This window comes from Citrus clementina, unplaced genomic scaffold (assembly GCF_000493195.1).
Source record: "Citrus clementina cultivar Clemenules unplaced genomic scaffold, Citrus_clementina_v1.0 scaffold_3, whole genome shotgun sequence".
NCBI lineage: Eukaryota > Viridiplantae > Streptophyta > Magnoliopsida > Sapindales > Rutaceae > Citrus > Citrus x clementina.
The window spans coordinates 21,848,244-21,965,592 of record NW_006262339.1 but is presented as its reverse complement, the minus strand read 5'-3'; the positions used below and the strand labels follow the sequence as shown (position 1 = coordinate 21,965,592).

Sequence of the window (117,349 nt, the reverse complement as noted above, 5' to 3'; positions counted from 1 at the left end):
ATTAATTTTTGGATTAATAGATTTAAGTTTTAATAAAATCTATTGAGAGATGTTGATAATAGCTTAATATTAAAATAATTTATATGACATATATATTTCATTTTTTAATTATATTTATTTTAATATCTCATTTGTATTAATGTGTTATTTTAGTTAGTATTTTTATTTTAATATTGTATTCATATTTATTATAAAAGTTTTGACTATAATTTAAGGGTGTAATTATTGAAAAAGGGTTTGTATAACTATTTAGGAAAAAAGCTCTTTTCATCCCTAGCGTTTGATATATTAGTCCATTTCATCCTTATTTTTTGAGTAATAATAGAGCCACAAATTCTTGTACAAATTTATTTTATACAAACTCATGTGGCATGATAAAATTGGTTGAATTAAATATCACTTGGCCCACATGATTTGTTTTTATTATTTTATATTTTTATTCAACCAATGAACTAATGCCACGTTAGTTTGTACAACATAAATTTGTACAAGAGTTTGTGGCTGTATCATCACTCTTATTTTTTAATCAATAACTTGTTTCATCCTTATTTTTCAAACAATAGTCCAAAATAACCTTTCATGAATTTACAATTAGTTTACTCTATAATTTATTGAGGACAAAATAGGATTTTCATTTGAATAAATGCAAAGATTTCTAAAATAAAAATCTGAATAATAATTAAAAAGCATCTGAATTTTTGTATAAATTTAAAATTTAAAGATAACTTAATGAAAAAAAAATAATACTAAAGAATTTACAACATGTGTGTGTTTATTATTATTATTATTATTATTTTAATGAAGTCATCTAAATAATAACAACAATAATAATAATAATTCTTTTCAGTCAGGAATTATTGTTTATAGTAAGATCAAGAATAAGCTAAAAGATTTAAAAAAAATACAATCCAATGCAGTATATTTTATTCGGTAGTATTTTTAAATATATGTTGTTATGTATTTAGGGTATATTTTCTAAGTAAATGAAGGAGTTTGTAATTACTTTTGATAGAATAACAGTACTGATTGATTATTTATTTATTTATCTCGCCCATATGAAAGTTAAGGATAAGCTAAAGGATAAAAAAAAATACTCTAGTGCCTGTGAAATCTATGTTTTTTATTCCTAAATATATATTTGACATATTATTTAATGTTATTATTGTTTATTTATTAAGTTATCCTTAAAACTAGTTTTTTTTTTTTGTGTTAGAGAGTTTATTTTAAAATAATTCATCATTATTTAGAAATCCTATTTTACCCTCAATAAATTATATAGTATAATAACAGTAAATTAATGAAAGGGCATTTTGAGATATTATTTAAAAAATAGGAATGAAATTGACTATTATTTAAATAATAAAAATGAAATGAACTATTACATCAAACTTTAGAGATGAAAAGAACATTTTTCCCAACCATTTATTAAATCAAAAAAATTTATGTGACTATTTAAACAAATGTGTGAAAGGCGTTTTATCTCTTTTTCAGTTTTACATTAAAATTAAGACCAAAGATCACTGATCCCACTCTTATTAATAAGTTTTCACCAATCTGTTGTAATGTTTATTTAATAGTTGTCTGTACCGAATACCGACTACATTTTTTTTTTTTAATTTTCAAACATCACCGACTACTCGAATTATTCCCATCCGCTACATTTCTCAAAAGGGATCATTTAACTAAAGGACAAACAAGGGGGTCTGTATATACTTATTACTGCACTTATATTTATAGTTTATATTTCATAAACAATTTCTTGGAAGATGATCGAACGGCACTTCTTTAGGCTATTGAATAAACTAAAGAAGCACATTATTTTCTAGGATAGTATTGCCATGTGAAGAATTTATGATAATTAATAATTACTTGAATAATTAATTATGACAAATGGAAGTTTATAGTTGGTTTTAAACAGTAAATTTATTTGTATTTTTTTAATTTTTTTCGGTTTTCATTGTTTTTCATATATACCGATCAGTTTTTTCTAATTTTAAAAATCGAAGCGATTGTTTCGGGGGCAGTGGCACCCAAATTAGAAAAGGCTCAACTTCGAAGAGAGGGTACGACCTTAAAAACTTTTCTTTGCTTGTGCTCTACACGAGAAGAAAATAAGCATACTTGATTTATTTAATTATTGTTTGTTTATAATAATGGATTTGGACAGTAAGTAAGTTCAAGTATCATCACCCCATATTAATTATTCATTTTTTTTATTTTATTTTTTTGGAATACTGATTTATTATAATTAGAAGTTTATCACCTCAGTAAAATAGAGAGATATATCTACTCTATGCATATTTATAAGAGAAAATATCTATCCATACCAAGTCACGGAATTGGAATAGAGAATCAGCAGTCTAGTATATGGGCTAAGAGCCGAACGACTACTTTTGAATCCAAACATCAATTTTCATGGCATCTACAGAGTAATTATTTCTTTTTTCAGCGAAAAGGATGCTAACACTTCCAAAGAGGAATTTGCTACAAAGACTCTTGAGTTTTCAAAAATAAACACTACAATTTTTTTTTAACCATAATATACTTTGAATATAGTAAGTAAAATATTGACTTTAAAATTTTTTAATTAATACTAATACCAATATAAATAATATAACCTATCCCGTAGACCCCTTTTTCATGATTTTTTTACATAAATCAATAATTCACTGATATGGAGCTAAATGAACTCATTTTGATATGTTGAGAAGCCCATTGTAAAAAATAAAGAAATTAATTCAAAATTTTAAAATGTTATATGTTAGGGTTTTTATTATTGGCATCATTTTGTCAATAATATTGTAATTCATTTATTCCTTGTATTAGGGATTGTCTAGTTTTGGACATTTATGGCGTGTTTACTTTCTAGAGTATGGAATCAAAATCTAAAATCAAAATAATTGATGAAATTTACTTCATAAATTAAAAGTGGGAATTAAAATCGAATAGGTGGGACACCCTTATTTTGGTTTTGAGAAATGAGAGACTAATTCCCAAAGGGGTTGGGAATCAGTCTCCGATTGCTTGGATTACAAATTTTTTCCCCATCTAAATTTCAATATTTCAAAATTACCTTCCATTAAATTAATAAATATAAATAGCAAAAAAATAAAAGCAGACATTTAGGATCATAGCACCGAGATCGAATTCGAATTAGAATCTAGAATCGAAATTATTGACAACATTTACTTCATAAATTAAGAGCGGGAATCAAATTGAATAGGTGAGACCCCTCCGAATTTGGTTTTGGGGAATAGGAGACTACTTCCCAAGGAGGTTAGGAATCAGTCTTCGATACCTAGGAGTACCAATTTTGCCCCCATCAAAATTTCAATATTTCAAAAATACCTTCCATTAAATTAACAAATATAAATAACCAAAAAAAAAAAATGGGATCATAGCACTGAGATTGAATTCTTCATCGAACCCTCAAAAACAAGCCTCCATCGCAGCACCAGGATCGCAGCACCAAAATTGCAGCACCAGGATCGGGCACTTTATCATTGGTCATCTTGGTTTGGGCTCGTCATTGCTAGTCATCTTCGTTTGGGCTCGTCATTGTCATCTTCGTTTGGGCATAGGATTGCTAGTCATCTCTACTTAGCTCGTCGTTTTTGGAGTAATAATTGGTCACTAGGATTTTCGCCGTCTTCAACTTTACCGTGCAATCTTCACCATCTATCTCACCACCGATCGACAGCTATATATTTTGTATTTATTTCTAGTTTTTTTCTGAATTTGTACTTACTTATACAACAAAAATAAAAACAAAGAAATTTGATTTTATTTCTATAAGATTAATTGAAGTAAATTTGTTAATGCAGAGCATGATTATTCAAAATTTTCCATAAATGTTGTCGGACAAAAAAAAAATGTAGAATTTTATATTCATTTTATCGTGCTTGGTAAATGTTTTCATGATTTATTTTTTGTTATTTGATGAATGGTTGTTGTTATTATTATATTTATTATAAAATTTATTAATTTTATTATTTTAATTGTTATTGGTCTTTATTGTAATTATTTTCAGTTTTAGTATTATTTATATTCTTATTAATGTTAATATTATAATAGATACAAATAGTACTAGGGACAACAATTAACAAAGGGTATTTCAGTAATTTATAATAGTTCATTCTTATTACAAGATAAAGAAAACACATCAATTGAAATGTATTTCATTATGATTCCAATTCATTCTGCTCAAGTAAACAACTTATTCTGTTTTTAATTCCTCATTCTAATTCTATCTCATTCCGACTCCCATTTAGTAAATGCACCATTAACAATATCGCATGAATAGTAATAGATTAATAGTGATTTCAGAACTAGTTAATTAGGATAATTAATTTTCTAGAGTTTTATTTGCCAACACTTGTTAAAATAGATCTAATTACTTAACATTATATATTTTAAAAAAACAAAATACTTCTTTGAAAAATCTGTATTCACAATTTTTACTTATTTAAATAAAATATATGGAATGTAGCCATTTGTAAAACTAAAAATTTAATTTGTTTAATTAATATTCGATACAATTTTTTACAAAAATAAAAAATAATTTCATAAATTGATAGTCGTTTATTAATTTATTTATTGATCAACTACTATTTACTTAATTATATATTGTTGCCCTATATGTTTTAATTTATCAAAGCTCAAATATATTAAATATCTCAAAATTAATTTTTTTTTAATGAGTTATAACAAAGGATCATATATTCTTATAGTTTTCATAAATTTAAATTATTCTTTCACGACCTTCAATGCCTTGGGGCATGTTTGCTATGCTATATTAGAATGGATTGGATTGGATAGGATATAATACGATAGAATTGGATTATAAATTAGTATTATTTCATGTTTGGTGTAATGAAGGATTGGACAATTTTATATATAATTTTTGAACTAAATTAATTGAAAATAATTAAAAAGTTACTGCATGTTTTGTGTCAATTTAATTATAAAATATGTAAATATGATTTTAAGAATGATAGAATTATAAAGAAAATTTAAAATAATATTATAGATAATGTGAAAAAAAACAAATTGTAATGTTTATAATAATACTTAAATAAATTAAACATAATAATATAAATTTTGTTAAGTAAAATTTACGTAATTTTATATAAATAACTAATTTTTATTATTAGTTATTTATTTTAAATTAATATAATATTTGTAATAATACTTAAATGAATAATAATAAATAATAATGTAAATTAACTTAAATTTATTGAATATTTCTTTTTAATAATCAATTAGTAAGTTTAGTTTTCGCATTTTAGTTGTTTATATTTTTAATTAAGACATTTTTATATTATTATTAAAACTACATATTGATATAATTGTAATATTCATAAACTTATATATACTCTTGAGCTATAGAATTAGTCCTAAAAAATTCTATTGGGGTCATGGGATAAGTTTTCTTAGGTTTATGTGATTATTTTGTGCATGCACCAAGCATAGGATGGGATAAATTTTTTATAAATTTGTCTAATGCTAAGATAACTCTTTTATAAAAAGTTAAAGAGGTACGAGTATCAGGAGTTTATTGGTGATGAACGTAGTAATAAAAGAGTTCGTATTGGGCGAGGGTAAACCAATTGAAATAATTTCAATTGCCAGAAGATTATAAACTTGTCAATGACGAGTACAATTCAATAATAAAAAATAATTAGATGAATCAAGAATAATATACATATAGGATCAGACATGTTATATATAATCTCGTTAGAGATTAATTCTAATTATTTTTCATAATCTTGTTGCCAAGTTTATACGTCAGATGTTGGGGCTGAGGTTCACTGAGTCCTCCAACTAGTTGTGATATTCTTTTCTTATATATTATTAAATCTCCCTGGTACTATAAGTCCAAAAAAAAATGTTCATAAGGAGTTAACTGACTTTATTATATAATAAAAATATATGACCCAATAATTGATGGACATATAGGATCCCACCATTAATTGAAATATAAATTTTATATATCCCAATTTTGTATGTCTAGCATTGTTCAATAAAAGTTTGCCACTTCACATATAATTACCCATAAATTTCAGAAATTTTTATTTTTGGTTTTATTTTACTTTTTTTTTAGATGATACCGCGTGGTTTCAATTTTTTTGACAATATGGTTTAAGACTGAAAATAAAAAATTTAAAAAGGAGTTTCGAATATTATTTTATTTATCACGACTCACTTGTTTAATCAACGTTTGCCACATGTCCAATCTTCACATTTCTGTCACCAACTCGTGCTACAACAATCTAAAAATATTAAGAAAATGATATCATGTAAAATAATTGTAAAAATAACTAGACACCTATGTGTAATAAGGAAGTGGATAAATTAGATCAATTTTATCATTAAACATTTATAATTTAACAAATCATAACAATAAATATAAATATAATATTTATTTTTATCATCATGGGCCTACCATAAAGTCAATCTAATTATCAAATCCCGACATTTCTTGTAACATTTTCTTGTAACTTCAAGAAAAGAGTGCTTTCCCAATTCTCACGCGCGTGTTGGGAAAGTAACATTTTTTGTAACTTCCAAGGAAATTTCATGGGGTAAAGGTCAACCGTGACAATAATTATGAAAGTTCGTTTTGACCAAGACTTAGCTTTGGAAATAGGAGTCCAGTAAGGCTTCTGAAAACACACAGCAGGACACTGAGCTACGAAATTCGCTGATGGCTTTTACCAGATGAAATATATTTGCCTTCTTTCAGTCAAATACTTCATTGGAGTTCAATTAAGTGGCTTCCTGCGATACACTCCCTAAGCTGTAAGTTTTAGCTTAGACAGTTCTCTTTTATTTTTCACAATTAATTTGCATGCCCTGACTGTAAAAAAAGAAAAAAAAAATTGAAAGAAAGCTTTGAATAATGTCAATTCTGAATAAAGTACTCTTTGGCTTCTCTTTGAGGCTCTAATTAAGATTTGCTTAAGTGGAGATCGGAGTGCACACTCGCCAATCAGCATATGGCAAAATTGCCATTACATTTTTGGGATTTATTATGTATAATTTTAATTTTCTTTTTGGTAAAGAGAGTAATTGAGATGCTGATGGATTATCAGTTTGGTTTGTTTAAGAACAAGATCATTAATTTGAATTCAGAACCATTGTCAAGTTTAATGACTTTCTATTTTAGTAAATTTTTTACTTTAAAAAATAATTAGGCCAATTTATTGTCAAATATTTTTTATCAAATTCACTTACACCATTGAGGTCGGAAAAAAAAAAAAGAATACAATTATTATACGTTATGTCCATTTTCATTAGGTGGTTGAAATGGAAAACTTTCAGTTTCTCTCTCAAGATTTCTTTGCTTACATATAATTTTGATCTTTAGTTATAGCCTTTATTTTTATTCTTTCTAGTGATATATATGTAACTCTAATAATTTCTTTTAAAAATGAAGTTATTGTAAATGAATTATAAACAACATCGAAGAGGAACAGGACATCATGAAATTCGAAATTCCTCATGCATGAATTAAGCAATATTTTGCAATCAAATGAGATTAAGATCCTAACTAATCCAATCAGATCTTGACTATTATTACTAAAAATTACTTTAATATTTGTAATTTATCATTTAATTATTTATTAAAATAATAAGTTATAATTTTATTTATAAATTTAAGGATATTTAAATCAAATAATAAAATTAAATATTAATAATATGAATTTAATGTAATGTAGCACACCAAAAACTCTTAGTGTATGCAGCTTCGATCGACACTTTCGAGATAATCCATAATTCCGGATGAATCTTGTTGTTTGCATAATATTGTTCCACGGAGTTATTTTTTTTTTCTTTCCCATAAATTGTCAGGAAAAAAAATATATAATGGCTTCCTCGAGCATCCAAAATGTATCTTATTGGACATATGATGCCTTCTTAAGCTTTAGAGGAGCAGACACTCGTAAAAGCTTCACAAGTCATCTCTATGCTGCTTTGAATGGAAAAGGAATTTATGTATTCAAGGATGACAAAGAACTCGAGAGAGGAGACTCCATTTCACCAAGACTCCTTAAGGCAATTGAAGATTCAAGAATTTCAATTATTGTTTTCTCACAAAACTATGCTTCCTCCACTTGGTGCTTGGATGAACTTGTTAAGATTGTTCAATGCAAGAACAAAAATGATCATCGACAAATGGTTTTTCCAATTTTCTATGATGTTGAACCCACTGTGGTAAGGAAACAGGCAAGAAGTTTTAGAGAAGCTTTTTCTAAACATGAAGAAGTTTTTAGAGAGAATATAGAAAAGGTGCAAAAGTGGAGAGAAGCTTTGGAAGAGGTGGCTAATATCTCTGGCTGGGAATTGAAGAAGTACAGGTAGCCATAGTTACTACTATGTGTATCATTTTAAACGGCTTTAATCAGTATATTGTTTTCAATTAAATATCATCTATTCAATATATCCATGATATGATGTGTACTAATTGAAATAATAGCTTCATATTTGTATATTTGCAAAGAAAGTGGTACAAATGGATGCTATTTACATGAACACACCTAAAGATTAGCCATATGTAATAACATGTTACATTAATTGCTTCAATTTGATCCAATGAATATTGCATATTTTGGGTTTTTTCTATATCTGAATTTCTTTAATACCACATTCACACTCACTTTAATTTAACCAGACTTGATCTTTCTTTGTTCTTTAACTGCAGGAATGAGTCAGAATTTATTCGAGATATTGTCAAGGCGATATCAAGTAAAATTCCTGTAAAATCAGAGGTTCTTAAGAAGCTAGTAGGAATAGATTCACGCTTGAAAGAATTGAGGTCTCTTATAGACGGAGGGCCTAATGATGATGTTTGTATGATAGGGATTTGCGGAATGGGAGGTTTAGGTAAGACGACTCTTGCAAGAGTTGTTTATGACACAATCTCTCATGAATTTGAAGGGAGTAGTTTTCTTGCCAATGTTAGAGAAAAATCTGAAAAAGAAGGTAGTGTAATCTCTTTTCACAGGCAACTTCTTTCTCAATTATTAAAGTTTGCAGATAATAGCATATGGAATGTTGATGATGGCATGAACATTTTAGCAAGTAGGCTGCAACACAAAAAGGTTCTTCTTGTTATCGATGATGTGGTTGACATAAAGCAATTAGAGTATTTAGCTGGAAAGCGTGAGTGGTTTGGTTCAGGCAGCAAGATCATCATAACATCACGAGATGAACATCTGTTAAAGACACATGGAATGGATGAAGTGTATAAGCCTAGCAGTCTAAATTACGATGAAGCTTTTCAACTCTTCAACATGAAAGCTTTTAAATCCCAGCAGCCTTCAGAAGAATGTGTGCAGCTATCTGAATGTGTTCTACAGTATGCTGGTGGTCTTCCAGTAGCTCTCGAAGTTTTGGGTTCCTTTTTGAATGGTAGATCTTTGGATCAATGGAAAAGTACCCTGGAAAGACTACAGATAGATCCTCCAAATCAGATTATGAGTGTACTTGAAATAAGCTTTAACGGACTGCAACATTCAGAGAAGAAAATATTTCTTGATGTTGCATGTTTCTTTAATTTGGAGGATAGAGATTATGTAACAAAAGTTCTAGATGGATGTGATTTTTCCCCAGTCATTGGAATAGAAGTTCTTATTAACAAATCTCTAATAACTATTTTAAATGACAACACACTTTGGATGCATGACTTGCTACAAGAATTAGGCCAACAAATTGTTCAAAGACAATCCCCTGAAGAACCTGGGAAACGCAGCAGATTATGGAAGGAAGAAGAAGTCTGCCATGTGTTGATAGAAAACACAGTAAGTGATTAAATAAGGCCCTGTTTGGTATTGATGCTGAGTAGCTGTAACTTTTACTAGAGTGTTATTAAACACTAGTTGCTGTATCTTAAAAACTAAGTTGAATTGATCCTACACTTATATAATGAAAAATTAATATTATCTTTACTATTTATATAAAAATTATTATTTTGAAAAGACATATTTACTACACATTATCAACTTTTATTTCAAAGTTATAGTTAGTACTTTAATACTAAACAAAGCCTAAATCTCTAAAGGCCTTTCAACATCTTTACATTATTGTTTTATTCACTTATCATTTGCTTATACTTTTCAGGGAAGTGAAATAGTTGAAGGAATAGTAATTGATCACTGCTCTCCCAATAAGGAGGTACATTTAAGTGCTCCTAGTAAAGCATTTTCGAAGATGATCAACCTGAGATTGCTCAAAATCCGTAATGTACAACTTCCTGAAGGCCTTGAATACCTCTCTAACAAGTTAAAATTACTTGAATGGCATGGATATCCTTTAGAATCTTTGCCATCAAATTTGCAATTGGATAAAACTTTTGAACTGAACATGTGTTACAGCCTCATTGAAGAATTGTGGAAGGGATTCAAAGTAAGATCATTTCATCACTAATTTCTGTTGTTTCAGGGAATAATTGTTGATAATTTTTAATATTGCCATTCCTTTCCAAGTATAAAGTGAATTAAGAAGTATCCTTTTTTATTTCAACAGCCTCTAAACAAGTTGAAAGTCATGAAACTCAGTCATTCACAGCATCTGATTAAGACACCAGACTTCACAGGGGTCCCAAACTTGGAGGAGTTGATTCTTGAAGGATGTACAAGGTTGCATGAAATTCACCCATCTTTGGTGCTTCACAAGAAGGTTATTACATTGAACCTGAAAGATTGTACAAGTCTTACCACTCTTCCAGGCAATGTTTTTATGAAATCTCTTAAGACACTTGTTCTTTCTGGTTGCTCAAAACTGATTAAGTTTCCAGAGATTTTGAGAAGTATGGAAGATTTGTCAGAGCTCTTTCTAGATGGAACTTCTATTACAGAAGTTCCATCCTCGATAGAACTTTTGACTGGACTTCAATTGTTGAATTTGAGTGACTGCAAAGATCTCGTGAGACTTCCCAGCCGTATAAATGGTTTGAAATCTCTCAAAACTTTGTGTCTCTCTGGCTGCTCTGAACTTGAAAATGTGCCAGAGAATATGGAAAAAATAGAAAGCTTGGAAGAGCTTGATATAAGTGGAACAGCTATAAGGCAACCTCCATCATCTATTTTTCTCATGAAGAATCTTAAAGAACTTTCGTTTCGTGGGTGCAAAGGACCCCCATCATCTACATCATGCTCTTGGCGCTTCCCCTTCAATTTGATGTTGTCTTCTCTGTCTGGTTTGTGTTCTTTAACAAAATTGGATCTTAGTGACTGTAATATACAGGAAGGAGCAATCCCAAGGGATATTTGCAACTTATCTTCATTAGAAGAGTTATATTTGAGTAAAAACAGTTTTGTTTCTCTACCGGCAACCATTAGCCTTCTTTTTAAACTGGAAGAGCTAGAGTTAGAAGATTGCAAAAGGCTTCAGTCCCTGCCGCAACTTCCACCCAACATAGTGAGTGTCAGTGTAAATGGCTGTGCATCGTTGGGAAAATTGTCAGATACACTAAAATTATGCAAGTGGGAGCACATATTCATTGATTGTATAGACTGCTTGAAATTGCTTTGCAACGATGATTTAGCGTGTTCAATGCTGAAAGAGTACCTTGAGGTCAGTCCCACACTCTCAGCTGTTCCAAATATCATGCCTAAAAATCATGCAAATGAATTTTTTCTCTCTTTTTTTTTTTTTGGGGTTATTTCAGGCAGTGTCAAAATCAAGATTTAGCATTGTTGTTCCAGGAAGTAAAATTCCAGAGTGGTTCATGTATCAGAATGATGGATGCTCAATAACTCTCATAAGGCCTTCAAAATCTAATAAAAAGAATAAGGTGGTGGGATATGTTTTTTGCTGTGTTTTTCAAGTCCTTAAACGACCTTCACATCCTCATACCACACATGAGTTGCACTGCCATGTGAAGGGTTCTTCTACGGGCTGTTTTACTGATTTTGGAGAGAAATTTGGTCAAGCCGTGTCAGACCATCTTTGGCTACTCTACTTGTCTCGTCAACACTGCTCTGATATTAATTGGCTTTTTGATTCTAATTATGTTGAGTTGTCGTTTCGATCTGGGTCGGGCCCCAGATTGAAGGTTAAGAGGTGTGGCTTCCATCCTGTTTATATGCACCAAGTGGAGGAGTTTGACGAAACAACAAACCAATGGACTCACTTCACTGCTTATAATCTTAGTGAATTCCATCTGAACTTTGTTGGACCAGAGATGGTTGTAGCCACAACATCAAAGCGAAGCCTTACTGAATTTGTTAGTGTAGAAGCCAGTGAAAGTGAAAGTGGCTGCTGTGATAAGGAGGAACCCCAATCTAAAAGATTAAGAGAACTTGAATAAAAGGACAAAACCTACTTAAATTCTCTTAAGTTTATCAGTAAGTATGCATCTCAATTTCACTTTATGTTCTTTGCACCAGTTATTTTATTCACTTTTTATTTTTTATTGTATCTACTCATGCAAAAATATTTTTCATGCTAAATTACCAGAAAATGCTTTGCTTGGATCAAAAGCAAACAATACCATAAAAAGTTGTGCAGATTGTGCCTTCCATGGATCGAAATTGCATTCAGATTAGCTCCTTGAATTTCTTTGAGGTTTGATAATAAAATCCAGTGAGCATGGATTGTGAGAAAATGTGGAAAAATAAATGCACTAGAGTAAAAAGAGAGAGATTGGAAAGTTTAGTAAAATCTTTTTCCTTTTTGGTTGCTGGGAATAAAGTGCGGCTTTCAAAATAAAATTTGAAGCCTTGAATTCATGAGTAATATTAAAGGATTGAAACAAATCCTCTGTTTTATACTCTTAATATATTTTCTCGCGCAGCTTTCTCATTTTGTACCCTCACCGTTATTGCACATATATAGTTTGGTACGCATTTAAGATTTAGCTGAAAGTCACTAATTTTACTACAAGAACAATTTTATTTCTATTTCAATTCAGGGATTGAAGAGGGGCTTTGAACTCAAATGAGATGAGGACTTCACTATCCATTCCCTCCTTTTCGTGCAAAAGATGCTTGATTCAGAGTCAATTATGGTGATTATTTTCAGCATACTTGAAGGGGCTGGTGTCATAATTGATGAATTGCATTGCGAGGAACGGAAAAAGGGGCTTTGCTTGAGTGGTAGATCAGTCAGCTGCATCGGTTATAAGGAAGGAAGCCGCAGACGTAGCGATCTTAGTTCCTATTCAACTTTCTGCTTTCGCAGCCCTAGCCCTTTTCAAAATAAAGTAATTAGCCTAGCTTATTGCAATCTGATTGAATTTTTTTAATTAACTCAGCCAGCTTGTTCTACATCATATACATAGCACTTGATAGATGATGATTATTATTATTATTATTATTTCTACAGCACTTCGCCACCACCAAGCATAACTGTGTTTCTAAGCTGGAAAAGCTCGAGTTGCAGGAACGCAAGAAGCTTCAACCTCGGCCTGAACTCTCACCCATTATATGGACAGTTAAAGTAAATGGTTGTGGTTCGTTGGGAGCATTAACAGATGTATATAAATTATGCAAGTCATAGAACTCTTATTTTAGCTGTCCACAGTGTTTGAAATTGCTCGGTTACAATGATTTGGCATTTTCAGTCTTAAAAGAGTATCTTAAGGTCTGCTTTGTCACTCTGTTTCTTTCAAATGTGCTAAGCCTTACGCCTAAAAAATTATGTAATGTTATGGAATTTTTTTTCTCTTGATTGCAGTCGGGATCAAATCAAAGACTATACTTTGAAAGTCTTTCCTGAAAGTAAAATTCCAGAGAGAATCATATCTCAGAATGATGGGTTCTTCAATAACAATAAGAATGTCTTCAGATTCCTGTATTTGCTGTGTTTTTCAAGTCTACAAACATTCATCTACTACCATAGGCTGCATTTCATGTCCCATGCATAAGCTGAAATGCCATTTGAAGGTTTCTATTCTATAAACATCGAAAAAAGAGCATTCTCTGAAAATTATCAGTAAGTTCGCATCCCAATGATTCTTCTTCTAATTTTTATATCTATTGTTCACGACAGACAGTCATAAATAACTAGTTTACATTAAATCAAGTTGATTGACGCAGGTTTTTATTTTTTCAAAAATAAAAAAGAGTCATGATGTATCTACTCACATTATTTATTTTTATTTCAGTTTAGCTACCAGAAAGTGCTCTGCTTGGATCAAAGGCAAACAATGCCTCTAAGACGTTGTTCAGAATGTTCCCACGGTTTCATCAAATCAAATTTGCATTCGTGCTTAATCGGACTACTACCTTCCCGGAAATTCTTTGAGGTTTTTTAATAAGTTCCAATGACTTGCAAATGCCCACTTGCTATGAATTTCAGGACCCAGCTACTGTTTGACAAGAATAATTGAATGGATTAGGTGTATACAATGTCATGCGGATGTTTAGGCCGATTTTCGTTACAACTCACCTCCACAAGCAATTCTTGGTCTGCTTAGACTATGAATGGCTGAATGACTCTACATTACAGCTAATTAACAGATTTAATCAAAGTAAAAACTAAATGGTTACACACAAAGGGAGCACGTGAAACTATCATGGCTGCATAACAGAATCTTCTGACTTGCCTGCTGACTTGGCATTGACAGTTGATTTGCTTCTTTTTTTGCAACTCTTCATAGTGTGCTTTCTTCATAGCCCCCTCAAACTCAAGGGACATAAATGTACATTGAGTTTGGTTCTCAAGTAATGAAAATGAAGAGAAGTGAGAGGTTTAGTCAGAATATCTGCCACCTGTTCTGCACTTAGTATAGAGACGATTTCTAAGTCACCAGCTAACCCCTTATCTCTGATGAAATGTAAATCAATTTCTATGTGTTTTGTTGCTGAGTGAAATACTGGATTTTTGGCAAGCTCAGTAGCACTAACATTATCACACTATGTAGTTGGTTTGTCTTCACAACAAAGTCCCATCTCAAGAAACAATGACTTTAACCAAGCTATTTCTGATGTTGCTGATGCAAGTGCTCTATACTCCCTTACAGCCGATGACTTGGCAACTACTGATTGCTTCTTTTAAGACCAAGAAATTAAGTTATTGCCTAAATACACACAATAAGCACCAATGGATTTTCTATCATCTAAGTCACTGCCCCATTCAGCATCTGTAAATGTTGTGATTTTGAAAGAGTGCTGTTTGACAAATCTCAGATCATAGTCTTGTGTTTCCTTCAAATATCTCGGCATGCTTTTACAAGCTATAAGATGTTGAAGTGTTGGTGAGAATACATATTGACTCAACTTGTGTACAAAATAAGCAATTTCCGGTATTATTTACACCAAATATTGAGGATCTCCTATTATGCTTCTGTAATGATTAGGGTCTTCAATATCATAGCCCATTTCTCCCTCAATAGTATTCTGCAATCTAGAATCTTTGCCACTACTCATTGGTGTGCTGACACCTTTGCATTCCAACAAATCTACTTTAGAAAGCAAGTCTCTAATGTACTTCCTTTAAGAGAGAGAGATACTGTCTTGATCATACAAACTTCTATGCCAAGAAAATGGGACAGTTTGCCTAGGTCCTTTAAAGCAAAAATTGAGCTAAATTGTTTGATCAAACTTTCCAACCCAGCACAATTTGGCCCTGTAATGAGAATGTCATCTACTTATATCAGGACTAAGATTATTGAAGTGTTGGTCCTTCTTAGAAACAAAGATGTGTCTGATCTACAATTCTTGGATCCCCACTGTATAAAACATCCTTTGAATTTGTCAAACCATGCTCTAGGAGCTTGTTTGAGACCGTAGAGAGCTTTGTCAAGTTTGCAAACAAAATCTAGTCTTTGCTGGTCTACAAATCCTTCAGGTTGATTTCTATATAGTTCCTCTGTCAAGTTACCATTCAGAGATGCATTATTCATATCCACTTGCTTGATTTGCCATACATTCATTACTACTAAGCTTAGCACAACTCTCACTGTTGCTGGTTTCACAACTGGGCCGTAAGTTTCAAAATAGTTCATTCCCTCTATTTGTTGAAAACCTGTAGCTACTAGCCTTACTTTGTACTTAGCTATACTCCCATCAGTATTATACTTCACCCTATATACCCATTTATTGCCAATAATCTTCTGTTTGTCAGATTTTGGTACTAAGGACCATGTACCATTTGTCATCAGTGTATCATACTCTGACTTCATTGCTTGAAACCACTTCTCATCATTTATGGCTTCTTGAACAGTATCAGGTTCTTTGTGCACCAATACTACAGTATACAACTTAGGCTTAAAGATACCTACTTTCCCTTTAGTGATCATAGGGTGATGGTTGTGAGGCATGGTATTTTGTATATTGGGGGAACTTTGAGGTATTTTTGGAGATGAACTGACCAAAGTATCACGAACAAGAAAAGGTATAAGATGTGTGTGAGGGTTACTTACATTGTGTGGATATGGGAATGTAGAAGATAGTTGATTTGAATTATTTGCCTGTGCTGCATCCACAGTTAGGGAAATGTCATTACCATTGGTATTTGTTTGAGAGAGAGATTCATTGCTGTCATTTAATAGATTGGTTGGGACAGATAAAGTGGACAGTTGAAACGCTTGAACTGGAGAAACTTTGAAACATGAATCTGACAAAATTATTCGTGGCATAAAAACTGGGATCTGAAGAGAACGGATATAAATGTTCATCAAAACACAACATGTCTAGCTATATATGTGTGTCGAGAAGGATGAAAGCATTTATAAACCTTTGTGAGATGAACTGTAACCAAGAAAGATGCATTTAGATGTATGATAATCAAATTTATGTTTATTATAATCTCTTAAATATAGATAGCAAACACAGCCAAAACACTTTAGCATGTTGCAGTCAGCTTTATGTTTATATAACCTCTCATATGGAATAGACATTTTAAGTGTAGAAGTAGGCAATCTATTTTATGAGATATATTGATATATGAAAGGCATCCCACTAGAATTGAAAAGGAAGTTTAGCTTGTGCGAAGTGTTAGACCTAGTTCAACAATCTATTTATGTTTCCTCTCAACAAGACCATTTTGGCGATGTGTATATGGACAAGAGTGTCTAAAGAGGATACCACATTCATTTAGAAATTTTGTGAATGGTCTATACTCGCACCCCAACAGATTGTAGAATTTGATTGTTGTTTGAAATTGATTTTCAACTTAAAGCTTGAACAGTTTGAGTACTTCCAGTGCTTCAGATTTCAATTTCAGAGGATAGATCCAGGTGTGTCTGGTGTGATCATCTAAAAACTAATATAATATCTATAATATCTATAACCTTTTCTCGAATAGACTGGTGAAGGGCCCCATAGATCAGTGCGAACAAGTTCTAGTGCAGTTTTGGTTTTTATTTCAGTAATGGAAAAATGAATTCTATAAAATTTACCAAGCTGACATGTTTCACAAAAGTGCTTTGTTACTTGACTATGAATACTTGAAGATAATGAATGAGGATGAATGTGAGTAAATGCATCAGACTTTGAGGATTAGGATGTCCAAACCCTCTGTGAAAAAGAGTTACTTTATTGAATGATTCAGTATAAACATTTGGTTAAGATTGAAAACATTTCTTAGGATAATGAATGCTAGTTACAGAAAGAAAGACAACATAGACAAGGGTTTGTTTATTTGACTATGAGATAGAAAAGACTTGTATATCGATTGTGGAGAAGATTTGAGCAGCAATTTGTACAACCCTTTCTCAGCCATACCTTGTAGCAGAACCTTCCCCTTCAGTGAATCCTTCTCAAAACAAATAGATCTGGGAAATTCAACAGATAGATTGTTGTCAGTAGTAAGTTTTGAAATACTTAACAGGTTCTTTGCAATGGATGGAACAAGTAGTATATCCTTAAGCAAAATATGTGTACATACAGATTGTGCTTTAAAACCTTTAAAATTGAGAGAAGCATCACCAATGTGTGTAATGGGCAAACCTTCACCATTGCCAATCATAACTTTGTCATCACCTTTAAATTCATCTCTGACGTGCATGTTTGCCATGTTGTTGGTCAAGTGATGTGCAGCTCCACTGTCAAGATATCAACCTTCATCTGCAGGTCCTTCACAATTAGCAACATAAGCAGCTCCAGGCAAGCTCATTGAGTCTGACATATATAAAGATCCAGGTGGACAATGCATGTGTGGCATTGGATAAGTTGGTATTGATCCAAAATGAGTAGTTGGCCATGAATCATCATATGAATTGCAATAATTTTCAGAAGAAGGATCAAAGCAAGTCATGTAAGCTGATCTTTGATTTCTGTCCTTGTTATAAGATCTTGTTTGTTGAGGGACATAATTTTCTATATATCTGTGCCAACACTCTGCAGCTGTGTGACCAGATTTGAAACAAATTTGGCATACAACCAATTCATAATTTCCTTCCACACTTGAAATACCAGAAGCAGTACCAAATTGACTTCTCCCAAGATGCATAAGTTTGTTACTCCCAATCATTTGTCCTCTGACAAGACTATTCCTATAATGACCAATATCAAAAGGAAAGCCTCTGGGATGAGAATTGAAAAACATGCATCTTTTAGCACAAAAATTACTTCTCCCGCCTGAATTTCCACTGTTATGTCCCTGAAATCCTCCAGTATATCCACCTCTTTTGGAATTGCCTCTTATTTGTGGATGATAGGCATTAATCATGCCATAGTTATTATGGTTAGCAAAGTTAGCATAATTTGCAACATGTGTTTTTTGTTCCGACTTTGTTCAAGTCATGTCTCATGAGTAAACAATAGAGCATATGCATCATCATAATCTAACTTACTAGCAGTAATGAAAGTGGCCAAATTTAGATAACCAACTCTAAGACCATTGAGAATTTGTTGTAACAGATCTTTATCAAAAATAGGACTACCAACACATGCCAAATTATCTTCTATTTGTTTCATTTTTTAAGCAGTACTCTTCTATGCTCAGTGACTCTTTCTCATGATATTCATTTCATATCTAAGTTGAAGAACCCTGGCCTCTGATTGTACTCCAAACTTTTTCTTCAATGTTCTCCATACGTCATAAAGTGTTACAAGAGTGAAAAAGACTGAGAATACCTTCAGTGATAGAGCTAAGCAATCAGCTAAGTAATGTCTGATCTTGAGATCTCCAAACAACTTACTTAGGATTTTCAATCTGTTGAGTAGATTCAGCAACCGCTCCAGCATAGCTTGATGAATCAATGAACTGATTTGGGGCTGCCAATTTCCTCTTATACAGGCTAGAACTTGATTTCGCCAGAGCATGTGATTTGATCAATCTAATTTGATAGGAGTAATGAAAGAAAATGTTGTTTGTCTTGTTTGATTTGTAGAGATTGTGTTTGAATTTGTGCTTATGTTGCTTGAGCTTGCCATTTGTGTCTCCGACTCCCATGTGAAAATTATTAGAAATTGAGTTATAGCTGTTGTTTGGCAGCTGAGATAATGGAGGAAAATTCTTCTGGAAATTCTAGATGTTTCTTATTAATTCAATGAAAGACAACAAGCTAGATGTTTATACATGCAATCTCGAAAATTGAGCCAGAGAACTTGGCGAAAGTAGAAAGCTTGGAAGAGCTTGATTTAAGTGGAACGGCTATAAGACAACGAGGGTCATCCATTTTTCTCTTGACGAATGTTAAAGCTATATATTTTCGTGGGTGCGAAGCAAAAAGATCTTCAACCTCTTGGTGTTTACGCTTCCCTGAAATGTTGAGGCCAAGAAGAATCTCGGATCCCGTGCCACTTAAACCAGGTTTGTGTTCTTTAACGAAATTGGATCTTAGTGACTGTTAATCCAAGGGAAGAATCAATCCCAAGTGATAGCTTGCTGCCGCTTATTATCATTAGATAAATTAAACCTAATCTAAGCGGCCGGTAACAATTTTGAATTGCTACCTGGAGGGAGCCATTAGCCATTAGTCATCTTACTAAAGCTTAAAAATCTCAGAAGTTAGGGGATAGGAAGAGGCTTAAATCGCTACCAGAACTTCCATATTCTAGTGTAAGGGTAGTCAGAGTAATTAATGCCCCATCACATACATTGTTACTTATAATTTAAAAAGACTTTAAAATCTAATAAGAGTTAAAAATCAATTCGTACAAGAAATACAAACGCCGCATAAGTTTCCTTTTCGCTATAATTTAATGTTTACCTGACGTGGCATTACCTAATAGACCAGGTGCAGCCAAACCCGATACCTAATCGAAGTCGGTGATTCCAACCCCTCTCTTTCTCTATAAAAAAACAGCAGCCACAGTCTCTGCATCAGCTGATTTGGTACTTGCAAAATTCATTTTCCGCCAACGACGTCGTTTCAAGAAACAAACGACAAATCATGTCGGGAAACTCCAACTCCGGTTGCAACGTCTACATAGGTAAAAATAACCTCTCAAATCTCAGTTCTATCATCAGTTTTTCCAAAATCGATTTCTGAATTTTCTTTTTTGTTATTAATTTAATTGAGTTTAATTATTATTATTATTATTATTATAGGTAATTTGGATGAGAAAGTGAGCGAGAGAGTGCTTTACGATATTCTAATTCAAGCAGGGCGAGTAGTTGATTTATATATACCTCGAGACAAGGAAACTGATAAACCAAAAGGCTTCGCCTTTGTTGAATATGAATCCGAAGAGATCGCCGATTATGCCATTAAGCTTTTTTCCGGCATTGTCACTCTCTACAATCGAACCCTCAGATTTGCTGTACGTAACCCTTTTTTTTTCCCATATTTGTATAATTTCATTAGGTTTTGGCTGAAATGCAAATAGACCCAATTTCTTTAGCTTTGGGATAATGACATCCAGTCCCTTATTTTTCTTAAAATCATGAGTAAATGTCACACTTTGCTATTTTTTTTCGTTCGGGTCCTCAGTGAAAACAATGATTTCAGAGCTATTATACTCAGCTTATCTAGAGACATTGCACATTTGTTTCAATGTTTTGAGGAGTATAACATTATACTTTCAAGTAGGTTGATATACAGTTGATACGGCAGTTATCCACTGGGATATCTGAATTTTGCATATGTAGTGTTACTCCTTTTAAAATTTGATAGACGGTTCCAACAAATGTTAAAGAGGATTTTTGTGTTAATTATTAAGGTTTTAGAGACTCTCTGGAGAATTTTGAGGTTAACTCAATGTTTAAACAAACAGTGAAATCATGTTTATAATGTCCCACTTGAAGCTTTTTGCATTGACATAGACTTTAATGAACAGCTTTCTGGGCAAGACAAAAACGCGCAAAACTCATCCATGACAACTACCCCTTTATCGTCTCGTAAATCTAAGAGCGATCCAGTACCCGTGCCAGTTAATGGTACGGAAATTTCTCACCATTCGATGAGGATTTCAGGTCCCCGTCATTATTCTTCCGAAGGTGATGTCTTTCTTCCTTTTTCTTCTGTACAGTGTTTTGATTGTATTTGTTTTTGTGCTTTGCTGAGAAACCTTCTTTTTGATTCAGAGCCACCTCCCCCTGGTGTATCACATGAAAGTAATGGGTATGAGACACATCTCAATGTTACCAATTATGATTACAGTCGAAGGGTTTTTGGGGCAACATTGGATTGTATTAGTCGCTCTAGATCTGGCCGCTATAACACTAGTAATCGACATTTCTGATGCTTATCATGTCACTTAGTCGAAAAGAACTCTTTTTCGTGTAAAGTAAAAGTGTGGTACATTGTTATGGTTCAGGTAAGATAAGCTTGTTTCAGTTCCTAACTAATTTCCATAGGTGTGCCAACCCATGGCTAGACTTGAGAAAGCTGTACTTCATTCTGTATCGTAGAAAATTGTTTGTTGTTTTAATTGTAAAAGTAGCATATCTGTCGTTGTTCTGGACTGTGAAACCTGATCAGAGGCAGTTATCTATTGTTACCACTTGTCCTGTAATTAATTGAAATGTCTTTTTGATTGCTGATATAGTTATATTAATTTTATCATGTTGCTGCAGTATTGGTTTGAAGACTTTTTATTATCATTATTATTATTATTTGGGAATGAACAGATGATTTATGTATTTGTGTTTATTATTTTTTTATTTTGTACTCAATTGCTGATGATGCATATAATTTTTTCAGTTTATATAAATGTTTATTTGTGTTTTTTCATACACAAATACCCCCAGTCTTAATTTATAAACTTCTCCTAACTTCTTCTTTAGGTATTCAAGCATCTATCTGTTGGGAAATCCCTGCATTGAGTCTTTATAAATAGTAATATATCTATAGAAGTTTCTTCATTGCCAAAGTAGTTGATATCTGGTTGAGATTGAGATTGAGATCTGACTTACTCGATAATGTGGAAGATTATAGTTCTCAGTAGTTAAGTATTAAACATATAGTAAACATGTAAATATTCAAGTAAACTGAAAAGGATAAGTAAGATATCTTGATTGGTTTAGTTCATAATTTCCTGATTTACTCCCAGGGACTGTTGTAGAGGGACTTTCTTTGATTTGTAGATGTCAAATTTGGGGGTCTGTAATAGTTGCTACCCCTCCCCATCAAATCAGAGTCAGCAAGATATATTTTGTATGTCCAATACTTTTTGCTTGATGCTCTGATCAAACCTTTAATTAATTAATTAATTTATTTATTCTGAGCTCAGTGCTGCTTTTACTTGCTTGCTCAAGTAAATATTTATCACCTTGCTATTGGTCACTTATTTTTACTTTTAATTTGGGCTCTTTTTGTGAATTTCATTCCATTCTGAGTTTTTTCAATGAGAAGTTGTTTTTCATTAAGTTATTGGCTGATTTTTGGGCTAAAACATTGTTTTTGCTTAAGACAGTTGTTGCTATCCCTCTACCTGATCTGGGATGCAGTGGGAAGAATTGTATTGGTTTGAACCCATCCTGCTCCTTTCTGGCATTTTGTATATTTACGGCACTGACCAAATTTTGGGTGGATTGAAAGGAAATTCTGTGAATTTAGAAGTTCTTTAGAGTGCCTTGTTATCACATTAGGCCCCATGTGTCTTTCTGCTCGACTCGTAGAATAGCCTGATAGCTGGAATCGTAACAGGCCTGGAGTGCTGGAACACTTGTGCACTACCCTAGTGATTTGACACATGAACAATGGTTGAACAACAAACCCGTGATCTCAAATATTGTATACTTCTCTATGTGTGTGTTCACACATCATGCGAGAATTAAAGAAAAGTCCCCTTGTGTCGGTATAACCTTTGTCAGAACAGAGTCCAGATCTTTTAGAGCTACAACACAGGGTATTCATATGGACTTCTGCACACTTCTATTCGGTTATATAGCTATTCATACGCTATCTACATTGGATGGGGACAAACCTTGGGATGACTGGTGGTCTCCTGCTGTAGCTGATGATGGAACCTACCTGGATCTGGCTTAGCGGCTCTCTAGTTGTCCTTGTTATCAAGTAGCATTCTTAGACATGCAAAGAATTAAATGAAATATGAGATGCTGCCAATTCTCTTGTAGCTTCTTTCCTCAGTGAGTGCAGTACTCCCCCGCATTATTCTGCAGCATCCTTCCTGCATTGGCAGAACACAGCCGCATTTGATGGCATTCTGTTTGCAAGCTTGGCTGAACCATGGTGGATGGAAGGTGGTTGACAAAATGCTGAGACGTGGCTTTGAGCCAGAAATGAGAGTGGATGTGAAGTTTTGTTACTTTAACTTGTTCTGGGGGAGATTAAATAATTGAGGATTTAAGATTATTTGAATGAACTTTGACATTATTTCTTCGACCAAAGCATTGGCGGCGATTTTCGTTGCGTGAAAATTTCTTTTGATGGGCTGTATACGTGAATATGTTGATTTCATTCAACTTTAGAAAATAGTCCTACAATGTTCAATTGCAATGAAGATTGCGTTCGTAATTCTTAGATTTTATGATCATGATTCTTTATCTTCTTTAGTGATAGAAAGAATCATGATCATTGCAGGATACAAAGTCATCATACACTAAACTAAAATACAAGAAAACATTCAAATGCTTCACCAATCTTTCTGGTGGCACATGCCCCTTTAGTGGGACAATATATCTACAAAAAGCAGCTGCAACAAAAGAGAATGTCATCAACCGGATTTGCCCCCAGCAAAATATGCCAGGGGTCCAACCATAGCAGCATTGATATACGTAGCCGGTTCTGAGTGACTATAGTCGCTCCGATCATCCGGGAACCCATCATTCTGGTTTGGGCCTCCGACGATGGCTCCGACTAAGATATTAGGGTTAGGGTTTGATGAGTGGAAGAATGGTTCGAATCCACCATCACAACGGATGCTTTGAGGGTGGTTTGCCAATGAGGGTAAAGAAGATCCTCTATGATGAATCCTCCTCGGGAAATTCGGTCCAAAACCAACCATGTAGGACATTTTTATTGGGTTCACACCTAATATATAGTCCACCTGAAAATTTCCAAATATAATCACATTAGTTCAAGAATCAAAGCTCAGTGGAAATCAAATTAATAATCAACGGGACAAATATTATGAGTAGATCTTAGAGCAACTTGCCTGTCTTTTTGCAAGGCTTGTGAGTAAGCCAGGGTTGACTACCATATTGCCACAATTAAAATAGTGTTTTGTGGCTCTCATATACTTAGCGTAAGTTGTGAGAAGGAATGATATGGATGTAACATATTGGAGGTTGCTTTCGGGCATCTTATACATAAGCCCACCTGTATTTAAATTTAAAAGAAAAAAAAAAGGTAAATGACCTTGCAATGTTTCAACCCAAGATCCAATTTGTAAGATATTAATTCAATTTATGTAAATTCACTATGAAATATGCAACTTGTTTAAAATGTGGATATTTTTGGCTTTGAAAGCTTTTTACATTTACCTTGTGTGTATTGTGTAGTTGTGAAAGGAGAGTTTGGTAAAATCCTGCAAATGAAGTCTTCAGCTTCTTGTCTATATGGCTCGAAATTGTTATCCCTGTTCAATAAAGCTCCCTGCAAATAGGAACTTTTTTGTCAAAATTTTGAAAATTTTGAAATTGAATAAAGATAGCTCTCCAATATCTCATGAAATTTTGATTAACCAAATCATAATTTTGTGAATTTATGACCCAATTTACCCTTGCTAATAGAACGTGGGCACCAGCGAACTTGTTATCCCAGCTGAAAACGTCTGTGCCACCATCATCTCCAACGGATTTTATGAAATTATAATAAGTAACGTCATTCGTTGCCCTGAAAAGCCATGCAGCTCCCCATAACAGCTCATCCTGCACATAAAAATACATTACTAAACAAACAAATAAATAGTAAGCCCACTATGATTTTATTAAAATACCCATTAAGAACAATTTATGAAGACTTTTGATGGTGGGTTATTCATTAATTCAATTGGTAAAATCTTTTAGATTACCCCAAGTACATCGCGACACCTCAAAAAAAAATTAATCTCAAAATTATTTTCTAAGGTATGTTTTTAACATTTATCTTCAGAAAGAGTCATATGTACCCCCTTTTTAACTTAGAAATGCACCCAAGGCACATAATTTGTCCAAAAAAAGGATTTATGAATCCTAAAAACCATTTTTTCAAAATAAGGAAATTCCTATAGCTATTTCGCCAAATCATACGGTGTCACTAACTTTTTCCTATATATATATATAAAGCCCACCTTGTATCCAGAATATGAGCAATAAAAAGGACACACAGCAGAGCCAAGAGAGTCACTATAAGCCCCGCGATACTGCATGGCAAATTGCAAGACATTCTTTGCAGTCCTCAGCAACAAGCTCGCATATCTAGGGTCCCCTTTCCGGAAAACCAACGAAGCCGCGGCCAAAGCGGCCGCGGTTTCTCCGGCAACATCCGAACCTGGATTGCTAGCCGAGACTGAATACACAGACCTAACGGTGTCCATGTCCTCGGGCCTCTCCCAGCACTTGTGGTCGGCGTTCGGGTCCCCGACGCCGACGTAGAGCTTCCCCGGTGTTGCGGTTGCACACTTGAGGAGATAGTCCGTCGCCCACCGGATTGCTGCCCTGGCGTTCTGTAACTCTGGGCCCATTTTCTTGCCGTATTCGAGTGTGCTCCAGGATAGCATTGTTGTCGTGAAGGCCATGGGGAAATTGAACTTCACATTGTCTCCAGCATCATAGTAACCTCCAGTTAAATCAACCTGAACAAAAAATTAAATGAACAAATAAGTGAAAATTGAACATAAAGTTATTATAATAACACCAAATAAAACATTTCTACAAGAAAATTGGAAAGAAAGACATTCTTTGTTGGGAAACTAAATATTATTTCAAGTAACTATGGTGCTTGATGATATTTTGAGGCATGGATGGACTCCATATTCATTATCTGGATAATAATGGTATTTAATTAAACAAGGAAATACCTTGAATCTAAAAATTATATTTTTACATTTGATAATATTAAAAAAAAAAAAGAGAAGAAGATGGAGTAGTGCTTCAAATAACGAATATGGTGAGGAAAGGATAGTTTAATTTATTCTTTACTTTTGCTTAATCTTTTTGAGAATTAAGGAAACTTTTGACCTCAGAATACTCGACCCACATGAGAAATATAATAATGAGATTGAGAGCAAGATTTTTTATTTATTTTTATTTTTAAAAAAAAGCACTTCGTAGAAAGCGTTGTACAATATCTCCGACAAAAACATTTAGTTGTTTTATGTAAATATTTCAAGCATTCTTTTTGGGAAAAAAAATGTAATATTTTTTAAAACTTTCTGTCAAAATATTCCAAAGAGAACAATAAAAGAGATGCTACATTTTTATCAAATACCGAAAACACTTCTAAACACTAAATAAAAATAACTCCGCTCTTACATACATTTACACATTTTAAAATACAGATTTGACGTTAAATAAAAATAACATTGTTAAATTATTTTAAAATGTATGAACATTTGCATTAAAAAAGAACTTCCAAATAATTGTTTTCTTATATAAAGCTCTAATAACAACTCATAGAAACAACAAAATCTAAAACATTCAGCAGTTCATTTAAACTCAAACTGTACTTAAAATTATACTCATAACGTTCGGAAAGAAAAAAAGGGGGGGAAATCCAAGAAATAAAGAAACATACATGAGCAAATAACCCATCAGAGAGCCCAGAATTGGATCTCCAAGTGATTTGTTGGTCCTTGGGAAGTCTCCCTGACCTCTGGCCTTGAAAAAACAACAGAGATTTTGCCAAAGCTTCTCTGTAATTAGGGTTTCCATAGGCATTTTCGATGAGAAGCAAAAACAAAAAGAGGCAACAGCAGCGCAAAGAAACTCCCCTTCGCATTGCCATATTTTTTTTGGTACTTAGCTGCCAAAGTACCAATATTTTGGCTAATTTTAATTAATTTTGATTATTTTCTGTTAATGGGTTTATGTCAAGCATGGCTATGCCTTTTATAGAGGAATCAATGAGAGCAAAAAAGAGCAAGGCCCTTGCTATCACAATGCCGCAATATTAGGCTTTTGATTTTCCATGCATAGACTTGTTTTGTTAATTTGTTTAGTTGTCATTATAAAATGGCGCCGTTTTTATGTGTCCAAATTCAACATCTTGTCCGTCGTTTTAGGGTTTACATAATGAAAAAGGAAATAATTAACTGTCAAAATTACAACTGAGTTGACTTGTCAGGTGACTCTCAAATAGGGTAATTTTTAAAAACCTCCCTTGAGGTTTGGACTTGTTGCAAGTAGATGGTGAGAATCTATTTATTTGTAAAAAATCCTCTACCGTCAGTTAACTTTAACATTGACCGTTAGTTGACTGTGCAAAGACAATATTACCCTCAACAACAATTTGTAGACGGAAATAACTAAAAAAAAAATTAAAATTGTTGGCGCGAAAAGCACAAACCCTATTTTTTGATAATTTTATCCTTGTCAATTCTAAAAATTTACAATATCATAGGTAAAGATTATAACTATTTCATTTTCAAGTTTTTAATTTTATCTTTTTTGTAGAAACTTTAAGAAAATATCAATAATTTAAAGAGAATTTTTTAAATTTTAAATTTTATCTTTCTTGTAGGAACTTTAAGAAAATATCAATAATTTAAAGAGGGTAAAATAGCTAACAATTTTAATTTTTTTTTAGTTATTTCCGTCTACAAATTATTGTTAAGGGTAATATTGTCTTTGCACAGTCAACTAACGGTCAATGTTAAAATTAACTGACGGTAGGGGGTTTTTTTACAAATAAATCAATTCTCGCCATCTACTTGCAACAAGGCCAAACCTCAGGGGAGGTTTTTAAAAATTACCCCTCTCAAATACCCTTAACATTGAACTTTATAGTTTTATTATTAACTTTTCTTAAATACAATTAACATTATTCTCACTATTCTATAATTTTGCTACATCAACCATATACTCTTTTTTCTTTAACCAAAAAAAAAATATCATATAGTTCATTATGATTATTTTGTGGTTAAAAATAATCACCATACATCACTCTACTGGTTAAATTTCAGCACTAGGTTTTGTTTAAAAATATTTTCATCGGAAATTTAGAGATGAAGTTCAGAGTTGAATTTTGGATAAATTATAATTATAAAACAAAATTGGATAGGAATTGGATAGGCCTCCTAGTGTAACTCGATAGATCTACTAATAACAAATAGTATAAAGTTGGTATCAAATAGCATAAAGTTGGTATTTAGTAGATGAAGATTTTCATTCTTTTCAAAGATTTATAAAGAAAAAGAAAAAAAGAAAAAAATTTGTTTGGTTAAACAGCAATTACAATTTTCATCTATTTTATGAACACAACAATTTAATTTGTGAGTATTATTTAGTTGAATTAGTAAAATACAACAATTCAAACCCGCCTTACATGTGATGTCAGCTGCATATTCTGCAATCTCGAATTAAGAGAGGTAAAACAATTAGCCGAATGTTTTCAATTCTAAGTTGAAGGCCAAAAGCGGTGTTTTGACATACATTTTTGTCCAAATTTTTTCTAGACAGGCCGAAAGCCAAAATTACCAAAGCGTGCCGCCTCTGTTTTTAGCCTGTCCTGGTAAAACTCGAAAAATAATAGTTGTCAAATGTGAGTTGTAGATTAGGCATCTATCACTTCAAAACTACCCAATCTTTTTTGTGATATTGGCATGCATGCATATTCCCCATGTTCCTTTTACTTGGAATTGGCACTAATCTTTTAATCATCAAATAATTTTAATCTTTCTTCACTAACCATTATCAGGCAAAGTTTAATTAAACTCAATTAAAAGCAGCGAATTGAGTTTCTCGTGCACTAAAACTTTGATTTTGTTCCCTAATTTGCTTATTTTGTGCCCGACCACTGACCGAAAAATAATTACGAAAAAATTATAAGTGTTGGTTTAGTGGGGCAAAGTATAACCGAAAAAACCGCCAAAATCAAATGCAATTTGGCAAAATTAATTATTAACGATAGTCAAAATTTTGTTGTTGAAAAAAAAAAAAAAAAAAAAGTGGAGGCGTGAATGGCGCATTTTTGGGGCCCTGGATTGCGCAAAGAAATCGGCGCCAGAATTATAAAGAAAGAAAAATATGAAGAGAATGATGAGTGTGGAGTCAATTAAATGGATTTTGCCTTTTGCACTTTGTTGCTTTCATTTGATTCTCTTCTTGGGATCTCTACTTATCTAAGTTTATCTACTTTCTTCCCTATGCTTTAGGACTAAGCTTGTACTTCTTTCACATTTTTCTTTTTTGGGAGGTTCTTTTCTTTGTGATTTTCAATAGAATTTTTACTTGTTACTTTGTTATTTTAGATTCAAATCTTATTTGGATTTTAACATTAATTTTAATGGGTTCTACTGATTATTTAAAATATTAAAAAAATTGTGAAGTCATATTCGGAATTTATTTATTTTTATTATTTAGTCTAACAACAATCCTATCTCCTCCTCATTCTTACAAGCGAGGTTCAAACTCTAAATTTATTGTGACATTTGATACTTCAACATTTAAATCATTATCTAATGAACCTTTACCTAATTATTCCATCTTGTTACCTAACAAAATCACTAAATTGGTACTATATTGGAAAATAAAATTTGCAAAATCGACTGTGTAACCAACTAACTTTCATATTAAAGAGATTTAAGTTTTATTATATTAGATTACTTTCATTCAAACCCCTTATAAAATGTGAACTTTATTACCTTTTATAGGTACTCCTTTAACTACTATTGGCAAAACTCTTCTTGGCGAGTCTTAAGGGTTGCCTAAAAAGAGGTGGAACTATGTCGATTCATGTTGGGTGGGCACGCGCCCGGGGGTTGTGAATTTTAAAGTAAGGGAAAGTTTTAAAACCGCATAGTTTTAAAGACTTAAAAATATAAGCATTTAAAGCCGTGCGGTGTTAAAACTAATAAATCTTTCTCTAGTGTTGATATCTGTAATTTTAAAAAATGCTAGGCATATGATAATTTATCTATGTATATATAAATATTCCAATTTAAGATCTTAAATTTATTAAAGTGTGGGAAAATTAATAAAACATATGGTTTAATAGTATAATGTGTTAAGCATATATAATGTCATACACTGTTAAACTATTTGGTTATATAAAATGTAAAGTTGGTGAAAATCGTGTGGAAATGTGACACGTTTGATAATTATCCCAAAAACCTAAAAATGCTTATGGACCTACCTTGACGATTTCAAAGGCGCGCTTCATTAATAGACTCTACTTTCACAATCGTAACATATCTTTAAAAAAGAATGTGTTTAGCATATATTATTTATTAAGAAGTTGTTAAAAATATTGAAATGAGAAGGAATAATCATTTTCCTACCGTTTAAATAATTCAACTCAATTCTTCATCAAATTACATTAAAACAGGGAGAAAAGCTTATTCACATCTTAACAAAATCCTAAGAAATGTATTAGGGAAGAGATAGTTTTGCTAAGCGTTAACATACGTTAAGATAGATGCACTGATTAAAACCCAAAATTTTTTACAAATTTACTTATTTACATTTTAAATTATAAAATAAAGATTTTAGGCCAGCCCATAAAATTTAAATAATATAACAACATTGATATTTTTTTTAATCCTTTTGATTTCGTACAAGTGAGGTCAATATCTTTTAGGATAACAAACTTACATATATATATAAAGAGTACAAAAGTGAAGGTAGAAAATTTAAACTAATTAACTAGTTAATAATTAAAGAGCAGCTTGATTAGCGGAGAAGCTAGAGATTGGCTAGATTAGGAATCTTCTTCAACCGATGGCATCGAGATATGATTTCTCTTGATTTGGTAATTTTTTGACAAAACGTTGTCGCAATTTGAAGCCTTATTGAATAACAACAATATCCGGATTTCTGAATATGATTAAATATATGAAAATAAATGCTTTTACGTCTTTTCATGCATTGCATTGTGCTTAGAATTATTCTCCAATTCAGCTTGCAATAATTGAAAAACTTCATCAACACTCTTTAATTTATCAGGTCAATTTAGTCGCTTCTTTTCTTGGCATGCATTGCTTTGGTTAGTTGGTTATTCATGGCTTTTAGGAACGTATCCAAATTAATCAATTTGTAATTCACGAGATAACAACAATAATAACAAAATCGCAAAGGGAGTTTGTTTGTCTATGTGTGGACGCCTTCTTAAATTTAAAACTTAAATTAGTCAAAATATATGTTGAACGATCGATATCCATCTAATAGGTTAAGTTCTTGAATTCAGCGATTTGTTAATATGATAATTAATATATAGTTAATTTCTCTAATGTATGTTGGATGATCGATATCTGTCTACTAGGTTAAGCTTTTGAGTTCATTGATTTGTTAATACGGTGTATACTATATACCACTAAAACTCACAAAAAATGATTTATGTGACCATTGTTTTGCCGTTACATATGACTTTTTGTGATGGCTTTGTGGGCATTGGAAATGCTTTGAAGCCGCATGTTTAGCGTTAAAAAGAGTTTTCTGAAACGGCAATTTGGCCGTCACACAAGGTACGTAAAATCGGTTACAAAAAATTGCTGCGGCTTTAAGCCGTCAAAACTGACAATTCTTGAGTATTACACTCACTGGCATCCTTTTCTTTCTTGTCTCGAGTTCTCAAGTACGCATGTAGTTATGCCAAATACCAACAAAATAAGGATGTATTAAAGGAAAATATAAACGGATATACTAAGGGAAAGCATAAAATCGATCATGCACTCATTGAATTATTAGATGGCTAACGAAATATTGTCATTCCATTAATCACTTTAAGACAAATGATTGTCACCTTTATTCTGAAAAAACAAATCTGAGTGTACCTTTAAGCAGTAATCTCTCAAAATTGTGGATCAATAATAACACTTCCATAAGAGAGCGCTATAGACATAAACAACACATAATGTATCCTAATTTTATAAAACATGTAAAATAAATGTATTTTAAGAGTTACCAAAACTTTTTTTTTCCCCTTCTTTGGAGATTATCTCTCCACTGCAACTATAAATCCTTAAAAAAGAAATGGTTAGAACAAATTAGATGACCAAAAATTAGAACAAATTTCATTGTTTCGGAACACTAGAAACCAAATTCAAACAAGAAAGTTTAAGTTAGAGACGATCTTCTTACCTCATCACTAATAAACTTTATAATTATCTCTCCTGAAAAGGAATTTGAACAAATTAAAGGATTTTCTTGTAATGCCTTGAGCATAGACAAAGCCTAATTATGATGATCAGCACATAAGCATTAGAGCTAATAAACGACTTCAGTATAATTAAGAAAATGTAAGGCAACAAAAATCATAAATGGCATAAAGTTATATTAACCTAAGGCAACAAAAATCATAAGATTACATTAAAAATAGCATCAAACAAAAACTAAGCTCCTCATCATTGGTTTATACTCTGTTCACAGTGACTCTAACTTGTCGTTAAATATGGTTAATAAATATTTCTGAGTGCCTCTACGTTTGGCGTCGTAATAAGAGGACAATAACATTCTGTTAAGTCAATATGTAAATTGTTGATTGAGTTTAGTTGATTTCAAAAGATGCTAAGGTACACCAGATCTCACTATTAATTTCAAAAGATGCTAATATGACCAATATTTCACACATCCTTTAGGTTTTTTAAGTCATTTAAAAGTCATTCATGTTAAAAAAAAATTTCTTCGTATTCTTTCAATATAACTCGTACGTGCACAATTAATTAACTTAATAAATCTGTTTCAGCTTGTACAGGAACATAATTAATCAAAGCCAGTAGTTGTTGTGAAAGAAAGTACTTAAAACTTGCTGCTGATATATAGTTGATTCCTCTAATAGACTTTGGTTACGAGAAGCTTAATCATGAGACTCGGTGATTAAACATTTATTCCAATATTAGTAATTTAGTTTAGAATTATATAGCTCTAAAATAGGAAGATAAAAGTAATAATATGCGGAAATAAGGGTATTTTATTGAGAATCAAAGTCCTTATCTTTTTTGAGGTAAAAATTATCACTGAAATAAAATCCTTGCATATACTAGGATAATTAAGCAAGAAATTTTAAAATAAATTTCTTCAAAAAAGAAATTCTGCCCTCAACGGCTTAATCGAGTGGTTTTCAAAAAAACTTAATTTGGCTCACCTGAGTGCAAATTGCAAGAAGGTACTGATTGAAAACTTGATTTAGACTTTACCAATCTTTTCACCTCGTACCCAAAATTGTAAAAAATAAAATACAATAAAAAGTAATTAAAGAAATTCTACGAAACTAGAACTCCCAAAATTGCGAATTAATTGGGCCGGTCTCAAGGAAAGAATTCGGGCCAGATATTGGTTTGGGCTTGTATCTTTCACCTTGAGTACTAACCCATTTTTTAGCACACCTTTGAATTAATTAAGATCTTTAAAATACTGTTCGCTTTGTACTGCAAATTGACGCCAAAAGAATCAAAATCCTGCAAGATTCCAAATGGTAAAATTGGATAAAACCAACGTCATCAAAGAGCTCACATGCCCCTATGAAGTGTGAACAATATTTGGTTTCGCAGAATGAGATTTTCATTTTTCCAGGAAAAAGTTTCCGGAATTCCCGCTGAATGATGACGTTGTAAGATCAGAAGTCCCATGTTCAGACTTAGAACCAATGCAGTTGATGTTTTTCCAACTGACCAATTAACTAACTCGTCATCATTTATTGATTGGTGGCAAGTCTCAACGTGCGTTCTTCCTCTTTTATTATGTTGTTTACCAATTTCCAAGTCTAGCTGCACCGAATTTTTCAGAACTCCCTCCGTGAAAAAGACATCAAGATCTCTTTCTTTGATTAATTAGATAATAAATTTTTAATTTATAAGTACGACTGAAGCAATACTATTACTGAATAAAAATACGAACCTTTTTGTTTAAATTAGAGAGCTTGTTCGGCCGATTGAGGGAAAATTAAAGAGAAAATGAATTAGAAATATCTGGAAGAATCTTGAATCTTATTGAAATGCATCCGAAAACATTACATGCCTTCGGAGCTAGCATTCCTCTATGTATACCATAGCTAGCAAAATGATAACCAACTCCAGAATTAATAACTGATTTGCTAGCTAACTAATCCTTTTAACCAATCATAATTTGCCAGCTGGCTCTTTACAGTAATTACATAAGCCTTGACGCAGAGACTCAATACATCAGCACAGTACACTTCATCATTCATCAAGCCAGCTCATCATCACAGATCATCAACTGAACCAGATCAGCATTGCCAGCACAACCAGCACAGATCATCAGCACAAGTATAATATCCAACATTTTTATATAATCCTAGAGATCATCTTTGAAGATTCCAATTTAAAAATGGATAAAACAAGCATCATCAGAAACTGCCCACATGCGTTAATTGCAAACGTCACCAGCTTATATTTTGTTATGCGGTGTTATCCAGTGTTTAGTTTCCTAGAAAAAAGGTTTTCCTATTTTCCAAGAAAAAGAAAATTTTCCGGAATTCCTGCTGAATGATGACGTTATAAAATCAGAAAACCCATGTTCCGAAATAACCAACGGCTCGGGTTTCCAACTGACCAGTTAATTCATGATCATCTTCTTCCTTTCTGATCGGCTGCAAGCCTCCACTTCCATTCACTTATTATTAGCAATTGCAAGCTTCTACATCTGTCATCTTTTTGCAAATTGCACCGCTGCTTAAACATTCAAAGCGTGTGCACCTCAAAAAGCTAAAGCCAAAGCTATATATCTATATCACGGTATGAAAATATATATCAAATCTCTTCTGCTTCATGATTCTTAGGGGGGGGGGGGAGTAGGATTTTGGTTCGACGTTAGAGAGTTACAATAAAAGTATGACAGACTTAATTAGAAAATAATGAAAATACTATAAATTTGACGATGTCAAAATATAATCTTTATATAAAATAGGTTCAAGGAAGACGTTTAAATATATATATATATATAAAGTTTAGTTAAGCGTCTTCTTTGAATCTTGACTTCAATAAAGTCAAGAATTAATTAAAAGATAAAAAAAATTAATTTTAATATATTACATGACAAAATATAGTGTATTGAAATCTGTGTTTATTTTATCTTTTAACTAATCAATGACTTTATTAAAGTCAGAGATCTCTGATGGAAAAACTACTATATATATATATATATATATATGCCCAGAATTTGCAGGCCGTAACCTAGTTCCGCCCCGATTGGATGCGGCTTACAAATTTAATTGTTGATTTTCATAAATCAACCGCAATTTTTGTAATTATTATAGTTGGTGCTTGGTTCATGCGTTGTTATGTTAATGATTTATTATCGGTGTTATAATAACAACCACCCACGTGCATTTGTATACATGAGAACTATTCGTGATGTGCTAAATTTCTTTCGTTTGCTCGAGCAGCTTCTTTTTAAATTCATGCAATAGTCTCTCGATATAATTTATTTATCCTTTCCAGAATTTCAGCCGCATGCCTGTGATGAACAATTGCGTCATCAGCATGCATTATCGATATCATATATGATTCATTCCCATGTTACTTGCCATTCAGCCGACATTTGATTTTTGGGTTCCCAAATAATTATGAACAGCCCATGAATTATAAGCTTTTACTTTTGGCTCTACACTATATACGTTGAAAATTGTAGAAAGAAAAAAAAAAAAAAAACCCTCTTATCTACGATTTGTTTATCAATTACTTTTTGTCGATCAATACCATACGCAGATCTATATCTATTGAAAGGAATTTTAGATGGTATTGAGACTACTATATCATTATACTATACATTGTAAGAAAATATGCCATTTGGCATTATACTCTAAGCTTTTTAATTTGGCATTAGGTTTAAAACTTTACCCCTCTGATATCTAAGCTTTCAATTTAGAAATTAATGTAATGCTACTTACCCCAGCATCCAGATAAGTTTAGTTTTCTTTTCTTTCTTTTGAAAATCTCAAAAATATGGGAAAGAATTATTAAATGAAAAAGAGCATTTCACTTACGTGATATAATGAACCTTATCATTTGAAAAATACAATAAAGAAAGAGTAAAATTAAACTCCAATAGATAAAGCAAAATCAAATGTATAACGAAAACCAAGAATAGTTGTACAAGTCATAAACCCTTTTACTATATATTCTTATCAATGTTATGATGTAATGTGTTTACAGGGCGCACATATATTAAAGAAAAAATTGAGACATTAAAGACTTAAAATTAGAAGATGCATCAATACGTTTTTTTGGATATATCAAAAGTAATTAAATTGTTATCCTTATAAAGACACTGCACATTAAGCCTAATATTTAGCGTGTGTCTTTAAAACACGTGTTAATTAAATTAATCATCTTACTATATAACCTATGATATAATTAAATACTACCTTAAGGGACACGTAAATGAAAGGTACTGTATTCATATGCATAATTCGCGTGATGTGTAGCTGGTCTCATGAGCACTGCCGTTTTAATATTCTCCATATAATTTATTTGATATAAAGAAACTCATCATTTTTATGATTAAAATGGACACTCAAAGTTTGTAACAAACCTACAACAGAAATCTTGCCCTTAACAGATTCTAGCAACTCACACACATATATATGTCATCAAATTAAACCACTCACATTTCTAGCAACTTCATCATTTACTAGCCATGTTCAAGAAAATAATAAAACATATTTCCCATATTATTTTTGCTCACAGATTCACTTGCAAAACTTTTTATTATTTTTCTTTTTTCAGCCCAAAGTCTCTCTATCTTTCGCTCTTTTAATTTTCTTCTATAAATAGCCTTCAAAGTTCAAACCAACCACAAGTTCTCTTCGCCACTTTCATCAACACTCGTCAACAAAATCCTCCTAGCAAAAATGTTAAAAGCCCCAGCAAAATTTTCCTTTCTTTGGGCAATTGCCCTTCTCCTACACCTAGCTTCTGCTCAAACACTTCCTGCACAAGCAGGTTTTGTTCAAACTAGAGGCACCCAGTTCGTTCTAAACGGCTCTCCATTTCTCTTCAATGGATTTAACTCTTATTGGATGATGAATGTGGCATCACAGCCAAGTCAAAGGTACAAAGTTAGCGATGTCTTTCGCCAGGCCGCGGCCGCAGGGTTAAGTGTTTGTAGAACATGGGCATTTAGTGATGGAGGTTATGGAGCTCTCCAGCAATCTCCCGGAGTTTACAATGAACCAGTCTTTCAGGTTTTCGCTTCAATTCGTTTTCTCATCATTTAATGACTCTGGCCTTTCAGTTTATATATTTCATAAGGTTTATCCTGGCAGCGTCCACTCTAAACGTTTAAAATTCACTCTCCGATCACCTATTGGTATTCATAATTTTGAGCACGTCAAAATTTATGCAAGTGCCTCAATTGAAGGAAATTACGTTGATTTTTATAGAGGAAAACTTTTGTGGGCCCAGCATACCATTTAAGTATGTTTAAAACGGTATGCGTGACCAATTAAAAACGACCATTTTGGCACTTGTTGAGTTCCGTAGTAAGACTTGCAAATTTTTATATTCACAACATTAAAGTGAATGATGCATTAAAGTCTTTCGAATAAAAAAAAAAAAAAAAGTCTTTCGTGGTTCAGATAAAAAAAAAAAAATTCGAATAAACTCATTTTAATATACCAACCACCAACGTGATGATCTTCCAAGAGACGCACTAAAGAGATTTTTATACCCAAAATATGAAATTGTTTTTTTTCCGTGTTTTATAAACCCTCAGCGTTGTAAGTCTCAAGTAAGGACGCCCGTTAACGAGACCTATTTTATATTAGTGCATGGAAAAAAATTTTAATTTACGTGCATTCATTTTTAATCATTAATTTGTTACTGATTCATTATAAACGATTTTTGCAGGGCCTTGATTTTGTGATTTCAGAGGCAAGAAAGTATGGAATCCGTTTGATTCTGAGCTTGAGCAACAACTACCATGACTTCGGAGGAAGGCCACAATATGTGAATTGGGCTAGAGCTGCTGGCGCATCAGTTAATAGCGATGATGAGTTTTACACTAATGCTATCGTTAAAGGATATTACAAGAATCATGTCAAGGTAAAACAAAAAACTAGAAATCAAACCAAACATTTTTGGCGTTTCACTTTCTATTGGACTTATATATAACATGAAAAGAAAAGTGATCATACATATACATATGCTAACAAAGTGCTTTCCTTTTTTCCCTTTTTTTATTTCTCTGTTGCAGAAAGTGCTTACAAGAATCAACACAATCACTAGAATTGCTTATAAAGATGATCCCACGATCATGGCATGGGAACTCATAAACGAGGCTCGCTGCCAAGCTGATTACTCCGGAAAGACCTTAAATGTAAGTATCAGTTACTAAAAGTTGCATGCAAAATTATATGCCGGCTGCTCTTAGTTACCAAATAAGTAAAATGACATATAGAATGTCTTGTGCTACAGAATTGGGTCCAAGAAATGGCATCCTATGTTAAATCTATTGACAACAAGCACTTGTTGGAGATTGGGTTGGAAGGATTTTATGGAGATTCAATTCCTGACAAGAAGCAATTTAATCCTGGCTACCAAGTTGGCACAGATTTTATTAGCAACAATATGATCAAGGAGATTGATTTTACAACTATTCACGCATATCCAGATCAATGGTGAGCTAAGAAAATTAAATGTACATTTTTGCTGCATCATTTTCGAAAACAAAATACGCATCCGATAATGTTTTCTAAATTAATTTTTTAAATTGAAAACGGCGCCGGAAACATGTTTATAATATTATTTTTTAAAATAATTTGTTTCTGTTCGCACATTTAACCAAAAAAAGAGGACGTTTTGAGAAGGATACTGGTATTACTGTAAAATAATAATGTATTGCTCGGATTTGCATTTTGTAGCGTGCAAACATCTTCACTCGAAAATTTTCACTAAAACTGACTTGGTTTTCTTGCCAAATAAACAGGCTACCTGGAAAGAACGATTATGCTCAAATGCAATTCGTACAAAAATGGTTGGCAAGCCATTGGACAGATTCAAAAACAATTCTGAAGAAACCGTTGGTTTTTTCGGAGTTCGGAAAATCGAGCAAAGAAGCTGGGTTCAGCATCAATGTCAGAGACTCATTCTTGAACACAATCTATATGAACATCTACAACTTAGCTAGAAATGGTGGAGCAATTGGAGGTGGCATGGTCTGGCAGCTTATGGCTGAAGGCATGCAGCCATATTTTGATGGATATGAGATTGTTTTATCACAGAATCCATCAACGCGCAGTGTCATTGTTCAGCAATCAAACAAAATGACTGCTCTTGCGCACATCTTAACCTATGGTAAGAATCTGATGGGAAAATCACATTATCAGCTGCATGGCTAGTCTTAAGATGCTAATTAGCCTTTGGAAAAATATGGGAATGCTGGATTACGAATGGAACTTCTAGATAAACTAGGAATCAAAGTGCCTGTTTTGCAGGGCACAAAAGATTTACAAATGCAAAATTTGTTGTCGACATTTTTTATTTTATGTTATGAATAAAGTATGCAATTCTCTTGATTTAGCAATACGACCCTCGAATGCTTATTTTGTTATCATAACAGTGTGATATTTGTTTCTGCTAAGTTTCCAAATTTCTTGGCATGGAACGAAATTCTTAAGACATAACGCCCACATCAAAGGACCGGTCAGGTTCCTTACAATATCAACGATAACAGACAATTTGTTGCTTTAACATAATATGGAGGGAAGAATACCAATTGCTCCCCAAAACCTACCGTCGCTTGGTACCGGAATTATCACACCGGTTTCAATTGTTGGATATTTCAGCATCCGCAATTTGATTTACAGCAAGGTACATAAAAAGAAAACACCATTCTATAGGCAACTTTTTGCACATCAACATCGGCAAACCGAAAATGTATCACAAAAATTCGCAGTTTAATGTTCAGAAAACAAGAACAATGCATTTAAAGAAACAACTTAACATCTACATTGTTGCCTTAATACAACAATTACAGTAAGAGTATCTATAATACAAAGTTATGTAGCTAATTCAAGTGATATCACCATGAACAATAGTCCATAGAAATAGCCACCATAAATTGCTTCCACTACCTAACTAGCATACAATAACTGTTATAAATCTATGAAAGCCAAATGGAAGCAGACACTTGACAACTATGGTATCTTTTCTATCCTACACCCAACACAAGGGGGTTAAACCTTCAGCATCAACTCATATATTTCATTTTCATTTTATTTTTTCATATCCAGTCTCTTGATGCATGTCAAAGAATACAGAATACAGAATCCAGAAAAAGGCATTTTCATCATTGAAATGTGGAGAAACTGAACAAATAACAAAACAAAAACAAAAACGAGATCAGCACGAATCACGATAAATTACAAACAACTTGCAACAAAATGACTATATAACAAACCATGCAATCCCGAGAGCCATTGCAGTTGCATGTCCAAGATTATAGATGAACTTGTACGTTAAACATATTAAACAGGTTGCATGTCCAAGATGATAGATGAACTTGTACGTTAAACACTAAACAGGATCTGGCCATCTCTGTACAGCGTGGGGTGGCTACTCTACAAGGTGACTTCCAAAAATTCCAGTGTAATATGTTTGCAATGCAACAGTGCAAAAATCACTTCAGTTACAGCAAATCCAAGAGGGGAGGTTGCTCCGAAGATGGTTTGACATGACTAGGTCGTGAGGTTGTAATGACCCCTCTCCCTCTTCCTCTTCCTCTACCAACAACGTTTGAAGGAGGAGGAGCAAGTTTAGGTGCTGTCTGTTCTGTTTTGCTAGAACTAAATATTGATCCAAGATCATTTGATTTCTTGTCGCTATTGATACTCTGAGTCTGTTTCATGAACCCAATAGAGTTCAGGTTATTAAGGCCCCCACTATTCAAACTGCTGGTGTTCAATGCTGAAGTGTGATTATTGGAGGCCCAACTGTTACTGCCGTTAGTTTGGAAGTTCATCGGTGTATTTGTCATCAAACCAGAACTGAAATTGTTAGTCATTGCTCCCATATTACCATTGCTAGGAGTTCCTGAACCACTGGAAGCACCACTACGCCGTGGAGGCCAATCAGCAAATGGATCTATTTCATCAAAACTTGAAGAAGAAGACAATCCTGCATTCGGTTGCTGCTTCTCACCTTCACGTGACTGAGAGTTCATTACTGAAGTTGCCCTAGGAGGCCATTCTACATCAACTGCAGGACATGATTCTGCGGCTTGTGGACTTGATATGGCAGCTACTATTGACGGTTGCAACTGCACAGGAACTGATTGAATTGGTTGATTACTAGAAACAGTTCTAGTGGATGAGGAGTTACTGATAGAAGACTGGTGGGAATTGGTAGATCCCTTTGTGATAGGACCCCAATCCTCGTCCCATGATGGGTTGCTCCTTGTTGCAGAAGCAACAGTCCCACTTGTTTTGTCCAATGCCTGAGATTGAAGCCCATTGGACAGCAGAGACGATTTTACTTCTGGAATTCCGGAGTCAGTTACAGTAACTCCACGTTTTTCTTCAATCTTCCTATAATGAAATGGAATGATCAATGAGAATCAAAATTAACAAATAACTTTACTAGACTGCAGAAACCACAAACAAACAAGTAAAAAGAAGAAAAGAAATGGTTTAGGAATGGGATTCAACAGTTGCACACGTATGCTAATAGTACCTGAGAATATCCTTGACAAAAAGAATATATTTTGCAAACTGCTGAACATTCAATTGTTGAGCAGTGAGAAGAGGTGCGAGCAGTGGAAGGACATGTTCTGCAGCAAATTCAATTCCGTACTGGACAAGACGAATTGAGCAGGACAATGAGCTGTAATCTCATAAATATTCCACACTACACCATGCTATGGCAGAAAGCTAAAGCAACTAAAAATAGGAATTAATGCTCACCTGCTTCAGAATTGAGTTTGCAACTCCGAGAGTACACATAAGGGTAGGAGCAGAACGATCAACAGCAGTACAGCGTTGAATTGTTTGCAAAATGTCCAGAACAGCGTGCTTATCAAGTAGGCTGACCAAATCTCCCAAGCATAGCAAAGCATTGACTCTCACCTGCACATAAAAACAAACCCAACGCTTCATATTGAAATTCACTCTCTAGAATCAATAACAGGAAGTTGGAGAAATAGAGCACCAAGTACTCATTCAAAAGAATTACCCTGCTAACAGAACTATCTATAACAAGGTGACTTAGTGTTTCCAATTTTCATACTTGCTTAACTATTATAATTCCATAACAACAAATCTAAAAAATTTACGAGAAAGCCTAGAAATTCTCCATTGCCCTCTTCGCAGCATGATCTGCTATTTCATAGATTGATGAAGATACTAAAAATTATGATTTAAATGTCTTCCTAGAGACATCAACAGCTTCAAAAGCAGCTCTTCATAGTTTTCTTCCCACTTGGCTGCAGAAAATGCGGAATGGCGACAATTAAAATTGAAAAAAAGGAACATAGATGTTCCTGAACAAGCATCAGCAGTTTTCTAGAGGCAAGCACACACCACACTAACAATAATTGTTTTATATACTATGAACACTTTAACACGTTAACGTCGCCAACACAGCATGCTCTTGTCATGGCCATCCACTGCATTGCTTTAATCTAATTGTTCTTTTTTAAGAAAAAACAACACTGTATTACTAATAAATAAAAAGATCTAAAAATTGTGGGCAGCTGTCAACCAAAATGAAGGCAAATGAAAAACAGATGATAAAACAGCAATGACAACCACCCTGACACTAAGAGACTTCAGGGGCCAGTTCAGCAGCCCAACTTTTTGACACAAGATAATACACAAGTTTTAGGCATTTAGATTAAAGAACAATGAAGGGTCAAGATTAGATAACAATTGTTATAATATGTTTTCTCTCTCCTCCATTTAATGTTTTATCTCTAAATCTCTCCACTATCTCAAGCGATTTTCCCTCCAGCTTCTCTCCTCCCTCTTCACTTTTCTTATCTATTGATCTGCCTGCTGACCTTGCTATAAAATGCGTCATGCCAAGATTATCCATGACCACCAAAACCATGGCTTCAAGCATGGTGTACATGGTAGCATAAAGAGCCTACTTGGCCTACGAGGTCTTACAAAATCTGTAAATCAAAAGAATCAAAGATGGGAGTCCAACAATCAAAATTGTTTTACTCATAAACTCAGAAGAGACTATGCACATTAGCAAGCTTGGTGGCACAGGAGAAAAAAAAAAGAGTCTACAAAATCCAGATTTTCCATTTTCCATTCCTGACAATAATCAGTGAAAATAAACTAAGATGGCTACAACACAAAAACACAAACTTCCCCGCATTTATTTTTTTCGGTTCTTTTAATGCATTGGAGTTCCTTTTTTTCCCCTTTTCGTCATTTAAATTCTCCCAGATGTTAAAACAGTGCAAATTTTCATGAGCATGTCTGTGCGCAGTATATTAACTCATTCAAAGCCCACAAAGAAAGCCAATACAGAACTTTATCCCATAAAATTTCAACCTTCTTACCAACATCTTCAAAAAGCACCCCCAATTATTAGATAACTAGGAAACAGCCATGCAATATTTACTACAACACATATATAGTCTTTATTGAGAAATTGTGAAGAGTTTTTATCTCCGCATCTCAACAGTCATCCTCAGTGATAAGCCAAAGATACTACGTGACCAAGCTTCGATAATAGCATAGTGCTCTCATCAGAGTGCAGAGAGGAATACCAAAGGTCAGGCAGATCCCCACTTCTTGATGAAAAGATATGAACATGCACTTTGGTCATCATGTAACTAAAGCAATCACAGAAGCACTAGTAATTATGACTTCCTAACAAATGATATTTCCATAACTTTTCAACAAATGGCTTATATAAGATTCTTCAAAATGGTGAATCACTCATCGTCAAGTCAGAAGATCAAAATTACATAAAATGCTTACTGCAGCAACTGTTGTTTTGAGAGCTAAGCCGTGAACACGAGGCAAAATGGCTTGTTTCACCAGCTGGAAAGAAAAAGTATAACAAAAAATGTCAGTGCTTTTTCCTTGCGATTGCCACCAAGAAGAATAGTATTGATGATGATGCCTTTAAAAATTGATTAATTTTGTCTACAGTGGACCGACACTTTTTTAATTGCTCAGAGATGAAAAATGAGAAAAGAATGCAAACAGTTGATGGCTGTGTCAGAATTCTATATTCCTTATTGTTTAGCAGATGGTTCTTCTGTTTTAAGCGTTTATAAACTTAAACTGATGATAAGCAAATAAACCAGTGGAAAGTGTATAAAGGAGATGCAAAATGCAACCTAAATCCATCAACGAATCCCAGATGTACAAAATAACAAGAACTTTAAAAGAATAACAAGCAGTGGTCACCTGAACATCTACTTGCTTTGCAAGAGGCACAGATCTTCTCAAAACTTCCTCTTGTATGCGGGGATCAGTATCGCCATAAGCTCGAACAAGCATGGGCAAGACATGTGATACTAGGTGCTCATGGCTAGTCTACAACAACCATAAAACAGATGATATCATGGTCAAGTATAATATCTGCAGCAGCCACTTTTATAAAAAAGATGAGAAACAAGAGAAAATAATTTCATGAAAATCTCTGAAGAATGAATCCAGATCAATGAATAGACACAAATAGAATAAGAGGCTAATGAATTCAGCAACATTAGCTTTTCTTCTCTCTCTCTCTCTCTCTCTCTCTTTAATAATTTAATGTAAGAAACAAATAAAATTGTATTGCAGCAAGAAGGTTGATTATTCAAAAGTGACTAGATGGCCACTTGAACCTGTTTCAATCAAAAGAACATCCCAAAATCCTAGTTGTGTATCAGCATCTCCAACCATTCACTAAACCAATACTAATTTATCTCAAAGCCCCTTCACCATTTAAATTTATAAAGAAAAAGGATGAATCTTGAAAATTCTTTAAATCTGAAGACCAAAAAGGAGCCACAAAAAAGAAAAAAGATATCCCCATAGGCCGCCAATGCTTTCTTCTCTACCAAAAACAAAAATAGATTTATTTCTTCCCAACCATAATTCCCACAAAAAAGCCCAAAACAACACATCTCCAAATAGTTTTGGTGTTCTCATCCCCTCATTCACAACATACATTTTTGTAGGAAGGACAGTCTGTTACCTTGTTGATAATAAGGTCTGCATGCTTCACAAGTAACAACAGTGTTTCACCAGAAGCGGTACTTAAGACAGGGAAAAGAGCTGGCAATGTAATTAGCTCGAAATCAATTTTGTCCTACAATAAATTGACAGTTATCAGTTCCTTATCCAAAGTAAAGTCATTAATGCATGGTAATGATAGACACAAAAGATGAACTAGATCCATAAACACATGCAGCCTCATCAATTTGATGAGATCTACTTCATATTGAACAAAGAAACAGAGCAGCAAAAATTCTATATAATTTACTTTTAAAGAGGTGAGTGCAAGGCAGCAATTCAAATCTAGATATACAAAAGCAAACCGGAAAGAAAAAACAAAACATTGCAGAAAGTAAGAGCGACACACAAGGAAAGTTATATTCTAGCATTATGCAGAGAAACAATTCTTAACTGAAATCGCAAAACACATGGGTAGAAAATGCTTCCAAAGCAGCTAATATAGCAAAGCCAACAAGAAACTGCACCCATTACAGGAATTCACTTTCCAAAAAAATTAGACAACTCTTTCTTTCCAACAAGCAATACTATTAAAAGTTTCAAAAAAAAAAAAACAAAATGCAAACAACAAAATATACACAAGAAAAACAGTACTTGCAGAAGGAAATAAACTCATTAAAGCAGCAAGCCAATAGAATGAACTCAACAAGAATCCCAGTGCGAGCCATTGAGGGCTGCTCTGTGCATTCAGAATCTAAGGTGCCCCACCTCACATGGAATACATAATAACACAAAAGAAGGACCTCAATAATATGCCCTTCCTACTCCCTTGATGTACTACCCCAACAGTTCAATTTGATGCATAACCAACAGAATACTAGACTGCTAAAAGGGGTGCCAACTTAGCCACCTCAATTAAGAAGCATTGGCTGTCAAGGGTTTCCCATCCAAATTTACAAACGCAATCCCAAGAGAGCATCCATTTCTTCCATCATCAAGTACTCCACTCTCAAAACTAGGGAGAAACAAGGCACTCAACACAGAAAATAACTATAGTAAAACCCTACACTTCCTAAACACTCCTCATGGAAAAGCCCTCACCAGAACCATCCAAACAACAGCTTTGACAAAACATGTCTTTAACTAAAATGTAATCTTTGGAAGGAGTGATGTTTTAATTAGACCTGCCCCTGGCCTCATATATACATATTATATTATTTTTCTTCTCTTTTTTGGGGGTTGGGAAGAGAAGTTGTTGCAGTAGAAAAGGAAGAATCGAGAATGCCAAAAAGTGGAACAAATGACACATGAACAACATGGACTAAATCAAGCCATCATCCTTGAACAACCAGTCTAAGGAGATCAGCATCAACCACTCGACATGCCTAGTTAACTGCTAAGCAAGGATTTAAAATGTAATTGACAATGATAAAAAGATTACAACATAGTTATGCAAATTGCTAATTGATTCACCACAACGAAAAAAACTAACACCTGAGACTCCGCTATTGTGAAAACCATGGGAAGAATCATTGGCTGCATCACAGAATTCCGAAGTTCCTCACAGAGTGGTGGTAGTACCTGCATGAAAACAGAGCTCAGTGAGAGTGCTCATCTTTTCTAAGTGATAAAATAGAAAATCCTAAATTTCCAATTAGCTTCCAAGCCAGAGTCAGCTTAATGCTTAATGCAAGTACAGTATCATTAATAACATGCCAGACTCCATTTTAAAATGCATAACCAGAGTTCATAACTGTAATTGCATCAAGTTAGTAAAACCAAAAGAAGGAAAACAGATCGAACTTGTCAACTATTTCTGATTTCATAGAATCAGGAAGGACATAGCCATATTTAATTGTTCAAAAAGAATCTACAGACGGAGTATATTATTATAGAAATCAAGAAAATTGTGACACAATGGGGCTCAAACCTTGTATCGCAGTACACGAGAGTCAAAATCTTTCCACATATCTGATAATGCTTTCAAGAATTCAGATTTCTGCATATTATCTCTTTCCTGCAAAAACACAAAATCTGTTATCCAGAACACCATTTCCTTCAAAATCCTTTTTTCTTTTTTCAACTTTACTCAATCAAGTGCCCAGGAAAACTTGTCCATAGGCTTGTGTCAGTCAAGCTAAAACATGAATGCATACAAGCATGTGGTCGAGGAAGCGAAGAGCACGCAACCGAGTATCATCACGGAAAAATCGAGAACCTGCCAAGGAAAAAAAAATAATCTTTTTAGATAGGAATGAATCAATATATAAGCAACGACACAAAAATGATATAGCATACAGATAATAACCACTAGCTTAACCCAATAGCCTATATATATTTCAAGCAAAAAAAAAAAAAAAAGGAGGCCGCTAGTCCTGAATTATTGGTATTTGTTAGACCCATGAAAACTTATGTTAGGCGCAAATATAAAGGGGCAGGGGCTGTTTAGTAATTTTAGGGGCAGGGGCAATTTAGTAACTTTATTATTAATTAGGGTTTAGCTATAAATAAGAGATTATGGAGTCATTTAGGGTTTATGTTGAGTTTTGTCTGGTACTAGGAACTATTAGAAGTTTTGGGAGAGATTGACCTACCTCTCGAATTGTAGGTCAGGATTGATTGTTTGTTTTCTTTTGATTTAATCAATAAAAGTCACCCCTAATTTAGCCCTAAGTCCTATCAAAGTGGTATCAGAGCAAGAATCCTGAGACAATGGCAGCGAAGAAGGTGGACGCGCTTGAAGAAAAATTGGAAGCAAAGGTCAGATCACTCAAGGCTACGATTGATGAGCGATTCAACACCGTTCAACAACAATTTTCATCTCTTGAAGCCATGTTGTTGAAATTGACGGAACTCCACCTCAACCCTCCTCAGCAGCATCGAGGGGCCATGGCGGTGCGGCAGGAGAAGGATCCGGGGTTACGGAACCCGTTGTAGGCGATGGCGCAGAAATCGGAGTGACCAGGCTAGGCGACTCGGGGGCGTTTGGGGGTGAGGCACAACCTGGACAGGCTGCAATTGGGCCCGAGCAGGGAGGATTTGGGTCTGAACAGGTTGGATTTGGGGGCGGTAGGCCAGGAGGAGGGATTTCTGGTGAGAAAAGGAGCAGTTATGGCCGAAATACGGCTAGGCAAGGGAATCTAGCCCACTATGGTGCTGGGCAAGGAGAATTTTGGGCTGGATCTTCAGGATTTGCAGACACTAGAGTAGATTGGGGAGGTTGGAGACCTCCGATGGCACGAAATTGGGCGGGTCAGACTCAATTTGGAGTAGATTCTCGGGTAAGGAAACTGAAAATGCCTATTTTTGAAGGCGAGGATGCCTATGGATGGGTGTATAGGGCAGAGCACTATTTCGCCATTAATGGACTCTTAGAAAGGGAAAAATTGATGGTGGCAGCGTTATGCTTGGAGGGAAAGGCCCTTGCATGGTTTCAATGGCGAGAACAACGACAACCAATGAGGTCATGGGGTGAATTTAAGGATCGGTTGTTGGAGAGGTTTCAGGCCACTCAAGAGGGAGATTTGCATGAACAGTTTTTTGCCCTGACTCAGGAGAGAACGGTTATGGAGTATAGGGAGAAGTTTGAGTTGCTATCAGGGCGTCTAGGGGGGCTTCCAGAGGCGGTGTTGGAAGGGAATTTTATAAAGGGACTGAAGCTAGAAATCCGAGCCTCGCTACGCTTGCTAAGGCCGAGAGGGTTAGGGGAGTCAATGGAGTTGGCACAGATGATTGAGGACAAGAACACAATAGAACGGATTAATAGGAGCAGTTCAGTTGATTTTTCATATCGAAATAGCACACCATTGGTAGGACAGAAAACTCAAACTTTGGGGTTTCAGCGAGAGTTCCAAAGTACAACATTGGGAGGCCAGAAAATGCAAATGATGGGTTTACAGAGAGATTCCCAAAGGGATCTGGTTAGTGGGGCACGATTAGGGGTGACTTTCAAACGCTTCACAGAGACAGAGATTCAAGATAAGAGGGCGAAGGGGGTGTGTTTTCGATACGATGAGAAATTTTCACCAGGGCATCCATGTAAGGATAAATCACTACAAGTCCTGACTGTGTGTGACGAGGAAGAAGGCGAGGAAGAAGAGGCAACAATTTCCTAAATTTCACCTTGAGGACAAGGTGTCTTTTTGGGAGGGGAGTAATGTTAGACCCATGAAAACTTATGTTAGGTGCAAATATAAAGGGGCAGGGGCTGTTTAGTAATTTTAGGGGCAGGGGCAATTTAGTAACTTTATTATTAATTAGGGTTTAGCTATAAATAAGAGATTATGGAGTCATTTAGGGTTTATGTTGAGTTTTGTCTGGTATTAGGAACTATTAGGAGTTTTGGGAGAGATTGACCTACCTCTCGAATTGTAGGTCAGGATTGATTGTTTGTTTTCTTTTGATTTAATCAATAAAAGTCAGCCCTAATTTAGCCCTAAGTCCTATCAGTATTCCATCCATAATCTAACGCTGAGTAATCCTTGACACTTCCTTACCATATGATTGTGCCTTCTTTTACTCCATGCTATTTGGTACCTTTTCTCATTTATTGTCCACATATTGAGAATTCTTAAAGTTCAGATAACATTTATTCAATCCTCAATCTAATTAAATAAAAGACTTGGAGAAAAAGATATTGGGTGAAAAAAGCTCACATTTTACCTGTAAAATCCATTGCTGTGGGTCTGAATGATTCATTTGCTGAAAGCATCTTTTGCAAGTCAGGAACTAAATCTGATGGAATGGACGAGAAAGCATCACTGGATAAATAAGTCAAGGTATTCATGTACTGCAGGAAAACAAGGAAAGAACCAAATAAAAGGAACAGGAATTAGATATTGACAATCAAAACATGTTCAGAAAGACCACCTCAAATTAAAAATACAGTGATTTAATGGTGACAAACAGCCAAACTAAGAGACTCTTTAAAGTTGATGTTAAACAAATGATTCCATTAATACATACATAAGGAATTGTCCAAACATGAAAAAGAAGGATCAAAACGCTGATAAAAAGAGTAACATCCTTTTTTTTTAAAGAAAGAAAAAAGACACCGAAAGTATATAATATTGACATTATTTTGGCAATTTAAAAAAATTAAATTGAGAAAGAGCAATCGGTGATGGGCAGGGCATATTCTTTTTTTTTTGTTTCCTTCTAATTCATGCACCTAATGAAAGACACCCATCAGATGTTACTTCAGCCATTTAAAGTGAATTAATCTATAAATCTCAGATTATGTCATAATATATGTCAAAATGAGGGAGTGCACTCTGCGTATGTGCACAATATGAAACATTGAAATCAGAAAGTACCATCTTGACATTGTTGTTGCAATCAAACAAAGGCTTGCGAGCAATCAAGTGGTAGGCAACGCATCCAAAACTGAATATATCAGAAGAGCATCCAAATGAATTTGTCTTGCTGCGAACAAGTTCAGGTGCAGTATAATTCAATGATGGCTGAAGGGGCAGCATAGAATCCTCAACATCATATTCCTGTGCAATTCAATAAATTAGGAACAGGAGATAAACATGCTTCATTATAAAAACTATACTTATTTGCATCTATGTAATGGAATCCAATAACCTGGACTGAATGAAACCTCAAACAAATACCATTCATGTTTAACACAAGCCATCATATGGCTCGTTAAAGTAGAATGTGTAATAGAAAGTGATTAACGTTGCGTAGAGAAAGTACACAGAAGAAATATCATTATACTTGCAGCTAAAGCAGAGGGCGAGGAAGTAGGTATTTATAGACTCAAAAACAGTAAGCAGGAGGTAAAAATCGAAATGGATAACTTATAGTTACATAAACGTCAAAAATAATAATAATAACAAGAAGTGCTAACCAGACAACTAATGACAACCTATAAGGAAGAACTAAATTCAGAGAAACAATTTTTTACATAATAATCAAGAACCATGCTTTTATTCTTAATCTAACTGAAATCACTCACAGCATAATGAAAGGCCTGGACATTAGAAGAATCGCTTATGGCTTGATCTGTTGAGATTGCAAAACCAAACCCACCAAGCTTCCAAGCTCCATTGGAAGTAATTAGGATATTCTGCAAAAGATAAAATTTATCATCAGATATGGATAACCTGCATCTCTAGGAACTCAAATTACAAGGACCAACACCATAGCCACTTGAAGTCTAGACTATAATCATTTCAAATTTAATGACTTGAACTACATGTAGAGCCACAAAACCAGACAAAAACCTCCATTCAGTAAGCAGACCAGAGAAGCAAAAATATAAAAAAATATAAAATAAAAAAAGCTAAACAAAACAAAAAGGAAAAACATTCATATCAATGAAAAAAATCATCCTGCAAACCATTTAAGCATCTTCCTGACCTGAATAGATGGAGAAATTGGAAAGAGTTTCTATTAATGGTAATTTTCAGTATGTAAGATGGTAATTTAACCTAGTATGCAGAAATGGCGAACAAGGTTAACCTATTAGCCATATAAATGAAATGGTATGAGGAATTTAAACTCCTCTGAGTGCTAATGGACATCTCAACATTAAAATTATCACAACATTTGGAAAGAACACCAGAGTCATGACTTTTATCAGTAGCAGCAATATGCCTACCACAATTACTCCTAGCGCCATCACAGCAACCACTTCACTATGGTCACTGTTATTGTCATCACAGTCATAACTGCCAGGACTACCACAGCATTACTAACAATCTCTAATCCTCAACAACGCTAAAACTGCATCTACATTAATATGATCAACACGGTCGTTGCAACCACCTCTCATTGTTTACTACAGTAGTCATCATCACAACCCATTACTGTCATCATTTCCAACCATTCTTATTGTTGTTCTACAGTTAACAAAGTATAAGTTGAACAAACAACATAGAATGCAAATACAGGATAGCTTATAAATTTACAATCAACACCAGAAGATAGTTCCTACTTCTATAATTTTAGGCCAAATGCAGAAAATAAGCATAAGGTAAAGTAATAACCTCAGGCGATATAGCCCGATGAATGAGACGCGCATTGCTATGAAGAAATTCCAAAGACTCTGCGATCTGTAATAGACCATGCTTCATCTCCAACAAACTCATTTCCTGCAAATCAAACACTTTCAAAAACTCCAACTAATCATAAAAAAATGAAGCAGCACAAAACAAAACAAGACAAAACGACACAGTACCAATCCCTTGAGCTCCCTAGGTACTTTAGATACATTTTCAAAATTCCCCAACACATTCGCCACCGACGCAAACAGCGGCTCCGTCACCATCGCCATCGCATTCTTATTCTCGTCCATCGCCTGCACCACGTGTACAATCCCAGGATGCCGCAGCCTCACCAGCTTCCCAGCGTCCGCACGCACAAGATCCAAAAACGCGTCCTCCGCCGACTTCGTCAATCCCGCACGCGCCCTCGCCTCCGACAGCGCCCGCTTGTCCAGCACCCACACGCACACCATCGGGTACTGCGCCTGCTGGCGCGTCACGTCACGCGCCCTCGCTGAGTACAATTTCCAAGCGAGGCCAGGACCGGCCGAGCCGATCTGGTCGAGGAGCTCGTAATCCTGCAGCGCCTTTGGCCCGGTTACCTCCTGTACAGTCGTTTCTACGGTTTTCCCGATCACTGCAGCGGTTTTGGCGAGGGCTTGCGTGAAGGTTTTCATATTGAGAGACATTTTGATTAAAATCAAAATTAGGCTCAAAAAAGATAATAACAAAGAGAAATTAAATCGAAAAACTTGAGGACAAAATTAGAGAAGAAGCTGCTCTTTGTTCGTTTCTTCCAGCTCTCTTCTTCTTCTCTTCTTCCTCTGTGAAGAGAAATTTTTTTTCTGTTTATTTTATTAATTGTTTTATTCCAATAATTACTTTTTTATTTTTTTGAATGAGGATATATATTCGCTAAGTTAACAGCTTCCTCCCTAGTCAATTTGCTGTTGTTGCTCGTTGGCCCTCTCCGTTGGCTTTTGATTTTTCAAAATTTTTTAAAAAAAAGGGGGGTTGAAAGGAAATTAAAAAAAATAAAAATCGTTTGATTACGTACATCTTTTTTATCCCCTTATTTTTTTAAATAATGGTTTCATAAATAAATTTTGGAATTAGGTCGAATGACGCAGTCACTATAAGATTGAAAATTTTGCTCTTTCAAATGTCATTATAATTATTTTTTTAAAATTCATTATAATTAAAAGTTGAAAAAGTATATTTATTTGATGATTGGATGATTATTACCTTATGAAAAAGGAATAATATTAAGAATCTCAATTTATCTAATAATAATCAAAAATTAAATAAAAAAATCTAAATAATAAACCGACCGAGTTTAAATTTTAAATCCAACACATTTTCCCCCCTCCTTAATCAAATCACAAACATGATTTCTATCTGTCTGATTTTGTCTAATTCATCAATAACCATCTAATTTACATTTGATTAATTTCTTCTTTTGCTTTTTAGTTTCTCCAATAATATTAGGGATCCCAATATTTGAGTCTCAATACTATATTCATTCAATAAATGGTGAGTTTCATAACTTGTAAAATTACTTAACTATCATAGAATAGATGAATGTCACATCATTTAAGACTTAAATTAGGACTTATGGTCTTCTCAAAAAAAAAAAAAATTAGGACTTATGGTCAGTTTGCTATATGAATGAAATAAGCTGATGATTAAAAAAGCAACTTAATGTTTAATAAATTGAACTGTTGCGGTTGCTGTGAGTATGAAAAGTAGAGTTCATCCATTTGGTAAAATTTATCACAAAAACATTATTTTTATTGTATAATGACTAAAATAAACATAAGTTTAAATTACCTTTTATTTTTTAGAATATATTTAATAAATTGTTTAGACATGCCTTTTTCGTTTTTAGAACATTTAAAATTACATAAAAGTTGAGAAAAAAACTCAATAAAATAAAATTGATAAACTTTATAATCTACTAAATAAAAGATAGTAAAAATTCATAGTAATATATAATCCAAATGAAATAAAAGTAATATGCATTACATTCATATATTAAACTTGTTATAATTAAATTTCACTAAAATTTTGATTTCTTGTGATTTAGAGCCATTAGTATTATAATTTTTTTCTTCGATATCACTGTCTCATTATATTCCTTCATCAAAGATTGAATTAGGATTATTTCAATGTTATCAAAATGAAGATCATCTTATACATGCTTCCTTATGTAATTGTGCAATGTCGTGGTTGTTAACATGTATACGTTCACAATATTAATTTTGATGATAACAAACTTTAAATGTTTTTTTTTTTAGCTATTCATTAACAAAAGAAAGCTTTATAATCTTTCTAAATTATGTTCATGAAAGATGGATATTTGTTAAACTTCAATTGGAAAATAACTTCCTGCAATTTTTGGCTAAAACTGTGATTATGGAAATAAACGGTTCACCATTTATTTTGAAACGGTTAACCGATTAAATCCAGAGAGTAACAAATTGATTAAGCTCTAACCGGTTAAGAAAAACGAATAAGGCTAATGTGTTTTACAGGTTTCTGAAAATAAACGGCGAACCATTAATAACAAATGGCTAACCGATAAATTTCAGAATGTCATTTCGTGCTAATCTTTAACCATTTAGTAAAAACAAATAATTGAAGTTTATCTTGCAGGTCTCGGAAATTTAACGATGAAAGGGTAAGCCTAAACGGCAAACCGTTTTTTTGAAATTTGGCCTAATGGTAACTTTGACCAGAATAAACAATTAACCATTAAGGATAAACGGCAAACCATTTACGGGCAAACAGTCTGTAACGGTTAGTTTTCGGCTCCAATTATAAATAAACTCATTCAAATTCAAATAAGGGTTGATCACAATATTATCATTCAGCTTATATTCGTGAATACAATCTTCAAAGAGCTTTAAACACATTCATTCTTCATCCATTCACATATTGGGAATTGATTTGTAATCTTGAATATTGTGTGAGAGAAAAACAATTTGTAATCTTTTGTTTTGAGTGATTATAAGTGTTGGGATACACTTGGGTTAAGAGATTGTGGATAATCTCTTGTTATAAAGTTTATTGACACATTAGAAGTCAATTGTAAGCATTTGAAGTCTTAGAGGTTTGTTTAGTGGAATCCTCAAGCCTCGAAAGCTTGGTCCTTGGAGGCGTAGACGTAAGCGAGGTTGGCCGAACCACGTAAAAACCATCATGTTTGAGTCTCTCTTCCCTTATCTTTTTTATATTGTGATTTATTTATTAGTCATTGTTTTAAAATTCGTTTTAGATTTGCATTAAGATTTGCATTATAATTAAATAATTTTTAAAAATCCAATTCACTCCCCTCTTGGTTGCATAACTAGAATTCCAGTGGTTGCTATGACATAATTGTTAATAGAATGATATAATTATGGCAGTAATATGATACCAAATAGTTTATATATTAAGATTTATATAAAAATAAGATATAATCATCTTTTTGTTAAAAATTTTGAGGTTGTAATAAAAACTTTAGAAAGGTGGTGTCACTTATTTAATAAACTGCTTATAGAAAGCAATTTCCTAATTGTCGACAAAATAGAGAAAATTATTAAATATACAACTTTTACAAAAATTACTATATACTATTTTTGTTAAAAATTATGAAATAAGTATACTATTGAGTTTCAACCTCATTACCAAGAGGATCTTGAAGATAAAATATCTAGTTTGATCTTAATTTTTCACAGTTTTCTTAAAGTTGAAATGCTTTATAATTATTGACAAATCATGAAAGGGAAATTAAATTATACTAAATAAATTTTAATATCTGAAAATTATCTACCGACCACCTTTTTTTTTATGTTTTTAAAAAAATACACATATCTTAATTTTTTTGGTTGAATTCCACCCGAAGATGCATTTTCTTGCATACATCCACTGCCGTCTTAACTTTGTTAAAATTTTGCTGGTGTCATAGGGATAAAATTGTTATTTTACCCAAACAACAAATATACGACATCGTTTAATGGTTGAAATTTAAAAAACAAAGTCAAAAGGACATCACTGTCTCGAGCAAGTAACCAAAAGCACACCATTGTTTTTCCAATTTTCATCAAACTTCGTTTTTGTGAAGTGCTTCATGACCTTTTAAATCCAACCATTTTTTCTCCAAAAGCACGCCATTTTTTGTCCAATTTATTTGCTATCAACCTTCTACGTTTCGATTTGTATGGTAATTGTTGTTAATCATTGTTCTTAGAAACCCTAGAATATAGGTTAAGTTGATTTGTAATAAATTTTGGGAAACATCCTCCTCTTGCTCCGCTCAGGCAACGAAAAAAATATCTTTGAAGACGGTGGACAACAACTATTCAAGGTGGAAGAGCAAGGGGTGTTCGAGATTATGAAGTCATTCCTCGACGAGCGATGACACATAAGAGGACTTGGTGGTGCCGCAACTATCGTACATAATCAAATTTTGTAAGGCCCATGGAGTTTCGAAAGAAAATGTAACCGAAACAGAGGTGAAGACGTTCAACTAGGAGTTTGGAAAGGGCAAGAGTAATGATGAGTTGAAAGAGATGTTATTGGTGGCGGATTATTTGAATATCAAAGAGATGTTGGATTATTTGACAGAGACTTTGGCCAACAGGATCAAGAACAAGAGTGTCGAGTACATCAGAAAGTTTTTTGGGATTGAAAATAATTTCATGCCCGAGGCGGAGGAAGCAGTCAGGAAGGAGTATGAGCTTTCAAGGGTGTTGATTTAGACGATGATGATTAAGCTTAAGATTTTTAACTTTTAATCCCTATCATTATTTAATTGAAGTAGTTTTATGTTTTATGTTTTACAATAATTACTGGCTAGATATTGATTAATGTTGAATTTAATCATATCTAATCACACTTCAGCTCTTTCAATTTATGAGTGCTTTTTCTATTTTTTTCTTTTTCATTTATTTTTTTGGCATTTATTTAGGATAAATAATAAATTTATATTTGTGAGTAAAAAGATCATTTGACCAATATTCTGTTAATTCTAGTAACAAAGTTAAGACGACAGTGAATATGTGCAAGAAAATGTATCTTTAGGTGGAGTTCAGTAAAAAAAAAAAATGTGCAATTTTAAAAAAACTCAAAAAAATAGGTGGTCGGTGGATAATTACCTTTTAATATTTCAAATTGGAATGAGTGAATATGTCACAATGATAATACAAAATTAGTTCAAAATTTTATTTGGAGATTTGGATTTATTTCTCTTTGTCACAAATTTCATTTTAGGTTCATTAGTTCACTTGACTCTCGCTACTGATTCATTAGCAATCACCCATGAAATTGCAGTTAGAGTTGGTGAATCATCATGTTATGTTAAATTTGAGATGATCTAAATCTAGCAATTAATTAATTGTGTCAAGAATCTCAAATTTTAACCCAACTCATTTATTTTCATGTCACAATTGACTCATTAATTAACTAATTTGACAAAATATTATTTTTTTTCATAAACAATCATATTTTTAACATATTTTAATTATATTTTGTATAAATTTTATACTGATACCTTCTCAAACTCTAATCAATGTTGTTTAAAATATAAATTAACGCAGGTGTAAAATATGACCATTGTAACACACACATTCACTAAAATGTAAGTCGATTTAATGTAATTGATTTAATACTTAATCGTACCAGAAATTGAAAACTTGAATTCGCCACAGTTATTAATCGAACTGACACAAAGATGATGATCTATTTTAACAATTTAAACTGATTTATTTGTATATACTTGTGGATCATGTTAAATTTGATGAAATCTAAAATTAGAATATGAAACTTTGAATACAAGAAAATGGGTGAATAAATTTAATATAATAGTATTTGGGGGGGGGAAAAACGCCGTTGCCGGGGATCGAACCCGGGTCGCCCGCGTGACAGGCGGGAATACTCACCACTATACTACAACGACTTTGTTGTTGGGCATCTAAATATATAATATAAGACTTTTTTAAATCTATAACAGTGGACCTAACAGCATTTCGTGTTGATATTTAGTTTTTGAGGTGGTTGTTAGGAGTTATAGTGTTTGTTTATTAAATGAGGAACTCTGCACTTATTTAACAGAACTGAAAATTCAGGAGCCCAAATATTAAAACTACACGAATTATCTTATACGGCAACCAATTTCACAACTTGAGTCAAATTACAAATATTCTACGCTTTCTATTATTTCAATAAATATTGTTATGGGCTCAATTATATATTTCTTTGCTACCAGGTCATCGTTGCCGAGAAGCACTCAAAGCCCTCAGAATGAACTGATGAAGAGAGGATCAATTGATTCTGGGATGCATTCATATCTTAAAGCTCAACCATGGGATTAATTGACTTGCTTGCCTCTGCCTGGCCTTTAGTATAAGATAAACAGCTTCCACTTGTTCCTGCTTCATCAGTCCTTTTTCTCACTTACTCAACTCCAAGCTGCTGAGTGCTGGCTGAACAAAATTTCCAAGTTCAAACTTGCAATGTCAAATAATCTTTCAACTTAGACTAACCTAGGCCCTCAACAACATGTATTTGGAGTACGCAAATCTAGCCCCACTTTTTCAGCGTAATTTCTTGTGAAAATCATCCCATGAAGATTTAGTTGAAAGTCAGTGACCCCTGACTTCGGCACAATCCACATTGCTTTTAGGAGCACAACCATTCTTAGGAAGTAAACACCTTCCAAGAACCCAGCCATGAAATCCGCTAATTCTCAATGACACTTGACTTGAGCCCAAATCCAAATTGCTTTAGGAATGCTACGGATGTTAAGAATCAACTCCTAAAGGAACAAGTAGGCACCAACTCTGCTATTTCTGAACATTAAAAACTGACAATATATTTGAACTAATGAGATCATGATGGCTTTTCCACTTAAAATTCCTGTAGATCAATTGAGTTAATTCCTGAAAACTTGACAGAAAAGATACAAAATCATCCCCACTCAAGGGTAATGATTAACCCGAGTGCAGAAACAAAGTGCGAATCAGGTTGAAGTTCTCTTAGTGATGCTAGTTTTTCACCAGTAGTCATTGCAAGAGCATATTCTATCCTTGAAATGGTGGAAGCGGTTCGAGTCTCTCACAACAATTTCCTTTCCAAGCAGATCCGATGCCAATTTCATGAAGTTATGGCAGTCAACGCAAATACGAATATTCTTCATAATTCTTATTACGCTCCTTTCACGACACCAACTGCCTTGATTCATTATGGCAAACACCAAAGCCAACTTCTCACTATGATGGTACAACTGTTCCTCTTTGTACTCCTCTTCTATATCATGCAAGGCCAAGCTTGTCTCTGGCACATAGCCCATCCCCTTTAACTGCCCTATCAGTTCTTCAAGTTTTTTAAATATGGCCTCTCTTTGTGGATGACGTTTGCCTCCGGAGGCAAATTCGTGAACCCGATTCTCAATCTCAATCCAGCTTAAACCAGGTTCCTTTCTCACTCTAGATCCCTTCATTTCTTTCATAATTAGCCTGGCTTTATTGAAACTTCCACTCAAACAATATATGTTTGACATTTGTACGAAACCTAATGAATCTACAGGCTCTAACTGCTTTAGTTTAGTTGCTGCTAACTCAGCTAACCGAGTCTCACCATGCTTTCTACATGACCCAAGCAGTGCACTCCAAATCACAGAATCAGGCTCCATTGGCATTTCACGTACAAGCTTCTCAGCCTCAAGAATGCGCCCAACTCGACCAAGAAGGTCAACCATGCATGCATAATGATCCAGTTGAGGAACAACACCATGATTCTCAAGCAGAGAATGAAAGATTTTGTTTCCTTCTTGCACCAGACCAGCATGGCTGCAAGCCGAGAGCAGAGAAACAAAAGTAGCAGAATCTGGCCGGACATTCATGTTTGAAAATAGTTGTAAGGCTTCTTTAGCTTGTCCATGCAATGCATAAGCCTTGAGAATAGAGTTCCAAGAAACCAAATCATGATACGTCATTTTATCAAAAACTTGCTTGGACAAACTAATAGATCCACACCTTGCATAAGCATGAATCAAAGCATTAGCAATCACTGTGTCATCCTCAAACCCATATTTAGCTACCAGTGAATGAACTGCCGACGCATGTCGCTCAGTCACGAGGCCTGCACAAGCCTTTAATACAATTGAAAAAGTACACCAGTCTGGAGCCATACCCTCTCGTTGCAACTGACGGAAGAGGAAGAGAGCTTCTTCTGGTTCACATTCAGCAAATGCTGTTATCATCCCAGTCCATAAAACAACATCCCGAGAATTACCTGTCTCTAAAAATAGCTTGTAACAATCATCAATATCTCCTCCAAGATCTGAATAAGCTTTCACCAAAGCAGAGATCACTTTAACTCCCGAGATAAACCCAGTTTTGACACTCAAACAATGCAACTGAAAACAAAACCTGAGACCAAGATCAACATCAAGCTCACGGCTTCCACTCAAGGAAGTCAAAACACTAAGAAGTGTGGCACGATCAAATCCAATACCCTCATTCTTCATTTTGGCAAAAAGCTCGATAGCTTGAGCCTCAAGTTTACACGCCCTAAAAGCAGCTATCATCGAATTCCAAGAAATCACATTCCTGAACTCCATATTCTCAAACACCTTCCAAGCCTCATCAGCACAACTCTTACTATACATATTAATTAGAGCATTCGAAACGTAAACGTGAGCATCCAAGGAAAATTTCAATGCAAGTGCATGCACTAGCTTGCCATGCAAATAATCACACGAAATAAGCACACTCGCCAAACTAAACTCATTCGGATAAAAGTATTGCAACAAGCTACAAAAGAGTCGAAAACACTCCTCAGCATTCCCATGTTGGGCATACCCTGAAATGAGTGCAGTCCAAGAAACAACATTTCTGTTAGGCATTTCATCGAACAGATGGCGTGCATCATCTAAATAGCCGAATTTCGCGTACATATTAATGAGATGATTAGTTACAAAGAGGTCTTGCGGTTCATTTGGGAAATTGTTGATCATGTGTTCGTGTAACTGCATGGCTTGTTTGATGTTCCCATGAAGCGCACACGCATGGAAAAGAGTGGCGTAGATTTGTGTGGAGTGGAGGAACTGCGGCGGCGTGTTGAAGAAAAGTGAGAGAGCTTCAGTGAGGTGGTCGCGCGTGGAGAGCACCCGCACCTTTGCGAGAGTGTCGTTAGGTTGCGGGGCACGCGTGTTGATGGCGCGCTGATTGGGGTAAGTGAATTGTCGGATGGAGGTGTAACACGCGCGTATTGTTGGACGTGACATAAATCAGCGCTAAACTTGGAAGTAAGCAACCACGCAAGCTCGGGTGACACTGTGTGTCCCTTCGTCCTTGTTAAGTTATTTTATAGGGGCTCTTAAACATATTTTATCCTCTCTTTGAGGGCATAACTTAAGCCGTTAAGCGTCTTAATTATTATTGGCACTTGATTCTTTCTCAATTAAATTGGGTAATTTTTTTTTTTCATTAATATGGATAAAGCCGATATTTCCCCTAGTATTTTGTGGAGAATAAAAAATAAAATTTCTCTTTTACTAATATATATATAAAGCCAATATTTCTCTAATATTGTATTGTGTGGGATTATAAATTTAAGTTGTGTTATTAGACTTATCAGGAGTGATCCTAATAAATTTTTATTATAAATATGAGTATAATTCCGATTGTAATATATCAGTGGGAAAAAAAAATATAGGGCTATTTAAGGAAGTATTTGGATCTTAATAGTAATCAAAGAGTCTTTTAAGTTTTTCAATAGGATTTAATCATTTATTTAAAAATGGGTTTATGAGGATAATTTTGAGGCTAACAGTAGCATATCACTCTGTATTTGAGCTGGTGAATGAAGTGAGTCAAATTGAAATTTTTTTTTTTTCGTTTCTAGTGACATTGCACCCCAGGTTAAATATATTCCCTTGAATATTATGTGGTACCCAAGGTTAAATCCTATGGCCGACATAGAATATTATGTGGGCAAAAGTGAAGTTATGCTATGTATGACAAGTACACACAAGTACATCCATAATTTTTCTTATACCTTTAACTTTTTTTTTTTTTTTTGATCCGTTCTTATGCCTTTAATTGAATCTGTTTTAACAGAATTTTGAGTGGACTCGGATTAAAAAAAAAAGTTTGTTTTAAGAGAGTGTAGTTGTCTTGGTTTTGAGGTGTGCTCTTGCAAGAGGAGGATAGCTAGGCGAATTTTGACTGTAGAGAAGGGTGCGAACATGCGTAGAGTAGAGATGAAACACAAAAGCTTTTGAACTCTTCGAAACCTACAAAACAGAGGAAATTAAGGTTAGATGTAGGGCCGGCATTGGCCAACGAATGCATTGTAACACTCAAGTAATATTTTAGGTAACAATTCAGTAGCTTTAAGGTTGTTGAAACTTTGAAGTTTTTTATGTTGTGTTTACTTTCTCGAATGGGAGTGAGGAGTGTTGATTCCTCATACCCTAGTGTTTACTTACACATTTATAGGGAGGATTGAGAATCTCACTCCGTGAGCCCCACTCATTTTTGGAGTGGGGAGTGAGAGTGAAACTCCAGAGGAGGTGGGAGTGGGAATTTCTTTTTTACCCTCTTTTTTGTTTAATTTAATATAATTATATTTAATAACATAAAATAAATAATAATATTATATTTAATTAATAATTTACATTGATTCTAAATTAAAATTACTTAAAAATGATATTATTATATTAATAGAGAATTAATAATATTACTATATATTATTTTTATTTGAAAATATAATATTATTATATTTATTTAAAAATAATAGTATTATATTTATTTAATAATAATAAATAATTTATTTTAAGAAAATATTTATTTTGTACTATGTTAATAATAAAAATGTTTCATTTATGTTGCTCTTATCAATAATTTTTAATTTACATAATTAAAATTAGAATTAATAAAAAATTTTGATGTACATAATTAAGAATATTAATAATTATTATAAATTTACAAATATAATAAAATAAATATTTTATTCTTCAAATATATTTTTTTAACTTTGTAATTAAAAACTACAATTCTTTAAATAAGGGTAAAATTATAATTTAAAACTATTTACCCCCAATCCAAGACAAAGTAAACACATAAATTGAATTTTGATCTCTATTCCATACTTCCGTTCTAGTGTAAGTAAATAACTTACTCTCACTCTCACTCCACACTTCTAATCCTAGGATTCCCACTCCTAATGATTCCCACTCCAATCCAAAATGTAAATGCTACCTTAATAGCGTGGCTCTTGAGGTTAAACATGAAAAGTTTTTTTTTTTTTAAGGATCAAAAGACTACCCTTTTTGGAAAACCCACATGAACTTTATGTTGGAGTCTGCTTAAGGATTATTTCAATAAATTCAGACAACTAGCAATTATTCATTGGTTAACCTTCATCATGTATGGTTATTTTGGTATATTTGCTTGGTCCCTATGATAGTAACACTTGTGAGCTTGGAGAGCAAGAAACCCTTGCGTTTTCCCTGCCTCTACAATTTGCTGCCATGCTCTAGCATGGTGGTCCTAGTACTTTTAAGAAACTAAGTAGTAAACACACACTAGAATATAAGTCGATATAATATAATTAATTGAATAATTAATAATGTCATAAATAAGTTATTTATCAAAAACTCTAAAAATAAATCTGCCACAATCATAAATCGGCTTCACACAAAAGCGATCTATTTAGTAATATATTAAATTTAACAAGCAAAACTCATTTAATCGTATTTGTATTAAATTATTAAATCTTTTCAACTTTTTTTGGGGCTAGCGGATCGTATCAAATTTTACTCTATAGCTTATTACCATGCTTCATGGATGACAATATGAACTATAGATATTAAAACTAATCTTTCAAGACTTAAAAAAAAAAAAAAAAGAAAGACCCAAGTGACGGGCGTGATTGGCTCACCACCATCCTACAACGACTTCGTCGTGATGTGAGCCAAATTAAAATATAAAAAGGCTTGTACAAACTTTAACATCATTTGATACTTAATTTTAGGGGTTACTTGTTAGGAGTTAAGGGCTCGTTTATTAAATCAGGAAAAATTATACCCCTATTTAATAAAACTTGAAAATTCAGGAGCCCAAATATTAAAACTACATAAATTATCTTGTACAATGAGCAATATCACAATTTGAGTCAAATTACAAATTTTCTATGTTTTCTTTTATTTTATTAAATATTATTATTGGCTCAATATATATATTGCTACCCGGTCATAGTCGCTAAGAAGCACAGAAAGCCCTCAAGAATGAACTGATCAAGCAACTAAACTAAGAGAAGGGAGGATCAATTGATTCTTTGATGTACTTATAGAGAAGCTCAACCATGTGATCAACTGACTTGCTTGCCTGTGCCTGGTCCTCAGTATAAGATAAACAACTTCCACTAGTTCCTACTTCATCATTCATTTTGCCCACTTACACAACTCTAAGCTGCTGGCTAAACAAAATCCCCAAGTTGGAAGGTTAAATACTCATTCAACTTAGACACTACTCAGCCCTTGAACATTGTTTAATCAAACATGTCCTTTGAGTACGTGGATCTAGCCCCACTTTGCTTGAACTCAAAACCACGTCCCTCGAGTCTGATGACAGCCTCAACAAAGTAGAGTACTAATAGAAAGGTAAATAGATGAGCCAAAGATAAAACAACTGTTATCATTTGCGACAACAACTATGTTGGTGAAGTCAGAGATTCGATAATTTAGCAATTTCTAAAAATTACCATGAGTTGTGTTAATAAAATAAGTAGATGTAAACCAAAAGGTTTAAATATTTTATAAAATACATATTTTTAAGTTCTGTTTTTTTTAAATGTGAGTTTTGGGTATTTGCTAACTTATAAAACTTGTTGGATTCATATTAGAATGAAAGCACATATATGATATATAAAAACATTTTGATAACTTAGGCTAAAAGTACTAAGTCTCTTTTCTGCAAAAGGAAAGCCGAGTAACAAAGTAGTAGTGGCCAAAAGCAGAAACAAGAATATTACCTGGAGAAGAGAGTTGAATCCTAGAAGTATTTGTCCATGCGTTTGAGCATCTGGACACAAATTGTGTCACCTGACTCGTTTTTTGTGCGGCTGCTCATAAGGCAAATCGTAATCGCTGTTTCGCTTAATTATAGGTTTTACAGATAATTTGTCAGAAGCTAAATCCTTAGAGATAAACTCACTAGATGATCGGATGAATTCTTCAACATCTTGATCAAATACGAAACAAAGCCCAAATGCTTTAACCTTCAACTTCATGTATCTGTGGTCTCTTGCGGCAACTGAGGCCTTAATGGGATTAGGATATTCAGGTGCTGCGAAGTAACTTTTTGACACGTAGCACAACCAGAGGTGATTGAACTGAGCCAAAGAGTTCACATCAAAGGAAATGGAAACAGAATGTCTGTGCCAACCATTAATTTCCAAAACTAACTCAAGATATAAAGTATTAGATGGAGCCGAAACATGACTGAGGAAACTACTGTGCTGGTGGATAGAAAAGGCAGTGCAAAATGCCAACCCCATGAATGAATTAAAACAATATATTGGTGGGATTATTGTTATTGATTGCTCTATACTCTGATAAGTGAACCATTCTGGAACTTGGGATCCAGGAATAACAATATCGAACTCTGAGGATGTAACTGCACTTTTAAGTCCCTACAGAATAAAGGTGATTTAGTTGGGTTTTAGCAGCAATACGAGAGAAAAGGAGAGAGAGAAAGAGAGATACCCGGAGTTGGCTTTTGAGCAGCGATTGAAGCAAACTTTTAAAAAAGATAATGGCCATATTCCCTGTCAGTTTGAAGCAGTTACTTAAATAAAACATCCTTGGTGTCAACCTGGTTATATTTGATGGACTGCATAATTTGATCAATGATGTACAATTGTGAGCAAATAATCCATCTATACTTGCTGGAAGTTCTGGCAAAGCTTTGAGCCTATTGCAGTAGTCTATGTTAAGAGTTTCCAGCCTAGAGAGTTGATTGATGCTTGCAGGTAAGCTGAAAAAATTGTTCCTGCTCAGTGTGAAGTTTGTCAATGCAGATAAGCTGCCAAGATCATTGGGGATAGCCCCTTCCTGGAGATTGCAGTCACCTAGATCCAATCTACTTAAACAGTGTAAACCTGACAAAGAAGGTATGAAGAAGCCCAAGGAATCTCGATTTGCTCTTGGGTAAAATAGGAGCCAGATTAGTGAACTCCAGGACTTTCATTGTCCTTTACATCCATGAAAAGATAATTCTTTAAGGTTCTCCAATAGAACAATAGTGGACGGTGGTCTGCGTATAGTTGTTCCACCTAAATCAAGGTTCTCCAAACTTGCTATATGCCCCAAGTTCTCTGGCACTTCTTCAAGTTTTGAGGAGCCATTTAGATTAAGGACTTTAAGAGACCTCAAATCAGAAATACTGCTGGGAAGACTAACGAGTTTTTTGCAGTCTCTCAAAGTTAACACAGTAAGCCTACTGAGAAATTTGATTGATGGGGGTACTTCTTCTATAGAAGTTTGATCTAAATGAAGCTGCAATAAACGCTTTGCATTTTGCACAATCTGTCTCAATTACTGAGTTTTAAGCAACCAGAAAGAATTAGAACTTCAAGAGATGCCCATTCAATTTCAGCAGGAAAGCTCTTAATTCGTATGCATTCTTTCATATTCAACACTTTTAGCCTTTTAAGAAGTCCAATGGATGGGTGAACAAAAGATAAATTCGTACAACCATCAAGAACGAGTCTCTCAAGATTTGGAACCCCTGCGAAGTCTGGGGTCTTTGTTAAGTGTACCGAGTGATTGAGTTTGATAAATTTAAGATGCCTCATATTCTGTTATAATAAAAGGAAAAAATCCAACAAAAGTTAATTAACAATAAAAAAATTTAGGCAAGTATTTTTAAGAAATATATCTCTGTGCATGCATATGTTCACGAATTAGTCATACCTGTACTCCTTGCCAAAGTTGTTCAACTAGGCTATAACACAAGTTAAGTTTGAAAAGTCTCTCGGGTTGGAAATTTGATGGCAAAGATCTTAAAGGGTAGCCATGCCATTTCAGAAGCCGTAACTCATCTGGAAGATATTCTATTCCGTGGAGCAGACATACATCACGGATTTTGAGTAATCTCAGATTTTATATGATGCCTTCAACAGCTTCTGTTCCCTGATACAAATAGAACAGACATATGAGATGATTTTTCATCTCTTTGTCAAATTACTTTATATGTATGGCTTGTTAAATTAGCATGATAATTTCTTCAGTTTATGCTTTCTTCAAAACTACATACCTCATTTTTTGTGAGCATTTGAGAAATATCCATCCAAAGTCACAGCCTACTGCGTTGACCTGGGTTTCCTGGGCTCTGTTGGCAAACAATTTCCATACCCATATCTTGTATCAAATCATGCATACAAATTATGTTGTTTGAAAGAGTTATGATACATTTATCAATAAGAACACTTATCCCAATTTCTGGATAAAAGTCACAACTGTCTAATAATTCTCTTACTTGATCTTTGTCATTTCCTTTAAAGAAACAAGCAATATCCAGAAATATTTTCTTCTCTGTTTCCTGTAGTCCATCATAACTTATTTTGAGTATTTCAAAAATTTTTTGGTCAGGAACATATTTCAGTCTATCCAATGCATCTTTCCACTCAGCTTTACTCCTACCAAACAAAAAGGATCCCAGAATTTCAAGGGCCAATGGAAGGCCATCAGCATAGTTTACCATACTATGCGAGAGATCAAAATAACCATTTGTAGGATGACTTTTCTAAAGGCTTTCCAAGAAAAGAGATGAAGAGCTTCGTTATAATTCAATTTCTCAACCATATATATGTCTTCCACTTCACATCTGACGAGCAAATGCCGATCTCTAGTGGTAATAATGATTCTACTCCCCAAACCAAACCAATCACGCTGTCCAGCTAATGCTTGTAATTGGTCAAATTCATCTACATCATCAATTACGAGAAGAACCCTTTTATGACGTAATTTGCTACGTATCATATGACATCCTTTATGAACATCCCATATCTTTACATTTTTATCCAGCAAAATTTCATAAACAAGCTGTTCTTGTAAAGCAACAAGACCTCGTGTCTGAGAAACTTCTCTAACATTGGCAAGAAAGCTACTACCATTAAACTAATAAGAGATATTGTCAAAAACAGGCAAGTGGGACAGGTAAGTGGGACAGGTGCTTGTTTCACTAAATTTCATATATATTGCGAAAGTCATAACTTGAGCTATATATGTCCGTTTTAGGCCTATAATATACCGTTTCGAAGCTTACGACGAGACAAATCATATTCAAAATCATGTACTCTATAAAATTCATGGGATTATGTGCGACAAGCAGTGGGACAGGTGCCTGTCGCACATAAATGCAGTGCGTTTATGTGAGACATGCACCTGTCCCACTTGCCTATCTCATTTGTTCTGAACTTCGTTTTTTATCTAATTTTTCTGTATTTTCAATGATTTTTCTTCATTTCTCAACTCAAACTAAATACTTTAACAAATCACATTGTTTTATGAATGAAAAATAACAATATTTGCAACAAAACCCACTTTACTTTCGAACTTAGTTGATAAAATCAATAGATTAAAGATTTACATTGTGTAAAAGCATAAACTAATTTTAAGAAGCTCTTCCATTGATGATTATATTCAATTATGTAATTGATTTATAGAGAGTGATGAAGTTTGTTGAGAGTGATAAATGTTTGTTAAGTTATTGAAGAAGAACTGTATTTAGTTGTGCTGGAATTGAAAAAGTGGCATACCTTTGTAAATTTGATGAAAGTGATGAGGGTAATCTAGTCCAAAAGTAGGGTGTTTGGCTAGTTATGATAGAAAAAACTTTGAGGGGTTAAAGTTGAAAAACGCAAATATTTTATGGCTATTTTTGTAAATTTCCCAATTAATATTCATCTTCTTTCTTCGGATCTATATGTTAGAAAACCTTTCAGTTCTTAATGGGATAAAAAAGGGAGAAAAGCCAACAAAGAAATCCATTAATTTTTACAGTTTTATTTTAGAAAAACTGTCACTGTGAAACTGAACCACCAAAAAGAAGAATAAAGGAAAAAAAAAACCAATGGTAACAGCTTCATAAGCTTTTGTGCCCACACTTTATTCTCCAATCTCCTAAAATATAGCCACACAACCTTAATAAACAAATATTAAAACCTGAAATTTTAGTTGAAGATCCAGATCTTCCCCAAAAAACCATCGACCACTAATTCTTTCAAACTTGAAAAACTAACAACAAGCTGGCCATTTCCCTTACAATTCTGCAATTTCAAGATTTCAAGCATGGGTGGGGCTGCCTAATAAAATTTTTCCAATGTTTTCCTTACTTAATTCAGTGTATCTAAATTATAAAGCCGTTAGTGAAGTTTAAGAAACACACCCACTTGGCTTAAAATTGCATAGTACCATACAATATTTTTACTAACGAATTGGAATACACTGATTGAGGCATTTAGTACACATCTTCAAGAGGATATTCAATAGTTCCCCCAATTAAATCTAGACTAAGCTCCTTGACATTGTGGCCCCGTTTGGGATTGAGGTTGAAACTCAATAAGCTGCTTATTTTATAATTTTTGATAAAAATAGTGTTTGGTAAATTTTGTAAAAGCAGCTTATTTCATAATTTTTTTCATTTCGTCAGCAGCTTTTAAAAGCAGGTAGAAGGTTACTTTTCATAAGCAGCTTATTGAATAAGTTACTATGCATTTTTAAAATACCTATTATAACCTTAGTATTTTGATAAAAAGACAATTATATCATACTTATCCATAAACTCTAATATATAAATCATTAGATATTATATTACTGCCACAATTTTATTATAAAAAATATATTGTGAATGTAATACATATTACTTTTTATTTTATTTAGATTATGTAAAAGTATAAATTTTTATCATATTTTATGTAATAGATTATGAAGTTCTTCAAATTTTTCTTAATTGAGTTTTTTAAATTAATTTTACATATTTAAGAAAAAAGTCTAAATAATTAATTAAACATAAAATAAAAAAATAATTAAAACGTATGTCCATTTTGGTCATTATATAATACAACAGCACTTTCGTAATAAGACTTACCAAACGCATATACTCTACTTTTCAAACTCACAACAACCGCAACAGCATAATTTACCAAACACCAATCTACTTTGTTAATCAGCAGCTTATTTCATCTACACAACACAAGTAGCTTATTTCATCAGCCTCCACAATCCCAAACTAGCCCTGTGTCTCATGGCAAAATATGTCTACTCATCAACTTGAGAATTGAAAAAGTAGTTATATTTAAAATTAATGAGGAGTTTTTCAACATTGGGGCTAGAGTGAAGTCTTAGCGTTTTGTCGACAAAGAAGGCAGATTCATCGACACGTCTGCAAGTGCAGTAATAAAAGTTTAGGACAAGAATCACACTTAAATTGAGAGCCATCTTTTTTTATAGCATACTAGTTCTTATGACAATTTCCATGACTAAGAATAATAAAATATGCTAGAAAATGCAGTCAGTAATGCACTGATGTAGTCTAGGGTTTTACAGTTGGTTTGGCTATTTTGCCAACATGAGGGTTGTTTGTGAGGTATTTCATTGAGAATGTGGATTCCACAATGATCTTTAAAGGGTAGTTGTATAATTTTTACTACATAAATGTGTGCTCTCCTGCAAGATCAGATGTTTTGGATTGCTTTTCTTATTGTGAAGGGTTTAACACAGTAACAATGTCAAGAGAAAGCGAACACTAACATTATAAAATTAAAAAAAATACAAACATCGGCACATCACATTGGAACATCTGACTCTTGATATTATCAATATGTTCTTAAATATTTAGAAAAGGTTGAAAGTTCCAAAAATAAAATAAAATAAATCAGTTGAGTCATCCATGTTTGATTAGGGCTTGTGTGTTTTTACAGTTGAAAAAACTTAACAATGTATTTTAGAAATTTTAGGCTACTTGTTTCCCTAACTTAACGAGAACTTTAGACATTTTCATCTAACTACAAAAAGACCAATTTTATTTAGCTTAGTGTCACGGGATGAGTATTTTTGACGTTTGCTTGTTGAAAACTAGGGTTTATGATATGATTATAATTGTATGTTGAATGGGTATCAATAGTTGTATTATTAGGGTAATTAACATAAGAGTAATTTATCATTATTAAATTTCATTAGAATATAGGTTTTTAAAGTATTTTAATTTTTTAAAGGGCACAACTGCACCACAATGAAAAAAGTTGGGCCCACTCAAGAAATAACAAAATTTTCAAAGTATATTTGAGAAAAAAGCATAAAATGAGCACCTATATCGGTATATTTAACTATTGTTATAATCGGTTATAAAGAGTATCAGTTAAATATTTAATAAAATATTATTTTTAAAAGGTATAGTGAATTTTAGAATCAATTATAATTGGTAAATATTATTGTTCAATTACTGTAAGAATACAAATAATTGAAATAGATATAAGTTGAATTGTTGTAAAAATATAAATAATTAAAAAAATATATTGTTAATAAAATTTATTTGCACATTTATAAATGTGTACACATATAATATTTTTATTGTGTAGGAATAATAATTTGTAACTAAAAAATATTTATAATTTATTAACTTTATTTCTTTTGTTTTGTATCTCAATATAGAAGGTAATAATAACAATAATAATTTATCTAAAATTAATGTTTTATTAATTATTTGAATAAGGATTATTTTAAATTATATAATATATATATATCTATCTATCTATCTATATATCTATATAAAGTTGGGACTAAAGAGCTGATGTGGCATCACTATTCCTCATCTTTTTATATTCTCTGTTATCTAATTTATTGTCTAAGATTTAAAAATAGTTACATTAGAAAAGATTAAAAAAAAGAAAGTAAATAGAAAATAATTACAGAAGTTTTGGTTGAGAAATTAAAACTATTACAGCACTTACGTTATTGTAGATGTCTCTTCCTCTTTTTATTTAAATTCAACAATATGTAACCGTTAATAATAATTAATTATAAGCCTTGAAACATTTATTTCTTTTATTATTCCAGCAATTTGAGAAATTAAAACTATTACAGCACTCACGTTGTTGTACATGTCTCTCCCTCTTTCTATTTAAATAAATTCAACAATATGTGACCATCAATAATAATTAATTATAAGCCTTGAAACATTTATTTCTTTTATTATGCCAGCAATTAAACTTTCGTGACTTAAAATACATCAACTAATTAATATAGGAAGGAATGTTCATTCATCTTCCCTCAACAATGCCACCACCAGGGCCTAATTTTAATGTCATAATCTCATATTTAATTATGCAACCTTTTTGTTTAGTGCTTTGTAACTTTTTCAAACTCTCTAAACATTAAGTATTTAAGATTTGTTATGTTTGATTTTTTATTATTATTTAATCAACATCTTCTTTAGAAAGATTCTTTTGTTTTTATTATTTGACTTATTTGAATTTTAGTATTGTGTGCTTCGTGTAGTACTCTTTTCTTCATGAATTGAACAATGATGGAGATAGTTAGACGATAAGGGTTAGACTTTGTAGGATGTGAGAGTCTGTTAATATCAAGAAGAATGGAGAATTGATTAGTGTGAATATAATTTTTATTGATGAAAGGTTGTATAAAAAATTCATTCTCCCATTGTTTTCTCTAATTTTTTTTCCCCAATTGTTTTACACTTAATGTAGCATTTTTTTTCATAGAAAAATCTAATGCATGCAACAATTAGGAAAAATTTAGTGACAAGGTTTAGACATATGTTGAGTGAGGGTTTTTTGTACAATGTCAAGAATTTGTTTTAACTACAAGCGAGTACAGACCACTTTCAAATCAGTGTAAAATTATTTTCTTGATTATAACTTCGCTCAAGAGGTTAGAAGAAAGAATTGTTAAGATTCCGATCAATGGATTCCAATTTGTATCTCCGAATTTGATTGATTTGCGTATGAATGGTAACACAATCCTCTTAGGTATTTATTTTAATTATTAATTTTTGTTAATCTTTAAGTGTATATTAGAAATTATTGATCTTTATATTTTAATATGTTCATGTTATTTTTTCATGATATTACAGATGTTGTCGGCAGTTTATGTGGTTTGGGTGATATTGAGATCGTCGGAGTTGGTTGGAAAACAAAATATATAAAAGTTCTAACAAATTAGTACATTAAATATAATCAAGAAAACTATGACTATATTTTTTTTAGTTATTGTTTTATTATAAGAATTGATCAACAGTTTGACTTCACTAATCTTATTAGTTATTATCTAATTTTGAATTTTCTTTTTCAATGAATATATCCAATAATTGTTGAAGAAAAACCGTTAAAAGTACAATGAAAAAAGGGTATAGCCCTCAGGATTATTCAACGTATTCACAAGAAAAATTAATTAGAAAATATGTTGTAGGCAACCCAAGTATCTTCTCATAGACGTAGTAGAATAAACAACAACACTTGGAGGTTAAAATAATTAGTGTAAAAGAAAAAATTAATGAAAATCACTCTAAATCCAGTTGAAATGTAGAATGAACAACCTCAATTTCTTGAATTATTACCTAATTATTTGTTCTAATTCTTAAGAAAAACATTTTTTTTTCTTTTCCTCACACCCCAGCTCTTGATAAACACAAATAAAAAGTCAAGTAGTATAAGGTCATCTACTCAGCTACAAACGATGCAAAGTAACTTACAAAGCCTTTACATGTATTTTATTTATTTATTTTTTTATAATTCAACGCATTGCTAAGGACCCTCAGTAATAAAATTTAATTTAGAACTTATCAACAACTACAAAATGTATAAGGTCTGTACACTCAGACTATATACATTAATATATATTTTTAAAGTTAACAAAAAAGTTAATTTTCATAAATAATATTAGTTTTATAAGGCTACCTCATCTTAAAAAAAATAAATTCATATTTTTTATCAATTTCATCAAGTGCAAAGTAAGAAAAAAAGATAACACTAATTTTTTTTTTAAAGCTGCGCGAAGCGCGACTCTATTTCTTAGTATATGAAAATATATACAAATCTATGTAAAATATTAAACTTTATCAAAAATAATTTTTAAAAGAATTTACGGAGAAAACTATGGTGCAACGGTAGTATTGTGCCGCTGTTGCACCTACCCATTGGATCCTAATAGATTCATCTTTTGAAATAGATCCAACGGTTGGATACAATGGTGGCATACGGTACCACCATTATACTGTAGCCGGACCCTTTAATTTACCGAACATTAAAATTGAATTCAGCAATTCTGCTTTTTTAAAAATCAATTTCAAATCTATCGAAAGTAAAAAGCAAAACCAAAGTTCTTCGAAATATCAGATTCCTTCGGAGCCAAACAGATCTGACCCGACCCAAAAAATATTTAAATATAAAAGCAATTGCCGATCATCTGTACCGACATTTTCTTTAAATGGTTAAATCCCTAATCTGAGTTTACACATTAGCTCTTAAACCGAAAACGGCAGAACCTCCTTGTCTCTCTGTCACCTTGCCGTGGCCGTTTTATTCTCGTAACGCCGTTACCTCTAGGTACAATTTCGATTCATGATTTCTTCAAAGGCTTATCAGAATTTTCAAATTTTCGTTTTTGGGCGATTTCGCTTTGGATTCGTGCTCTTGATCTGTGCGTAGGTTAAAAAATTGATATGAAATTGTCGCAATTTAGGGGTTAAAGAGAATTTTTTAGTTTACTTTTTGGTTTAAACATTAAAAGAAACAAAATTTTGTTAGAAAAGGAGCTTATTTACGGAATTTTCGTTATTTCTTTTCTTTTTGCTAGTTATAAACTGTGCTAATTAATGAGTTTAATATCTTAAGTAGAATAAAGCATGGTATTTTAGTAAAGATGAATTTTGTTCTATTAGTCAACTATTCATGGGTCATTTCGTCTGTAAAGGTTGTATGAGTTAGCAAATTTTTGGATAGGAATGTGAATTAAGACTAATACAGATCTTTTACTGGTTTTGGATCAGTGTAACATAGGCACATTGGACGGAGGTTGAGATGTTGAGTTTTCATGTGGGAGGAAAGGTGGTTGACAGAGTTGATTTGCTGCGGAAGAAGCATTGGGTTTGGCGCTTGGATGTTTGGCCTTTTGCGATTCTATATTCTGGGTGGCTGATTGCTATTGTTCCTAGCATTGATTTTGGGGATGCTGCCATTGTTCTTGGTGGGCTTGTTGCCTTTCATATTCTGGTGTGGCTTTTCACGGCTTGGTCTGTTGATTTTAAATGCTTTGCCCACTATAGTAAGGTATTTGCTCTGCTCAAGACTCTATGAACAAGTACCGATTAGTGTATTTGGTGTAAATGTATTGCACAACTTATTATTTTAAGTTGCTTCTCTGGATGTGCAGATTAATGATATTCACCTTGCTGATGCATGCAAAATAACTCCAGTGAAATTCTGTGGCTCTAAAGAAGTTGTGCCCCTGCAATTTTGGAAACAAGTTAGTCCATTATTCATTTTGAATTCTAGTATCAGTTTTTCCATTTTACGGATTCTCTTCAGGTGTGGGAGTTGGCTGGAGAGGGATGTCTTTTTTTAACCTTTTTTCCCTCCCCCGCCCCCAAAACACACATCCCCCATCTAAGCACATGAAACTTATGAGAATCTTTATAGGAATAACTGAACTCGTGCACCATGCTAATTATTTTGTAGGTCTACATGCAATGGGCCAATTATTTCTAATAATGGTGTCGGCTCTGTCCTTATACAGAGAACACCTTCTTTCCTTTTCTTTCTCGAGAAACTAGCTTCTATTCATACATTTGCATAGGCACAAATGCTCACTCTTAACAAGGTCTTGATTCTGTTTTCTTCCATTTATACATGAGAATACACAGATAGGCACCCAGAACGTGCGTGTGTTGCATTGTCCACAACTATTCATGTTTGGTTATAGTTAGGAAACTGAATGCAAGATGAAGGTAAATTTTTTTCTTTTAAGTAGTTACATGTTTGATCATGTCTCTCCTAGAAAGGTCCTTTTCTTTCTTTCAACGGGCAGCTTTTGTTTTTGACCACTTTGCTTATTCAATTGTGAGATTTCGTACTGCCTTTTTCCTCCTCTCTTTTATTTTTATTCTATTTCTTCTTGCTAAAAATTTATTTCACTCGGACAGTCAGCAGTCTCTTCAACCCCAGTGGATGAGGATGAGATTTGTTTTGATTTTAGAAAGCAACACTTCATTTATTCCAGAGAGAAAGGGACCTTTTGCAAACTTCCTTATCCTACTAAAGAAACATTTGGGTATTATCTCAAATGTACGGGCCATTCCACTGAAGCTAAAATTGCTGTGGCGACTGAAAAATGGGGACGAAATGTGTGAGTCACTGTCTGAAAATTTTCTACTCTTTCATTCTTTTTTTTTTGGTTCTGACAGTACAGGTAGAATGGCCTTGGAAAATTAATTGGCTTCTAACCTTAATAATGTTGATGCTTTTTGGTCGGGTAGATTTGAATATCCACAGCCTACATTCCAGAAATTAATGAAGGAGAACTGCATGGAGCCATTTTTTGTATTTCAGGTTTTGTTTCTGACTCTCGTGTATCATTTTTGTTTTTACGCTTTCCATTATTCAAAATTTGCTTATACAGTCCTGCATTTTCTTTATTCTGCAAATTTACTTGATGTAGGTCTTCTGTGTTGGTCTCTGGTGTTTGGATGAATATTGGTATTACAGCTTGTTCACTCTCTTCATGCTGTTCATGTTTGAGTCAACAATGGCAAAAAGTCGGTTGAAAACTCTAACTGAGATAAGACGTGTTAGAGTTGATAATCAGACCATAATGGTGCATCGTTGTGGGAAGTACGTTCTTTCACTGTTAATTCCATTGCTGCTAAAAGTGTGTATGCATCTGTAGATTAATATTTTCAACAATATGAATTATAGGTGGGTGAAGCTTGCAGGCACCGATCTGGTGCCTGGGGATGTTGTCTCCATTGGGCGCTCTTCTGGTCAGACAGGTGAAGACAAGTCTGTGCCAGCTGATATGCTTATATTAGGTGGAAGTGCTATTGTGAATGAAGCCATTCTCACAGGCGAGTCTACTCCCCAATGGAAGGTTGTTTTCTTTTTCTTTTTACAGTTCTCACATGACATGTTATGCGGATATATTGCCTTTTTTTTTTTTGGGGGGGGGGGGGGGTTGCACCTACCTGGCGCAGACAATGACTGTGTGCTAATAAAAATTGGGATGTCATGTGTATCTGGTTAATCCAGCAGCCTTTTTTTTTTGCCCTTTTTCGAGGTTCTGAACAATAATTTAGAACAGCTTAACATTTTCTTGGATAATCTTGCACTTTTATTTGAGCAACAATTTGTTCTTATGCTATGTCTTAGTCTTTTGTCATAATTTTGGATGTACATATGTATTTCAGATAAACATATATATTTCAACATATAATTGTTTGCTGGACGTATATTTCTATTTTTAAGAAATTAGTTCTCTTATAAAATCTGGAACGGTTATTTGGTTAGGGAGGGTTTGATAAATTTCATGATTTTCCAACTTTTATAAGTGTGTTTTTTAAAATAAATTCTTTTCAGGTTTCTATCATGGGTAGGGAAACTGGGGAAAAATTATCTGCTAGGAGAGATAAAAGCCACGTTTTATTTGGTGGGACAAAGATATTGCAGCACACTCCTGACAAGGTAATTTTCAGTGTCAGTATTTGAATGGCCTTTTAGTTGCCGAACTGCTCAGGTTTTAATTAATTGATGTTTATAATTCTCTTATTGTGGTCAGACCTTTCCTCTGAAAACACCTGATGGTGGCTGCTTGGCTGTTGTGTTGCGCACTGGATTTGAAACAAGTCAGGGGAAACTGATGAGGACAATATTGTTTTCAACTGAGAGGGTAATTGATAATTGATCTTTTACTTGTAATTGCTATGTTATTGTTATTCATTTCTGTGTGTATTGAACATTCTTTCTAATTCATTTTACATGTTATAGGTTACCGCAAATAGCTGGGAAAGCGGATTATTCATTTTATTTTTAGTTGTATTTGCAGTAATAGCTGCTGGTTACGTACTTAAGAAGGTAATCTAATGTTTTCATTGAGGCCAGTCTGAAATTTTATACTGTATTTGGTGTTAATATGATAATGAGGATTTAGGTTAATTTTGTTGGGTTGAATTCTTATTCCTGGGTCTCGGGTTGCAAGGTTTCTTTTTCAAAGTTTTGTATAGATTTTGGTGTTGTTCACCGTAGGGAAGATTTTAGTTTGTGGACCTCTGGTTCACTTTTGTAATATTTATTCCTTTCTAATAATATACAGAATTTCTCTGTTTCTTATAAAAAAAAATGAAAATAATGAGGATTGTTGTGATATAGGGGATGGAGGATCCCACAAGGAGCAAGTATAAGCTGTTCTTAAGCTGTTCTCTTATTATTACATCTGTGATCCCCCCTGAGCTGCCAATGGAACTATCGATAGCTGTTAATACATCCCTGATTGCGCTGGCACGTCGTGGGATATTTTGTACAGAGCCCTTCCGAATTCCATTTGCTGGAAAGGTGAATGAACTAGCTTGATTATCAATTTTGATATAATGCATCTTATATCGTTGAGTGATGCTTTTCTGATATTCTACAATAAGAAGGCATTGGCTATCCAGGATTGAATTGGTTGGTGGCCATTGTTTCTTCCTTTCAATTTTTATGAAGATTTTTATATTTTTTATTTTATAGCTTTTTATGTGGGTCTGTGCTTTTAGAAACTTCTGTTTGCAATTTTGAATGTCTCAAGATTTGTTTTAGAATGCTGAAACCGAAAAGACTAATTGGTGACCTTCATTACTCTTTAAAATGAAGTCGATGCATAGGATAATATTTTTCTTTGGACAGCTAGCAATAATGAACTTAGAGATGAAACTTCTAATGCAAGTTGGTGCTTGCAACCAGCAGTACACTGAAAGCACCTAAATAAAAGGAGTACCGGAAGGTCAAGAAAATTACTATTAAGTTGCTCCCTAATCTTACGAAAAAGATTAAAAAAAAAAAACAAAGAAGTATATTGAAATAGGATTGGTATGTGTGGCCCACAAGAAGCCTAAAGGACTCTTATCCCACGAGGAATGAGTCCCCTCATTCGAAACATCTTTAAAGACCCCTTTATTCCTTTCATGCCTGCCAAGATGCAACACCACCATAATAACAAAGATTTTTCCACCTCCACCAGAAGTAAGATGATTTTCAATAATTAATAAAACACAAGATCACTTAAGCATTCTGGCTCCTTGAAAATTTCCAACCTATGCCCTTAAAGCACCTGAACCCTGAACAGAAGTGGTCAGTAATCTCCGGCTGACTTCTGCACCTAACTAACAAACCTAGAAAGCAAACCAGTGGTCGCTGATATAAACCTCAGTTGAATTTAGCCCTTAAAACTAACCACCAAATTTTGAGAACTATTGAACCTTGGGATGAACCTTAGCCTTCCAAATTATAAGAACTGGCCAATTGCGATAAGAAAACAGAAATCACCTGAAGAATCAAGCTTCTTGACTCTACAGTTTCTGTAATGATACATAACCTGTAAAGGAAGAAGAGTTGATATTTCATCTACTCCTTTACTCCAATCCTTAGTAGAATATAATGGTCGCCCATAAGAATTAGAGCTATAAACCATGCTACTTAGAGACTTTATCTAGAACTGATTGCTATATAAACAAAACTTTGGTCTTTCTAGTAGTTTTCAAGGACTTGAAACTTTTTATGTTGAATATATTCATTGACATCTGTTTCATTCCACCCTGCAGGTTGACATGTGTTGTTTTGACAAAACTGGTACACTTACATCAGATGACATGGTATGCCCATATCAAGACGTATATCTGCTGCTCAATAATTATCTAATACCACCATTCATTGAACATAATCCTGAATCATTGCGCTCTCTAGGAATTTCGTGGGGTTGTTGGGTTGTCCAATGCAGAGTTAGAAGATGATATGACTAAAGTTCCTGTCCGCACTCAGGAGATTCTGGCTTCTTGTCATGCGCTAGTGTTTGTAGACAATAAGCTGGTATTTTACTTCCCCCACAGTCCCTTCCTCAAAGAATGATAGATATATTAGGTGTAGATATTTTATTACTTTTAAAGGGTATGCTTGCCACATGATTGAAGCAAGAGAAGCTTTTTGTTAGTTATTATTATTATTTTTTTTAAAAGAATCTTGCTTGTATCTTCTTGAAGCATAAGCTTGTGCGGCTGTAGTCCATATACCAAGAGGACTCTATTAGCTGCAAAGCTGTGAGCAAGTGGCCTCATTGGCTTACTCAAAATGTGGTGTAAAGTGCCCCGTAAGCCCCTGGAAGGAACATTATCTTTTGATTTTTTTTATTTGCTACAGCGTTTCAATTGGGAATTTCTATAGGAAAGATTACAGGGAATTTAATAGGTTTGCTTATTTGAAGTTTAGCTGTTCTGCCTTTTTTACCTTTTTTTTTTTTAAAAAAAGTTTAGCTGTTCTGACTCTGAAAGTTTTACTCCTAGCTTTCTTTTCACATTCCTATTCATGAAATGGATGGGCTTTCTATTAGATGGCCAGAAAGATGAACATTTTCTCCTTTTCACTGTTAGGCTTGTGCTTTTCCCTTATTAGAGAGTTATCTGTTTCCTCCAATTTCAGTCACATCTGTCTTCTGTTTTCTTTTTCATACTCTGTGTACTGCAAAGGACTGTTTTTATATCTTGCTGTCTTAGGATGCCTCCTATGAAAATGTTTGCCATTGGTTCAGAATGGTCCCATTACAATGCCTGCCTAAAATTTGACAGTGAGGCATACTAGACTAGAATTGAACTTTTAGCCGTGTAGCTTTTTGTTTCCTTTCTGGAATGTTAAAAATTGAGCTTCCTGCTCTGTGAAGTGAAATGAGTTTGTCATATTGTACATGGACTCCAGTGACGTGTGTAGTGTAACTATTTGAAATTGGCTTTGTGGTGCCACTTGCTAGGACTCTTGCTGATTATTGTGCACTAATAATAATGTATTGTGATCTTGAGGTTGAAAATTCTTGTCCTAACTGTGATCTATTGTGGCACATGCTGTGATTGCTTGTAGGTTGGTGATCCTCTTGAGAAGGCTGCCCTTAAGGGAATAGATTGGAGTTATAAATCAGATGAGAAGGCCATGCCAAAAAGGTAAGTTAGAATACTTTTTTGAAGACGCATTGTTTGTCTAATTGATTTCTGAGCTGATTTTCGTTTCTTTCTTTCTTAATTGGATGCTAGTTGGTTTAAGGCTTAAATTTGTTCTGGGGATGGGTTCAATTCACATGGACTATGCAAATTCCTTTGGAAACTCTTGAGAGTAGGCTAGAAAGCTTAGCTAATAGAAGTGGTTGTGAAGTGGGCTGTGGGCTGATAAATTACTTGGGCATGCCTTCTTAGTTAAAGTGCACTACACTTCTTATTTTGGAAGCTGGTTATTGGCAAGGTAGAGAAAACATTTGAGGGTTTGGAAGAATCATGTTCTCTGAAAAGTTAACATACTCCAATCCTGTTAGTGTTATAAAATTGGAGAAGCATATGTGAGATTTTATTTGGAAAGGGGCTGAGTGTGGCAAAGACACCATTTAATGAGGTGGAAATCTGTTGAGGTGCAAAAGAGATCGTTTAATGTGGTGAAAAGCTGTTGAGAGGCCAGAGAGGTCATTTGGTGGGACAGTATCACCTCAGGTCACCTCTCATTGTAAGCAAGGTTTTTGGTGGATGATTTCTATCTTATTTTTCAATTTTTTTTTTCAGTTGCCACAGTCACCATGCCATCTCGCTTCATGCATGAACACAAATTAAACTAATCTCCCTCCAAGGATGGTTGGGAGGGAGATTGGATCCCTGGACCTAATGCTTCATGACCAACTAGGCTCTCCCTTGGAGTAGTTGTTGGGTAATTAGTTCATTATGAGTCGGACTATTGGCACCCGTCCAAATCCTCTTGATACCCCGCTTCTATTGCAATTACATTTGAGGACAAATACTCTAATATATCTCACATCTTTTCATCTATCTTGAAACTCTTTTATTTTCTCTCTCATCAAACTCACACAAGCAATTTTTTCTTAAATTTTCTGTATTTTTATCCTTCATTAACTAACACAGTCTATTGATTATGAACGAAACCCAGTTTGACAAATTATATGGTTTTGATTTTTGTGTTCATATTAAAACTTTTTACACCATTATCTTAAAGATTTCAATTTAATTCATTGATTTGTATTAAGAAGTTTATCACCCATAGAAATGGCTTATGTGGAGGCTGAGGCAATAAGACTGTTGCCTAATTTTAGGAACAAGAAACTGAATGTGTTTATTTAAAAATAAGAGTATGTTTGGCATTAATTTTATTATAATTGAAGAAAGGGTTTTAAATGGATTTTGGAGGGGTGCCAATAGTCCAACCCTTCATTATTTCCTGGAAAACATCCAACTAGATAGGATATCCAGATATGTACATCTCGGGCTTTTTTGTGTATTTTTTGGGTGCTAAATTACTATTGACAGTCTCTTCTCTTGCAACAATGGGATAAGTTAGTAATGTCCCTTCCCCCAGATACTTATCATATTGGTGTTTACTAAAAGCTTAGCCTTATATCGTAAACAAAATATACATAAGATTGACATATATTTTTCTCATATGTTAGAGCTATAATTGAATGCTTCTGTATCCTTTTAGTCGAACTGCCGTGTTAAAGTGATGTTTGTTCTGTCTGCCTTTCAGTCTGACTGCCAGTGGTTATTTTATATTAATTACAGGGGAGGGGGTAACGCCGTCCAGATTGTTCAGAGACACCATTTTGCATCGCACTTGAAACGAATGTCAGTTGTTGTTCGCGTTCAGGAGGAGTTTTTTGCTTTTGTGAAGGTTTGTAAGTCGCGCATTGCATTGTTATAAATCTGATATAGGTCCGTTTGATGTCGTTTTACTAAATCATGTTGAATAATTAGCTAGTCTATACAGAATAAGCTAGATTCCTTAATAGAGATATGAGCACGAGTGCTTTATCAAGTATGTTATTTTCACTATAAACAATTTCATAAGTGTATGCTCTCTCACTTTCCTGAAATCATTGTTATCTTGTTAGGGGGAAAAAGCATTGGATGTAGTTGAAGGTTAAAATTATGTGAGGGAATTTAGCGAGGAGTTTTTGCTAATTATTTGAAATGCAATTTATTTTGCGCCTAAATGCCCTAAACTAGAGGATACACGAATTGATTGTAAGGGGAGATATGCAAGTAGTTCACCAAACACCAGCTTTTAACGTTGTTTCCAATACTCACTTATTACTGACAGGTTGTGGTAGGTATGCTCAAATTTGTGTAGATGTCATCCTTCAGAGTTATGGAATCACGTAGATATTGCGTTTCAAAGATTATATGGATATGAATGTGATGAATTCTTTAATAAATAAAGGTGTATGGCCATGTACTTTGTCAGTATTTACAGGAGTACTCTGTTAATTGGTCGTTTTGTATTCGAATTGTTTTCTGACATTCGTGCCCTGTTTATGGCACACAAAAGATATCTATCTTCCTCCTTTGCTGTTATGCAAGAGAAAGTAAGAGAGATTTTTCAAAAAAAAGAGACATTGAATAGAGGCAGACTTTCTCTTAGTTGGGGCTTTGCAATTTGACTCTATTAAGTAATTCTTTCAACTCTTTTCAGGGTGCTCCCGAAACCATCCAGGATAGACTCACAGACTTGCCATCATCCTATATTGAAACCTACAAGAAATATACACATCAGGGCTCTCGTGTTTTAGCCCTTGCTTTTAAGTCCCTTCCAGACATGACAGTAAGTGTGCTCTAGTTTTAATTTTCGTAGCATCATCACATTCTTCTTTTAAAAGATTGCCTTCTTTTTACTGAGAACCTTTTGAGGTATTCATCTGTGCTTGTTATCGTGTGATGATTTGGGACTGTCTTTGATGAGTTATTATGTAGTTTTACATATACGGTTAATTCAAACAATGTAGTTTGCACACTTTTTCAAGCTACTTTTTTATGATAAGTATTGGGGCAGGATTTGATTCTTTTCTTCTATTTGGGCTTCAACATCCTAGGATTTTCAAGATTTCTCATTCAAACAATGCAGTTTGGGTTAATTTTGTTGGTTTTGATTTTTATTCCTGTGTCTCAGGTTTCAAGGGTTTCTTTTTTCAAACTTTTGTACAGTTTTTGGTGTCCTACACTGTAGGATCGATTATAGCTTGTGAACCTCTGGTTCACTTTTGTTATATTTATTCCCTTCTAATATTCTAGAGAAGTCTCTGTTTCCTGCCAAAAAAAAAGAAAAAAATTATGGTAGGCATTGAGTGACACTTTCTTCAAACCGAAATAGCAATGGACTTTAGGGATTATTTTCACGTGAAATGTGATAAAGAAAAATGATCTTTATTCATTTGGGGGGCTAGAATAATGGTATGACTGGACCCTTTCTGAACTCATTTGTCCTGTGGGGCCCAAAATAGGCCAAACGGCTTTGTCTCCCAAGACTCTTACCTTTATGACTTATGAGAGGCTTGCTTGAGTTTGCAGTTTAGTCTAGTTGACTACCATTCATCAGAATTTACATGGGCATTTTTTCATTGTATCTGTATACCAGAAACGGCGAACATTCAGCATATGCTTTTTCAATTTATTAAATTATTTATAGCTTAAATCATTTTTCTTTGCATGTCAAATATGTTAAGGTTAGTGATGCAAGAAGCTTGCACAGAGATGAAGTGGAGAATGGCCTTACTTTTGCTGGTTTTGCGGTAATCGACAAACACTTTCATTTCGTGCAGTTTATTTTGTTTTGCTTGAATGGTCTTATTTTTTAACTTAGTCTTGGATAATTATGTTTACATAAATATGTAATCCCTAACTCTGATAGTACAAAATTTCAGGTATTTAACTGCCCTATTAGGGCAGATTCAGCAAAAATTTTGTCTGAACTGAAGAATTCTTCTCAGGACTTGGTAAGTAACATGTTCTCAAGTATCTTCCTTCATTATTATTATGTACAATACAGAACTAAAATGAGTTATATGTTTGTATCGCTTTGTCTACTTTTAATTATTGTTGTGCTTATTTTGTTGTATACTTTTGATCTGTGGATATTATAAATTGAAATTACCATCTGATTGTCATTTTCTAATGTTAGGCGATGATCACTGGTGACCAAGCTTTGACTGCTTGCTATGTTGCCAGCCAAGTGCATATTGTTACAAAACCGGTATTAATTCTTTGTCCTGTAAAGAATGGCAAAGTGTATGAATGGGTGTCACCTGATGAGACAGAAAAGATTCAATATAGGTGAAGACTTGACTGTTTCTTTCATTTACCTTTACTGTGCTTTAGTGGAGATACCTTCATTTTTACTAGGTTCTAGTGCTTATGAACTTGTTTACAAATGGAAGCCTTGCCATATTCTCGTATATTAGATTCTATATGCCTTTACGTATCTTTTTGATGTTCTTATTTTGTTGTGATGCAATACCAAACTCTGACCTTTCTATGTAGCCTTGGCTTTTAAAATGCAATTAAGATTTATGTTTTCATACTTTGTGAACTGAGGAAAGAGGAACATATTTGATTTCAGTGAGAAAGAGGTTGAAGGTCTCACAGATGCTCACGATCTCTGTATTGGAGGTGACTGCTTCGAAATGTTACAACAGACTTCAGCTGTTCTACGAGTCATTCCTTATGTGAAGGTTCTTAAATAATAGTGTAAACTTGAATGTGTTTTTGATGATACCTTTTTTCTGTATAATGTTTATCCTATTGATCATACAGGTTTTTGCAAGAGTTGCACCTGAGCAGAAGGAACTGATCTTGACCACTTTTAAAGCAGTAGGAAGGATGACATTGATGTGTGGGGATGGTACTAATGATGTTGGAGCTCTTAAGCAGGTAATGCTGGAGTTGAAGATATGTATTTTTATGTCAATTTTATTTGAATTTATTAGTGATCCAAGCATTTTACTATCATTGATCTATGCTTTTGAAGCTTCATGAATTATGGATTTTACTGAATCAAAGACAAATGTGCACCCACATATATTTTGCTTCTTAACGTTATGTTACCACATCATTGCCAACTAGATTTTTAACCATTGTTGTATTATATAACTCTTCATTTCCAATTAGTTTTGAGCCCATTGCTCAGTAGGTATACCATAGCAAGTGGATACTTAGAGTTGCCTGCTCTCTTGGCCTATTAATAAGCTATAGCTGTTAAAGTTAGTTAGGCTTATTGCATCTTCTTTTCTACCAAATCTTCTGGATGCATGCTAAATTCAGCCTTAGTTGGTTTTTGGTCCCAGATCAATCAATGATGTATGAATTATTTACCTTCATGTCGCAGTCCAATCAATTATATATCAAAATTATTTACCTTCATATTAAAAAGAAGAATGGATAGAAGAAATATTCTTGCGGGAGGAAGCTCTCTGTTGTTGGTTCTGCTGAAGTTTATGGTCAAACTGTCACATGTTGTATATCAATAGTATAAATTTTAAGAGTTGCACAGTGTGCAATCTGCGTGGTTCATTTTTATAAGCTTTCCCTGTTTCCCATACACTGCACTGTTAAATCATTATATGTTGTTTATAAGCATGATAGTTGGACAACTGTGTTTGGTGTCTTTTTGTCTTGCAACAATCAGAGGGGGCAATACTTGACATTCTATACTTTTTTATTCAGGCCCATGTGGGAGTTGCACTGTTGAATGCTGTGCCTCCAACTCAGAGTGGAAACTCTTCATCAGAAGCTTCTAAAGACGAAAATACAAAATCAGTCAAGTCAAAGAAATCTAAGTCTGCTTCAGAAGCAGCTAGCAAAGCTATGAGTCTGAATAGTGAAGGCACTTCAAAGGGAAAAGCTTCTGCTAGATTAGAAGCTAACAGCCGCACAGCTGGTAACCGCCATTTGACAGCTGCTGAGATGCAACGAGAGAAGCTGAAGAAGATGATGGAGGAGTTGAACGAGGAGGGCGATGGTCGTTCTGCTCCCATTGTCAAGCTTGGAGATGCCTCTATGGCATCACCATTCACAGCGAAGCACGCATCGGTTGCTCCCACTACTGACATAATTCGTCAGGGTCGTAGTACCCTAGTGACCACCCTTCAGATGTTCAAAATTCTCGGCCTTAATTGTCTCGCTACAGCATACGTGTTGAGTGTTATGTATTTGGATGGTGTGAAGCTTGGTGATGTCCAGGCTACAATCAGCGGTGTTTTTACCGCAGCCTTTTTCTTGTTTATCTCACATGCCCGTCCTCTTCCGACCCTGTCAGCTGCACGGCCCCATCCCAATATTTTCTGCTCATATGTATTCCTCTCACTTATGGGACAGTTTGCCATTCATTTGTTTTTCCTAATATCATCTGTGAAAGAGGCAGAGAAATACATGCCAGATGAATGCATTGAGCCGGATGCAGATTTTCATCCCAACCTGGTGAACACGGTTTCATACATGGTCAACATGATGATCCAGGTGGCCACCTTCGCTGTTAACTACATGGGCCACCCTTTTAACCAGAGCATTTCTGAGAACAAACCATTTATGTACGCCCTCATGGGTGCTGTTGGTTTCTTCACAGTCATTACATCCGATTTACTCAGGAGCTTGAATGACTGGTTGAAGTTGGTGCCTTTGCCTTCAGGATTGAGGGACAAGCTATTGATATGGGCTGGTCTCATGTTCTTGGGCTGCTATTCATGGGAGAGATTTTTGAGGTGGGCATTCCCTGGTAAAGTTCCAGCTTGGAGAAAGCGACAACGGTTGGCTGCAGCTAATTTGGAGAAGAAGCACGTCTGAGCAAACAGAAACTTATATGAAAAATGATAATAGAATTTTGTCCGGCACTCTGGCAATGGCTATCGAAAGTAGCACTGATGGTGCATCAAAAGTATTGCTGGATAATTGTGGAGGATATAGCTGAGTAGATTGGGTTACATAACAGGTCTGATAGTTTCTGCCCCCCTGATAGTTTCTACCCCCTGTGTAGAGTGAATTAGATTTTTTTTTTCCTCCCATCTGATATTCAATATACGCTTAAAGGAAAAACGAGATGAATTTTGACCTGAATATTCGTATTTTGATGCTTAAAGTAACCCAGGAAGATAAATGTTTGTCATAATCGAAAGAATTGTATTTGAACTCGAATCCCTTAATTGATGAAGAGAATTAATTTGGTTCCTTTTTATGTGCAATGTGGTTGTTATTTCTATTCTTTTAAGATTACAAGTTTAATTTATGATTTAAGCCATCTATAAAAAGAGGCTTGAGTTGGTATTTGAAGTTTGTTTAATACGGGAGAAAGAAATGGATTGTGTTTGTATTTACTTTATAATTTCAACATTCCAAAGGATCCTCGGTAGAGAAAATTTCAGCTTACTTCCTTGTGAAGTGACAATTTTTAAATTGTCCTTATTACTATTGAAAATATAAAATTATCCCTCAAAATTTGTTACTTTGTTATTTTTAATGGCTAAAAGGATAAAGTAGTATTTGCTCATTTTTTTAACATTCAATTAACCAAAAAAAGTGAAACTTAAGTAGGTAAATTTTCATGGGTCTAATTTTTTTTAGGTTTTTAAAAACACATAAATATTTATAATATGCTCCTTAATACTTTAAAATATTTTTATTTTGTGCGCATATGATTATTTTTTTGAACGGATTAAATTTTACCTTTTCATATTTAAAAAATTTATTTTAATAAATAAATATAGAAATTAATTAAAAACTACAAATAGAATAATAATAATAACTACAAATAGAAAAATAATAATATTTTACCTTTTTTATTTTTTTATTATTATCATTATTATTCTTTTTTTCATTTTGTAAAAGTACTTGAAGAAAATAAAGATAAAAAAAAAATATCAAAGAACAAAAGAAAAATGCTATTGGAGTTTTACCAAACAAATGAAAGAAGTGAGGATGAACCTATTACTAATTAGTATATCTACCCATTAATCAGCCTACTAAATCAATTTTTATTAGGAAACTCAAGCTTCTAAGTTCTATCTTACACCACCCCAACGCAATGATATGCAGAGGTGGAAAAATAATAGGAGGCCCCTCTAGCAAACATTTCATCTCTTGGAAAAATGAGGTTGTTATGGCTGTTTGCCATCCGCAGAAGACACACAAACAAAAAAGAAAAAGACAAAAGGGATAACACAAGAAACGATGTAATGACCAAAGCCCACTGATAATAGAAAGGAAATGTACTTCACAAGAAAATTTAGTTATCAACACACGTGCTTATCTCAATTCCTGACACATCTGAATAAAACTCCCGGATGATAGATTTCCATGGCAACAATGTAAAAATTACTGACATACTAAAAATTATAGTAATCCAATTATGCAAAATCCTATCCTCATCACCATACAGTAGAGCTTCTTTCAGTATGCTAATAATCTCTTTCAAACATGGTGGGACTCACATTGAAAGTTTTCTATAATTCAAAATTCCACTAGGGATTCTGTTGTGTGTGTGTCTGCAAGGCTTTTATGATTGGATAAGTGGCCACCACAAACAAGGCAGTTAATATATCTGAATAACTTCCAGTGCAAACTATGTCAGCAAACCTTTTGGGGTGGGGGGAGGCAAGAAAAGGAAAGTACTTTATCACAAAGAGCAGAGCCAATGTTCTCTTCAAGAAGTAATTAGCCTTTGGATAAATTAAGCATACTTTTTTTGAATGAGTATTTCAATCTAAAATGTCCTACAACAAAATAAGCTTACATAAATCCAAATGGAACATAACGAAAAAAGCACCAGTACGACTCCAAATCACTATAATCCTTGAAAAAAGAGCCCTGTTACATCAATTGAAGATTGATTATAATTCCAGTAATCCAAAATATTACAGTATACATAGTCCCACTAATATTCTGGCAAACATGAGCCCTCACCAATAATTCAAAAGAATGACCAGTTGGGTCCCAAAGCTCTAGTTCTCTATCTAAAAGCCTCTTCTTGCCACACAACTACCACATTGTGATGCCGCCACAGCTTGTTACCACTAGAATTGGAGGGAAAAAAAATGAAGACATCTCAGGTAAAACTTGAATCACCAAATATCTAACCTTCAAGAACAAAAACCCCAAGAAACAGAAACAGATGCTATAAGCAGCAAGAGCTTACCAAAGAGCAGTGTTTGCTGAACTGGATGAAAGTCCATGCTCTTAACAGAAGAACACTGATTTAGATCTCCCATTATTTTCTTTGGCAAGTCATTATAAGAGGACAGCTAATGAGCATGACTGCAGCTTTTGCATTCAACAGACAAAGTGTTCAGCAACTGATTGTTAACCTGCAATGAGAAAAATGCATGATCTTCAACCATGTAGCTACAGCATCTGATATTAACAGGAAAAGGGAAAAATAGTATAATTTGTAATCAACAGAAGACACTAGAAAAAAGTCCAGTTCTAATGTGCGGCCATCACTTGTGCACAAGCAGTTTCTTCAGAGACAATGAGACATCACATGCACAATAACACTGAACATTTCAGTATTAACAATTTGATGTCCTAATTTTTTTTTTTTTTCTTTTGAGAAAAAGAGGATGAATGAATGACTATAGCATCATCCAAAAGTCTAAATTCCCATGTAACAGATAAAAGCAATATAGGAACTGGGTACTTACTAAAGTACCTCATCCGATATTCCCAAAAGTCTTTCTCTCTTCTGCACAGTTTCAGAATCTGCAGTTAAGGTGATTGATTGATAGGTTTTTAGTATCATGCTGTATGGGCTTATAGGAACAAAAACTTTCAACTAAAGAGTGTGATTAGCACGTAAAGACAGAAGGAAGCAAAACAACCAATGGCCTAATGTTATCCAACCACTTATGCGAAAGTAAAACTAAACAGAGAACTTAACTTCAATGTACATCAGCAAATGAAAGAAAGTGAACCTTGTCTCATAAAGTTTCACACAGAGATAAGCAGCAATAAAATGGAAGCCAAGGGAGCTAGGTTAGTTTTTCTTGGCCCTTGTGACTTCTGTTCACTTTGTCAATATTTTTTTGCTTTAGTTCAATTCAATATTCTACCTAAGACAATAAAATTACAAAGGTAACCAAATTCCTTTTATTTACTATAACCCTATTATCTCCACTAAAGAGTATATGTAGAAGAAATCAGCCTTCTAGCATTAAAATGTAGACTCTAGATTACTTCAGGCAGCTAACATGTGCTTGTCTCCTTTTTAATGAGCCATGTGCAAGAGAATTTTTTTTTTTTTTTGACATTTTAGAATCATTGTTTGAGTTATGGTGTAGATTACTCCAAGCAGCTAATCTTGCAATTCTTGGCTTTCAGGGGATTTCATGCTTTTGTCCAAAACAAAAGCTGAAGTTCCATGTAAACGTTCCATAATGGCTACTATTTGGGAAATTCGAAGGGAAAAAAAAGAAAAAAAAAACTAAAAGGATCTTCGAAGATTTTCAGGAGGATATCATCTTTTCCTGGGATATGGTGTGATTACTAGCCTAATTATCAGAATTGGCCACTATTTAGAAGTGTCAATAAAATAGAATATACATGACACATAAAGACATAGAAATGCATAAATCTGATTCTAGGTTCTCTCCCTATGCTTCTCTCCTTATCAGTTAAGAGTGAGACAAAAAGGGGACAAAAACTAGAAGACAAATAGACTGAGAAATACATAATCTAATTCTAACTTCTCAACTTAATGCATTCAGACCAAACAAAAAAATGTACAAATCCTGCAAAAGAACCTAACTCTAAAAAGAGGGGGGTATTAATTGTTATACAAATCTGTAACGTTACAGAAAATTTTTAAAAAATCTAGCAAAGGTGCTAAAAACTTAACTTGAAATATCTAACAAAGAAATCGAAGCTTGAAGTGTATGGTAGCTAACCCTCAAAAATAGATGAGCTTCTTTGAGCATCAACTATGTCACTTAAGGTTAACCATAATAAATAGCTTTAGTGAAAAGTATTCCCCTTATTTCATTAATAATGTTATCACTTTTAAAGAAGGCTCAAAAGCCTAGGATATTCTAAGAACACTAAAGTATCTCTTCCCAACCTAGAGATGATTTAAGTGCACTACGTAATTTTAGTTTTTTTTTTGGGGGGGTTGGGGGGGGGGGGGATGGGGGGGGGGTTTGGAGATCAAAGAAGAGCATCCCACATTTCTTGTCCATCCCAGCTCTCTGTCAAGTAAATAAGATCAAATGGGAGATGTGTGAAAACACTGTTCTGTTCAAGGATCAACGATAATCTTCTAGACTGTCATGTGCTTCACTAATTTTAAGGGGTCTTTAAAATTTCCCCCGATGTTATTGGAAGTAGAGAAAACTCCACAAATTATCAAGTTGGGATGCATACCCACTCACGTATCATTTTGATATAGATGCATGTTAGACATCACTTTTTGTCAGAGATAATAACTTAAAATGAGTTGTTCATAAATATGTGAATAACAACAATATCATCTATGAAAAACATTGATGGCAAGTACAAAGGAAACAATCATTACCTGCTTTAGGGGAAGCAGCTAAAGCACTAGCAACGACTGGAGAAAAGAAACAAACAGCCAGTTTAATTTCTCCGTATATAGAAAACAAAATTCAATTATCTACATAAGAGAGTACTAGTATTTACTAATACAGAAACAAACTCCCAATACAAACTATCCCATCCATATTTCTTCCATTCAATTAATCTCCGGTCAAAAGGTTGATACGGGTATCTTGTATGAAGAACATGCACATATAGTCATATATTATTTTTCTTACTGATATAGACTTACTCCGCCACAAGCACAAGCGGAGCAAAGAGATCTGTTGTATTAGGCTGGAGCCCATTACAGGATTAAATACAAACGAAGAATCAAGAGCACAATTAGACAGCACAGCAACTAAGGGATTCCTGCACAGTAGAATTAAAAAAAAAAAAAAGACAAATTGATGTAAGGATAAATGAGTTCGGTAGGCAATCCAACATTCGAAAACAAAGAGAAGGCAAGTTATTTCTTCCAAGCTGTACTGCTGTACGTTGAAAAACTATATCCATATTCAGAATCAAATAAAAAAATTCTAACTTTTTGGATAATTCATCAACTAAACCTAGAAGAGTCACGTAGGGTTTGGTTGGTTGGGGAAATTTTTCGCACTAATCAAAATATTAAGCACGAATTTTAAATAAAAATAAATTAAGTTAGAACAACGAGTTTAACCCAAAAAAAAAAAGTAAATAAAAACCTTGGAGCGTTGGCGGGGGTTGCAGACTCTCCGGCGTAGGCAGCACAAATTGGCGGGGCATAGAAATAATTTTGAACCAAAATTTGAACCATGGAGTTTTTGGTTTAAATGAGGGAATTGGTTATAGGTGATGCAGATCATTTGAGATGCGAACACTTAAAATGTAATTTTAAAAAGTTAAAAATTAATTTTAGTATTTAATAAATTTTTAAAAAAATTATTTTTCGGAAAATCACTTTATCTTATAGTATATTTTGAAAAAGAGAGTAGGGTAACTTTTTAAAATTTAATTTTAAAAATTAATTTTATATTTAATATAATTCATATACGTCCTCATACATATTACAAATCTAAAATTATCTTTATTAATTAGGTAATAAAATCATTAACTTAAAATTCTTATTATCATTTATAATGAGATAAAAAAATTAATAATATAAAATATTTTATTTTAGTTGTCAATTGTTATATGTACACAATAAAAAAATATTTTAAATACACGTTTATAAATGTTTAAATAAATTTTATCAACATTATATCTGATTCAATTATTTACATTCTTACATACATTTAACAATAAGATTTATTTAATAAATACATCTACTTTTAAAAACAATTTTTATCAAATGTTTAACTGATTTTCTTCACACCTGATTATATTTATATCACAGAATAAAAATTATTTTAAAAAGCTAAAGTATTACCGAACTGGCCATAAATCTGTGATTTGTCACTTATTATTATTTACTTAATATTTTATATGTTTTAACTTTTTTTATTTTGAGTGGTAACTCAAGCATTACTATATGTTATATATAATGTAATGTAATACGACTTGAATTGATAATACTCCTTCAAGATTGAGCTTTTGAGATTTTACAAGTCTAAAATTAATTGATATTTTCAATAGAACATATAATCTATATTTTTAACTTTATATTAAGATCTTATGACAAATTGAAAAAAAAAAAACTAAATTCGTTTTTGAATGGTAACCAAAAAAAAATTGTTTATTATTATAAGATTCATATTTAAGTAAAATTTCAATAACAGTGTGCATTAAAAAATTAAATAAAATTTTAATTTCGTTTTAATATGCATACTTTAAAAAATATATTATAAAAATTGATTAAAAAGTTGTTTAAATGAATTATGATTTGATGTGCGCCGTCGCACATCTTATGGTGTGCGATAGGACGTGAGTAAGAATATTATTCGTGGACGTATTGTGCGCTCCATAGTTTCACCAATAATATCATACTCATCCCATCTCGCATCATAAGATATACAATAGCACGCATATCATGATCTTATTCGTGGTTGTATTATGGGCTCCACAATATCACCAACGAGATCATGACATGCATCCCATCACACATCATAAGCTGCACGAGGCGCACATTAGATCAGCCCTCTTTATTTAAATATTTTTTAAAAAAATTTCATTAAATCAGAATAAAAAAAACTCAAGATAACAACATAGTTCCTGCAAAAAATCTTCAATTAATACAAAAAAAACTAGTAAGACAAAGTGCAAACTTAACTAAAGCATCCGCAACAAACCCAGAAACTTGATGAGAATTGGTTAATTACATAAAAAGGATGCAGCAAAACTTACAAAAATTGGCTAACATAGAAATTCATGGGCTAAATATATATATCAGCAATATTGTCATAACTCATAACCAAACCCAGAAACTTAAATTGAATTGCCAAACGAATTGATATTGGTTGATGAAATAATTACTGAAAAAGCTTGTAAAAAATTGAGAATTTTAAGCCGTATCTTTTTTTAAAGTGGAGTTTCAGTTCGAGTCAAATTAACTTTTCTATATATATATTGAGTGTTTGTCTAAACTGATTCAAATTGGAATATAACTTGTTCTTTTCTGAAATAAAAATCATTTTTCATTTTGGAATAAGAGTTGTATTCTACTAAAGATCCTACACTTTAAACTCAAGTATGAACTCTCAATCAGCTAGCAATTGGATTCAAATCCGACAAATCAAATCAGTTTCATGTATGTTTTACTTGCATGCTTTTCTTACATTGTACTAACTAGAACTTCTTTTCATTTCATATTGGCAATGCTGCTGATGCACAATCTTTTTCATATTCTTAATTTTAATTTCATTCTATCTATGCTTTGTTAATATATTCTCCATATAACTCACAAGCTTCTATTTGATTTGCGCAAGGTCCATAAAGATTCAAGACTACTATATACATATTTCATTCATTTAATTTGAAAGATCTATAGCTTAGCCATTTGTATACACACAGCTCTAAGTTTGCATCCCCATTTTTTGTCTATGTCTTCATTATCGTCGTCGTCGTCATCATACGATGTCTTCCTCAATTTCAGAAGGGAGGATACCGGCGATAACTTTACCAGTCATCTCCACCACGCGTTGCGCCGAAATAAAATCAATAGCTTCACTTACGATGATCTTAACAAAGGACACGAAATTATGGCATCACTGTTCGAAGCAATCGAAGGATCAAGGATTTCGATAATAATCTTTTCAAAGAATTATGCTTCTTCCGAAAGCTGTCTAGATGAGCTTGCAAAGATTATCGAGTGCAAGAAACTGAAAGGTCAAATCGTTATCCCGATTTTCTACCACGTACGTCCGTCGGACGTACGGTGCCAGACGGGGAGTTTCGAGGATGCTTTCATTAATCACAAACAGCATTCCAAGCGTGCGAAAGAAAAGTTGGAAAGATGGAGGGGGGCTTTGATGGAAGCATCCGACCTATGCGGATGGGATTCATCTATGATCAGGTAATTCATACTATTTCGCTTTAGTTATTTTTCATTCCGTATATACTCCGCCTAGTCTTAACAGCTTGAAACTCAATTAGTTCTATTTTTTTAAACAGTACATTAGTAGATTTTAACCGAAACAGATACACGACAGGACAGAGTCCAAAGGAACATTTTAATCTTGTTATATTTGCTTTCACTTCTAACTCACTTTTGTTTTACTCTTCGCAATTTGGAAAGGCCTGAATCTAAACTTGTAGAAGAAATAGTTGGTGACATTTTAAACAAGTTGAATGCTACATCACCCTCAAGCAATTTCAGAGGCCGAATTCAAACAAATTCGAGCATTGATCAGCAGATGGATTCAACTGTTTCTATCGGCTGGGGCAGAAGTATTAGGAGACGGGGAGGTACCCTGTCACCCGTAAAATTTTTGAAAAAGGAAAAGTACGTAAATGTTAGCATAATATCTAGTTTCTGTTAGGATCATAAACTTGATCCAATTTGAAGAAATCCAAGCCCACTTCATAGAAATTTCTTATGGTAGGTAAGATAGGTGTGATTATTGTGGTTGGTGAAGTAGGTGAAATGAAATGAGTTAGGTTTATAATAGTGTGATGGTTGAGAATAAACGAGTGGTTGTGATTAAATTTGTTTAGTTTATGTGCGTAGTTATAATTAAGTTTTGGGTATTATAAATACCCTTGTTATTTGTGTTGTTTGTATCAAGTGTAAGGAGAAGAAAGCATAAGAAGCAAAATATCTTTTAAAAGTTATTTGTGAGAGTGTGTGAATTGTTCTTATAATATTCTTGAGTTTTTTTCTTATAAAATTAGTGTTTTATTCTTCAAATTCTCCAACAGTTTCTTTCTTTAACTTTTCAACTAATATTTTATCATTATAATTATTTTTATGGTTTGAACACCAATAGTTGTTCATATTATAACTTAAACTCAAGTGATAGGAGGTACAATGTGATAGTAAATTGATTGGGTGAAGCAAACTTACAATTAAAGTAAAATTGAAAAATAATAATCACACAAGAATACTGAAATTTAAGTGGTTTGACTTTTAACCTACCTCCAAAGTGAACATAGAAGTATAAAACCTTACTAGTAAAATGGAGATTACAAATATTAAAGTATTATAACTCACTATTCAAAATCTCAATATACCCAATTTTTCACTCACTAAACCAAGAGGTTAAAACTCTCAATACCCTCTCAATCTGCAGCTCTCAACTCTTTCATTTCTCAAATTAATTGAGAATTGAAGAAAAATGAGATATTGAAGAGGCTCTCTTTCTCTAATTTTTATTATCATACAAAAGTTAGTGGACACCGAGAGTTAAATTAGTGATGTCCCCACGTGTCTCTCATTAGTTCATGTCTCCCACTTAGTCAACACAATACACTTCTATAACCAGCTAAATTACACCTAAAGGACAAATAAATATCTTGTTTCGTTTTTTCAAAAGTCAATAATACATAATTTTTATTCATCCATAAGATTTTTCAGTATGTATCTAGACCTTATTTGATTAGATACTTTCATATAATACGAATAAACTTATTGAAAAATGAATAGATTAACTTATTTTCATCTTTTGAAGTACGTGGCCCCTTCAACCAAAGCTTCTAGCTTCCGTCACTGTTTATGGGTTTATCAGAATTTCAAGTTAGAATTTGATGTATTGCTGAAGTTATTTTTAACCAGTTATCTTGAAGTTTTACGCTAATGAGAAAAATGAAATTGGATTTGTTCATCGACAGTTCGATGAACGGGAAGGCAATGTACTTGGGCCCTCAAAGCTACTGTCCAAAGGCTAGACATGGGCCGTGTGGGTCTTCTTTTGCGATTCGGGTCAACGGACATCTTTATTTGAGAGCAACTATCCAAAGGCTAGACAACGGCCGTGTGGGTCATCTTCTGCGGTTCGGCCCAAGGGCCATCTTTATTTTAAGGGCAAATTTCAGATTAGCCCTTACGAATTAATTATCTTCTGTTATTTTTAAAAATTTCAAATTACCTTAAAAAGTAAGAGAAAAATGAGGATCAATTGATTAATTTCTTTTGGGTCTTCTAAATAAAAATAGGAAGTAAATTGAGATTTTCAAAAATAAGAGAGACTATTTGAAGATAATCAATTCACAAAGAAAATAATTCAAAATTAACCCTTAAAATAAATGTAGGTGCTTACATAATCCTCCATTACTTTTAAAACTAATGGAATAGCATGAAGAGGCATCGTATCCTAAGTCAAGCTCATTTAATTCCAATAAAATTATGAATCAATTTGTGTGCAGTTCACATTAGCTTTGCAACCTTAGACTTTTTTTTTAAAAAAAAAAGGTAAGGAGGGGTGGGCAAACCCAAATAATTTTTTTTACCTCCTTTATCACCCCTAAGAATCGAACTCGGGTTTTGGTAGAGGCTATAATTGCACTGCAACCAACCCGACCACATCCTTGGGGGCTTGCAACCTTAGACTTGGTGGTGGGCACAAAATAATCTTTTGATAGAATATACGTGGATCACAAATGTTATAACTTGATGAATGGCGACACAATTCTCAATCCACCAATATTTGCGAGAGGGTTGAGCCGTAAAGTTTTTGCCTTTATATATAAAAAAAGTTATAATTATCGTACTCTTAATTGGTGGATGCTACTCCTCGATGTAGGAGAATACATTATGTTGACAGAAATTACGAGTATTGAAATTAGATTTGGGGGTATAATAACTTATTTTAAGCAACTATATTATTAATAAAAGAAATCAAATTACAATAGATACGGAGAAGAATTACAATCCTTTTTTTTTTAAACCTCTTCTAGCTTGTCCGACGAACAAAATGAGCACATTTGCTTGCAAGCCCTAGGAAGAAACACACGAGAAGGCATAAAGTGAATACAAACAAAATATGGACAGACAAGTCCTCTTTTTATTTTATTTTAAATTCAAACCGTGGAATGACCAGCGCTCATAATACTTTGATCGCTTTGTGAAATTCAATAACCCAATAGCAATAGGCATGGCATATAACTTTAATATCTACATATCCAACTCTTGTTGCCAAGGCCTTGAACTCCTCCAATGTTCTCTCCTTTGCTCCAGGTAATAAGATTGGAGATATGTACGTCAAGTCTTGAAATGTTCTTGCTTAAAATATCAGTCTCATGGGATTCTAGCACTATACGTTCTACTAAAATGACCTTTCCGGATTTTGGTATTGCATGGTAGTAGTTCTTCAATAACTAACTGTTGTAAAAAATATAAAGTAGTCAATAAAGCGCAATGTGTTGCCCCCAAAAAATATGCTCTCCCAAGAATGGGGAGTAGAGATTCCACCTCCAAGAATAGACACCCAGAAAATATACTCTCCTAGAATGAGGAGTAGAGATTCTACCATAGGAATGGGGCCCCAGCAAGTGTGCTCCCCCAAGAATGGGGAGTGGGGGAGCAAGGATTCTACCCCCAAGAATGGGAAGCAGGGATTTTACCCCTAGGAATAGGGCCCCAAAAAATATGCTCCCCAAGAATGAAGAGTAGAGATTCCATTTCCAGGAATGGGCTCCAGAAAGTGTGCTCCTCAAGAATGGGGAGTAAGAATTCTACCCCAGGAACGGGGCCCCACAAAATATGCTCCTCCAAGAATGGGGAACAAGGATTTTAACCCCAGGAGTGGGGCCTCAGAAAGTGTGCTCCCATAAGAGTGAGGAGCAATGATTCTACCCCCAAGAATGAGGCCCTCGAAAATATACTCCCCCAAGAATGGGGAGTAGAGATTTACCCTAGGAATGGGGGCCCCAGGAAATATTCTCCCCCAAGAATGGGGAGCAGGGATTCTACCCCCAGGAATGGGGCACCAGAAAGTGTGCTCCTTAAAGAAGGGGAACAAGGATTTCATCTCCAGGAATAAGGCCTCAGAAAGTGTGCTTCCCCAAGAATGGGGAGCATGAATTCTACCTTAAGAATGGGCACCAGAAAATATGCTCTCCTAGAATGGGAGCAGGAATTATATCCTCAAGGATGAGCCCTAGAAGCCATGCTCCCCAAGAATGGGAAGTAGGAATCATGTTCTTTCAGGAACATGGAGCAAGAATTAGGCTCCCCAAGAATGGGGAGTAGGAGTGGAGAATGGCAAAAGTCATGGTTTCAGACAGGCCTTAACCTAGTTCTAGATTATGGATCGCACTAGAAAAGTCAAGTCCAAGTATAGGAGCTATCGTTGAAGGATAATAGAAGGGCATTGCTTGGCCCAGAAGCAAATTAAGTAGAGTTTGACTCAAATACAACTTATGAAAAGATAGAAATATTTTGTAATTAAAATCCTAAAGGATAGAGAAGAGTTAGATAGGGTTCAAGTTAGAACCCTACCAGATTACCCAGAAGAGCTGAGACTCATGCATGTCATACTGATCAGCCAAGGGACCTCCGACATGTGTTAGAGACCAAGCAGGATCTGCACCACAAGTTAAATTCAAAACGTCAATATAAAAAGCATGAGTTAAAGGGCTTTAGTGCTAGTACTGGGTCTGCAAGTCTTGAAGTAGAATTGAAAAAGCTTAAGAAACGGGTGGATGCGATGGAGAAAAGTCATGCAGAACCACCGTTCACCAAAGATTTACTGGAGGCCCCATTGCTAGCAAAATTTAAGATGCCTCAAATCAAGTTATATGGAGGTGAAGGAGATCCAACTGAGCATCTAGAGATCTTCAAGTCGTGGATGGAATTGCAGGGGGCGACAGGAGCAGCCATGTGCAAGGCTTTCTCCTTAGCGCTTACAGGAGCAGCACGTAAGTGGTTTAGAAAACTGAAGTCTGGGTCTATCTCTTCATTTACCTAGCTTAGTCAGATGTTTATTGGTCAGTTTGTGGGAGCAAAAGATCATCAGCTTCCCCCAACTCATTTGTTATCAGTGAAGCAAGGGAAAAATGAGTCATTGAAGGACTATATTGTTCGTTTTAATAAAGAGGCAGTAAGAGTAGAAAATTGTATAGATGTAGTGCCATTAACGGCAATAATGGCAGGCCTATGACCAGGAAGATTACATTACTTGCTGGCTAAGAATGCACTAAGGACCTTTACCGAGTTGCTATCGAGAGCTAAAAAATACTCGAATGCCGACGAGTTGACCAATGAAAAGAGAGAAGCAGACTCAGAAGGTTGAAAATCAAGACAAAAGAAATAGACCAGGAGACAGCAGGGGACCAAGAGTCCCACAAAGCAGGTACTCTGGGTACACGCCACTTAGCGTACCAAGAGAACAGCTGCTCATGCAGATAAGAGACTTAGATTTGTTGCGGAAGCCCAAAGAAATCAGGACCGTACCAAATCGAAGAGACAGAAGAAAAAACTGTAGGTATCATAAAGATCATAACCATAATACTAACGACTGCTTTGATCTTAAAGAAGAAATAGAGTCCTTAATACAGCGAGGGTATTTGAAAGACTTTGTAAAAAGGAAAGAGTGTAGAGATATTCAAAATGAAGCCTTGGCTGATGTGCCATAAAATATTATTGTAGTAGCACCCGAACATATAAAAAACCAAGAGGTTGCAGGTGAAGCCCCTATAAGAACTATATTTGGTGGACTTGTAAGAGGAGGGGGCTCCAACAAGGCACAAAAAGCTCACGCACATGAGGTTAGAGCAGTACCAAGGGCTTTACTGGTAAACTTAGTGGGTAAACCCCCAAAAGAGACTAAGATGGAACATAACACCATCACTTTCACAGAAGAAGAAGCTAGAGGGATACATCAACCACCCGATGATACTCTAGTTATTTCGATAACTCTAGCAAATAGAAATGTCTTAAGAGTTTTACTGGACAACAGGAGTTCAACAGATATTTTATATGCAGCAGCATTTAACAAGATGAATATAGAAAGGGAAAAATTGAAGCAAATTCGTACTCCATTGATGGGCTTTGGTGGAGAGTGCTTAATTCCTTTGGGCAGTATAGATCTACTGGTCACTATTGGAGAACCACCTCACCAAGCTACCAAGATGATAGGCTTCTTAGTAGTGGAGCATCCTTCGATCTACAATGTTATCTTAGGTAGACCAGCCTTCAATTTTTTTCGGGCAATAACCTCAACTTACCATTTAATGATAAAATTTCCTACAGAAATTGGGATTGGAATCCTAAGGGCAGATCAAGAAGAATCCAAAAAATGTTACACCACAGCTTTAAAAGGCAAAATGGACAAACGAGAATGTCTTCAAGTCACGCTTGATCCTAGAGAGGAGAGAAACGAACAAAGAGGATCACCAATAGAAGAGCTAGACACCATCTAAGTACAGCACGATGATCAAAGCAAGACAGTTCATATTGGGTCATCATTAACCCCAAAAATACGAAAATAACTAGAAGATTTTCTCAGCTACCAGTCTGATTATTTGCATGGTCCTATGAAGACATGCCTGGTATAAACCCAGAAGTGATAGTGGTTAAATGTAGATCCTAGTCATAAGCCAGTACAACAAAAGAAGAGATCCTTCAATCCAGAAAGATACAAAGCAATAGAAGATGAGGTCGAAAAACTCCTAAAAGCAGACTTCATTAGAGAGGCCTACTATCCAAACTGGTTGGCCAATGTAGTGATGGTTAAAAATCCAAATAGAAAGTGGATGATCTGTATAGACTTCACTAACTTAAATAAAACATGTCCCAAAGATAGTTTTCCTTTGCTTAGAATTGATTAATTGGTTGATGTTATTGCAGGGCATGAGCTGCTTACTTTTATGGATGCATATTCTGGGTATAACCAAATTCAGATGTACCCACCAGATAGGGAAAATACATCTTTCATCATGAATAAAGGCATGTACTGCTATAACGTTATGCCATTTAGATTAAAAAATACAGCAACCTATTAGAGGTTGGTCAATAAAATGTTTCATAGCCAGATTGGAAGAAATATGAAGGTCTACGTAGATGATATACTTGTCAAAAGCAATAGAATGGAAAATTATATCACAGACTTAGATGAAGCGTTCAAGATTTTGAAGCAGTACAACATGAAGTTAAACCCAAGCAAATGTGCATTTGGAGTCTCTTTAGAAAAGTTTTTAGAGTTCATGGTAAGCTAGCGAGGAATAGAAGCCAACCCAGAAAAAATTCAAGCCCTTCTAAATATAAATTCTTCAAAATCAATTAGAGAAGTTCAAAGGTTAACAAGAAGAGTTGCGGCCTTGAATCAATTTATTTCATGAGCGACAGATAAATGTCTACCATTCTTCAAGACCCTCAAATGGAGAAAGGAAATGTTATGGATAGAGGAATAAGAGAAAGCCTTCCAGGAATTGAAAAGTTATCTGGGAAGTCCTCAAATTCTCTCTAAGCCAATATTGGGAGAAGATCTTTACTTATACCTGGTCGTTTCAGACTCGGCAGTTAGTTTAGTATTGATAAGAGAAGAGAATAAGGTACAAAAGCCAATTTATTATGTGAGTCATGCTCTGTTAGATGCCGAGACAAGGTATCCAGCTATAGAAAAAATGGCTTTAGCACTAGTAGTATCCGCCAGGAAACTAAGGCCTTACATTCAGGCTCACACCATAGTGGTACTCACAAACCAACCCTTGAGGCAGATAATGCAATGGCCAGAAGTGTCATGAAGGTTGGTATAGTGGGCTGTAGAGTTAGGAGAGCATGATATTAGGTACAGACCTAGAACAACAATTAAAGGGTAGGCGACTGTAGACTTTATAGCTGAAGTTACTGGTAACCAGTTCAATGAGTCTAGGATTAGTGAAACAATAATACCAACCTGGAGATTGTATGTGGATGGATCGTCAAACCAACATGGGAGTGGCGCAGGATTGATTTTAATCTCCCCAGAGCATACAGAGATAAGCTTTGCCCTTAGGTTTGGGTTCAAGGCCTCCAATAATGAATTAGAGTACGAGGCCTCTTTGCCCTTAAGTTTGGGTTCAAGGCCTCTAATAATGAATTAGACTACGAGGCCTTAGTTGCTGGTCTTAGGTTAGCAAAAGAAATAGGGGTAGAGAAACTGTAAAATTTTAATAATTCATAATTGATTGTGAATTAAGTTATATCCGAGTACCAAGCAAATGGAAGTATGCTGTTAGTGTATTTACAAAAGGTCAGATAACTAATAATGGATTTTGTAGAATACACTATCACTCAAGTTTCAAGAGAGGAAAACAACAAAGTCAATGCCCTTGCAAGGCTGGCATCAGCCACAAATGCAGGATTAAACGGAGTAATCCCTGATGAGTTATTGCAAAATTATGAGTATTAATCATAAGGAGAACAAAGAGAATAATCTTGTGAATACAATTGGGAGTTAGATGGATCATATCATTAGTTACCTAAAAGACAAAAAATTACCTGATAATAAGGATGAAGCAGGGAAGATCAAGTTAAGGTAAGCACGATACGTGATTTTGGGGGATGTGCTATACAAGAGAGAATATTCGATACCTTACTTGAGATGCCTAACATATGAGGAAACAAACTATATGATGACAGAAATCCATGAAGGGATTTGTGGCAACCATTCGGGTGCAAGGTTATTGGCCCATAAAGCCATTCGCCAAGGATACTTTTGGCCTACCATGAAAGAAGATGCTCAGAAATTTGTGCAACGGTGTGACAAGTGTCAAAGATTTTCCAACATCCCATGTCAACCCTCAGAATAGCTCACTTCAATTTCTAGTCTGTGGCCATTTGCTCAGTGGGGGTAGACATCATCGGTCCAATGCCTACTGGAGGCAAACAAAATTTGCAGTCGTGGTTGTGGATTATTTCACAAAGTGGGCAGAAGAAGAACCCTTAACACAAATCACAGAGCAAAAAACTACTGGGTTCATATGGAAGTCTATCATATGTTGATTTGGCATTCCTCATGCCACTGTGATGAATAACGGGAAACAGTTTGATAATCCCCATTTCAGGGGTTATGTGAAGGCTTGGGATTAAAAAATTTTTCTCTTTACCAGCTCATCTTCAAGCAAATTGATAGGTGAAACTATCAACAAAATAATTAAGTATCACTTAAAGACCAAGTTGGAAAAGCATAAAGGGGCTTGAGCAAATGAATTACCATTCATATTGTGGACTTACAGAACCACACACACCACAACAACAAGTGAAACCCCATACTCTATTGCATTTGGGGCAAAAGCAGTAGTCACTGCAGAGATTGGCATGCCCTCCTTCAGGGTGCAATATTTTCAACCCAAGCAGAACTTGGAACAATTAAACCTTAGCCTAGACTTGGTGGAAGAAAAGATGGAGCAAGCCCAACTCAGAGCAGCAGCACACAAACAAATAGAAGCTCGGCACTTTAATTCAAATGTGAAGCCAAGAAGCTTTCGAGTTGGTGACTTAGTTCTCAGAAAGATATTTCAGAGCACAAAAGAACAAAATACCTGTGTGCTAGGACCAAATTGGGAAGGTCCCAGCAGAGTGGTAGAAATTATCAGGCCTGTGACTTACAGGCTTGGAGACATGAATGGAGTTGTGCTTCCACATCCTTGGAATGCAGAACATTTGAGGATTTACTATCAGTAATGAAGCGACATTGGTTGGTTTTCTTTTCTTAAAGTTTAGGCGGTTAATAAGGTTTTTTTAAGCCATTAGGAAAATTCTTTTCTTCTTATGATTATAGAGAGTTATTACCAGTTCTCGTTCGTGACAGTTTAATAATAAAAGCAGATTATGAGCTTAGTCTAGAATTTTATGTTACTGTTTCCAATTTTCTTTTATTTGAAAGAAGACAACAATGGTGCAGAATATGCAAGGAATCAATAAAGATGTCCATAAAAGGTGAAAGGTCACGATCCCCTAAGAGTAAAAAGCATGCTCCCAAGAGTGAGTGGGGAGCAGCACTTATGCTCTCCAAGAAACAAAAATCATGCTCCCGAGAGAGGGAGCAGTAGAAAAATTAATAAATATCTTTGCCTCCTAAGAAAAAGGAAAAGCAAGAAAAGTAAAAAGAATTTTTGGGGATAGAAATTATGCCCTCAAAAGTAAGGAACAACAGGTATGTTCTTAAGAAATTATACTCCAGCAACATGAAAAATCAACAGACTTTTTGGGGAAAAAGAAAATAAGGAAAATAAAAATTTTTCTATTACTCTTTAAAAAACCCACAAAAGCGAGTAAGGGCAAGGAGCAGTAGGACACTAAAAGCAAATACATTAATAAAGACAGCTAGAACATGCTCGATTTACAACTTTATTACTAGAACATCCTCATTGCAAGAGCAAGAGAAAAGAAGAAAGACAACTGGAAACTGAGGAGACAATAAAAGAGGCAACATCCTAGACATAATTAATAATAAAGATCATCAGTCTTCTAAAAAGCGGCAGTCAAATTGAGGGTAACAGCTCTCAATCATGGCCTTAACTTTGGCACCGCCTTTTAGAAATTTTTTATTAAGGATATTCTCAAAGTCCGTAAAAGTTTTGAACTCTTCAATGGCTAATGCCTTCATACTTGGAATTTGGAGGTTCAATTGGTCAAGGGAGTTGGACATCTCTTGAACTTGGTAATGGGCCCGAGCTAATTCTTCCTTTGCAGCATTGAACTCCAACTTCAATTGAGCCATAAGAACTTTCTCTTTACTAAGACACTTCTCCAGCTCATCAATCCTTTTTTCTAGAAGTTTGGCCCGATTCAAGCAAAGCACTTCTCTCTATAACTTGATAAACGTTAGCAAGCATGGCTTCAATAAGATCAGAGTTCTCCATTTGTCTCACATTATCAGCAGAAACATATTGAGGCCAAGATTAAGTAAAAGAACTCAGATATGCTTGAGAAGGATCATCCCAAGTGAAGTTCTGCGAACCATCAAACAATGGTGGAGTTCCTTGGCTTGGGCCTGCTGAAAGAAGTGTAGACATATGAGCATGGGTAGAAGCAGATGCAAAGCTAGAGCCTGCAGAATACGAACCCTCATGAGTGAAAGTTGGAAATAAAATTTCTTGCTGCAATCCTGGAGCAGTTGCAGATGCTTGGTGCAGTCCTTTAGCAGATGTATTTGTGGAAGCAGATGCAGAATGAAAGCCAACAGACTAAGAAAATGAAATTTCACAAGTACAAGATGGAAACAAAGTTTCTAGCTGCAACCCTGATGCAGTTTGAGGAGTCTGGTACAACCCTTGAACAGTTGCAGTTTCTTGAGAGGATGGTCCACAGGCTTGAAGACTGGCTTATCCCTAAGTTTCCTACTAATTTTTTAAGCTAGATATTTGTCTATCTTATTCTTTTTCCGTGCGGCGTCATCCCCAAGAGCCATCACTAACATAAGATGGAAAAACAAGAAAAACAAAATATTACAACCTCCCAGTAGCATAAACATTATTATGCTTCAATAAAACTCACTTAGAGATGGAATATTTATGGAGGTAGGTGAGATAAAACCAAAGGCGGTTAGAAAGCCTGATTGAGAAAGATATTTTCATGACCGCAAGTTTATAGGGTCTTTAAAAACTCCATCGATTTGATGTTGTTTAGCAGGATCAATAGAGGTGCAGCCCCATGACACTTAAAAAAAAAATAAGACAAAGAAAAAGTGAATACGCTAATGAAGAAAAATACATCTTGTAGCAATTCTTATAAAGCTACCTAGAGTAGAAAAATGGGTTTGAACTCGATATTCGGGACACATATAAGGAGAATTTCCTAACTCTCAATCCCTAAGGGCAAAAAACCAAGAATCTTTCCAGGAACCATCATTAGATTTGCCCTGGGCGAGTAAAGGGGAAGATATAGCCCAAGCACGGACATAATACCAACCCTTGAGGGGGGAGTCTTTATCACTAGAAAGACTCATTAGTTGGTAAATTCTCTGAAATTGACTAAATGTTGGATCTGAAAAACCCCTCAATTTCCATAAGATGTACATGCCAATCATGGCACACCAGACGCTGAGGCAAAGCTGTGCCAGGGCACAGTTCAAGTAGATCAACATATATCTTAAGAAGGGGTGCAACGGTAACCTAACACCATAGCGAAAAAAATCAAGATAAAAGGCAACGGCCCTAAAAGGGGGTTGGCTGGCGAATTCACCAATTTGAGACTTCCTAAGCTCGATTGAACTTGGAATTTCATACTTGGCTATAAGAGATGGAATGGATTTATCAGAAATTGCATTCCCCACCTGATCAATAGACCAATCGAGTTGGAAGCTTGGTTGGCCATTATGAACAAATGACGCAGGAGCAAAATTTACGATAATGGGTATTTGGTCAGAGGATAAGTGGCAGTAATCATTATCATCTTCAAGGTACTCATTGTAAAGTGGGTTAGAGTTGTATTCAGAATCAGAAGACATTGAAATTATTAAAAACAGGGAGAAGAGAAGAGAAGAGACACTCACCGAGTAAGTAAAGTAAAAACCAAAGGGTTGAAACTCCACGAGGTGAGCAAATGTGCAAAGGATGGTTTATATAGAAATGAAAAAGAGAGAAACAACTTGAGCTCTTATGCTTCGGGTGAAACCAGAAGCTAAGAGCTGGGGAGCAGCTGTTTTAGAAAATATAAAGTAGTCAATAAAGCACAAAGTGTTTGAAATGCAAGTTACGCAACCCAAGGGGGGGTGAATTGGGATTTTAAAACTTATGCACTACAATTCGCACAACAAATCAATCTAACGCCTTAATAGAATAGAAAAAATAAATTCAAGCAAGCATAATAATAAAAGAGTAAGAGAAGAAGAAAACAAACACACCGATTTTTACGTGGTTCGGCAATCCCCGCCTACGTCCACGCCTCCAAGCTAATCAAGCTCGAGGATTTCACTATCCAAGCCTCCTAAGGCTTCAAGTTCTTACAATTGACTTCCAAGGTGTCAATAAACCTTTACAATCAAGAGATTATCTCTTCAATCTCTTCATCCCAAGTGTTTCTCACAATTGTACACTCACAATTTGATATGAAATGAAAATTACAACAAAAACTCTCTTTAAGAGTAGATATGCAAATAAGAGCACAATAATGATTCAATCAACGATGATTTGCGATTTGGAAGCTCAATATATGTTATATGATCTTATTTATGCTTGCATTAGTTCTTAAAATGAAGTTGGAGTTGAGTTTTGCTAGTTAAAGCCCGAAAACTAGCCGTTATAGGCAAATTCCCGCAATCAAGCGGTTAGCCGCTTGATTTTTCCGGCTAGCCGCTTGTAACAGTGATTTTACCGTTATTTTTGAATTTTGCTATAGTAACACTGTTCACTAAAATTACACTTTTGCCCAAACTTTCTATAATTATACTATGGTCCAAAACGTTATAAAACTTTACAAATAAGTCTAATTTCAGAATTTTTAAATAATAATTGCTATTTCAAAACTTTCTGAAATTATGATATGACCCCAAATATATTATTATTTTTCAAAGAGGTCATTTTTCAAAATGTTAACATAATATCCATATTTTTCAAAGTTCTCAAAATATTTTACGTTAGTCCAAAATATTCATAAATTATAGTATGACCCAAAACATTTCAAATGTTTGCAAAAAGGTCCAACTCCGAAATTCAACATAATACTTAGTAAAATCAAAGATTGCAAAACTTTTCATTTAAGTCCAAATTACTCAAATCCACAAAATACTTTACCTTATAAAAATTAAATCTTTTAGTTTATGAAAAGTAATTATTTAAATAAATCTATTGAGCTTCTCAAATGCTAAATTATGTATCAATTAAATCATGCCGGATTTACAAGAATTTATCGCAATAATTTGTCCGTTGAGCTCTAAACTTTATTCTTGATTTCGCTGTTGTCCATTGAATGTGCATTGAGCTTGATTTCACTTGCATAAATATTACCCTTAAAAACTAGTGAAGATGTGAAATACAATATTCATTAAATCACTTAATACACATGTTTGTTATCATCAAAATTACATTATGTGTAGCCCTTTAGGCTAACAGTGTTGTCCCTAGAAAATATACCCCCCCAAGAATGAGAAGCAGAGATTCCACCTCCGGGAATGGGCCCTAGAAAATATGCTTCCCTAAAATGAGGAGCAAGGAATTTATCCCAGGAATGGGGCCTCCACAAGTGTGCTCCCAAGAATGGGGAGTAGAGATTCTACCCCCAGGAATAAGGCCCCAAAAAATATGTTTCCCTAAGAATGGGGAGCGGGAATTCTACCCCTAAGAATGAGCCCCAGAAAGTGTGCTCCCCAAGAATAGAGAGTAGGGATTCTATCTCAGGAATGGGGCCCAGAAAATATGCTCCCCCAAGAATGGGGAGTAAGGATTTTACCCCCATGAATGGGGCCTCAAAATGTGTGCTCCCTAAGAATGGGGAGCAGGGATTCTACCCCAAGAACGGGGCCCCAAAAAATATGCTCCCTCAAGAATGGGGAAAAGGGATTATACCCTTAGGAATGGGGCCCCAGAAAATATGCTCCCCCAAAAATGGGGAGTAAGGATTCTACCCCAAGAATGAGGGTTCTAGAAAATATGCTCCCCTAAGAATGGGGAGTAGAGATTCTACCCCCAGAAATGAGGCCCCAGAAAGTGTGCTCCCCCAAGAAGGGGAACAAGGATTCCATTTCCAAAAATGAGGTCTCAGAAAGTGTGCTCTCCCAAGAATGGGGAGCAGGAATTCTACCTTAAGAATGAGCACTAGAAAGTATGCTCCCCCAGAATGGGGGCATGAATTATACCTTCAAGGATGAGCCCTAGAAGCCATGCTCCCCATGAATGGGAAGTAAGAATCATATTCCCCCAGGAACATGGAGCAAGAATTAGGCTCTCCAGGAATGGGGAGCAGGAGTAGAGAATGGCAGAAGTCATAGTTCCAGACAACCCTTGACCCAATTCTAGATTATGGATCGCACTAGAAAAGTCAAGTTCAAGTAGAAGAGCTATCGTTGAAAGACAATAGAAGGACATTGCTTGGCCCAGAAGCAAATTAAGTAGAGTTTGACTGAGATACAACTTATGAAAATGTAAAATATTTTGTAATTAAAATCCTTGAGGATAGAGGAGAGTTAGATAGAGTTCACGTTAGAAAAGAACTTTATCTATAGAAGGCTATAAAAGCATATGTCTCTCATAGTATAAGGGATCGGAAAAAAAAAATAGAAAAGAGAGAGAGGGAGTGAAGTTGTAAATGTGATCTTAATAAAATATTTGTCTTTCTCTGCCCGTGGACGTAGGCCAAAGGCCGAACCACGTTAATTCTTTGTGTCTTTGTGTTATATCGCCCTCGTGTAAATTAATTTTCTAAGTTGACCAGAAATCTACGTCAACACTAACAAATGAGGAATTAATTCAAGTGCTGATTAATTGAGAAACCCAAAAACAATAATTTTTATTTATTATTTCTTGCCTCAAATTCATAAGGAAATTTGAACTTGAACCTCCTTAAGCCTTCGTCTTTGTAAAGAATATTAGACTGAAAATAATTATTAGTCTATATAAACTTGAGAGACAACTATCAGCTTTTGAGATAAATTTCAAGTATAAATGAGGTCTATAATATAGAAGCTACTCAACAAAGGATTTAAATAAAGAAAAGGGCTTTGAAATGCTAGATTATTGTAACATATGCGCTTTATTATTATTTTTTTATTTAGTGTACTAGTTCTCCCTTTAACATAATTTTTTCTAGGGTTATTATCATTTTATTACTTTAAAAATTGTCAAATATCAAATAACTACAACAAGTATTGTCTCCTTTCATTTTCCTACTATATCTTTATAAAAATATCATTTTACTACTTTTCCGTTACAACCGTTAGTTTACCAGTTAGTTGACTAACAAAATACCAATTTTACCCTTCATGATTAAAAAAAATAAGCTTCATTAAAAATAATAATAAGACAAATTTATTTTGTAAATAAGCTTCATTTTTATAATTCTAGCAAAAAGAATTATGTTGGTATTTTATATCCATTTTAATAAATATATTACAAATTTATTTTTTAAATAAGTTTCAAGTAATTTTTTTTAATCATAAAGGGTGAAATTGGTATTTTGTCAGTCAACTAACTGGTCAACTAACGGTTATAATGGAGAAGTAATAAAATGATATTTTTATAAAGATATAGTAGGAAAATGATAGGAGACAATACTTGTTGTAATAATTTGATATTTGACAATTTTTGAAATAGTAAAATGATAATAACCATTTTTTTTAAATCGTTGGACTTATTACAATTAATCACTGGTGAAATTTGACGTGACTTGAAAACTTGACACAAATAACTTATTAATGAGTATGGATCATTAAATTTGACACGTTTATTATTGGGTCATGTTTGGATTATATTAAACTTGTCATGGAACAAAATCAAGATAAAGCGAACACGATCTGATGACCTATGTTGCAGTTATTATTACAACACTTGAATTCGCCATTAGCTTAATTTATGTTAAACTTATAAAAAGGGGGGTGCTTGTTACTATAAATTGAGAAAAAGAGAAAGAGAAGGAGAAATAGAAAGAGAAGGGAGGGGTGGGGGGAGAGAGAGAGAGAACTGACAACCGAACTATGTCAATTCGAGCCCAATCGAACATGCAAAACCGACCCAACCACCATTTTGCTTGTGGCTGTTGAGTGTTAGAAAATGTATATTTATAAAGGAGAAAATCGTCATTTTACACTTCAAGTTTTACTAACACTTCTACTTTTATGTATTTTAGTCTCTTGTAATGTAATTATGTGTATTTTATTTTAATGAAGTATTTTATGCATTTTAGGGGTGTCATGGTCATTTCACAATGAACGAGAGATCAGACGGCAAAACAAACATCACTTTTGAACTCAGGACAATCGAAAACCTTAGGAGGAGTATAAAAGGAAAAATGGCACTGTTCACATGTACGATACTGTCCATGTTACTGTTCACGACACTGTTCACACAAACAAAATGATGACGTGGCATTGACCGATGAGGTGGCATTGACTGATGAGGTGTCACAATTCTATTGGACTAAAATTCTTATGTACTGTTGATCGATGATGTGACAGCATATCAGTGGACCAAAAATCGCGCGTACGGTACATGCATATACACATGATTATTTTCAACCAAACCGCATCACTGTTCAAACCGATTGACTGTTCAAACCGCGTGATCAAACCGCGTACTGTTGATTAATGACGTGGCGCAATCCTGAGAGGTCCAAACTGTTTTTAATCTGATGGCCATGATTTACTCAATGTATCTATAAAAATGGGACCTCTCCCCCCTTATTTGGCATCTCTGAATCTATTTTTGGGCTCCATTTTCTATAATTCCTTCTCCATCTTATATTTTCTATGTATTTTAATAAATTCTCATTTTGCCCCTAGTTCAATTATGAGTAACTAATTTTCTTTCAAGCTTGGGTTGAAGGTGAAGTCTCAACATGTGTCATGGGCTTTATTTAGTAAATTTATTTTTTCTTCCCCTCTAGTTTTTGTGGATGTTTTGACTTCTCGTCGATAAATAATAATAATTTTGTCTAGATACCGCCCTGATTTCACGGGCTCCCTAGTACAAGGTTATTATTATTTGGCATGATAAGCCCTTAGCACCATATTGATTAGAGCGTGGTTCATGAGGTGTGGAAACCCCCCTCATGATTTAATTGGCATTAATAAGGAATATTTAGCCCATGGTGCATGTTGATACGGATCCAGATACCCAAGTACGTCATTTTAATAGATTTCTCTTCAATTTATTCTCGCAATTTCAATTCCAATTTTAGGATAATCTAAGTCACTTTCACCACAAATCCAACCACCCTCATACAAAATTAATTCTACATATAATTAAAATCCACCTCCTCGTGGGATCGACAGTCGTCACCATTAATCTATTCTACAATAGATTCGTGCACTTGCGAGTTCAATAAAATTTGCACAACAGTGGCCACCTCACTGGCAACGGAAGGTACCAATTAGAATTTCTTGAGCCACTGGTCGTTTCGCTGCCATCATTACCACCGAAAAACGACCGAAAAGCCAAAACGAAGTTGCGAGTTTCTGCTGTAAAATAGCCACAATCACTATCGATTTAGTTGGTTTCCAGTTACGCCACCGGCTGAGTTTTGTTCCTTAGGTCACTCTCTTCAATCTCCGATCATCCACAACCACAAGAAATCGTTGATTTGCCGCCAATCAACTGTTGGAGTTTCATGGTTGTGGGAGCTTGATCCGGTGCCATCGCTTCGTATTAGAGCTCACCGCCACCACCGTTGAACTCAGTGTGGTATGAAGTATCTAACCCAACCTTCCTTATCATCGTCAGTTGACTCAGTTACAATTGACCGGTAGGGGCATTTAGGTAATTTCATACTTCAAGGGTAATTTTGTAATTTTTGACTTTGTGGATATTTTATTAATTTTTAAAATTAAGGATAGGCTGATCATTACAGTTCTGAGGGTAATTCGATAATTTATGATTTTAGGGTATTTTAGTAATTTACGAATGCGAGGGCATTTTGGTAATCTTATGAACTCGAGAGTTGCATATTATGGATAGATGTTTGTTTCGGGCTATAGTGCATAAGTTTAGTTCTAATTCACAATTACGGAAAGTAGTTATGTCATTTCCTTGATTTAGGAGGAATTACAAGCAAGAACCAACTCGCAGACGTGGATGATAGCCGTGTTTGATCATTATCACTATGAGTGGAATATACAAAATCTAATTTTTATAGTTTATTATAATTTCAAAGTATAGTAAACCATATTTGCAAAATAAATTTTTAATGCCTTGATTTACTAATTTTCTAGAAATGGGTTTATGTAAGTATTGATATATTATTAAAATGTGTATGATTATTTGTTTGCCTATCAATTTTGAGTAATGCATGATAGTATTTTAAAGAAAAGAAACTAGATTTAAAGTATGTTAATGAAAAGGAAATAAAAGTTTAAAGTATGATTAAAATGTTTATGTATATGTGTATAAAAATTGTTTGCAAAATCATTAGACAACAACTTTCCCCTCCAATTACAATAATACATATTAGATAAAAGCACTTTAGGGGCCATCTGAATGCACATAAAAGCTTTGAGCCATGTCATCTTTGGGTGTTTTGCCTTTTGGGGGCTTATCATGCCGTATAATGATAACAGAGATACAATTACTAAGATATAGATGAGATAAAGGCCTTTGAGACCCGTCTAAGTACACAAACAGGCTTTAGGTCGTGTGCTTGGGCACTTTTGTTTTTTAGGGGCTAGTTTATGCATGCAAAGATATGATGAGATAAATAAGATATATGAGATGGCACATTGTTGTACCTGTGGTAGCTCCGGGTATGAAAGTATCTAAATGGTATATCATTGCATTGCTTGTATGAGCTCCAGGTATGACAAAATTATTCCTTTGAGTACTTGTTTAGTGACGATTTCATAATCGAGTATTACATGTTATATTTTGTTATGATTTCCATGAGTATTACGTATATACTATCACATTTTCTTTTAATGGCAATCTTTTGATTTAAAGTTTGTATAATATAACTATCTTTGATTTAAAGTTTGTATAATATAACCATGTTCATACTTATAGCTTGATGAAAATGGTATATTGAAAAGTTACTACTATTTTATTGTAATTTTATTTTAAAAACTATTATCCACCCCGTGAATTCTTTGATTGTTATATTCAACCCATTTTATTATATTTTTTCCCCCATCAAGAGGTTACAGGCATACCAACCGACCCAACAAATGTAGTTATTTTGAATTTCGGCCACGTGATGGTGTTAGGAGTCATTGGTGTTATTGTTAAGATATTTTGGATTGTATAATTTTTATTTTTATTTTTTATATTTCGGTGATAAAAGATAAGAAATGTATATATATTTTTGGCGTTGGACATTTGGGTAATATTTGGTATATTGGTTAAGAAGATTGATTGATGAAGTTGATTGTATTTTGAATTATTTTGGGAGTGTTGGTTGTATTTCAAATTATTTTTATGAGTGTTTGTTCACTAAATTTTTAGGTTTGAAAATATTATATTTATAAGGGAGGCTCTATGAAACTTTCAGTATAATCATTATAAATTAGATTTTCATCAATTCAATTAGATGCAATTAGACAGACTCGCTCTGAGATTCGGAGCGAGTCATTTAAATTATTTTCAAAGTTCATTAAAATAAAAGAGGAAGTCATGACTTCCAATAAACTAATAATTACTTCACATATAACTATCGGTATCCTGCACGAAGGAAGAAGTTGTATTTTAAATTTCAGTAAGCTAATCTTTCATATAATTTTCTCTAAATGAATGATTCTACTTGGGCTAAATTTTATTTTATATATGAATGATTCCACTGGGACCAAAATTTTATTAAGAGATAAAAACGAATAAAAAGAAATAGCAATCGAACAAAACATAATGAACGTTACGAAATTAAGCAGTAAGGCACCCCTCAAAATTACATATTATGATCCTCGAACAAGCAATAACCATAAATAGAATTTGTTGTATTAATTGTTGAAGTTATTTTTAACCAATTATCTTGAAGGTTTACCCTTTGAATGCAAATGTTTCGTAAGAAAAAATGAGATTGGACTTGTTCATCGACAGTTCGACACAATGTACTTGGGCCCTCAAAGCAACTGTACAAAGGCTGGATGCCGGTCGTGTGGGTCTTCTTTGCCGGTCCGCCAACGGACATCTTTACCTTAAGAGTATATTTTAAATCACTCTATTGTGAATTCATTTTATCTTTAATTCTTAAATTATTTTACCAGAAATAGATTTTAAAAAACTTCAAAAACAAACCA

At 34.1% G+C, this 117,349-nt stretch overlaps 9 protein-coding genes, 1 non-coding gene and 2 pseudogenes across 14 annotated transcripts; 6 read left to right on the top strand and 6 right to left on the bottom strand.

Annotated features, from left to right (window-relative positions):
• Positions 1–7,869: 7,869 nt before the first annotated feature.
• LOC112095416 (TMV resistance protein N-like) lies at positions 7,870–12,924 on the top strand. Its single transcript, XM_024187126.1, has 5 exons — positions 7,870–8,360; positions 8,705–9,803; positions 10,123–10,407; positions 10,528–11,577; positions 11,672–12,924. Exons 1-5 carry the CDS (start codon positions 7,870–7,872, stop codon positions 12,311–12,313), a joined length of 3,567 nt encoding a protein of 1,188 aa, XP_024042894.1. The 3' UTR covers positions 12,314–12,924.
• LOC18049443 lies at positions 12,923–13,625 on the top strand. Its single transcript, XM_024189931.1, has 2 exons — positions 12,923–13,207; positions 13,330–13,625. Exons 1-2 carry the CDS (start codon positions 12,989–12,991, stop codon positions 13,501–13,503), a joined length of 393 nt encoding a protein of 130 aa, XP_024045699.1. The 5' UTR covers positions 12,923–12,988; the 3' UTR covers positions 13,504–13,625.
• A 6,511-nt stretch (positions 13,626–20,136) lies between these two features.
• Positions 20,137–23,797, top strand: LOC18049442 (splicing factor 3B subunit 4). 2 transcript variants are annotated; one of them, XR_002906439.1, is made up of 5 exons: positions 20,140–20,327; positions 20,446–20,657; positions 21,174–21,333; positions 21,421–21,653; positions 22,752–23,797. XR_002906439.1 is itself a non-coding variant. In XM_006441655.2 (4 exons), the coding sequence occupies exons 1-4, from the start codon at positions 20,288–20,290 to the stop codon at positions 21,576–21,578; spliced, it is 570 nt and encodes a 189-aa protein (XP_006441718.1). In that variant the 5' UTR covers positions 20,137–20,287; the 3' UTR covers positions 21,579–21,877. The 2 variants fall into 2 exon arrangements, 1 of the variants encoding a protein (XP_006441718.1); XM_006441655.2 differs by lacking the exon at positions 22,752–23,797 and having other exon boundaries at positions 20,137–20,327; positions 21,421–21,877.
• Position 23,798: 1 nt separating this feature from the next.
• On the bottom strand, positions 23,799–27,282 carry LOC18049441 (endoglucanase 3). The gene is made up of 6 exons (XM_006441654.2): positions 27,017–27,282; positions 25,572–26,075; positions 25,021–25,170; positions 24,784–24,895; positions 24,456–24,619; positions 23,799–24,347 (listed from the first exon to the last, which is right to left on the bottom strand). The coding sequence occupies exons 1-6, from the start codon at positions 27,224–27,226 to the stop codon at positions 24,015–24,017; spliced, it is 1,473 nt and encodes a 490-aa protein (XP_006441717.1). The 5' UTR covers positions 27,227–27,282; the 3' UTR covers positions 23,799–24,014.
• Positions 27,283–37,037: 9,755 nt separating this feature from the next.
• On the top strand, positions 37,038–39,859 carry LOC18049440 (mannan endo-1,4-beta-mannosidase 5). Its single transcript, XM_006441653.2, has 5 exons — positions 37,038–37,579; positions 38,244–38,438; positions 38,590–38,712; positions 38,811–39,013; positions 39,322–39,859. The coding sequence occupies exons 1-5, from the start codon at positions 37,247–37,249 to the stop codon at positions 39,731–39,733; spliced, it is 1,266 nt and encodes a 421-aa protein (XP_006441716.2). The 5' UTR covers positions 37,038–37,246; the 3' UTR covers positions 39,734–39,859.
• Positions 39,860–40,663: 804 nt separating this feature from the next.
• LOC18049439 (SCY1-like protein 2) lies at positions 40,664–53,377 on the bottom strand. 2 transcript variants are annotated; one of them, XR_002906335.1, is made up of 15 exons: positions 52,704–53,377; positions 52,513–52,617; positions 51,480–51,590; positions 50,830–51,012; positions 50,177–50,303; positions 47,671–47,732; positions 47,445–47,531; positions 47,009–47,095; positions 45,537–45,650; positions 44,762–44,890; positions 44,327–44,389; positions 42,296–42,457; positions 42,066–42,184; positions 40,795–41,920; positions 40,664–40,702 (listed from the first exon to the last, which is right to left on the bottom strand). XR_002906335.1 is itself a non-coding variant. In XM_006441651.2 (14 exons), exons 1-14 carry the CDS (start codon positions 53,196–53,198, stop codon positions 41,023–41,025), a joined length of 2,742 nt encoding a protein of 913 aa, XP_006441714.1. In that variant the 5' UTR covers positions 53,199–53,377; the 3' UTR covers positions 40,717–41,022. The 2 variants fall into 2 exon arrangements, 1 of the variants encoding a protein (XP_006441714.1); XM_006441651.2 differs by lacking the exon at positions 40,664–40,702 and having other exon boundaries at positions 40,717–41,920.
• Positions 53,378–55,909: 2,532 nt separating this feature from the next.
• On the top strand, positions 55,910–57,265 carry LOC112099694 (annotated as a pseudogene).
• Positions 57,266–58,375: 1,110 nt separating this feature from the next.
• TRNAD-GUC lies at positions 58,376–58,447 on the bottom strand. Its single transcript has one exon. It is a non-coding gene; the product is annotated as a tRNA-Asp (tRNA).
• Positions 58,448–58,732: 285 nt separating this feature from the next.
• On the bottom strand, positions 58,733–61,820 carry LOC18049438 (pentatricopeptide repeat-containing protein At1g71420). The gene has a single exon (XM_024187718.1). The coding sequence runs from the start codon at positions 61,775–61,777 to the stop codon at positions 59,543–59,545; it is 2,235 nt and encodes a 744-aa protein (XP_024043486.1). The 5' UTR covers positions 61,778–61,820; the 3' UTR covers positions 58,733–59,542.
• A 3,775-nt stretch (positions 61,821–65,595) lies between these two features.
• On the bottom strand, positions 65,596–70,658 carry LOC18049437 (annotated as a pseudogene).
• A 4,199-nt stretch (positions 70,659–74,857) lies between these two features.
• Positions 74,858–88,797, top strand: LOC18049434 (probable manganese-transporting ATPase PDR2). 2 transcript variants are annotated; one of them, XM_006441646.2, is made up of 22 exons: positions 74,858–75,123; positions 75,567–75,846; positions 75,950–76,042; positions 76,719–76,921; positions 77,052–77,124; positions 77,234–77,406; positions 77,491–77,662; positions 78,148–78,252; positions 78,347–78,457; positions 78,556–78,642; positions 78,937–79,119; positions 80,364–80,414; positions 80,506–80,628; positions 81,667–81,746; positions 83,361–83,469; positions 84,271–84,399; positions 85,298–85,363; positions 85,496–85,567; positions 85,753–85,904; positions 86,191–86,302; positions 86,385–86,501; positions 87,294–88,797. In XM_006441646.2, exons 2-22 carry the CDS (start codon positions 75,598–75,600, stop codon positions 88,407–88,409), a joined length of 3,576 nt encoding a protein of 1,191 aa, XP_006441709.1. In that variant the 5' UTR covers positions 74,858–75,123; positions 75,567–75,597; the 3' UTR covers positions 88,410–88,797. The 2 variants fall into 2 exon arrangements, with proteins under 2 accessions (XP_006441709.1, XP_024043439.1); XM_024187671.1 differs by lacking the exon at positions 80,506–80,628.
• Positions 88,798–90,314: 1,517 nt separating this feature from the next.
• On the bottom strand, positions 90,315–93,994 carry LOC18049433. 2 transcript variants are annotated; one of them, XM_024187688.1, is made up of 6 exons: positions 93,848–93,994; positions 93,397–93,515; positions 93,124–93,159; positions 91,259–91,316; positions 90,754–90,922; positions 90,315–90,631 (listed from the first exon to the last, which is right to left on the bottom strand). In XM_024187688.1, coding segments are annotated over exons 1-5 (306 nt in total). In that variant the 5' UTR covers positions 93,940–93,994; the 3' UTR covers positions 90,315–90,631; positions 90,754–90,921. The 2 variants fall into 2 exon arrangements, with proteins under 2 accessions (XP_024043456.1, XP_024043455.1); XM_024187687.1 differs by having other exon boundaries at positions 91,267–91,316.
• Positions 93,995–117,349: the final 23,355 nt, after the last annotated feature.

Bases quoted from the DNA above. Each gene is read 5' to 3' on its own strand.
- LOC18049443 (XM_024189931.1), top strand. From the start codon at position 12,989: ATGCTTGATTCAGAGTCAATTATGGTGATTATTTTCAGCATACTTGAA. The intron at 13,208-13,329 runs GTAATTAGCCTA...TTATTTCTACAG, and splicing joins CTAGCCCTTTTCAAAATAAA to CACTTCGCCACCACCAAGCA.
- LOC18049433 (XM_024187687.1), bottom strand. From the start codon at position 93,939: ATGGTTCAAATTTTGGTTCAAAATTATTTCTATGCCCCGCCAATTTGT. The intron at 93,160-93,396 runs GTAAGTCTATAT...TCTTTTCTCCAG, and splicing joins CCGCTTGTGCTTGTGGCGGA to TCGTTGCTAGTGCTTTAGCT. The intron at 90,923-91,266 runs GTACTTTAGTAA...TTCTCATTGCAG, and splicing joins TTTTGGGAATATCGGATGAG to GTTAACAATCAGTTGCTGAA.
- LOC18049442 (XM_006441655.2), top strand. From the start codon at position 20,288: ATGTCGGGAAACTCCAACTCCGGTTGCAACGTCTACATAG. The intron at 20,658-21,173 runs GTACGTAACCCT...TTTAATGAACAG, and splicing joins ATCGAACCCTCAGATTTGCT to CTTTCTGGGCAAGACAAAAA. The intron at 21,334-21,420 runs GTGATGTCTTTC...TTTTTGATTCAG, and splicing joins CCGTCATTATTCTTCCGAAG to AGCCACCTCCCCCTGGTGTA.
- LOC18049439 (XM_006441651.2), bottom strand. From the start codon at position 53,198: ATGTCTCTCAATATGAAAACCTTCACGCAAGCCCTCGCCAAAACCGCT. The intron at 52,618-52,703 runs GTACTGTGTCGT...TTTGATTTGCAG, and splicing joins CTAGGGAGCTCAAGGGATTG to GAAATGAGTTTGTTGGAGAT. The intron at 51,591-52,512 runs GTTATTACTTTA...TATCTTTTGCAG, and splicing joins ATCGGGCTATATCGCCTGAG to AATATCCTAATTACTTCCAA.
- LOC18049441 (XM_006441654.2), bottom strand. From the start codon at position 27,226: ATGGCAATGCGAAGGGGAGTTTCTTTGCGCTGCTGTTGCCTCTTTTTG. The intron at 24,620-24,783 runs GTAAATGTAAAA...ATTTAAATACAG, and splicing joins AACTACACAATACACACAAG to GTGGGCTTATGTATAAGATG. The intron at 24,348-24,455 runs GCAAGTTGCTCT...GGAAATTTTCAG, and splicing joins CAAGCCTTGCAAAAAGACAG to GTGGACTATATATTAGGTGT.
- LOC112095416 (XM_024187126.1), top strand. From the start codon at position 7,870: ATGGCTTCCTCGAGCATCCAAAATGTATCTTATTGGACATATGATGCC. The intron at 8,361-8,704 runs GTAGCCATAGTT...CTTTAACTGCAG, and splicing joins TGGGAATTGAAGAAGTACAG to GAATGAGTCAGAATTTATTC. The intron at 9,804-10,122 runs GTAAGTGATTAA...TATACTTTTCAG, and splicing joins ATGTGTTGATAGAAAACACA to GGAAGTGAAATAGTTGAAGG.
- LOC18049438 (XM_024187718.1), bottom strand. From the start codon at position 61,777: ATGTCACGTCCAACAATACGCGCGTGTTACACCTCCATCCGACAATTC.
- LOC18049440 (XM_006441653.2), top strand. From the start codon at position 37,247: ATGTTAAAAGCCCCAGCAAAATTTTCCTTTCTTTGGGCAATTGCCCTT. The intron at 37,580-38,243 runs GTTTTCGCTTCA...CGATTTTTGCAG, and splicing joins ACAATGAACCAGTCTTTCAG to GGCCTTGATTTTGTGATTTC. The intron at 39,014-39,321 runs GTGAGCTAAGAA...CCAAATAAACAG, and splicing joins CACGCATATCCAGATCAATG to GCTACCTGGAAAGAACGATT.
- LOC18049434 (XM_006441646.2), top strand. From the start codon at position 75,598: ATGTTGAGTTTTCATGTGGGAGGAAAGGTGGTTGACAGAGTTGATTTG. The intron at 78,253-78,346 runs GTAATTTTCAGT...TATTGTGGTCAG, and splicing joins TGCAGCACACTCCTGACAAG to ACCTTTCCTCTGAAAACACC. The intron at 80,629-81,666 runs GTATTTTACTTC...GATTGCTTGTAG, and splicing joins TGTTTGTAGACAATAAGCTG to GTTGGTGATCCTCTTGAGAA.